The sequence below is a fragment of the Sphaerodactylus townsendi genome, linkage group LG02 (genome assembly GCF_021028975.2).
Source record: "Sphaerodactylus townsendi isolate TG3544 linkage group LG02, MPM_Stown_v2.3, whole genome shotgun sequence".
In the NCBI taxonomy this organism is placed as follows: Eukaryota; Metazoa; Chordata; class Lepidosauria; order Squamata; family Sphaerodactylidae; genus Sphaerodactylus; species Sphaerodactylus townsendi.
In genome coordinates this window covers 100,899,640-101,043,818 of record NC_059426.1, presented here as the reverse complement: position 1 = coordinate 101,043,818, position 144,179 = coordinate 100,899,640, and the positions used below count along the sequence as shown (strand labels likewise).

Here is a 144,179-nt window from a genome sequence, read left to right as displayed (position 1 = left end):
TGCCATCTATCAAAAGCCTGGATGTGATGTTGGAGTCCTCATCTATAGAAGCTCAGGTCACACACATGGTGAGGGTGGACTTTTTCCATCTTTGACAGACCAGGCAGTTGATCCCCTACCTAACCCACTCAGACGTAGCCACAGTGATCCATGCAACAGTTACATTCAGGTTGGATTACTGTAACTTGCTCTATTTGGGCCTGTCTTTCAGATGCATCCAAAAACTAAAACTGGTCCAGAATGTGATGGCAACTCTCTTCACCAGAGTGAGGATGTGTCAGGCCATGCCATTCTTGGCCTGGCATCTCACACGTCTGCATCAGGGCCACAACTGGCCAAGCCATGATCATCGCTCAAGGCTAAGGAGGTCTCTCTTGCTTGCAATGTAACTAGTCAATAGAGCTTAACCGTTCTCTCTTACCTGCCTTCCTCCGAAGGGGGGAACCGCCTGTCCCAAAACAATGCTCTGTTCACACCAGCCTTTATTATGTTGATAGTATGGGAATGTGAGGGTGGGGGACTAAGGGTTGAGCTATGTTGTAACTTTCAAGTATATACCAGAGGCCAGAGAGCCAAACCTTAGTTTTGGCTATCTGAGCCATGGGCTGAAACAGTTCCAATAAAGCTCTTGAAACATTCCTGAGTCTTTGTTTGTTGACTGGAGTACCAGACCCTTACAGGATGAGGGAGCACATCACACCTGTGCTACACTGGCTGCACTGGTTGCCTGTTGAATTCTGGATCATATTCAGAGTTTTGGTTCTGACTTTCAAGGCCTTCAGTGACCTGGAACCTTCATATCTATAGAATTGCATTTTCCAAATTGTCTACAGAGGGCAGTTTTGTCCTCCAACAGTAATCTTCTGGTGGTCCCTGGCCCCAAGGTTATTAGGTTGGCCTCAACCAGTCAGAGCTTTTTCAGTCTTGGTTGCAACCTGGTGGAACTCTCTGTCAATCAACACCAGGATCCTGTGAGACCTCAAACAGTTCTGTGGGGGCCTACAAGACAGAGATGTTCCACCAGGCTTTTGCTTGAGGCCGCCTGTAATGGAGTCCATTTCCTTATATTTGATTTTTGTAATTTCAGGCGAGGGAGAGATATTATCCCACCTCTAGCCACCAATTGTAATGGGATGTGTGGCCTACAATCAAGGTTCCCACTAAACTGACCAGTGGGGTTTCCTTTGCCACCCAAAATATCCCAGGCTAGTGTTCAGGGATCTTCTTCTTACTCTGCTGCCACCATTAAAGAGAAGGAACTAGGAACCCCAAAACTGATGCTGGCTGCCAAATATAATAAAGGATCCCACCTCACATTCACTCTAGGTCTGAGGGAAATGTCTTTCAGAGTCCCATATACAAAAATGGAGGGAACTCAAAATTGGCTGGGATTCTAGTCTCTCAGACAGGCACTCTTCAACCTCTCACACACAAACGCAGGCTGGCATGAGGGTAACTTGAACACAACAAATTAAATTTATTTTAAAAACAAAAGAAAGCCTTCTTAAACTGGCTCAGAGAGGTACTATCACTTGATGGTTTCAGAGAGGTTCTGTTCACTTAAAAATTTCAGAGCTTCAGAAGTTACTTAGGTTTCACACACACAGAGAGAGAGACACACACACACACACACACATGCAGGTGTCTCTTCAGGAATGATTTTTCTTTAGATCTACTAAATTTCTTAACAGACAGACACTAGTCCTTTTTGATCCATAACCCACTGAATACACACACACACAGTCTATACCCTGTGAGATTCTGGCTTCCAAAGCCTCCCTCTCTCACACTAATCCCAAACTGGCCACTGGATTGGGCCTTCCCAAGACTGGTATTATACTGGGGTAGGACAGACTCTAGGTTTGGAAAGTGTTTACTGTCAAGCCACTGACTGGTGTGTCACTTTGCACCCAACTCAGGGCCTCCTTTCTCTAATCAAGCCTCCACAACTTGTAGAGTAACTGAACTTCTGTCAGCTAACACTGCTGAGACAGAATCCTTCAGTTCAGATCTGACAGACCGCTCTCTGTCAAACTAAAAAAACCCCCGATTCCCCCCCAAAAAAGATGGAGAAACAATAGTAGTAATTGTAGAAACAAAATTACAGCTAAGTGATTTGTAGCAGTAATAGGAGATCACACTATGCAGAGATAGTAAAGACAAAATCATCAACAGAGGTCAATGTGACTGATATTATCTGCTACAGATCATGTATTGGTTCCAATAAATCTGTGTCAGTTTCATTCCCAAAGATACTGCTATCTCTTGGTGCAGTGGGAGAGAATATTATTTCTAGTAAGATGGTCACAAAAGTGGTGAGAATATATATTGGAATGTAGCCTTCAAACTAGAACAGAATTGAATGGACAGCTGATGTTGCCAGTTGGCTTTGCCATACTTTGATTCTAACTTCTATTTCAGTCACCAATTTTTCCAGAACTGGCTTAGGAACAGAGTGAGGATAAGTGGAATCAAGGTTGAATATGATGGGTGGATCTAGGGAGGAACCAGTAATGTAGACCTAGCACAGTTCAGAACTTATGGATGGGCTGTGATTGATCTGGAATTTGCAGGCTTTGCAAACCCTGCACATTATCAGACCAGACACTTTATTACCAGTTGAACCAGTAAAATATTGGTTGGCTGGCAATCTAACTTTCTTTCGGCAAATGTATCTCAAATGTGCAATTCTTCATCCCTGAAATAGATTTCTTCTAATGCAATATTAAGGAGAGTTACTCCAGTCTAAGTCCATTCATTTCATTGGGCTTAGATTGGAGTAATTCTGCATTATGCTGCTAGTCTATTAATTTAATTTTAGCTATTTGTTTTGGGCGGTGAAGGTTGTCCTGAAATTCAGCCCTGATAAGTCTCCATCATTAATAAACAATATGTGTTGGGATACACTACATTCTACCAATAAATAATAATTTATTGTGTTGGTTTGCCTCATATGATCATTCTGGAGATACCACAGAACCATAACATATTATTCTTCTAACTGATCTGCCATAATCTTTGAGATCCTTTTGCCTGTGGTCCCCTTTCTTTGGTCCCCACTTTCTTCTCCTTTTCTAAGCCTTATGTTCACTTCCTTCTTCCATAGCTCCTTTGCTAGACTCATTCATTCCAGTTTATCTGTTGTCTCCATCTGCAGCCTTCTCTGCAACTGTTACCTATCCCACTTGCTTCTATCCCACTTGCTTCCTCCCTTTTCATTCATGCTATTTAGAAGCCCTGTTCATATGGTGCAGTGAACCCATGTACAACTTGCATGTACGTGTATATACCTGTTCGTAAGAAAGAAACAGCTTGTGTTAGTTTTATAAATGAAACGTGGGATTCGTTTCTGGATATGTGTGGGTTTTCAATCACATGTTCAGCTTTATATCCATTGAATGTTACATGAGATTTAGTCAGTGCATGAATAAAGAAAAAATGGACAAAGGTAATATATGTATTCACTGTAATGTGCTCAGAACTAGATGCGGCCAGTTATTAAGGAGATATATTTGTGCTAATGTGTCTGGGTAGAAGAAGGGAACAGTTGCAAAAGCATAGAACCCTGCATTTCTCAATATTCTTATTATCGTCTCACAGCAGTTCCTAGGAGGAAGGTGCATACTTGGAGGTTTCTCCCACAGGCGAGATTTGCCAAACACTGTTCTATTTTTTTCCTTCTGGGTGACTTCCCAAAGGTACATCTTCAGTGTAGTAACCAATGCAGCAGGAGGTAAACTTACAGATAGACACACACTCACTCTCTCTCTCTCCAAATCTTTAAATACCAGGAAAGTGACTTAACCTGGATACAGAAAGTTGAGGGCCAAGACCAAAGATGAGCAGTACTGCTGACACTTGATTGACATTAGGGGAAGCTTAAGCAAGATATACAGTAATTGAAATGGTCAATGAAGCTTAAACATGATGGCAATGACCCTGTTTCCTTTGAAAAGAGGCATTTGTGTAGATTGAGTCTCTGTAAACAGGGGAAGTAAAGATGTTTGCATTTACAGCAAAGTGTGCCTGGGAGAGGAGACTGATCCTCTTCAGAGTTTAGTGCTCCTATTATACTTGACAGCCAAAAAATTGAATTCTTACTCTCATATAACTCAGGTGTCTGCCTGTGTGCGTGTGTGCGTGTGCGTGTGTGTGTGTGTGTGTGTGTGTGTGTGTGTGTGTGTTGGGGGATAATGTAGGGGAAAGAACTTCTGTGCTTCATGCAAAGGGACTATTCTCCAAGCACACAAGCCCAGTGAAAATATCTCATTTTACAACATTTGTGTATATGACATGCAGAGAAAAGAAACCTGATTTCACCTGTCAAGTTTTCCCAGTCCATTTCCAGCTCCAGAGGCCCTTCAAAAGGAGGGGGAGAGAAAGCATTTCTAAACACAAAAATTGAAATGCTGGTTGCATACCATCAAACTTCAATATAATTATGGGACTCCAGTTGGGTTGAGTAAGTTAAACACTCTTTTCATTGCTGCTGCAGCTATTAGCTATTGTTCTTAAGAAGCATTCTGTTTTGAGCAGCAATTTATCACAATAATTTTTTTAAGTATGTAGCTATATTAGTCTATAATAAAGCCAGGAAAAAAAAGGAAAAGAAGAGCCATGTAATACCTTACATGAAGACCAACCAAAACAACAAAACACAGTGTGCAAGCTTGGAGCTATTTAGCCTGATGAAGAGTTTTTCAGGAAGATATCTAGCAACAGCAATTGTCCCATCATGGGGCTGCAGTTACAGAAACCATGGGATTCAACAACGCTGAAGGTCACATTTACACAATAATATAACCTCTCTTGACAAGTTTGTGATTATTCTAGACCTGATGAAAAACACAAGAAACAGTAGAATCTGCTGCAGAATTTTAGTCTCTACTTTCACTGTGGTTGATTCCACACAGTAAACAAATAGCAGCTTACAGTCATTATAAAAGAACCAGTTTTCGTTTTTCCTGTTCACGTGCATGCTGCGCAGGCAACAATTGGAGCCCATGGAAACAATCTGGGTTGCTTTCGTGCCATTGCACAGAGATGTTCTCCCTTTAAAAAAAATTCCTGCAACAAATGCACAATTGCACAGACATACAGAAATGAATCTCTGCAGTCATGCCTATCATCCCACAATATGATCAGCTGCACCTGTGTAGCCGTCCATGTGCAACATGCAAAATAAAAAAAGAAAAAGGGGCCACCCTACAATGGCAGGTGAATTCTCCCTAACTGTTGACAGTGTAGTGGAAGGAAGGGAAATAAAGTGCCTCCTGCCTGGCTGTTTATGTGGAGCAGACTCGTTTTGGAGACAGGACCTTGCAAAGTCCCCCACCCAAAAATGGTTTGTATTGTATCCTACACCAAATAGAATAACCCCCTAGCTATTTGTCTGCCCAAGAATGCTTGGAAAGGTGGATGCCATATGGTGAATAATAGGAAAACAGTTAGGTGTTTCCAAGGATGTAGGTAAGGGCGGGGGTTTCGGGTTCAAACCCCCCCATTACATGTCCAAAGCTCTGCCCCATTTGTGGGTTTTTTGTATTTTTAGTGTTTTTTTCACTTTTTGGCCTTCAGGGGACGTAATGTTTAGGCTAGCAGCACCAACATGTCAGAGATTTGTTCGTAGACTCTCCTGATGATACCATCCAGGTTTGGTGAGGTTTGGTTCAGGGGGTCCAGAGTTATGGACTCCCAAAGGGGGTGCCCCATCCCCCATTGTTTCCAATGGGAGCTAATAGAAGATGGGAGCTACACCTTTGAGGGTCCATAACTTTGAACCCCCTGAACCAAACTTCATCAAACCTGGATGGTATCATCAGGAGAGTCTCCTAAAGATACCCTGAATGTTTGGTGCTGCTAGCTTAACCATTGCACCCCTGATAGCAGGTACCCCCCAAATTTCCCCAGATTCTCCTTTTAAATTCACCCCCTTCAGCATGGATTTAAAGAGAGAATCTGAGGTCCCCAATTTAAACAACATTGAAAGTGATGCTGTTTCAGGGTGAGGGATAATCCACCCCAAAACAGCATCGCTTTCAATGTTGTTTTAACTGGGGACCCCAGATTCTCCCTTTAAGATGGATTTAAAAGGAGAATCTGGGCTCCCTAGTCTAAACAACATTGAAAGTTTGGGGATGGATTCCAGCATCACAGCAGTCGCCCGGGTGTGTGTGTGCAAAACTCAGATTTTGCACCAGGCTCCATTTTTCCTAGCTACACCTACCTGGCCTTGGATAGCGCTTTTATAACCACTGAGGCCGGGGGTAGGGCTTGGAGAGGCATGGCCATGCCCCCAGGGGTGACTGGGGGCCTGCCCCCCCAGCCTCCCCCCCCATAAAAATCTATATCTACGTCATTGGGTGATTGGCAGGATGGACTTTGGCTTATGTATATTTAGCCAGAAGAATGTAGTCTAGGCATCAAATTAATATAAACTCTTTAGTATAAAATTTGAGTCCTTTTTTGCTTAAATTACATAGAGTAAGTTAAAATTAATCAAGTGATGTGATATGAAGCACAGATTGTTAAAATTCCATTCCATGCTCTCCTTGAGTTTTCCTTGTCAAATCAGGCATAGGGTTTTTAAAGGGCAGGTCCCCATCTAGTTCTTCACATTTGTCCTTCAGTCTTCCAGCTTCAAAAGCAGCCTTCTCTCACACTAAGGAGTGTCAATGTTAAAGACGGCTTTCAGATGCATTTAAAGGTAAATATTATGAGTTCATTAATTGGATAGCATTTAATGCTGCAGTAAACAACTCAGGAATGTGAAAAGTTCAAATCAACATGATTATTCCAAAGGAGCAAGTTTCTGAAGTGGTAGACAGAGAGCCTTGTGCTTTATTCAATTACTCATTTTTACAGATTGGAAATTCATAGTTATCTGGATAATCCTTTGCAGGATACACAGGGACAGATTTAATTGACAGCTTATATGGATGGTCTTATGGAAGACCTTGATGCCTGCTTGTGCAAACATTTCACTGGAACATACTATTCATTCAACTTGTTCCGCTTGGTTTTTTAAGTCCAGTTACCTACTAAGGTCTAGGGCTTCATTTCATGGAACTGCCTGCATAGATAACACATTCTGACTGATCTGGGTATACATGCACCCCTGGGTTTTATTTTTAAAACAATCTGAGGGGAGTAAAACATTACATTGAAATTGGTCCTGAGAGTAAGGACTTCTCAACTTGAAATCTGCTACCTTATATGCAGCATTTCCTCACATGTGTTCCATCTTCACAGCATTTGAAGAATCATCAGTTTGCTTAAATGGTAGGAAAGGACTTGGTTATCCAAAAAGACTATCCACGGCTTTCCGAAACTGCTTAGCCTAGTGGCTTGAAGTATGCTGTAAATCAATTGTAATGGCAAAAGGTCTTTCCGTGCTCAGTAATGCAACCGTGCAACATTGGGCTTGGCCAATAATTCACACCAGTATATATAGAAAGAAGGCTTTGTTGAGAAAATGTAGTGGGTTTTCTGGACTGGGTGGCTGTGGTCTGGTAGTTTTTGCTCCTAACAGTTCACTACATCTATGGTTGACATCTTCAGAGGCAGGTTACAGTACAATGTGTTTCTCTCCATGGCACAGTGAGGAGTGATTGTGTGGTGGAAGGATACATTTTGTCCTCCTCACAGATGGGAGGAAAAGTGTGAGGCACATTTGCATGTGTCCAGGTGGAGTTCATTTGCAGTTGCCTTTCAATGGCCTCTTTCGCATATGCAGAATAATGCATATTCAGTCCACTTTCACAAGCCCTTTCCCCACTTACCTCGAGCCCCGCGCTACTCTCCGCAAGTAGCGTGGGGTCCCACTGCACTCCCCACGTCAGGGGCGGCAACAGCACAGCCGCCCCGACGCTACCGCTCTCGCGCCCGCTCAGCGCGCGGCATCCCTGGCGCTGGCAAAAACGGCGCCTTTGGGGACACCCAGACGGGCGCTAGGGATGCCGCGCGCTCAGAGCAGCGTGCAGCGACGGCAGGAGCAGGAAACGTGGGGAAAGGCCCACAGTTGTTTGAAAGTGGATTTTACTATTCCGCACAGTAAAATCCAACTTCAAAGTGAATTGAAAGTCTCTGCTTGGTGTTGCTGTGGGCTTTTTTTTTTTTTTTACTGGTAGCCAGATTTTATTGATTTTCAGACTCTTTTCTTTTTTGTTGAAACTTTCTCGGTGTTTGTGGGTTTCTATGGCTTCCCTATGTAGTCTGACGTAGTAGCTGTTAGAGTTGTCAAGAATTTCTGTGTCTTTAAAAAACGCTGGCCATATCCTGGTGACCTCAACTGACCAATTTAGAATCTGTCTTGGCCAAGCAAGGCGCCCTCTCTAGAAGGAGTGGAAATACCCACTCCCATCCAGAACCTTTCAGCTGTAGCAGATCTTCCCAATTAACTGGTGTCCAGAGAAACAGACTTGAATTTATAAGCTTAACTAAACATAACCCGCACCTGTGAATTCACTAAGCCAGTAACAGCTAAAAAAGTTCCTCACTGATGGCTACTGTCTCAATCAATAAAGCTCCCACCCCCCCAGTTTAAAACTAACTATGGTGAAAGCTCGCTGTACCCTTGGGTCATTATTCTCTTTGGGCCATACAACATATTTTGAAAGCGTCACCAGATCCCCAGGCATGTTCATTAGTTAACACCAGCCACTAGGGACCTGATATGGATTGTGGCTGAAGCACCACAGAAAAAGAGGCTTAACTATCCCCTGTGCTGTTTCTCTGATCACAGTCTCCCCCAGGATGCTTTAAGATGTGGAAGTGGGAACAAGACTGACACAATATGGGCACCTATCCTTTTTTTACTTCCTGAGACTTTAAGGAATCTAAGCAAGATATAGCTTGATCATGGTAGTTATCCCATTCCTCAGCTTTTACAGTGCTAATCTATGGTTAGTGTCACAGATAGTTTGAACCTCAGCCTCATTCCCCTATCTTTATTCCAATTACTCTGGCAGTATTGCAATTAAGATATGATGGAGCTAAGATGTAATCTTCCTTTCCTTAGCAAAAACCCACATCCACAGCTTACAACATGCAATGTAGTGGTAACAGTACTGAGCTATTTGACAGGGTATTTATAAAGTTTTTTAATAAAAAAAATAGAGAGCATAATATAAATGCTGTTACTATTTTCTAGAGAAAGTATTTTGCAGCATAACTGTTCAGCACCTGAGTAATCAGATTGGGGTATGCAAGGCCCTTTTGACAACCGTGCCATTGTTAGGCCATTCTGGCCTCTGGGGTCTGTCTGTGGCTTACTATCCCATCTGGCCATGATGGTGATGAACTATGATCACTAGTCATTATGCAGCTTCTGCCAGATGGAAAAGAGGCTGAAAAACTCTATTCCAGAGACTCTATTCAGCCTGCAGGCTGCGTGTTGTTCACACCAGCTAGACAATATTTCTTCCTCTGTAGAATGGCTAATAAAGGCTAGTGAGGTATGTAGAGTGTCATTATATAGATAAAAGCACAAAGAGATAAGGGATACCAGACACAGAGGCTAATGGAAGGTGACTTGAGAGAGTAGTTAGCGGTGTCTTTGCTCCCAGTACCTAAACTTTAACCCTGGGATGACAGCATTAAATGAAATCTGATGAGTGAAATTGCTAGCTGGAAGGGGGGTGGGCAGAAGGAGAGAACAGAAATAAATAATACCTTACAAATGCTGTTTTGTATAGGTGGTAGGTAAGATTGGGATTTTAAAATCTTATGGCACGCACCTTGACCAATTTTCTTTCCTACCTTCATAAAAAAGGAGAGAAGCTTTAGAAAAGTGACTTAATGGAGAAATGTAAAATGCATGTCATCATTATGTTGAATTTTTATAGACCTTTCTAAATGTCTCATTTTTTTAAAAAAAAAGCATTCTAGGCCAGCAAACAGCAATTATCCATTGTCCTCCTTTAGCAGCCAACATGTTAAATAAAATCTTGACTTGAATACTGCAGGGAACAATAAACATTCACCATTGTCTTATCAAGAAGATGGTTTTTAAGGATCATATTTGAGAAAGGAAAGTGTATTGATTAACATCAGGATTATCCAAATGCTGTATTTGAAAGTTCATCTTATCAGTTCTTAAACTAGAGGAAGATTAGAATCTCCAAGAATAAGAATTGCTGCTTTTTAAAATTACTTTATGTGTACAAATGCATATCTGCTACTGCTAGAAATCCTTGACCTTCCTTGCAAATTTTTTCACTTGGGAATTCTAGGTCAATATATAGATCTAAGTGATGGAGAGTGAAGTGGACCATGCAGGCCTAGAAAAGGAAGTTGTTCTTGCAGCATAAAAGTTACAGCTGTTACAGCTTGGGCTTTTTGCACTGCAGGCAACACTGGGATCTGCATGACAGCAGAATCAAACAGAATATCTACAGGAAAAAAGGAACATTGGCCTGTCTGTTTAGATGCTCTACTGGTGAGAACAGAAAAGACTTCATCCTTGAGATGAAAGCATTGCCTGTGATTGAATGACCTTTTCTAGCATGGATGGAAAAATTATAACTACTATTTTATCCAGCCTGCAATGTAAAGTTGTTTATAAATAAGGCTGGGATCAGCTACCTATGTATATCAGTGTAAAAGAGGGAATAAGTAAATGTTTCCTATTTTGTTTCAATTACATTTTTTTGGCAGTGGTTTTGCATTTCTGTTTCTTGGATTTTGATTTGCAAGCTGTATGACTGACTCAATACATTGTTGGATATTGTGTTCCAGAACTATTTACCTCCTAAAATTTGTTGTCTACATAGCAAAACCTGGGCAATAAATTATTATGCAATATTCACAGTCATGTGGACTTTGAGCAATAGTCACAGTCATGTGGACTTTGAGCAAGGAGTACTTCCAAATGGTTTGAAGGAGGTGTTAGTCCTTCCACTCTTAAAAAGACCAACTTTAGATCCTAGAGATCTGGCTAATTACTGCCCCATTTCGAAATTCATTCCTGGGGAAGGTAATTGAGAGAGTGGTGTTGGAGCAGCTTCAGGGCTTTCTGGAGGATGCATCAACTTTGGATCCCTTCCAGACTGGCTTTCGTGCTGGGCATGGGACAGAGACTGTCCTAACCGCTGTCACAGATACACTCCATATGCAGCTTGACTGAGTCAGATCAGTGCTGTTAGACCTTACCGCAGTGTTGGATATGGTCGATCACAATCTTTTGACCCACAGCCTGTCCGTTTCAGGGGTCTGGAGCATGGCCTTACAATGGGTCACCTTGTTCCTGTGGGGCTGGTCTCAGCAATTGAGGGTTGGGGAGAGGGCCTTCCAATGGCACCAGCTTCAGTGTGGTGTCCCACAGGTGGACCTGTTATCCCCACTGTTATTTAACATCTATGTACAACCCCTTGCTCAGTTGGTGCAGAGTTCTGGGCTGATCTGCCATCTCAGCTCATTCTGTTGATGGAGGGGGGCCCAGCCACTGCCCTGCGGCTCTGCATCACTGTTTGGAAGCTGTGGCTGGGTGGTTGGAGTGTAGCAGGTTGAAACTGAATCCAGCTAAGATGGAGGTCTTCTGGGCAGGCTGAAATAGGGAGCGGGGGGGGGGAGTTCAGCTGTTGTTGCTCAAGGGGGTTTCTTTGCCGGTGGCCTCCTCTGTTCGCAGGGGGTCCACCTGGAGTTGTCGCTGCCTATGGAGACCCAGGTGGCTCATACAAGCCGGGTTGTGTTTTTTCATCTGCATCAGGCATGGTGGTTGGCCCCTTACCTCTCCCAGACCAACCTGGCCACTGTGATCCATGCTACAGTCACCTCGCAACTCGCTCTACACAGGCCTTCCCTTGTGACCGATCTGGAGGTTGAAGCTGGACCAGAATGCGGCAGCACGACTGCTCACAGGTAGTTTGATATAGGACCACATCTCTCCTGTGTTGCGCTGCCTGCACTGGCTCCCCATGGAGCACCGGATCATTTTCAAGGTGTTGGTATTAACCTTTAGGGCACTCCACAGCCTGGGGTCCTCATACCATAGGGACAGTCTGTCCCCCTACATCCCCACCTAGCCTCTGAGTTCTGCAGAGGCCAATCTACTGGTGGTCCCAGGCCCCTCAGTGATACGACTAGCCTCCCTGCCTGGTGGAACTCTTTGCCACCAATTATCCATGCGCTGCAGGATCTTGAACACAGGGCTTACAAAACTGAATTATTCTACCGGGCCTTGGGGGGTGGGGGGTTAGCCGCTGAAGTGCCATCCCCTAAATTCCATCTGATAAATGAATTTGTGAAATCTGATGTTGTTCCATCTTGTCTTCCCTCTTTGATACAAATAGGATTGCCACCTTGCCATCTCATTTCTATACTGTTTTTGTACTGTGTTTGTTAATTTATTAATTTTAAATGGTTTTATATTGCACTTATATTGGACCTTAGAGTTGCAAAAAGGAAAAAAAATGCAGAAATCTTTTTTAAGAAGAGATAAATGGAGCACCTGTAGCTTTAAACAATTGAACCCCTCAGTGATTAAGTGATTATTGATAGGCAACTACAGTGTTCCAAGGTTTAGTTGTGTCAGTAAGAGCGGGGGTGGGGTGGGGTGGGGTGGGGGTGGGGGTGGGGGTGGGGTGGGCAGAGTCCTTTCCAGGGTGTTTGATGGAATATTTTCTGGTGCCAAGTCTAGCTAGGGTTGCCCGCTAGAGATTTTGTGATAGAGACTCGGGAAGGTAGGGTTTGGGGAGGGAAGAAAGCCAAATATAGTACTATACAGTCCACCCTCCCAAGGAGACATGGAGGGTGGGGGGAACAAATCTATATTGTCTAGAGTTCGGTTGAATTTCTGGAAAATCTGCAGATCCGACCTGGAGGGTGGCAACCCCAGGTCTGGAAGTAACATCTGGGTGACTGTTTGTTTGTTTGTTTGTTTATATCCCACTCTTCCCAACTTGATAGTAATAAAGCAAAAGGGAAAATATTTATTTATTTATTTATTTCTGAGGCTTTTATACCGCCCCATCCCTGAAGGGCTCCCCGAAGGGCTCTATAATAATATTTAATATATTATTAAAGAGTAATATTCATACATAAGTTTTAAGTATTAATGATAAAATAGAGTTAAGATAAACTATAGATAGTAAGTTTAGTAAGTGACAGCCCTCATACTATATCATTAAGTAAGAATGGAACATCTGGTGATGACTCACTGGCCATCAATTGCCACACACACATGGCTTGAGCTTGGGTGTGATGCACACAACACCATCAACTGCTGAACTGGCTCCATGACTTTCTCCCTGTGGCAGGGGATGTGGATGCACTGAGCCAGTACTGGCCCAAGTCAGGGACAGAGGAAAGAGTTCTCAGGACCTTTCAATGACTTCAGGGTGGGCAGGAGCTGAAGGCAGCTCTGGATTCCTCTCCCGGTGGCTACATTTCCTCCATTCCAGAGCTTCTTCAAGAGAAGGAGTTGGCCTGTTGTCCTCCCTGCCATACTATAAATGTCCTGCTTGCCTGCTCCATTCTACCTACCCATTGCACCCACCATTTTGTGAAAATCTCCTGGAACATTTGCACTGCTGGCATTGAGACCACCTACCTTTTAACTGAATGAAGTACATCATTGAACTCAGCAGTTCTTACTGATTTTGGCAATATATAGCCCCCCCCTTTTTTTTATTTTAGAGGACATGTATTTGAAGCTTCACAGACTTGATAAGAAACCCCAAGTCTCCATTTGCTAAAGGTTTCCCACAGAGGTTTCCTGTGCTAGCAGCATATCCAGTTGCTATTTCCATTTTAAAAGTACATGAAAAAAGTTTGTTTTCCCTGGCAATGATGCACATGTCATGTTTTCTTTTTGTTTTGAGGGAGATGTCTTCGTAGCTACAATGACAGCATATGAGAATCACAGCTGCTCAGAGGGCTAATCTACCTTCAATTAAGAAGCAATGAGTAGACCTGGCCTGTCTACCCATTACTTTCAATCACGGGTAGGCCAGCCCTTCGAAGAGCAGGTTACCTGCAGTTGAAATAATGCAATTGAAAGTAATGTAAAGGCAATGAAATTGAAAGTAATGGGTAAACCTGGCCTCTGTAGAGACCAGATCTACTCATTGCTTCTTAACGGGAGGCAGACCAGTTTTCCAGGTGGCTGTTATTCTCATATGGTGTCATCATAGCTACAAAAACACCTCCCTCTAAACAAAAGAAAAAGTAAAGTGTGTGTGGGATATCCAGGGAAAACTTTTTCATGTACTTTTAAAAATGGGAATAGCAAGTAGATTATCTGCTAGCAGAAAGAATTTCTGCAGCAGCACAAAATGGCAGGCACAAAACAAAAAGGAAAGTAAGAGCTCAAGTCAGCAGGGGGTGGGAAGGCAGGAAAAAGAACTGGCTACACTTTATTTCTCCCATATTGTGTGGGAGAAAAAAGCCATAACGGCTCTTTTTTTAAACGACTGCAAGACCTTTTAATTCCTTTGTGCAGAATGGATCTCTTATCCCCCTCTTCAATTTTTGCAGCTGCTTTGTCTTAATTTAGCCTCACATCTCTGCCAGCATTTCAGATAACTAAATATAGTTTGTCCAATACTCTGTCAGTTGATTAAACACAAGAGCTGCATTTCATATCACTAAGATAATATAAGTTTGCTTGCTTGTTTTTGCTAATCAGCAATCAGTTCCCTTGGGGAAAATGTTCACTAGTGATTTAACAGATTCTGCCTTGCTGCTGCATCTGCTACCCACAACTGTCTAGAGCTGTATTGTTTAACACAATGGCCTTCGCTGCTAGTAAATCATAAGTCATATGCCATAAGCAAATAAGCAAGGATAAGCTACAATAAAAAAGAAGAGGAAAAGGAAGAGAAAGAGGAGGTGGTGGAGGAGTTTGGATTTATACCGCACCTATTTCTCCTGTAAGGAAACTCAAGGTGGCTTACAAGCTCCTTTCCCTTCCTCTCCCAACAATAGACACCTGGTGAGGTAGGTGGGGCTGAGAGAGTTCTGAAGAACTGTGACCAGTCCAAGGTCACCCAGCAAGAATGTAGGAGTGTGGAAACACATCTGATTCACCAGATAAGCCTCCGCCACTCAGGTGCAGGAGTGGGAAATCAAATCCAGTTCTCCAGATTAGAATCCACCTGCTCTTAACTACGACATCATGCTGGATAGCATTGCTTTAAAAACAGTTATACCACAAAGTATTTAGTTTACTTAAGAAGTGCTTTATATTGCCAGTGTTAAACCTAACAATTTGTGTGAGATTTTATGTTCAACTATTATAGAAGTAATGACTTGAAATTTGTCTTTAGAAGGTGTTTTTAACAGGGAAAGGCTGATATAGATTTTATTATCTATATAAACCTCTATTGCAGTCAGCTGGAGACAAATATCCGCAAACCTCTATTGCATTCAGTTGGAGACAATACATGCCCACTCTGTTTCTTAATAAGACAGTAAAAAGTACTAGCTTTACCGTACATTGTGACCTTCGATAAAACACACTGTACATATAGAAGATTGGCTGAAGACAGGCTCACTGTAGTCAGCTGATGTCTGGCACAACTGACCAAGGGTAACCTCATGGCATTGTTGAATGTAAAATCTTGCCACCTTTGCATTGTGCTTATTCTAACCTTTTTGAGTCATGTGATTAACTTCAAAGGACTTTGGAAACATTTGCTGGAAAGAGTCACACTGTGATGATGTACATGGTGGTGATTCTTTTTTACAATAAATAGTGTACTCAAGGAGACTTTTCCGGAATGGGCAACTGAGAGCAGAATTTGTTTTTGATTTTGTTATTCTTCAATAAAACTTTTTTTAACTTACATCTAGAGTTTGGATAAGCTCAGCCATAACAAGACCACATGACTCAACTGGGCCTGGCTACTTGTGTACTGTTCAACAGCAGCCACCCTATGAAAGCCAGTATGACATAGCATTGTGGTATAGCTCCAGACAGAGTACTGAATCAGGTTCAATGTTTTGTGCTAACCTTCAAAGTCCTGAACAATCTAGGGCCTTGGTATCTATCAGACCAACCTGTCCTGGTACATTCTCCAAAGAACCTTACTTTCAACAAATAACAACTTACTGATAGTCCCTGACTTTTTCAACCCTGACCCCAGCCAGCTGAAATACTTTTTCAAGTGAGCTGTGAGTCCTGTGAGATTTGGTACAATTTCACTGGGCTTATAAGACACAGCTGTTCCCCCATTCCCCCAAACTTATGGTTGAGGACAAGAACAAGGAAGCCCCAGTGGTGGTGAACCTTTGGCACTCCAGATGTTATGGACTACGATTCCCATCAGCCCCTGCCAGCATGGCCAATTGGCTGATGGGAATTGTAGTTCATAACATCTGGAGTGCCAAAGGTTCACCACCACTGGGGCTTCCCTGTTACTGGTGTTATCCTGTGATTGGTGAACTTTAGGACCTGGGATCCAGTTAGTGCAATGGCCATAGGGTGCAAGGGACATATAAGCTGTCATGGTGGTAGAAAGTGATGCCACAATGCAGCAGACTTATGGCAACCCCACAGGGTTTTCAAGGTAAGAGACATTCCGAGGTCGCTTGCCACTGCCTACCTGTGCTAGCAGCCTGGGACTTCCTTGGTGGTCTCCCATCCAAGTACTAACCAGGGTTGAGCTGCTTAGCTTTCAAGGTCTGATAAGTTCAGGCTAGTCTGACCCATCCAGGGCAAGCTGTCACTCGATGGCTCAAACTTGTGAGAGGAAACCAGAGAAGAGTATTATGGTAGAGTATTGATGACAATATATGGTTGCAGAGATTGATTTAGAATAGGTGGAAAGCTTGACTCATTCCTGAGGAGCAGATGCGCTAATGAGTTTAAACTCACTAAGTTTTATTGTGATAGAGATTCTGAATGCTCTGGTTATTGTCCTGCTAACTTACGTTATTGTTTATGACCCCAGCTGCGAGTCCTTGTTCATTACCTGTTTGGAATCTTTCTGTTTCCTAGCCACCTCCCCACATTGAGTCCTGTCATACAGAAGAGCCTTGATTAATGTTCTCCTAAAGTATTTAGACAGTCAAGCTGCTGCCTTTCAAAAGTGCCTCAACATCAAAATAGATGGATTTCATCCATACCTCTGTCTTTGGAAGGCCAAAAGATCTTGGGGTGCAAAAGGCACAGGAATCGGTGGAAGGAGGCAGCTAGATAACAAAGTTATCCCAAACATGCAATGAACAAAGATTAGTTATTATTCTCTGTAGTCTTGTACAAAACCATGCAGGAATAATCTTGTGTACACCTTCCTGTACCTGTCTAGTCATTATGTCACCAACATTACAAGTTCAACAATATTAAAATGTACTATTATGTCTAATAAGATCAACATGGTACAATTTTGCCCATCAGTAGCCTGGTGCTGATAATCAGCTAAGGATGAAAGTCTCTGCCTGATGATGCATTCAGCAAACACTGTGGTTTCTTTTTAACATTGTCAATTGACCCAGTGTTGCTCTCTTTCTCTCAATGCCACTTCTTGTATTATGAGAAAGAACAAACAAGGAAAAAAATATTTGCCTTTAGTATGTAATTCACTCTTCAGAATATTTTTGTTATTTCCACTCTCCATCCGTTTGTCTTCCAGCCCTCAATCATTTCAATTTGTCTTGGCAGAGGCCATGCTTTTAATAACTTTTCCTGTCACTGAAACCTCTATTTTCATTCTTCTCATTGTGAATGTGCTGAAGCAAAGCACACTATTATCCTCTTTATCAGGCATATCCAAATTATTCCTGAATGAACATTTCTCCAAAATGTATTATTTACAGATAACTAAAATATACTAACACACACACACACACACACACACACACGCGCGCGCGCGCGCGCGCACACACACACACACACACACGACCTTCCCTAACTGGTAGTGAATTGAACACTAAAGAACGTAATATTGATTTTTGTATGAATCCTGCATGGGTGGAATCTTTTAGCCCTGTGGAGGACTGTGCAATTTATATATAAGCATACCGATGTCTTAGACGGTGAAGCAGTGCAGATATTATTATAGTCTGCTAACTGAAACTTGCTGCAGCAAAAGTTTACTGAATGATTTTATCCCAGATCAACACAACTTATACCAGCAATCCCTAATGCGGTACTCAGAGCTCCATGGCACATACTGAAAGATTTCTAGACATTCACTTTTTAGGGATAGCATCCAAAGTATTTTGAACGGAGGAGAAAAATAATAGGATGCTGTGGCTCCCTATCAGCTGACTGAAAAGCAAAGAGCTGAGTTAATCTAGGGCAAGTACTTGTACACAGGGGCATAGTGAGAGGGTGAGGGGGCTCTTGCCCTGGGTTCCAGGTGCCAGAGAACCACCACCCGTGCCATCCCCACAAAAAATCCCTACAGTGCCTTTAAAATGTGCCTTAATTTCCTTCTATCTGAGGCGCATCGAAGCCAGCAAAGTACTGGGGATGGAAACAAGGTCAAGGAGAGTGTGGTCCTTCCCTGGCCTTGTCTTTGCCCCCGTTGCCTTGCCGTCCTCTGCATACCTCAGATAGCAGGAAAGGCACATTTTAAAGGCACCATAAAGGTTTTTTGTGGAGGCAGTGGTGGGCCAGTTGTGGGGAGAGTTCATTTAGGGAGCAGCTTTGGGGTGGGGATGATGTCCAGGCTAAGCCCTGGGCACTGTTTTTTAAAGCTACACCCCTACTTGTACATTTCTAGATTCCTGGGGCCATGGAGGTAGTTGACTTTATGATATATCCTTGATACAAGAAATGACTCAAAAGAACCCTGGAAGCCTTCCCTCTACATAACAATAAAGTGTCCATTGTGAAGCTGTTGCCTCCATCACAGAAGGACAAAGGGCTTGGGTGGGGTCAGCTCAAGCCATTTTGTTACCCCAAAAAGATCTGGGCAGAGAGGAAGGCAATGGAGGTTTGTTGCTTTCCAACTGAACAGAAGATGAGCCTACTGGAGCTCACATTCCCCCAGAAAAGATGGGGATTGGGGAGACTGCAAGTCTCCATCACTTCCATGCATTCTGCTAGTCTCCAAGACCCAGGAAGAAGCTGAGTCCCATGGGTAGTGGAGCTCTTCATGGACCCAGGAGGCATGGAACTAACACAGATCTTGGAAGCAATGATAGGCAGAAGCCATGTCCATCACTGTTCCCTGAGTCACTGCCTTCCTCCAGTTGTGTCACCCCACAGAGCTCACTGCTGTGCTCAGGCAGCTCTTGACTTGTAATCTCCCAGTGACAACTATCTTGTGGTGGTGTCCACTTCCTAAGAATCCCTAATGTGTTTGCCAGACATTTCAATACTTGGATGAAACTGGACTTCATGCTGCCCCTGTATTCCTTTTGAACTGAGAGCACATCATGGACAGAAGAACATATCTCTGCATTAAAATGGAGGCAATCTTTTGGCTTTAGAATCTGGATCTCTGATTATCACAGTTGCCTTGAGTTCATCCTTTTCTATCTTTCTTCAGCTCAAATAATATTCTGACACTACCTGCTCTTTGTATTGAGCCTGGGATGGAGGAAAAGAAAGAGAAGTTTTGAGGAGGGAAATCAGAGGATAAAAGCTATGGGTGATTTCCACATTGCCTTTTGCATACCTTGCAACTATTACTGACAACCAGCTCTTTTCCGAATGGTTATTTCCATTTTTCCCCCCTGGGATGCTGGGAAATCAGTGCTTTTGATTAGGTGTTCGGTCAAACCAGTTGTGATGAGGTGATCTGCTTGGAAAGGAATTTGACTAGTTCTGCATCTGTGGTTTCCAGCTGAAACAGCTCAGCAGCTTGCCTGATAAATTTCAGCAGACCAAGCCAGATGAAATGTCAAGCTGGCATACAACACTCTGCTGGCTGTCTTGAACGATTTCCTAACTTAATTCACTTTAATTTTTCTTCTCCTTTATTCCCCAGAGCATCCAACCTCAGCCCCTGTAATTTTCACTTTATTACTGCATTGAAAGGAAATTGATAAACATCACTTAGGGAAAAAAAGGCCTGCATTGAGCCATGAGTCTTACACGCTGGATGACCTTTTATTAATGGTGTGTTGGCTATGAACGATAAATCCCACCAACCCCTCCTCTCACATATGGTGAGATTATACATAATGTCAGTTGCTGGCAATTTGTTATTTAAATGGGACATTAATATAATGGAAAGTATTTGCTTGTATCAGCAGGACTACCACCATAAACTTTACAGAGTAATCTTTTGCCATTAACAACACTTCACCTCTCTCATTACAAGCAGCACACACCTAGGCAAGAAATTCTCTGGGCTATAGGCATGGTTTGAAATCTGCCTATGGTGAACAGGTTCAAAATTGTATGGAGCCATGTTTTAAATTTCCCTTTGAAATGGGAAGTTTCAATGGCTGTTCTGCAAGGCATTGCAGACATGTTTTAAAATATCAATGTAGATTGATTTGAATGTTTGTGCCAATCAGACATCTATTGGAAATATTTGACTTGATTTTCCTTCCATTGATGTCAATGTAAATCAACAACTCCCATTGATGTTGCTTCAATGATGTAGAGATTGAGATTGAGTGAGTGAGTGTTATGTTGTTGTACATTATATAAATGGAGGGAGTAACACATGCAATTGCTGTAACTATCCAAGTCCATGGATAAGGTTGCCAGCCTCCAGTTTGCCGCTGGAAATCTTCCAGAATTACAACTGATCTCCAAGCTACAGAAATCAGTTCCTCTAGAGGGAAAAAAATCTGTCAATTGGCAACTGTAGGCTGGACTTCATGGCTACCATCTAAGTCATGATAGATATTTATTATTACGGCCTTTTGGCCAGCCAATAGTTTAAAATCAGAGTACATGTGAATACATAGCACTCCACTTGTACAAAAATATAATATAAATTAAAATCCATTATAAAATCTATTAATAAATAACATTAGCTTCAGGCATTATTACAGTCCTCATCACACAGTGCAGCTCTTTGTTTTAATAAGGAACTACGCTTGTTGTGCACCAGTATACAAAATTTAGCTACCTTCTGGGAAATGGCAGAAACACGATCTTCTAATAATATTCTTACAGAATTTGTATCTGAGTTATCTATGAATGGATATACATGACGTGTTAACAATGGTTGGATCAACAGCTTCCTTTCACCTTCATGTAACTTGCAATGCAGTAAGATATGTGACATTGAGTCTACTTCTCCTGAGCCGCACACACAGGTTCTCCTGTGCCTTGGAATATTTTGGAATCGTCCCATCAGATTAGCTGACGGGAAGGCATCGAAGCGAGCCCTAGAAAAAGCCTATCGGCTTCTTGCTGATGTTATTACAGATAGATAAGGTGTAGCTGAAATACCTATCCATGATTTTAGTGGTTTATATAGAACAGGTAGCCGGGGTAAATCTGTTTGCATCTCAATGTCAGTAAGACGTTGGTGGACCATACCCATTGCTCTGCTGCTTCCAGTCTCCAAAAGTTGCATTGGATCAAGACCACACTGTCTAAGTTTTGATATAATCTTTTCTAGCCATCCAGGGTAGGGAGTTGCTGCCAATAATGAAGGCATTAATCCCTGGGGACAGGAAAGCACTTTAAGCCAGTATTTGATGGTTAATTTCCAAAAGGTGGTCTCAACTTTGGCCATCCCTGCTTCTTGCCTTAATACCACATTGGCTGTACATTTCGGTGTATTAAACAAGTATCTCAGAAAAATCGATAGGACTCTCTCCAATGGCACAAAATCTGAAATCATTGCCAACGGAGCACCATAGGTCAATTGGGCTAAGGCTTTGGCCTCAAACAGTCTAACTGCACTTGGGATGAATCCGTTCCCCTGTGAGCGAAAAAACCTCAAGATTGCCTGTGAATTTCTTTGAGCCGATTGAATAACTGATTGTACATGGGCTGTGGGCTTCCCATTGTATTGGTACACCACTCCTAGATATTTGAAACATTTTGTTTGCTCTATCTGTTGCCCTTTCAGCTGCCATTTAGATCTCTTGAGTTTAGTGTTGAAGTGCACTATCTTAGTCTTGGTATAATTGATGTTTAACAGTTCTTCTGTGCACTTTTGGTCAAAAATCCTCAGTGCTCTCTTCAGTCCCACCCTTGTAAGAGATAATACCACTGCATCATCTGCATACATAAGAATGGCTATTCTTTTATTGGGGGTAAGGGAAGGTGCGTGGGTATCTGCCCCTTGAAATGCAGTTATAAGTGTATTAACATAGATGTTAAATGAATGAGGAGCTAGGAGACACCCTTGCCTCACCCCTTTCTGGGTAGGAATGGGTGCTGTTAGCCTGCCATCATGCGTAAACCTTATCTGCACAGTTGTATTTTCATGTAACTTGATAATTAGATGGAGGAGACGCCTATCAATATTAGTTTTCATTAGTTTTGTCCATAGCCGGCTACGTGTGACATTATCAAATGCGGCTCTAAGGTCAATGAAAGCTGCAAATAGAGATCCTTTTTTAATATTTACATATTTCTCTATCAAATAGTTAAGTATTAGGCACTGGTCCATTGTCGACCGGCCTTTGCGGAAGCCCGCCTGTTCATCTGCCAATATATTTTCCCTATCCATCCATTCTAAAAGTTTTGTACTCAGATATTTAGTATAAAGCTTGCTCGTGACATTAAGCAGGCTAATTGGTCTATAATTAGCCGGTTCTGTGGACAAACCTTTTTTAAAAATGGGAACGATAATTGCGGCATTCCAGTCTGATGGAATATGACCGGTGCTATTAATATGGGAAAAAAGTTTGGCCAATACCGGTGCCATCTAAGTCTTTTTATGGATTGGCTCAGTGGCTTCCTCGTTGATATGAATGTTAGAAGCACATCATCATTTCCATGCATAGAGCTGCTTCTGCATTGGAGTTAACAAACAAAATGTAGTTGTTACGAATTGCATGGGTATCTTGGTTGTTCACTTTTTCTCTGAACAGCCTGACCCCAACAGCATTGTCACCCCATGTGGACAGTCCCAGAAAGAGCCTGGTCGGCGCAAAATGCGCCGACCCAGCCGCTTCCGCCTCCGTGCAGAAATGGCCATAGAGTCTATCCACCAAAGCTGTCACTTGCCTACAGGGCAGGTGATCTGTTTAGTCTTAATATTAATTGCAGTTCGAGAATAAAACTAGGCCTACAGGTTGCAAGTATAATACATCCCTCTTACATGCATAAACATTGAGTAAGTATGCATTGCATACTCTGTAGCTGTTAGGGCTCACACCTAAAGAATAAAACCTGCTTGGTATCTAAATCTACAGAGAAAAGCCAACTACAGAATAAGAAACTAAAGCAGGTTGAACCCTCAGTGCAGTATGACTGAAAGGATGGTTAAGACTGAGCCCCTGATAGAACAATTGGGTGGTTATATATATATATATATATATATATATATATATTCCTGTTTTCATTTGTTAATTACTGCCAATCAGTATCACTCTGCTCTATTAATCCTGATCTCCGTGAAAGCAGCGTCCTATCCTTAACTGTTTGCATATCAATTGTACCCATTCAAAGAAACATGCCCTCCTTCCCTTTCATTATTAGGATAACTTTGTTAGCTCACTTTCCCACTTTATTTAGACAAAAAAGATTTAAAGTTCCTTAAATGCCATAAAGCAAGCATTCAATAATAAAACAATAAAAAAGCAAGTACAGCCATAGTGCCTTCCATCATTGGCAGTAAAGAGTGAATTACTGCCTAAGGGTGATATTGTGCAAAGTCAATTTGGTGTCTGACAATGACACTTTCAGAGAAACACAAGTGTTCAGTAAATGTGGTAACTTCCTCTCTGCCTCCCTCTCCCATACTTATTTTATGGAAAATAGACATATTTGAAGGAAGGCAAAGCCACCTGGGAAAACCATTCTGATTGGCAAAACCAAATGATACATTTTAGATGGTCCAGCATTGTTTAAAACTCAAAGTTAAACTCTTTGAGTAACCATTTTATTTACCTGTTATTGATTACAGTCATCATAACCAATGTAATGATGGGATTTTTTTTAAAAAAAACCCAAAGTATTATTTAATTCATGTGTACCCCACCTTTCTCCGTAATGGGGACCTGGTAAGTAAAGGTACTCAGGACTAAGGTCAGGCCTGTATACATATTGTAACATTTATGATTTGCCATATATTAGGAGATGAGTCTTATACCTAACCTTGGAGCCAAGAATGGGAGGCCATGATAAGAATGGGGGTAGAGTTGTGAAGTAGGCTCTTCCCCCCAAACAGACCCATTTTTAAAATGTAACACGTTTTAAGTATTTCTATATGATGAATAATAATAGACTGAGCTTTCTCTTTAACTCAACTGAAGCAGCTTTTTCATCTGAGTAATACAATCTTTGAGCGCCCCCTGCTGGTTGTCTTCTTCCAGATTATAGTGTGTTGTCTGAGCTACCCTCAAAATTTAAATGATACTTTACTTGATCCCCTGAAATTAAAAAGGCTGTAACCTGATTTTTTAAAAATACATATAATTGCCATACATTAAAATTTACAATAAATTAATTACAATATATTAAAATTTAGAAACTTTCAAGACACAGGCCGCATGGTTGTTTGTTGGTACTATAGTTCTCTTAGGTGCTAGGACCCAAACAGAGCATTCTAAAACAAAGATGATCCAGCATATGGAAAATGAAGTTACAATTTTGTATTTTTTTTCTTTTGGTGAGACAGAGTATAGTCACATACCCCCAGTGATGTTTTATGTTGACTTTTGTTTTTCAGGTTAAATTCCAAGTATCGGTATCAACTTTTAATGACTGTAGATATTTCTTGAATTTATTCTTAAAAGATCTGGAACTGGGGTGAACAGTGAGATAGCAGAACTGCAGACTGTTCAGAATTATGCAAGCACAAGAGGATTATAAAGAGCTCCACAAGGCCCTTTCCAAACTGAGAGAACAGGCAACAAATTGGCAGAAGAAATTCAGTGTAATGCAAAGTAAGGCAAATCTCAGCAAAACAAAATAATCCCACTTTGCTGTATTCACAAATAGGGTCTGAGATGGCAGTGAGCTAAGACCCTCTCAAAATGTTTCATGCATGGTGTAACTGCTGAAGGGAGAGGGAAATGAGCCAAAGCTGCTGTTCTTCTGTCTGCTGTGCGTAAAAAGCTTGTTGTGCCACTTGTTGAGCCAGCAGAAAAGGGAAGGGTGGGGAGAAATTTCATCTCATTTCCAGTCCTTACTGCAGTCTTCCATCCTTTGCAGTATTTTGTACATGAGACACCTTCATTTCCGTCTACTGGACTTTGGGGGAGCATATCTGTGCAATCCTAAAAATAATTCCCTGGCAGTAAATCCCACTGACTGAATTGAAATAGGATTCTGAATAGACCTGCTTAGAATTATTCTTTTACAGTACTGTGCTAAACAGAGTTACACCTTTCTAAAACTATTAAACTCAATGGGATTAGAAAGAAGTACCTGCTGAAGATGGATCTGATAGGTTGCTGGGTAGAAAGGTAGTATGCATCGATATGATTGTTGATCTTATGTGAAAAGTTTTTACTCATAAATTGTTCTGGATATTTTTGCTGCTTATTTCATTTTCTTCATCTTTGTTGCTTTCATGAACCTTGGTTAAGAGTGTGGCACATAAATATGTAGTAAACAAACAAAAGGAAGTTATCCAGTCCCACTAACTTGATATGCAAAAAATAATGTGCATATATCTGCTATGCGGTATGACAGGGTGCAAGGCTTTCTGGAAATCATTCCTTCTAACCTAAGAAATCTACCCCACCATCACCACCATGGACTCGTATGTGTGGGTTCTTTGAAACTGTTATTTATTGGCAGGGAAAAGGCACTCTGTAAATGCTCAGAGTATTCTTTTCTTATTATTGTGCACATATCTGCCAGCTGAACTGTGGTTTTGCAAAAAAGTACAAAAAATCTTCTACGTAAGCCCCGGCTCTTATTTCAAAAAATGTCCTATTGGTCTGACTTATTTCTCAATAGCAACACACTTGAAGATGTCAGTAGGAGCAGAACTGGCTAAAAAGAGAATGTAGGAAAAAACTGAGCATTAGTGCATTTGAGAAGCAGGACAGAAACATGACATAGTTATTCCTTGCTGACATATGATCAAACACCTAGAAACTAATGTTTAATTCAGAGTACTTGTGTATCACTTCCATATCTCAGTTGAAGTCCTCATTGGAAGGCATCCTTTGTCACATTGAATAGTGGTCCTTTGTTTCCTCTATGCAATCATCATATATGCCACTGTGCATCTCAAACATATTATCCAAAAGGATTTAATCGCATTTTCTTCAAAGTATTACAGATGGTAAGCAATATGGTAGAACTTGTTAGAATACCCGCTTATCTAAGACACTGTAGAATCACTTTTGCCTACGGAAATGAAAGAACATAAAAGAGTGAGTGTTTAATATCTTCATAGTTTCATTTTGTCCATGTAAGGGTGGGGAAAATAAATAGATCAAAGTAGAACAGAACAACAAAAACATGCAATCTGACTTGGAAAATAGTGGGGAAATTATAGGAAGGATGAAGGGAAACCATATAATTTCCTCCAGACTCATGTTCAATAGACAGAACTACAAAACAAGCAAATCCTCTCTTTCTACCAACCTCTACTATTGTGGCTAACTCTAGGATACTTTTGTTGACTGGAACAAATTGGATGAATTACACGGTTAACTGCATATGTTTTTGTAAATAAAGTCAAATGATAGATTCTGGAACCCAAGGATGGGTGATCAATACCTCTGAATCTGTCATCTCACTTTTATAAAAGGAGATTATTATAATTGTAATCTCAGACTGGTTAAATTTCAGCACGTCTACCCTGGCACATAAGTTTTCAGATACATTAAAAACTTTCTGCTGCAGGCAGACTTTGTAAGTCTGTGCACAAGCATTAACTGTCCTTCCCATTTTGAATTTCTCCCCAAAATCATTCATAAGAGGCCACTAAATAATCATTTTTATTATTGTGAGGGAGTTCCCAGTGTACTGACCAGTACTTAATCAGTGTATTGATCATTAGATGACACCCCTTCCTGCTGGGGGTAGTGAGGTCTTTGCAAAGCCTCCACGGCTTGCATTAGGGAGCATGCCCCACCCCCAGACCTCTTACTAAGGCCTCTGACTGCGGGGAGGTTCAGCGTGCAAGCTCGGCCTACCTCAAAAGGATGTGCTCCTATGCCCATACCCACCACAGAACTGGCCTTCCAGCTCCTGCCACAGCTTCCTAAGCCCTTAGCCATTGCAGCAGTGCATAGCGTATTGCATGCAACCAGACGTCTGTTCCCCATTAGGACAGGTGCGCTCCACCAGGGCAAAAATATGCCATTTGGTAATGGGAGATGTCATTGTGCAGAATAACCTCTCTGCCCAATTCCCTTACCACCTGGGCTGTGGCCTTGCAAACCTTCCTCCTGGCTCAATCAACCTTCCCCGGGTTCTGAGCCCCCCACCATGCCTGCCTCCTTAATAGGCAAGACCAAAAGCATTTTGCTCCTGGCATCCACCAACAAAGCTCCCTCAGATCTGCAGTCATCCGGTGAGACAGCACCACACCCTTCCGCTCCGGGATGTTGTTCTCTCCCAGCTGAATGATGATGGCTTGAGGAGAGCCAAACTGGAGCACTGCGTCTTGAACCATGAACAGCACAGTGTCCCATTTCATACCCAGGAGACCCAGCAAGCGAATTGAGGCGATGTCTTCCAAACCAAGGTTCAATCCCCATCCACACCTTGCAATGTACCACCCAGCCCATGCACAATGCTGTGTCCCACAATCCAGGCACTGGTCCATTAGCCCAGTGAAACTAAAAGGAACAAATCAAAGAATCAAGTGAGGCCGCACATAAACCCTGCACGCCAGCAAACGCGGTTGTCCAACGTCCCATATTTGGTCTGATGTGGCTGCACCTATACAAAAAGAGTGCACCTATACAAAAAGAGTGCAGACCAAATTCACCTGAGGGCAACCCCAAAGCTTCAACACACTGCCAAAGCACAGCTGCAAATTGAAAGTGTGATAATGGTGACCCATCCTGGTGGATCAGGAGAGGACCAGGAGTTCTCAACCGGTATGCTGTAGTTATGGCCATGTAGCATGGAGACCCAACAGGGGCCACTGCTAAATAAATTCTCATTCCCCTATGCAGCTAGTCTGTTTTTGACGTAGCCAACCAGACGTAAAGGCCACCGTCTGTAACAACATCTGACTACTGTGGATATTCTGAAAGGCGCCACCAGCTTGCTGCACCAGAAGGCACCAAAAGAGGCCAAGGTGAAAGCCACTTGAAAAAGCATCCTTTCAAATTGGGACAAACAAATCGAAGTCGATACCACCAGCAAGGACTGCAAAAGTTCCTTGGTGATGAGCCGATGGCTGTCTTGGGGGGAGTCGAACAGTGCCATCCTGCTCGGCCCTACGGGCTAAAAATGATGTGGTGGGATCAGTGATCCCCACTGCCCTGCAAAAGAAGGATAGAGCTTCCAAGTGCACACGCATGGTCCTTGGAGCGAAACCCTGTACCCTCAAGTGCTCCAAATACTGCAAAAGTAAACCTTCAGGTATCCCCTGGTCTGCTGCCAGGCCTTGCGGTGAGGCAAAGTCAAGGAAGGCAGCCACTGCCCCTTGCTATGAGTGACAGGTGGCTGAAGCTAGGGACTGGAGGTCAAACTACCTCAAATGCCCATTTCAAATGCCCATTGAAATAAATACCAAAACCCATTCCACCGGCTGCATCAGTGTGCCCTTGCAACCCTTCTCCAGGTTGAAGAGGGGTCTGCCATAAAGAGACTCCATTATAGTGAGCTAGAAACTGAAGCCACACTTGTAGGTCCTGCTTCAAACCAGATGTGACTTTAAGGTGATAGTGAGAGGCCCAGCAGCTGGCTGTAGAATGTGCAAGCCAAGGCCCGTCCTTGGCCACAACCCTACAGACAAAATCAAGGTGCCCTAGCAGTGATTGGACATCACACAGTGTGCATTTCCTTTTTCGAATGGTGGCTCCCAGCAATGCTCAAAACGCCACCAGCTTTTCCCGAGGGAGAGACGAGGTTCCTGCCTCGGTGTCCAGTAGCACCCCGAGGTAAGTGAGGCATGCCGAAGGACCCTCCGTCTTATCAGCAGCCAGAGGGACCCCAATCTCCTTCACTAAAGCCTAAAATGCACTCAAGCTTAAGGCGCAGGCTGGAGCCGATGCCACATGACGAGATCCTGAATGCGCACGTTGCTCGGGACCTGGGCCCCACTGCCATCCCCAACGGCAGCCCCCATGAATGTCGGGACATCTTTGGTTCTCTACACAGGTCTTTGTTCAACTTCTTACATGTGTTTTTATGTGATTTTAGATGTACATTTCAAGGGTGTAGCTACAAATGTCAAGTGTGAATGTGAGAGACACATGTGCACTTGTCAGAGAACCAGGACTCTTGGCAGCTCCCTGTCCAGCATGCACTCAGCAAGCCCAGCCTTTCTACCACATAATCTGTGAAACAGCAGAAACCTTTTTTACTACACAGATGCCCAACTGCTAACATGTTTGGAATGCTTCACATGATATTTGACCTCATTCTGACTTTGGTGCTCTTTCTTTATAAACTACCCTTGCTAATTTTTTGCCATCTTCTTTTGTTTTGTTTAAAATTGGCCCATGTTTACTGCCATCTCATTTGCATGCGCAGCATATCTCTTCTCTTTCGAGATGAAATACTATGAGTTTCTAGAAATGCCAGAATATAAGATGAGTAAATTGAATTCTTGCATTGAAAATGATTGTCTTTGGGGAATAAGGCTCAGGTGCATACTGTGAGATCAGCGAATGGAGACAAATTGAAGAAAGATGCCTTTCACAGCAGATTGGATCTTATAAGTGTTACAGGTTATTGCATCCAATATCTTCCTTTCCTCCTTTCTTCCAATAGTCTGTGAAAACAAAAAAGTTAATTGAGGCCAGTTTGATTCTGCATATTATGCAGCCCTGTGATCTGCAAGCCTCATTCATTCTTCTCCCATTCACAGATGGAGCCCTTTAGTACCTGGGGTGGCCTTTTTTTGTCTCAGTAAATCCCAAACCATAAAATGGCAGGCATAATTGTTCCACTCCTTGTGGTATGTAGACTGCAGTAATACAATTGTTAAGAGTGTGACCTGTGAGTAAGAAAGTTCCCAATTCAAACTTGACCTCGGCCACACATCCCCAAGAGAGACTTTGGCAAGTCATTATCATCTCTGTAAGCATCAGGCAATTTTCTCTCTCTTTCAGAATGCTCTCTCTGCTTTATCACCTCCATCTTCTCTCTCAGCAATACTAGGATTATTTTTCCTAACTTGAAAGACTGTAGTAAGAATTTTAAAAGGTAATGCATATGGAGTATCTGGAACACTCCAAAGAACGATAGGCATACATTAATAAATGATGTTAATTTTTAGAACAACAGATGGAGAAACAATCACTACATCCTGTGCTATGAAGAATTGTGGTTTGGTTCACTCTTCTCAAAGAGATGATATTAAAGTCAGAAATCGAAGCTGGTTTGCCATATAGCCATAGGTGTCATCAGGGAGGGGCAGCTGGGGGTTCAAGCCTCAGGCACAACTTCTGGGTTCACATTCAGTCACCATCCCCCTCCTTCCCCACCCCAGGAGCAAGAAATTGGGGCACCGTGCTCCTTGCTGCCTTCTCCTCTTCCTGCGCTCTGTCCCCCGCCAGCCTTCGCCTCCCCACCCATCCCTCTGCTGCCATCATTGCCAGCCATTAGCCCTGTACTTGGGCTTCTGCCGCTCGTAGTCTCCTTTCCCTGGCACCTCAAGGTGAGTATGGAGGGGCCAGGTGCAGCAGTGAACTGGACTGCTGCCACAGGGTTCAGCAGAAGAGCAGAGGTGCACACCTCTCTTGCATAATGGCTCCCTCCCAGCATCACTTGTCTGCCTGCTTGCCTGCCTCTGGTGCCGCCACCACCAGTGCCCTCTGCTCGGTCCATATCAGGCCCCAGGTTGTGGGCACAGCAGCAAAGTGGGCTGCTGCTGGGCTCAGCTGTTGGGTGGGGGAGTGATGAGAATGGGTAAGAGTGATGAGAACAGGCTTCTTTTGGTGTGGGTGTGTGGGTGTGTGCGTGTGTGCGTGTGTGTGTGTGTGAGAGAGAGAGATAATTTTGATAGGGAGAAGATCAATAATTGAAAAGATTCCTTGGAGTAGAGATGTCTAATTTAAAGATGATCTTTATTATATGCCTACACTGCACATATATATTGAACTTTTTTGAACTTTTAAACTGCCCCCCCCCCCGAAGGGCTCAGGGCAGTGAACAAAAGTCATAAAACCATAAAAACACAATAATAACAATATAAAACTGTATACATTATAAACAGATTAATTCATTAATTCAGATAGCGACAGTTCCCTACCCCTTTCTGTGCCCACGGGAGGCATAGATGTTACAGGGATCTACCAATCAACCTGGCTGGCCAAACACCTGATGGAACAGGTCCATTTTACAAGCCCTGCAGAAACTTTGTAGGTCCTGCAGGACCCTGGTCTCTCTAGGGAGCCTGTTCCACTCGTCGAGGCCAGCCGGATGTCTTTTGGACCAGGGACCTCCAGTAGGTTCTCCTCCGAGGAGCGGGACCTGATGGGGCAGTACAGGGACCTGATGGGGCAGTACAGGGAGATGCGATCCCTCAAATATGTAGGTCCAAGGCCACTAATGGCCTTAAAGGTCAAAAACAACACCTTGAACGTGACCCAGAACTCGATGAGCAGCCAGTGAAGTTGGTACAGGACCGGTGTTATCCAGTCCCGACTAGATGCACCTGTTAGAAGCCTGGCTGGCATCTAAAAAATGGGTGTCTGAAGTTTGGGGGAGGCAAATTTAATTCTTGCCCCAGGTGCCATTTTGTGTAGCTGTGCCCCTGTATGTAGCATATTTACAGCTCAGTCATATCCATATTTACTTCAAGTTTCTACTGGGCCCAGTAGGGTTTATTCTGTTGTAAGCACATTAGGGCTGTAATTGTGCTATTCCAGGCCTATTATTGGACAATGAGTTAATAAATTACTTAAATGCTTAATAAGTAATTTATTAATATTTAAGTAATTTAAGAATATAGAACATACAGTGTGCACCAGAGGGCAATGCATTAGACTTGGGTTCCAAGTCCAGCCATGAACTCACTAGGTTTCCCCAACAAGTCAACCAGTTCCTTAATATTTTCAATTGGTTTCTCAAACGGATCTTCTAAACCCCCTTCCACATGTCAACTAGTTCCTTTTTGTCGGGGAGGGGAGTTGGCATCTTAATACTTAGTTAAAATTTACCTAATTTATCTTGATTAATAATAATAATAATAACAACAACAACAACAACAACAACTGTTTTTGTATCAATATAATAATAATAATAACAACAACAACAATAACAACAACAACAACAACCTAATTACTGCACATACAAGTACATAATCATGTGGAAGCTTGTCACCCATTAGAAAGTTAACCTATAAAATAAATTGACAATTAAATCCTAAGTTAATCACATTAACAGTTAAATCTCATGGTTGCCTGCTCTTGATGACGTTCAGCTATTGGTGGTGGATTCCATGAAAAGCCTGAGGGTTTTGCTGGTTGCCTCTCTCGCCCTTAAGAAAACAATGTCTTCAGTGGTGAGGCTGGCATTTTCCTATCTCTTCCAGGTTCATCAGTTGTCCCTTTTTCTGTCTCAGTCAGACCTGGCCATGGTCACCTCCAAACTGGACTATTGCAAGTTGTTCTCTGCATAGCTACTCTTGAACCTGCTTCAGAAACTTTGTGTTATGTAGAATGTGGCTGCTAAGCTAGGCAAGATCCAGTAACTGGATCATGTGCCATCAACCCTGGGCTGCCTGTGAATGGACAACCAAGATAAAGGCTGGTTGTCCAGGTCTTAAGTTGACAAGTGGCTCTCAACAAAATCTAAACTATTTCCAAAGGAGAATGCACTTCTATGAACTCACTGTGGATGGGAGGTTTGTAAAGCTTTGTTTCACATGAATTAGCCCTTTGCTCTACAAATCTTTCACTGGAATCATTCCAGTGCAACTAAGGATACAATAACCTAGTTCCTCTTAAATCTGTTCTTACTTAGGCAGAACAAATGGCAGCATTTGGCCTTTTGCCAATATTACTGAAACGTGAACATAAATATCGTATGAATTTCCTATGGTGTACATTCTTAGATGGAAAATAACTAACCGGAAAGTAACTAACAACAAAACAATATAATTTAGCAAATCCAGCATCACATGGAATGGTAAACTACACACAAGTGTAAGACATGTCAGGCTAGAAAATATTTTTTCAATTATTTCTTCTCTTGTTAACAAGCATTTGACAGCATCCCTTAGCAGGGGAATAAAGGCATGAGTAAAAGAACAGTACATAGTAAGAACTGCACTGTGCAATTTCTTACTGCTCTGTGAGCTGTCAGTCATTCTTTCAATAAACTTAAACTGATGTGTTGTTCATAGATTTCAGAATGCTTTGTGCTTTTCTGATAGCCCAATAATTAGCAAATGTTTCTTTAACACAACCATTCAATTGAAAAGGCTTAGGTTACATCTGTCAGTAGGTTTTTAACATGTTGTTTTGACTTGTTTGGTATCAGAAGTTCTTTTTGCTCCTGCTTGTTTGTTTCATGAAGTATTCAGTGCCCATCTCTTTCATTTACCAAAGCATTACAGTGTGTAATGAATAGAACTGCTTGACAGAGCACTTGAGCATAAGTTGCTCCTGCCTGTTCAGCGGCCTAACTCAAACTTCTTTGATGGAAAATAAATGTGGCATTCTTGGGGAAGTGTAAAATGAAAATTCCTGCCTGGTTTGTTTTGCTGCATGCACAATAGATGGGGGAGGGGGGATCTAATGCAAACCTGGCATCTGAGTTGTCCAGTGTGCCTTGAGTAGACTCCGTGATGAGCTCATGTCTGATCATCACATTCAAACAAAGGTGGTAAATTTGATTTCCAACATGTTGGATGCAAAATTCATGGTATCCCTATTTAATGAGGGATAGAGAAAGGAGTTGAGCTGGAGGGGTAGGGAACCTGCGGCTCTCCAGATGTTCAGGAACTACAATTCCCATCAGCCTCTGTCAGCATGGCCAATTGGCCATGCTGGTAGGGGCTGATGGGAATTGTAGTTCCTGAACATCTGGAGAGCCGCAGGTTCCCTACCCCTGATAGACCTACCTTTGGTTAACTTGATGGATTACTCACTGCTGCAAAGAATTCACAGTGATCGAACAGATAAGCAAAGCCAAGCACAGGGAGGCTTTAGGACCAATCTTTCCTCCTATTATCATTTCACACTGTAATTTTTTCCTGTATTGAGTCCATTCCCTTCAATGGGTACTGCAAAGTCTGCAAGCTCTTAGACTGGTCCTATAGTTCATAAATAGGATCAGGAATGTTAGGCCGTTTCCGCACGGAGGTGGAAGTGGCTGGGTTGGCGCATGTTGCGCCGACCCGACAACGCTGGGACCGTCCGCATGGACGGTCCCAGAAAGAGCCGGGACGACGGCGCCGCAGAGCGCCGTCGCCCGGCCGACCCGGCATGTCCCCGGGCCTCCGGCACGTCGCAGAGCGGGGGGGTGTCCCCAGGCCTCGGCGACGCGCCGGAGGCCCGGGGACAAGGTAAGTGCAGGGAGGGAGTGGGGGGAGGCGCCGAACGGCAGCGGCTTCAAGCCGGTGTTCCCGGGAAAGTGCGCTTCCCAGCGCACTCCAGAAACGCCGGCTTGGCACTGGTCGGGCGGCGCGAGGGTGGCACGGCTCCGATGCAGCTGCGCCCCCTGTGCGAATGGCAGCCTGGGGACGGCGTTTTTGCCGTCCCTAGGCCGCCATACTCTGCCCGTGCAAAAATGGCCAAAGATTTTCAGGCCCTAACAATCAAATGTACCTAGTTTACAATGCCCATTTTCCCCCTGCTAATGAAGGACCTTATATGATCAGATTGCTGATTTGTTCTCAGTTTAACATGAGTACTGTTGATGGTATTTGCAATCAGCACAAAGTTTGACCAAGTGGCTACAGTTAGTGCATGTTCACAATTTAGTGTTTTTCTGTATTTGTGGGTCATTATGAATGGATAATTTAAAATCAGTTACATTTCAAATATATGAGCTGCTTTTGGACCTGTGCCTGTGCAGTCAATGACAGTTATCATTTATCATGTTTATTTTGGTGCATACCCAGAAACTGAACTACAGTTACTGGGGGCAGGGCAAGAAACAAATAGCAAAAACATTTTTAGTCTTCCAGTCCAAGGGTATCCAAACTTTCGGAGACTATGGGCACATCTGGAGTTCAGTCACAGTGTGGTGGGTTTAGCCACAAAATGGCTGCCACAGCTGACTCAGTCACTCAGTGAAGATTCTTATGCTGTGGTAGCAGCTGCATAAAAATCTGCATAGGTAATCTGTATATAGTCCATCAAATCTCCAACAATCCATGTGATTCTGCCCACTTTTGAAAAATATTTCATGGGTGCCAGGAAATGTATTGGCAGGTTCCATGGCACCCCAGAACCATGTTGGGGATTCCTGCTCTAGTCTAAGACATACCCACATTTCATGAGTTTTTCCATCCTTTTGTATACTTCCACTGATAGTGGGTGTTCTCATCAACCTAGGGCTGCCACATTGTGCCCAGCAACCCCTGGACCTATTTAGAGGAGTGTGGCCTGGTGTGCTGACATTAATTAGAAACTGTGCAGTTTTTGTAAATTCTAGAGCATCCATTACATCAGCACAACACTAGTGCATTTTCCATTCCCCTGCCCATTTCCTTCCACCAGGGCCTGGGATACCAGCCAGCAATCGAGTACTATGACAGAAGGCATCAAACAAAAGCTGCCAGATTCAGGTTTCAAACTCACACTAAGCCTGTGTGATGACATTAATTTCTCATGTTCATGATCACAACAGTGACCTGACCTTGTTGTGAGGCCTATGACTGCAGCAAACCTCCATTGTCCCCTTTTACCCCACTCTTAAATTCAAAAAGTTATACCTTCTCAGTTTTAAATTGTTGTAAATATCATATGAATATAGTTAAGAGTCATTAGTAATTCATCTTCAGAACAAAGTATAGCTTGGATGAGAACTGATGGACATAAACCAGAAAAGCCTATATTCAAATCCCAGCCTTTGCCCTGAATAAATTGCTACTTAGCTTCAATTCTTCATTTGAAAATTAAATAGTAATCCAATTTGGTGTGAAGATGAATGCAGATGTCAATCCTACTACACTAAATGGGGTTTACTTTCAGGCAAATATGCATACCTGTCCTAAGCTTCCAGGAGTGAAGAAAACTTCAGTCATCCATCCATTACATACAAATATCCTATAAATCAATATCATGGAATACCAGTATAAAATATGATGGTAAAGAAGTTTGCATTTTGACCAGCGGAGGGCACTAAGCACCATTAAATCTCCTGAAAATTCCAATCTGAGAAAATAATGGAAAGACTCCAACATTCTTTCAAATAATTAAAGTGTAAGACTTGGACTTCTGACATGTGTTCTGAGAGTTAAACAAACATTTGGCCAGGCAGTGCCTGGAAAACTTCCACACTAATAATAATATCCACTATGGAAAATGTACTGCCACAGAAACAGAAAAGTTTTTTCTAAATATAGCATTTTGCATTTTTAAAGGTGTTAAATGTCCTATTTTGAAGACAGTTAGTAACTTGATCTTGAGTTCCTCCAACTCCATCTATGTCTTCTCAGTAACTGTGATACCGATTTTCTCCATCTCTACAGGGTCCAGGCAAAAACATAAGATGGTGCGAAAACTATCTATGCCCAAGTCAATCTGAGACCTACTCGAGAGTATCTTCAGCTCATAATTTCAAAGTGTCTGAAATGGAATGCTGTCTGTTGGCTTTGATTCATATTGTTGCCATCACAGCACAGCACACATGATATGGCTATTCTTTTTTTTTTAAGAAAAGGAATGATTTATGTTATCATGTATCGAAGGGGTTGGTGGATTGCTAGCATTAACTGGCATGTGAAGAGAATGGCAGTCAAAGATTTTTATGAGCCTAAAGGACTTCATAATAAGTTGTTGCTGACAAATCTGGGCTGAGAAATTCCTGGAGATTTAGTGTGGAAAGCCAGGGAATGTGGTGGTGAGGACAGGATAGATAATTGTAGCCTTGGTATAGTCCATATTCTTTTGTCTTAAGGGACTGAAAAGAAGACAGGAGAAAGTACAGTTCTTTTCTTACCATCCCTGCAACTTGTTTATTTATTTGTTTAGAACATATGCTTGCCACATCTCCAGCTCTGTTCAAGGCAACTCACAACAATTGAAAAAAAACCCCAAGCATACAATAAAAGCAAATCAGCATAAAACATAATAAAAGTATGTGCTTGGGTGTCACAACCACTGTATGGCAACTCCAGCAAGGGGCTTTCAAGGCAAGCAAGAAGCAGAATGTCAGAGAGAAACTCTCAAGCTAGATCAAGAGGGCATTCCATTCATTAAAAAGATAACACATTCACACAGAGCACTGTATAGTCCCTCCCCCACAATGTCCAAACTTGCAGAGCTGTCTTCATCGAACATGAACAATATGGGGGGAGATGGATCTTCAAGTATGCCAGGTCCAAGCCTTTCAGAACCTAAACAGATGAGAATCAACACTTTGAATTGTTCCTGGAAACAGATTGTTCAAAAACCTGTCAACAAAGGCACGATATGATTTAACCTGGGTCAGAGCATAGAACACAATGTCCAGATTAGTGAAGGAAGTGATATCGCCATGTTGCTGTCAACAGAGAACAAGGGCTAAATTTACTGCTAGTAAGTTTCCCTGCCAGCTGGCTGAATGACACCAGGAGGAAAGGCTGCAAAGTGGGGGATCCTTTGCTACTGGTGGGGGTCTGGAACACCTATACTGGGCAGGCTGAGGACAGTGGAGATGGTGGGACACAGGAGTCAGGGAAGCAGCCACTGGTACTACAGGGAAAAGAGGACAGCTGGAAAGAGTAAGTAGCCAGGAACTCCTGTAAGGTCAGTGTTGATCCGGGTCTCCTGCATTTGCTCTTTCCTGCTATGTCTGCTCTTTCTCACACCCGCTGGGATTCTTTGTTACTGGGCTTTTGCTTCTCCTGTCTCCCTCTTTTGGCATGGCAAAACTGGGATGGACTGGAGTGGACCACTTACCTTTAGCCTTTACCAAGGTCATTTTTAGCTTCCAGTCCAACCCTACCTAAGTACACTGGTATAGCTTGCTGTGGCCAATTGTGATGTTATGGAAAAGACAGTCTATCCATCAGGTGTTGTGGCCTTTTGGCACCCTCCAGCTCTAGCACCCTAGGTGATCACCTAGGTTTATCTAATGGTTGGGCTGACTGTGCTGGCATATTAGGAAAAGCTAACCAAAGGCAATATATGCCAGAAAGAAGAAGAAGAGGAGTTTGGATTTATATCCCCCCTTTCTCTCCTGTAGGAGACTCAAAGGCGTTTACAATCTCCTTTCCCTTCCCCCTTCACAACAAACACCCTGTGAGGTGGGTGGGGTTGAGAGAGCTCCGAAAAGCTGTGACTAGCCCGGCCAGGGCCACCCAGCTGGCATGTATTGGAGTGCACAGGCTAATCTGAATTCCCCAGATAAGCCTCCACAGCTCAACTGGCAGAGCGGGGAATCAACCCTGCTTCCTCCAGATTAGAATGCACCTGCTTTTAACCACTACGCCACTGCTGCTCCTACCTGAGCTTCCAGCTGCAGACCAGGAGACAGCAGCATACCCAAACTATGAACCTGCTCCTTCATCTTGAGTGCATTTTCCTTCAAGGCAAACTGATTCCTCAGCCCCCAAGTAGCTTTGCCATTGATTAACAACATCTCAGCCATGTGTTTGAACATCAGTTGACACATCCTCCTCCAATTCATTATCTTCTCAAGGGACCTGTTCAGGACCTCCAAAGACTCAACTGCCTAAGCTATTAATAGATTTAGGAATTACCCACATATTAGTGGCATTTTGGTGTGGCAATTTCTCAGTGGTTTCATATACATGTCAAATAGAATGGGGGACAAGAAAGAGTCCTGTGGGGCCCCACAGAATAAATACCATGAAGCTGACCTGCAGTCCATCTGCACCATCTTCTGGAATTGATCAGCTAAGAAAGGGCCTTTCCCCACTTACCTCAAGCCCCGCGCTACTTGAGGAGAGTAGCGCGGGGTCCCCCAGCACTTCCCACGAGAGGGGCGGCGACAGCGCAGCCACCCCGATGCTGCCGCTGTCACACCCCCTCGGCGCGCGGCATCCCTGGCGCTCTTGCTAAGGGCGCCTTTTGATGACCAGCGCAGAGCGCGGGGTCGTGGGGACGCCTGGGCGCGCGCCAGGGATGCTGCGTGCTGAGAGCAGCGCGTGGCATAGGGGGGATAGGGGAGAGTGGGGAAACGCCCAAAGAGTGGAAACACCAAGGCATGGTACCTTCCCCCCACTCTCAACTCAGTTAGCCTCTCCAGAGGCTACCATATTCACATGGTATTGAATCAACAGGTATTCACTTGTCATTCTACCAGCAATGGTTGGAGTGACAAAGCTGAATCTAGATAATCCAAGACTTCCTGTAATAGTGCAGCCTGCTTGAACACCTTGCTCAACACCTTACCTGCTTGAACACCTTGCTCAACACCTTACCTGCTTGAACACCTTGCTCAAAAATCAAATTCCTGGTTTTAAGTGCTAATTATCTGTCTAATTTGGGTACAAGAAGGCCATTTTCAAGAGGGGTTTCACAAACACCTCTTTCACAGCAATTGGAACTACACTGTTCTGAAGAGATACCTCTTGGACATAGTTGATCAAACCAGTGCAGCTTGAGATCAAGAACCATTACACATAAAGGCTGAGTCAGAATGTTTTGGGACATCCCCATAGATCTCAAAGCAACCATGAAGTCCTGAACCACTACTGTCAGGCTGGCCTCAGCATGAACATTGAAGTCTCCAAGGACAATAAACTTTGGATACTCAGTGACAAATCTGAGACTGACTCCATCAGCTCAGGCAAGGAGATTGTTGAGCAGCAGGGAAGGCAGAACACCAACACAATCACTACTCTGTCACAAGTCTCCAGCTTCAGGAATTTGCATTCAGAATTGGAAAAAACAAAACAGCTGGTGAGAGCCGTAGATGCCCTATAGACCACAGTCATCTCCCCTCCTTACCCACCAATGCCATACAGTGAAATCTGGGAACAAACCCTATTTGCCTTCTGTCCTGTGTGAAGATGAAGGAATGAAGGGAGGAGAAAGCAGATTTATTTATTTATTTATTGTTGTATTTATAAGCCGCCCTCCCCCGAAGGGCTCAGGGCGGTGAACAAACAATAAATAGAGCACAGTAAAATCAACAATATCAAATATAAATAAACATTAAATGATAGCTCTATATTGTTAAAACCACCCCATTAAAATGCAGCGTTCCAACATCAAATATATCGATGGCGTCCAATCACTAAATCCCCTTAGAGGAAGGAGGAAGGGGAAAGGGCAGCAGGGTCCATAGATGACATAAAAGAGTGGGGGAGCCATCAGCGGCTGGGCTCCCCAAAAGCCCGGCGGAACAGCTCCGTCTTGCAGGCCCCTGCGGAAATCATTAAGATCCCGCAGGGCCCGCGTAGCTGGAGGTAGAGCATTCCACCAGGCAGGGGCCAGAGCTGTAAAGACTCTGGCCCAGGTGGAGGCCCGCTGCATCATTGAGGGGCCAGGGATCACCAGTAAGTTGGCCTCTGCTGAACGCAGAGGCCGATTTGGGACATATGGGGCAAGGCGGTCCCGTAGGTACGGAGGTCCCAGGCTGCGCAAGGCCTTAAAGGTCAATACCAGCACCTTGGAATTCGGAATTCGGAATTCAACCGGTAACCAGTGCAGGTGGCGCAACACAGGTGAAATATGGTCTCTAGCGGCACCCCCTGTGAGCAGACGGGCCGCCGCATTCTGGACCAGTTTTAGTTTCCGAATCAGACGCAAGGGAAGGCCTGTGTAAAGCGAGTTGCAATAGTCTAGCCTGATTTTACCCTACCTTTTCTTCATTCCTACCCCACTACTGCTGGCAGCTGCCTTCACTCCCACACACTTAGCAATGTTTATTGCAGTTGCTACACAGTTCCGAAACTGGCAATCAGGATTGTCATGCCCCCACAGAAGCCTTTATTATTTTCATTATTGTGTCAGTTTCCCATAGATAGCATGGGTTTAGTCCTCTGTATAGTCTCCAAAGGAAGGGAATTTTAGTTAGCCCCTGTCCCTTTAAGAAGTTTCCCATGAGGCAGTCTTTCTTTATTACCCTGTAATCCCCCTGTTTAGTCAGTTCAGTTCAGTGCAGGTGTCCAGGGAGTTAGGAAGCAGCAGTATTTTGTCACATCAAAGGTGTAAAGAGAGTATAAAGTTGAGGTTTACAGAGAATAGTAGCCAGATAAAGACTTAAAAATCTTAAAGAAGTGGACTTTCCTGGAAGCAGTCAAAGAAAGAACAAAAGTCTACAGCTTCTATTGTCCAGTCAAGCAAGTACTTTCTTTTAGGCAGACCCTGGAAGGAGTTAGGGTCTCCATTCTTCTAATTATTAAACCTTTTGTTCGAACTGTTGAGCCTTGCTTGTGATTCTCCCACTGTGCTTTGGCCGGGCACAGGGCACCAGAAACAGTTTGCTTGGGGAACAGAATAAGGATCTTGCAACACCACATTGCTTGACTACTACACTGCACAAGCACTGACAATGCTTCTTTAGTTTGATTGTTTCTTGTTTTAAAAACTCTAATGTTGGGAGGATTTTTTAAAATCAAACCTGGGGTTTCCCCTAGTTTTGTAGAACATTGCATTGTCTGTACCTATCGGTACTCCAGGGACAGAACCAGAATGAGATATAAGATAAGATATAAGATATAATGAATATAATGAGATAAAAGATTAATGGAAAACAGCAAAAGTAATGTGATAGCACTTGCAGAACTAGATTTGAGTCCAGTCACCCTTCAGAGACCAACACAGTTTACCTAGTATAACAGTTTGAGAGTCAGAGTGTAATTTGAGAGTCAGATGTAATTTAGAAATAACCTACTTAAATTAGGCTCACTTGAGATATATGAGGAGTAAAAAAAAGAGAGAACTTTCTCATATGATAATATTGAGAAGCATAAGTTTCCAAGTTGCAAGTTGCAGCTTGTTTACTATGTTGCTGTATGAAATACAGTTGCATAATATTCTAACCCAACCATCTGGTTAATTATTATGCAGGAGAAAATAGTAGGGCTGTATCCACACAGTGAAGATGCTCAGTGTTGCTTTCATTGCTCCTGGAATGCAGAAGCATTACAGTGTCAATGGAGAATGTGAACAGTCTGTTGAGCAGTGAATTCTTATCCCATTCCATCTGTTTTGCAGGTTCTCCTTATTCCTTTCCAGGAATATGAACAAAAGCTACTTGAATGTTTTTCTTTCGCTCTCTGCAATAATAAGATCTCTCTCTCTCTCTGTGTGTGTGTGTGTCTGTCTGTCTCTCTGTCTGTCTCTCTGTCTGTCTGTTCAGAATAATAAGTAAATTTTGGCAGTGAATTGTTACAGTGTTAGTGCAATATACTGCTATGGTAATTGTCTTTTTTTAAAAAGAAAGTCAGCCAGTACAGCAGCGGGGGAAATGATAGTTGCAAGGGGCTAAACAAAGGAAAATGGCACCACTGTGGGAAGTACCGTTGACATGCACACCTTCTCATCCAGAAGACATGCAGATATGTTTTGACTGCATTCTTTAAAAAAAGAGCAAAGGAGGTTGGGAAATATTGGAGATAAACCGGAGAGAATCTGGAAAGTGGTCAATTAGAGAATGGTGCTGGCTGATGTCACTGAGAACCAATGTAGTGCAGTGACTATAGTGTCAGACTAGAATTTGGACAACACAGCTCAGATAACCACTCTGCCATGGAAGTTTATTAGGTGACCTTGGGCCAGTTCAGCACACTCAGCATTAACCACTTCACAGGATTATTGTGAAGTTAAAATGGAACGTAAGAGTATGGTGTAAGCTGGATTTCGTCTCCCAGTTGGGGAGAAATGTGGGGTAAAGTTAAGAAAACAAACAACAAATGTGGATACCTTAAAAAGCACTGGAAGCAAAGACAGGGTAAAATGTCCATAAGAAAGCAGATCTGGTAAAACTACAACATAGTTAAAAGTTGGGAGGGAGGGATGACACAACCCATATTTTAAAAAATGAACAGAATGCTGTTCTTTCTTTTTTGACTGGTTGAACATATTTGGTTTGTAAGAGTAATAGTCCCAACTTTGGTTGATTAATTTAAATAAACTCCAAACCCTTTTTACCAGCGGATCTCAACCTATGGGTCGCGACCCCTTTGGGGGTTGAACGACCCTTTCACAGGGGTCACCTAAGACCATCGGAAAATGGTCTTTTTATATTTTATATATACCAATTTTATGGTTGGGGGTCACCACAACATGAGGAACTGTTTTAAAGGGTCGCGGCATTAGGAAGGTTGAGAACCACTGCTTTATACCAACAGCTTGCAGGCCTTCCTGTCCCCAGGCCCTGTATGAGATTTTTCCGCAACAAGGAATAAGTTCTTTGTGCCCTTCTTATGTCTCATTAGAAAGACTTACTCCACATGTGAGAACTATGAATCAAGGACTGAAAAGCCTGGGGAGGGTGTACTCATGTTGCTGTATGTATAACACACACAAACACACACACACATTGCCTTTCTAAAGAACTCCCAGAGAACTTCCTTCAGCTTTCTTTAAGTTGTAGGTTTTTTTGTATTGTTGAAGGCTGTCACAGCCAGAATCATCTGGGTGTTGTGGGTTTTCTGGGCTGTGTAGCTGTGGCCTGTAGTTTTTGCTTTTAACATTTCACCTGCATCCATGGCTTTCATCTTCATGGGTATGTCATGTGACATGCCTCTGAACATGCCACCCATAGTTGCAGGCAAAATGTTAAGAGCAAAAACTATCATACCACAACCACACAGCCCAGAAAACCCACAACAGTTGGTGACAGTCCTTCTGCTGGAACTCTATTCAAAGCCACTGTGCAAATAATACCATTGGGTCATATATAGCAACCAAGCACAAACTATCAATAGTTCAACTTGCTTGGAATTCTAGATCAACTATTTCTTTAGAAGTGGTGAAGCTCTAAGTGGATCCCATATAATCATGAAACCAACAACTCAAATACAACTACTGGCATTCTTGACTTGTTCTCTGGAGGAGACATTCTAATTAGGGTCTGAATCTTGCAAAAAGCCACATCTGTATTTAAAACTGTAAATAGATTTTTTTTAAAAAAATACAGATTACAAAAATTGGATTTCATAGAACTGGAAGTAATTAACTTTCAATGTTAGTGCTTTTCAGACTCAAGTTCTCCTTTATGTATCCTATTTTCTGTTTGTGCTGACATTTAAAGGAGACATGGAATATATTTGGAAAAATATGTATTATGAACCATTTGAAAGACAAACCTGTTAAATGCTCTAGCTCAAATCTTTTTAATATACAATGGTATAAATGGAGGTGCTCTGACTTGGATGGTTCAGGCTAGGCCAATCTGGTCAGATCTTAGAAGTTAAGCAGGATCAGCACAGTCCAATATTTAGATGGGAGACCACCAGGGTCCCCATCCAGAAGAGGGCAATGGCAAATCACCTCTCAATATCTCTTCCCTTGAAAATTCCACAAGGTTGGCCTGAGGCAGCTGCAGTGTGATGCACTTTACACATGCACAAGAATGCAGATTAACGGATTGAAATGGTTTAGAGGACATATGAAACAGAAGGTCTCATAAATACTAAATGTAACATTGCTTAAAAAGAATTCATAGATATCCATGGAAGACAAATGTAAGGAATTCCATAGAAGCAGAAATAAAAGGCTTTTTTGGTGTAAAAGACCGTTTATTCAGACATCCTAGAAAGCTCACGTACACGACGTGGCAGGAATAAAGTCTCCCGCCAGAAGCACAGGTTATAACTCGGTCCATCCCATCCCCCCTCCCGGATTCCCATGGGAACGGAGTTCTCATCTCTCTCGCAGAGATAAGGTCTCCGCCAGAGTCTCCGCCGCAGATGCTGGCCCATCGCCCGGGTTATGGAATGCAGTCAAGGCCAGGCAGCTGTCCCGCTCATCAACACCATTGAATCCTTTACACTCTGCCTCCCTTAAAAAAGACTTCTCCCCCCCAGGTTTGTGCGGAAAGGTGCGATGGAAAGCAGAAATGAGGGTAGGGGCGTCAATATTTTCGGAATAAACCCATTGATTATACCCAGAGGAATATCCCACCCAAGAGACTAAATATTGCAAGCGTTTGCGATTAAAACGAGAGTCCAGGATGGCGTCAATTTCGTAATGCTTGTGGCCATCAATTATAGTCGGTGGGGTCTCTCCGGGCGTGGTCGTTAGGCATCGGAAACGGAGCCTCCTTGAGCAAACTGGAAATGGAAGACAGGATGGATATTACTTAGAGAATTAGGCAAGTCCAATCGGGCAGTGACATCATTAATCACTTTAGTAATCTGAAAAGGTCCCACCTAATCTTTTGCCCAGTTTTGAAAAATTTATGCACGCCTCTGAGATTTTGGTAGACAAATACACCCAGGCTTCACACGCAAAGGGAAGTCCGAGCGTGCTTATCCGCTGAAGTTTTTGGGAGTCTTTAGCCTGCTGTAAAGGCGGTCTGGACCATTTTCCACCCTCGGCCAGAGATGAAATCCACTGTTGAAACTCCGGAGGACTCAACGCTTCCGCAGGTAGTTGCGGCAACGGAGGGAAGGATCGACCAGACACAATTTTGAAGGGTTTTTTTTGTACTGCTATGAACCGCATTATTATAGGCGTATTCTGCAAACGGAATTAACTCGCACCAATTGTCTTGGTGGTAGTTGGTGTAACAACGTAAAATACTGCTCCAGGGTTCTGTTCGCTCTCTCTGACTCACCGTCACTTTGAACGTGGTAGGGGGCGGCAATTGCCGGGGCGGCCCCCAACAAACCCAGAAAAGCTTTCCAGAACTTTGAAATGAATTGGGGCCCGCTGTCGGAGACCACCTTAACAGGGGCGGAGTGTAGACGATAAATATGCTGAATGAACAGACGCCGCTTAACTTAGGGAGCGGAGGGGATGGAAGCACATGGGATGAAATGGGCTTGTTTAGAAAATAAGTCCACCACCACCCACAAGACCGTGTTGCCTTGACTTTCTGGCAAATCCGTAATAAAATCCATGGAGATGACTTCCCAGGGCTGGAGGCCACCGGGAGAGGCTTCAACAGACCATGGGGTTTTCCTGAACGGTTTTGGCTTCTGCACAAACAGAGCAACCTTTAATATCCGTCTCAATGTCCTTGCGTATCGCGCGCCACCAAAATTGACGGGCGGGCCAAATGCAGAGTTTTAGGAAGCCAAAATGTCCAGCCGAAGCGGGCATCATGACAGGCCTCGAGAACCTGCTTACGGAGGGGAGGCACGCATCAACAAACAGCACGCCGTCAAACAACAGTCTCCAGGCGTAATTGGGAGTCACCTTCATCCGCTGGTGGCTCGCGCAGCCCCGCCTCGAAGTTCTCGTGAGGAAAGGAGAGACCAGGCTGGGAATGGGTAGAGAAGGAGGAGTGGGACGCCTGAGATCGAAAGTGACAGCCAGCCCCAATTGGGAGGGGGAGAGAACAGTGCGCTGAATATCCCGTGAAGGCAGCTCCACCCCTCCTCGGCAGGCGAGAGCGCATCAGCCAGTTTATTGGTTTTTCCGGGGGAAAAATGGACAGTGAAAGAGAAACGAGAAAAGAAATCGCCCAACGGAGTTGTTTTGATGGACATCTTGAGGGGGGGGGTGGAGAGGGCGCCAAGTTCTTGTGATCCGACCAAACTTGAAAGGGAGTGTTTAGCCCCTCCAGCCAGTGGCGCCAAGTGAAAGTGCTACTTTGATGGCCGCAGTCTCTTTATCCCCTACAGTCCAGTTGAGCTCAGCACCGAGAATTTCTTTGATAAATAAGCACACGGAACCAGCCTATCATCTTTATTTCTCTGCAACAGGGCTGCTCCAAGCGCTTTGTCCGAGGCATCCACGCGGAACCACAAACGGAAGATCTGGGTCAGGGTGTTTCAGGATAGGTTCGGTAGTAAAGCTGATTTTAAAAGCTGAAAGGCTGTCTGACATTCTTTAGACCAGGAAAGGGGCCCCGGCTTGGCAGCCTGTGGATCTTTACCCTTAGTGCTGTGAAAGAGGTCTGTGAGTGGGAGAGTCAGTTCAGCTTAATTGGGGTATAAAGTCCACGATAGAAATTAGCAAAACCCTAGGAAAGATTGGAGTTCCTTTCGATTGGTAGGGGCAGGCCATTGGAGGACTGGCGGCCAATCTTAGCAGGATCCATTTTTAGCCCCTCGGAGAGATCCGGTAACCCAAATAGTCGATAGAGGTTTGGTGGAAACAACATTTAGAAAGTTTGGCAAAGAGGGAGTTGTTGAGCAAGCGTTTCAATACTTCCCGAACCAATGCTTCATGCTCTTCCATGCTTTGTGAATAAATTAAAACGCCATCTAAGTACACCACTACTCCCTTGTGTAATAAATCAGGGAGAACGTCGCTGATAAGGGCCATAAAAGCTCCGGGGGCCCCACTTAACCCGAATGGCATTATTAAGTATTCATACTGTCCAAATTTCGTGTTAAATGCAGTCAAATGTTCATAGCCTTCCGCAATCCTGACCCTGTAGTAAGCTTCTCTTAAGTCCAACTTAGTAAAAATGCGTCCCTTGCCCAATGCATCTAAAAGGTCCTTGATTAATGGCAAAGGGTATTTATTGGACAGGGAAACCGCATTGAGTCCTCGGTAATCCGTGCAGAGCCTTAAAGACCCATCCTTTTTTTTTTAACAAACAATACAGGAGCAGCATGTGTGTGTTTGGTAGCCCGCCGTATGAACCCACGAGCGAGGTTCTTGTCTAAGAAGGCACGAAGTTCCTTCTCCTCATTGGGACTCATGCGTAGATTCTACCTTTTGGGCAGTTGCTCTGGCTGTAATACGATTCCATTTTGCAGTCAGTGTCTCTATGGGGTGGCAATTGATCGCATTCTTGCTCCTGAAATACTCTGGCTAAATCTTGGTAAGCCGGTGGAATGCCGGTAGAATCGGGAGCAATTAGAGCGTGCATCGCTGATGAAGCCAGGGTATTTCAGGAGAAGGTGAGTTTTCCCCCCAATTCATGTGTTCTCCGCAGGGAGGGTCAGTGAATTCTAAGATCCTTTCTTTCCAAATGAATTTTGGTTCATGCAACAACAACCACGGCATGCCCAGAACTATGGAGTGTTTGGCCACCGGCGCCAGAATAAAACTAATTTTCTCCCAATGGTCAGCGCAGCGGAGGAGGACCGGTTGCGTTTTGAACTGGGCCGGTCCTTCGACCCCGAGAGGACTGCCGTCCATTTGGGTGAACGGTATGGGCTTAGCCAGGGGGACTCGGTATGGGCTTAGCCAGGGGGACTCGGTCTAGTCCAAGTTCCTCCGCCACCTGGGGCCGCACTGCGTTATGGAATGCAGTCAAGGCCAGGCGGCTGTCCCGCTCATCAACACCATTGAATCCTTTACACAAATAGATAACCGGAATCATTAGGCAGTTTACTGAGACGAGAGAGAGGGGGGTCCCACAAGGACTTCAGGGGAAGAAAAATCCCATTTCTCCCTCCCTCTTGCTCTTGTCTCCACTTCTCCTTCCCCCACCAGCTTTCTTTCCTTCCTGACTGCTCTCCTTCACTCTGATGTTGCCCTCCGTCTGCTCACTGCTGTCCTGCTACAGCTGTGATGGTGAACCTTTTCGAAACCGAGTGCCCAAATTGCAACCCAAAACCCATTTATTTATTGCAAAGTGCCAACAAGGCAATTTAACCTGAATACTGAGGTTTTAGTTTTTAAAAAACGGTTGGCTCCGAGGCACGCGTTACTCAGGAGTAAGCTTAGTGAAGCAACCGTGCAACGCTTCAAATGGGTGAATAACGATCCTAGGAGGGTTTACTCAGAAGCAAGCCCCATTGCCAGCAACTGAGCTTACTCCCAGATAAAGGATCATACCCAGGCCAGCCTAGATGTGTGTGTGTGTGTGGGGGGGGGATGATTTTCCACCCCCCTCCCACCTGATGAATTCTGTGCGTGAGAGCCCACAGAGAGGGCTCTGCCACCTCTGGCACCCGTGCCATAGGTTTGCCACCACTATACTACAGTGTCCTGTCCTTTGCCATTTTGGATTGCCATACAACTCTGTCTCTTTTTCCAATGTCTGTTCATGCAGTATTCACTTTTGAAAGAGGCACCCCCCATTTTTTCTTTGAAAGTCTGTGTGAAAGTGCTGAACTAGTGTTTAAATGACACCAGTTCATATCCTCAGTCATTCATGGAAGCTTGTTGGGTGACTTTGGTCACAGACATTCAGCCTACCTAACTTACCTCATAGAACTATCATAAGGATAAAATGGAAGAAGAGAGGAGAATGCTGTAAACTGTTGGGGAGGAAGACAGGGAATAAATGATGTAAAAAATGACAAGGCAGATTTTTTCAGTAAACCTGGTGCATTTGGCAGATTTGAGAATCTATCCCTGTAACTGTACCAATTTTTCAGATTTTTCTTGTTTGGAAGGTGGCCAGACTTTGGTTATAAGACATAGGGATAAGATTTTGCTTATTTGTTGCAATTGTAAAGAAATTGCAGCATGTCACATGATTCTACTTGTCACTTATCTTAGCAGGCCATGAGTTTGCTGGTTCCTCGCTAAGGCTGATTCTGCATGGGCCAAAAACAGCGGTGTGAAAACGGTGTGAAAACAGTATAAACCCTTTTACACCATTTTAAACCCTTTTATACCATTTTCACACCGTTTTCACACTGCTGTTTTTGGCCCATGCGGAATCAGCCTAAGTTTCACAGCTGCTGATAACTATGGTGACTTTGACACCAGGATACACAAAGTTTCTCATTAGCCAGATAGTCACTAGCCTGGGATGATTCGTGGGAAACTCTTTACCATTTAAAAATTATATTTATGTTTCTAGTTGCAAACTACACAGTGAAGAAAGTGTAGGTTTTTTCCCCTTTGTGGAGCCTTCATGTGAAAAGTGAATCTTAAAATTAGGCATGAATCTGGGTATTTCATATGTGTCACTTCCTGACCACTATTACTTGTACTAACAATGTTCATCCAGGAAGATGGGCTATTACCACAGAAGATATGCACATAGGACATGAACATGTTAATACTGTTTTAATTGCATTAAAGCTGAGACTGAGCAATTTTAAGTATGTCTACATAGAATCCTACTCAGCTCTATTCAATGAAGTTTACTCCCAGAAAGAAATCCTTAGGATTGTACTGTTAACTCTGTTAAAGTGATTCATAGTATGTTTAGCATGACTCTTCATTTTAGGAATATTTAGCAATATTCTTTTGAGGTTTATGAAATTCTGAGTGACAAGTGAAAAATCACAATAAACTTGTGGGAGATGTTATCTCATTTCCCCTATATTTGCTTCCTCCCCCACTTCCTGCTTCTCTCAATTTTTCAAAGTTTTTCAATCTTTCTCCCTCCTACAATCCCCTTTACTGCTTTCTCTTCAAGCCTGTCACTTTCCTTCTCTTTGTGACCCCCTACCTCATCATTCTCTTTCTGTCCGTTATTATCCTCCTGCCCTCCACCTGCTTCCACTCCTCTTCCCACATTAGCAGTGGTGGCAGTGGTGCTTCCAGCCATCCACCTGCATCACCACCACCCCCACACACACACAAGCAGCAGAAGCGGTGGCAAGCAGTTCTCCTGAAATCACAGTGGATCTCCCAGCTACAGAAATTAGTTCTTCTTAGGCTGCTGGCTCCAGGTTAGGAAATTCCTGGATATTTGGTGGTGGAGCTTTGGAAGAGTGAAGTTTGGGGAGGGAAGCAACCTCATAGAGTCCACCTTCTCTCCAAATGATTTTTGTCCTCTGTCATCTAGTGTAATTCCAGGTGACCTTCAGTCCTCATCTGGAGGTTGGCAACCCTAGTTTCCCTGTAGGAAACAACTACTTTGGAGAATTAGAGATGTGTGTACCGAGGGGAAATGGCACCCGGAGACAACTAGGTCTCCAGGTGCCCCCTCACCCCACGCTCAGGGGTGTGGCTCAGGGGAGAATGGAGCCTATGGCATTATATTCTTCTGAAATCCCTTCCCTCCTCAAACTCCACTTCCCAGACTCCTCCTCTCAAATCTCCATGAATTTCCCAGCCTGGAGTTACATATCCTTCTCACCCAACAGCCAACCTGTCTTTATGTGCCCCTCTGTCTCAAGCTTTCTGTCTTTCACCCTCCCCCTTCCTGCCCTGCTGCCTCTATGTTGAAAAACTATGGTCTTTGTCCACAGTGAGGACAAAAGCAGCTTACATTAGTCTCCTCTTCTCCTTTTTATCTGCACAACCCTGGTAGGTTGATTAGGCTGAAAGAGTGTGACTGGTCCAAAATCAATCAATCAATTTGAGTCTGGGTTTCAAAGGGTGGCAGCTGTTGAACAGTAGCAAACAATCAGGCCTAGCTCAGTCATGAAGACTGTGTTACTAAATTACTCAGAGGTTGTTGCCAGGACAGGGTTGACCTACTCCAGGTGATACCTGGAGATCCCCCAGAATTACAACTGAACTCCAGACTATAGAAATCTGTCTTTTTGAGCCTGTGGACACATTTGGAATTCTGACATGGCATGATGAACATAGCAACAAAATGGCTGCCATGGGTGGAACCAACTACAAAATGATTGCCATGGTTTAACTTCAGTAACTTTGTGTTGTGGTGATAACTACTGCCAGAGCAACACTTTAAAAAATCTAAATCTATTCACCCAATCAAATCTCCAACAGTCAGTCAAAAGCCCTATTACGCCACACCGACTTCTTAAAAAAACTTGGTGGATGCCAACAGTGACTCTGGGTACCATTTTAGGAACCACTGGGGTAGATAATATTTCCATTTAATATGGTGACTTCCTGCATTCTGATTCATGAGTGGAAGCAGCTTTTGTGACAATGAAACCATGCATTTCCACGAGTGCTAGTTTATTTAAAAGGAGCCTGCTCATACAACACTGCCTACATTTATAAAGATGGAAATAGATTCATGAGTGAGCAAACATAGCCATGGCTGGGAGTTACTATGTTGCACATCAGCCTGTAGATAAAGTGGCAACCATGCATGATGAAAATTGCTGCATGAAATACACATGTTTCGGCTGTGGTTTTTCAGTGCTTGTATTAACTATTTATTTAGTTAGTTGAAATTTTCCTCTCAGCCACATCTATAATCTATTATTGAATATTTATCCTGTCCTTCCTGCGGGGAGCTCCAGGTGGTATACAGAGTTGTCATTGTCTCCATTTTATATTTATAACCACCTTTGGAAGTCAGACTGACAGAAAGACACTTGTCTCAGACCTTCTAGCAAGCTTCAGAGTTCAGCAGAGATTATATGTTGATGACTATACATGAGAGAGAGGGGAGAGAGTGCTTTAAATTTTCATTTTCCGCACTAGGAAGTACTTCCTTGTTGCCACTTATTTTTCATTTGAAGATTGTTTTGAGATCATGCACTCCTTATTCTGTTTCTCTTGCAAAATTCTTACAGACCTTTCCATGACATGCTAAGGGTCCAAGATCCATACAGATCCCTTAATTGTATTTCCACATTCTTTCCCCCTTATGAGTAGTCATGGAACCTCCACATTAAGTTGGGCCCTGGTGTCAGGAAAGCTGTGCATAAACCCCCTTCCCATACTTCATCTTTCCTGCTACAAATTGTACTCCACTTCTCCAGAACTTCTTGTTTTCTCTAAAGGGCAGAACATACAGCAGTATATAGCTAGGAGAGGGAGGATTTGCATAGGGAAAATAGTTTACCTCTTTCCACCAGTACTGCAGTTGCAATCAGGGCTGCTCCTCCATAGCTTTTAACAAAGGAGGAGTAATGTGATCATGGATCTCCCTATGCCTCATCCAGTCTGAACAGAAACCAAGTTGCAAAAGCCTTCAGATGTTTCACAACCAAAGCAAAATACTGAGTATATAATCTCAACAACACAACGATCTCACGAATGATGAATGCCCTGTAATTATCTGAATTCTAGAACAGTATTGACCTACAGCAAAGCCCATTTCATATGTTAACATTCTATAACAGGGGTCCCCAAACTACGGCCCGGGGGCCAAATGTGGCCCCCTGAAGGCATTTATCCGGCCCGCCAGGCATGGCGGCGATGGCTCCATTCATGTGCAGTGGGGGCTCGAGGGAGAGGAGGAACCGGCCCCAACGGCTGTTGATTGCAATTACATGATGGCACCCCCAAATCTCCATGAATTTTCTGACCCAGAGTTGGAAACCTTACACATGGCAACTCCTGCTCCGCCCTTCCCTCTCGGCTACTCCATGTGTTGCTCTCAGGCTTTCTGTTCCGCCTCACTCCCATTGGCATCAGCCAGGCTGGTGAATCGCTCGCTGGCTGCTAGGGAGGAAAGAACCCAGGAAGATACCTGATCCTGGGTTAGATGGAATGCTTCATTGGGAAAGTTCTGCTTTTTTTTTTTTACAGGGGAAGGTATTCCACAGCCTCCCCAACAATATTTGGAGCCCACCCTGTACTTGACATACTTTGGTCACTGTTCTAAAAATAGGCCATGACAGAAAGGCTGAAAGGTGAAATCAAACATTTTACAATCATTTGTGCATAGGAATTTGTTCATAGTTTTTTTTTAGTCCGGCCCTCCAACAGTCTGAGGGACAGTGAACTGGCCCCCTGTTAAAAAAGTTTGGGGACCCCTGTTCTATAAGAATAAAATGTGAGGGGATCTGTATTTCTCGCAACTTTGTGTACAAAATATGCCTTTTCAAAATTTGTAAATGGCTTCCACTGTCTTCATGGTTGAAAAAGAACTAGGGGTGATGAGAAGACAGGATACACATTTTGACGCTCCCCTCCAAAGTAGAAAAAAGTGCGATTCATCTCCTTCCACCTGGCAGTCCACCCACTGAAATCCGTTTATGCCAGTCTTTTTTTAATTCGGACTAAGACGCACGCGATAGTACACTTTATTGCTTCTAATGAGAAAATGTTCACTTTGTGAAGGCCTGTCAGTGGGGGTTGAAACACCCGGTTGCGTTGCTGGTCGGCAAATTCCCTTTGGAGTTGCAGAACTGGGGTGTGACCCCGGCCACACCATCGCTTCTTGCACCGATAGACTCAACAGGAAAAAGGCGGAGAACAGACCAAGGGGGAGAACCCGCGCGCCACTTTCTCTCCACCACCCCGCTGTGTGACGTAATCCACACGAGTCATCTGATCCCCAAGTGTGTCAGCATGCATAGACCCTGACTCACCAATTTCCTCTCCCTCCTTGAGATTCCAGGGCCCCAGGGAGGCGGCTTCCCTTTCTGGGGCAGCCGCTCTCCCCCCGTCCCCACCCAACGCTCCCCTCAGTTCCACCGACAGAAGCGCGCCATGCCCCTTTCCTTGGGCTTCCAGGAACCTGATGAAATAAGCGGACCCTGAACTCCTGGGTTTTGTTTTGTTCTGCTGCCAAGCACTAAACAGCAAGGCGACGCCTCGGAGCACATTCGCAGGCACCGAAGGGAAGAAGATCGCCGAGGGAGGAGCGAGCCGGCGGGAGAGGAGAGAAGAGTGGGGGCGTGCGCGTGCCCTCCTGCTCTGCCTCCTTCTGCTGCCCGGCCTATCTTGGAGCTGGGCTCTTTGCTAAGCCTTCTGCCGCGGCTGCCATGAACCGGCTGGGGAGCAAAGACGGCGGCGAGACGCTCATCGAGATGTCTCAGGCCACCGATGGTGAGTTGGGCTGCCTTTCCAAGCGCCGGGAGAAGGGAGGCTCGCCTGGGAGGGCTTCCACTGGTGTTGGGCAAAACGAGGGAATCCCGGGCTTCCCCTTCAACCTGCCCCGCGGTTTCCTTGGCTCGCCCTGTCCCGGTGCTGAAGGCAGGCACCAGGCCCGGGACCAACATAACGGTGCCGCCGGCCGGGGCGGGGTGCGGCGAAGCCCGGCCCGCTCGGCCTTCTTGACTTGGCGGCCAGGAATTTCGCTACCCGGTATTGGGTGGAGGAAACGCCGCAGGGTCACTTTTTCCACCCGGGGAGGCGGAGGCGCCCACAGGAGACCCGCCCTGGCTAGAGGAAGGCCCAGGGAATTTTCTCCTGCCAGCGGAGAGGGGCGGCTCCCTCTACCTTGGGAAGGCGACCAACTTCGCCACCCAGGCCGCTTTCAGATGTCCCCGCAGAAAACTACGAATCCGCATGGGTGCTCAGAGATCCTATCGGAAGGACTTCCACACGTGTAGGTGCTCATGTCAGTCTACATGCATTTTATTTCTTAGCGAAAGGCCTTTCCATATAAAGAAGATACATGGTGAAGCGGCCTTCAGAGAGATCCTGTATGGGCATGACAGTGCACTTCAATGATGTCAAAGTACTAGAAGCAGATCTGTTCCCCAAAGAGAAAGTAAAAGTGGGCTGCACCCTGGCATGCCCAGAATTCATTCTTTGTTGGTTCCTGGGATATAAAACTGGCATTCGTGATTAATTTTAGCTAAAACTTTGACCATAAACTCTTTCAAATGCCATTTTAGCTAAAATTTAGGCCCAGAACTCTTCCAAATGCTAGATCTGAGTAATATATCAGGGGAAAAACTCCAATGAGACTGGGCTAATGAATATGTGCTGAGTGGTTTTCTCTTACTAGTAAGTAAGTGTAATCAGCCTCTTATATCTAGAACTAAAATAAATTTTCCTTTTAACTAATACTTTATGTAGAAAGTACATTACCAATACATTAGAAATGCATTAGAAATTATGTAAGAAAGTACATTACCGATCGGGAATGTACCAATACATTAGAAACAGCAATTTGATTAATAACAGAAGTCCATAAGTGATCAAAAGACAAAGAACACTTCTCTTTGTATAAAATGGCAGGCTTCCTTTCCTTCTTTCAAGTTCCTTTGATCTGAATATATTGAACTGTAAATAGGGAGCTTTTATTTCTTTCAGGAAAATATGTGGAGAGATACTTAGCCACAGCAAGCATAATCCTGGGATCTCTATCCACCAACAAATAGGGGACTATATTATCTTTAATCATGAAAAGATAGGGGCAAATCCGTAAATCACGAGGGCCAAAATCATTCCAAAATCACATGGGGCAGAGAGTCAACCTTTTTCAGATTGCATTGACAGGGCCTATCTGAATAAGGCCGATTATAATATCGCTCAAATAAGACTGCAGAAGGTGCAGGGTTAAAAATTGCTCTACAATACTGAGGGACTATTAAGCTGGGATATTTAAAGGTGGGAGAATTCCAGAGAATTGGATGGAGCATAATCTTTGTGCTTGTGAAATTGAATTGAAATAATGTAATTCTTTTATATGTTACTTAATAGTTAATAGAGATTTGCTTCTTCCAACCTTTAATACACTGTCCTTTGTTAGGCCAAGGTTGAGCATTTTCTTGTTTTTTTCTTGCATCTAGTGAGAATAGAACTTTATTAAGTTCATGGAGTAGGCTATCCTTTTTTTTGTTGAAAAAAGTTACCTTTAATCTGTGTTTGAATTCTTTAAGCCGCACTTTAGCTTCAATAGATCCTTGACCCAGTTCTAACCTGAAAGATACCCCAGCAACATGTTTTGGGCTTCCTCTAATTTGCCACAAGAATTGACAAAGAGGCTGGTCTAAATTCTCACCAACACAAAGAATCCATATTGAAGCTCCATGCAGGAGCTGAATGGTGAGCTTCATAATTATATACACTCTCCACTCTCTCCTGCATGTCAGGTACCATATTTTGCTTCCAATACCAAGCAAAATTGAGTCTCATAATAAGATTTAGAAGAATTTCTTGATACATCATAGGAAAACTAGACATATTTTTTAAATTTAAAAATCTCTGGATTTAATTTATCCACCTCATATTAAGGGATTACAAATATTTTCACATAGTGTCAGTCTGGGATATCAGCTTTAATTTTGGAAATTAGCTACTGTCTTCCATTGGATTGGAATAATGTTCTTTATCAAGCCAAGTACTCTCTGCATTGTTTGGCAGCTTTCTCCAGAATCTTAGGTAGAAATGATTCCTAAGTTCAAGTGAAGTGACAAATTTGGAATTCAGGGAAAAATGCTCACAAAACACAACTAATTCATAATCCACAGACTACTTTTCACAACAAAACAAGGCATCTGATATTATATTGTAAACATATTATTAAATATATTTATAGTACAGAAATACACATGCACAAGTATACATAGGCTATCGACAATGATTGTAGTAGGTTACCTGCCTGCATTATGCCTTCCTAGCTGACTCAGAATCAGTTATGGCCCATTGCCTTGGTGAAAATATGGTGGCATCTTTCCCACAAGGAAGAAAGAAGAGGGTAAAGATCTACCCAACTTGCTAGCTGTTCCTGGCAGAATAATTCAGCTGGATCGAAGTTAGTTGAAAAGATGTTGACTGGAAAGGGGTAATAACCCATAAGCAGTGGTGCATATATATATATGGTATCTTTTATCAATTATACAATGTATCAACTATATTGTATCAAATAGATGCTAATATTTATATAATAGATGACATGATTGTGTTTGTTTACAGAGAGTTCCTACAGTATTATTTGAGATGTATTAAACAACTATGCCAAGTTATAATTATGCCAATAATTAAGTTTGGGGCCTTTTTTATATAGGGCATGTTGTTTGTTCTTCTACCTTTGTTTTTCAACTGTTAGATAAGGCCTGAATGGGCACAGTTAAACCTCTCACTTGTGTCTTGGGAGTACCCAAAGTCTTTCAGTTTCATATGTTACCAGCCAAAGATCCCAAGTGGAATGAAAGACTTACAAAAATTAAAAGCTAATACAAATAATTAAAATACAATACAAAATGCTGCTGGGAAGAATATGGTTCTTAACTGGACTGGGGACTATTCATGATGACAAGATGCTTCGATACTGTTTATGCTTTTTCTAATGGCTCATGCTGCCAGGTGGGAGAGTGGTTGTAGGTATGGTGAAGGAGATGTAACAAACCATAAATAACCTCTGATTGTTCCTTCCTTTTTCTGCACTTCCTCATTTGAGAAAGAGGATGGTTCTCCAGAATTTATTTTATTTTAATGTGTAATGCTTGGGACAGCACTTAAAAAAAGGTCATTCCAAGTACTCAGTAAAAAAGGTTATGTTGGTTATATTTTTGGTGACAACCTAACCCTGGTTTCTATGCACAAGGCCCATTTTCCTAAGGCCCCTTCTGCACATGCAAAATAATGCGTTTTCAAACCACTTCCGCAACTGTTTGCAAGTGGATTTTGCTATTCCGCACAGCTTAAAAGAGCACTGAAAGCAGTTTGAAAGTGCATTATTCGGCATGTGCGGAATGAGCCTATGAAAATTGCAACTCCAAGCTGTTTTATGCTCAACCACTGTAAAAGTTACTTTTAAGGTGCCGCAGGACTCTTCAGGGACTTGGATGAAAAAGAACTGGAGACTTAGAGGCCCATCCAAATCCGGAGGCGGCAAGATGCATAAATTAATAAATAAGATGCCTGAACCCTGAAACACTTCCCTATCAAAATTGCCACTCCCAAGCTGCACCACGCCATGGTAAAATTTAGTCTGCTGTATGAGTAAAAACAATAGGTGGAGAAACTGCATGAGAAAAAATACATTACAGTGGAACCTTGGTTTTTGTCGTCCTCGCTTTTCATTCGTTTCAGTTTTCATCAATTGCATGGGTGAAAAAGTTGACTTGGTTTTCATCGATTACCTTGGTTTTTGTCAATTTTCGGTGCCTGCTGTCATTCAAAACCACGTCAATAGAGGACGACCCAGGACTGCAAGGTAGGTGGCCCAATGGTGTCTTGGTTTTTGTCAGTTTCGGTTTTCATCGGCTCCTGCCGAATGGATTACCAACGAAAACTGAGGTTCCACTGTACCTCCATTTCAAGCAGTCTCCCCTTTTGAATAGCCAGTAAATGGTTGCTGCCAAGAAAGCAGTTTGAAACAATCACTGAATTGGCTGTGTGGTTTTCTGAACTGTGTGGCTATATGGTTGTTTTAGCTCCTAACATTTTTCCTGCATCTATGTCTTTGTGGCAGAGTGTGGAATGTTTTGTGTAGTTGGGTATTTGTTCTATCCATCTCTGGGGTGGTAGGGTGAGGTGTATATCCTTTAATCAGAAGTGGGATCTCACAGGTTCCTGAGAGTAGGTTACTAATTATTTGTGTGTGCCGAGAGGGGGTTACTAATTGGTGATTTTGCCACATGATTTTTGTCTTAGTTACGCCCCTCCTCCATTCCTCAGCAGTAGCATGCAGAACTTGAAGCAGTCTAGCAGGAGGTGCGTGGCAGCCTGCGCCTGCGTGCATTTGTTTCCTGCCCAAGGACCAGCCCAGCGGCTGTGTCCTTGCCACAGCCCCAACCAGCAATGCCCCACCCCCGGAATGCCCAGCCACACCCCCGTCATGCCCCGCCCAGCCCCATTGGCTCTACGCCACTGTTTGAATCCCACCACCATGGAAACCTGTTACTAAAATTTTTGGATCCCACTACTGCCTTTAATCCAGGGGGATTTCATTCACAGTTGCATGTGTATGTGTATGTTGTGGTAGGTTGAATGTGTGTGACTTATCTCAGAAATTGGAGTGAGGTGAAGCGGTAGGAAGGGGAAGAAGTTTATAGTATCTGTTGGATTGTTGAATGATGTTTAAAAGTCCCCTGGGTTTTGGTTTTGATGTTTTTTAATACTGGTAGTCATGTTTTGTTGATTTTCAGACTCTTCCTTTTTGCTGAAACTGTCTCAGTGTTTGTGGATTTCTGCAGCTTCTTGATGTAGTCTGATGCAGTAGCTTTCAGAGATGTTAAGAATGTCTGTGTTATCAGCTTGGGTTAGAGCATGTTTAGTTAGTTCTGATTTCTCGGGTTGGTTGTTTACAGTGGCTTTCATGTTCATGAGAGCCAGAGTGGTATAATAGTTAAGAGTAGGTGGACTCTAATCGGAGAACTGGGTTTAATTCTCCACTTCTCCACATGAGCAACTGACTCTTATCTGGTGAACTGGATTTGTTCCCCCTTTCCTACATTCCTGTTGGGTGGCCTTGGCTAGTCATAGTTCATTCAGAACTCTGTCAACCTGACATACCTCTGTTGTGGGGACAGAAACAGAAAGGAGTTTGTAAACCTCTTTGAATGTCCTTTCAGGAGAGAGCAGCAGTGCAGTGGTTGGAGCAGCAGCGGCATAGTGGTTAAGAGCAGGTGCATTCTAATCTGGAGTAACCAGTTTTGATTCCCCATTCTGCCGCTTGAGCTGTGGAGGCTTATCTGGGGAATTCAGATTAGCCTGTGCACTCCTACACATGCCAGCTGGGTGACCTTGGGCTAGTCACAGCTTTTCGGAGCTCTCTCTGTTGTGAGGGGGGAAGGGAACAGAGATTGTAAGCCCCTTTGAGTCTCCTACAGGAGAGAAAAGGGGGATATAAATCCAAGCTAAAGAAAACTCAACTCAAGAAAAGCGGGTATAAATCCAAACTTTTCTTCTTCATTTATTCTTGTCAGAATGCTTCATTTTGAAGTCCCCATGTATACTTATCCACAGCTACATGGTATTCAATAAACTCCTACAGAGGTAAGTTGGGACTTTCTTGTCCTTTGCTGACTGCAGCATTTATTGTATTTTTCTGGTGGGTCTGAAGATTGTTCGAAGGTTGTGCTTTTCCATCAGGTTTTCCATTTGTTCTGTGATTTCCTTCCTAATACCTTCCTAACGGGGAGCTGTTTTTCTTCAGTTGTTCACCCCCAGTTTTACAGTTTTGATTTCCACATGCAGAATCTAGCTTCACGGGATCAAACTGAACTACACTGAACTACAGATAGGGAGATGCTATTTCACCCTTGGTTTTGACAGAAAATAAGCTGAATTACTACTGGAGCATGAACATTTAATCTAAGATGAACATTTCAGTTGATATGGCCTGTATATACAAGTGGATGTTATAGCTAGCATGATGTGATTGGCTATATCTTATTTCCCCCACTAAAACTGTCCCTTGGCAGTTGGATTGATTGCCAGCAGCCATCTAGGAACTTTCTAGGCAATTTCTTTATAGCACCAAAAATATCCACATGTTCCTCATTTATATGAGAGTCAAATATTCCCCCAAGAAAAATGCTTCTGATTCAAGGACAGCAATTTTTAGTGCACTCAAATTTCAAGATATTATCCTTGAGAAAATTGAGTTCCTTACCCAATTACTGGGGTCATTTTGATTTATTATTTGTAGTAAGGTTGTGTAAGTGTCATCATATATTTTTTGACTAGTGCTCCCTTTCCCCCAATGCTACTGCCATGTGGATGACCTTAACACCAGTGTTTGACTGGTAAAGAGGGAAATTGCACAAGAAATGGCATAGACTAAGGGCCAGAGTCATTTTTACATATGACACTAAATGTGCCTTTGAGATCCTCTTCCTTGCCTATGCTAATACAAGATAGTAATGTTACATTTGATTGGATCATTTTAATAAAGCTGCAGTAGAATAGGCAGTGGAGACGGCTGGTGTATGTTGCTGCAAAGGAGCAAGTGTCATTTCTGGTGGCAGCTATTTTGGACATAGCTGAAAAGTGAACAGACTAGAGTGGCTGAATGATGTGAATGGCATAATGTGGCACTTGGAAGATTTACCATCCAGAACTACCACTTTGACCCCGTGCTGCTGACCACTGATTAGTCAGTAGCACTGAGGTGCTACTCTGGTTTCAAGACAGAGGTTCCTTGGATTAGTAGAAAAGCAGACCAGGGACTTGAGATCTCTCAGGCCGCTTCTGCACGGGCCAATAAATCTGGGCTGTGGACGGGGAAAACCTGTTCTGGGGGGAACTTTGCATGGTTCCTGTCCCTAAAGTGAGGCTGCATTCTATCTTCTCCAAAACGGGTTATTTGAGAATTGCTATGCTCAATTCTTTGGTTTTAATGAGGGTTGCAGTAGCTCATGATCAAACGGCTGCTCTGGGAAGCGCTTTACTTGGCCATGCTTCCCGGTTTTTAAAGGTCCCCAACTCACAGCTGCATAGCCACCCAGGGTCACCGGGATGGCAGCATGGCTGTGAGTGTTTATGCCAGCCTGCCTGTGTAGCTATGCAGCAAGGGAAATTGGAGCAAAAAACACCCCGCGCATCCATGTGAAAGTGCAGCAACCTACATTGTTTCTGCAGGCTCTGGTCACTGCCTTCACGGAGGCATGCAAATGGGAAAACAAGAGCAGGTTACTTTATCCCGCTTGCAACCGCTCTCCCTGTGCTGTGCAGAAGGGGCCTCTGTCTTGAATGGGATTATACACCCCTTGAAAAGCCAGGTTTGCAACTTTGAAGTACTACTCAACACAGAGGTCACTTGAGAAAGCCAGGCGGTTCCAGTGATTTGGAATGCTTTTGTCCAGCTTCAGCTGGTATGTAAGCTGTGCCCATTACTGGCTTAGTTTGCCATGGTGATCCATGCCTGGATTACATCTAGACTGGACTATTGTAATGTGCTGTACTTGAGGTTGTCCTTGAACAGTGTTCAGAAGCTGCATCCAGTGCAGAATGCTGCTGTTAGACTGCTGGTGGAGCCTATTGGGAACATGTGACACTGATATGGCAGCAATTACCTTGACTTCCAGTCCACTCCTAAGCCCAGTTAAAGGTGTTGGTTTTGTCTTTTAAAGTCATATGTGGCTTGGGACCAGGATATTTAAAAGATTGTCTTCTCCCATATGTTCTTTTAGGGAAAGTATCTCTTGACTGTCTTAAAACCAAAGACATTCATTCGGGTACATTTTGTTGCAGCCCCATGATTATGAAACAACCTCCTAAGAGAAGTGTGCCCCCCCCCCATTCAATCTTTAGGAGGCAACTGAAAACAGTTTTATTTAGGACTGTATTTGATTAATTTGGTGGTAGTCTTAAATTGTGGTTTTAAATTCTGACTTTTATGATTGTTACTTTATTCATATCTGCCTTGAGTTCCATAAGGTAGAAAGATGGCTAACAAATGTATTGTCAAAGGCTTTCATGGCCGAATTCAACTGGTTGTGGTGGGTTTTCCAGGCTGTGTGGCCGTGGTCTGGTATATCTTATTCCTAATGTTTCATCTGCATCTGTGGCTGGCATCTTCAGAGGTGTATCATAGAGAAAAGTGTCCAGTGATAAGGGAAAGTTTAGTGGGCTATATTGTCCATGACCCAGGGTAGGGAACCAATCAGTAAGTGTTTAGGTGAAACTTGCTATGCAAAGGTGTAGTTGAGTGCATTGTATTGCAAGTGGGGTTATCAGTCCATTTTTTAAGTACTGGTAGCGAAGCTTTGCTAATTTTCAGAGCCTCTTCTTTCTTGTTGAAGTTGTCTTGGTGTTCATTAATTTCAATGGCCTCCCTGTGCAGTCTGACATAGGAACCTTCTGAATTGTCCAGAATTTCAGTGTTCTCAAATAAAATGTTATGTCCAGTTTTGTTTAACCCATGTTCTGCAAGTGCAGATTTTTCAGGATGGTTGAGCCGACAGTGTCTTTCGTGCTCCTTAATGTGAGTCTGAATGCTGCATTTTGTAGTTTCTATGTAGACCTTTCCACAGCTGCGATAAACTCCTGCAGAAGTGAGGGGGTCTCAGCCCACACAGGCTCACCAGGCCTGATTGGGAGCAGGGGGGTGGTTCCTTATCTGGTTCATGGGCCTGATAAGCCCTCTCAAGGGCGGGATACAGCTCCTGGGTCGAATGTTTGACATCTCTGATTTAAACAGTAATGGAGAATTCTATCATTTAGGTTACATTGGAACACACCAAGCCTTTCACTTTTGCTCTAATTCCAGCACCATCTCCTCAAGACTCATTGAATGGGAAAAAATCCTGAAATTTACAGGATGATTTCAGAGGGACAGTGGGACTTTAAAAAAACTGGGCAACCTTATGGGGGTGAAAGATGGGATTTCTGAAATGGAGGGTAGTTGTGCTGGTGAAGAAAAATGACAAGTGAAGGAAGCCAGATGATTATGTTTGTTTAGAGGTAGCCATGGCAGTAGTGGACTGAGTAATGTTTTCTGCATGTGCACCTCTGTCTTTTGATGCATGGGACTAATCAGTTTAAAACTGGAATTCTAAGTACAAGGCTGAAAAAAAGGTGTTCATTTCCTGTTACAAATTCTTGATTATTAATGCCCTTTATAATCTGAATCAAATATTCCAGTACAAACTGAATGTTAGATTCTGTTGTAAAACATAATTGGAGTACATCCTGAAGAACTGTCTGATTCTGACACACAACACCAAATTGACTTGCTACATGTTATCATGCTGCCTTTCACTTAACAGTTTTTTTTCTTGTAGGTTTCTGAGATGAAATTATTCCAGTAAATAAGGGAAAGATGAACAATTACAAAGTGTGTAGTCGAGAGCATTCCAAAAGCAGCAATTTCTGTACAGATTTGAAAAATCCATTGCATTCATTTTTACCTTCCCGTTAATCTAAATAGGTCTAGTGTTATTCAGGGCTACCATTTTCCAGCAACCCTTCACAATGGCTGTTTCTGCACAGCGGCGGAAACACACTTCCCGGTGGAGGCTCAGAGACTGCTCGCATGGTAGTGTGCAAGCAGCCTCCACTGACCTACCCATCCGGTGCTGCTTTGGAGGGCTGGAGGGACATGCCCTTGCTGCCCTCCAACCTCCAGGGGTTGGAGGACAGCGTGGGCATGTCCCTCTAGAGCAGCGCTGGATGGGAAAGTCAGTGGAGGGGACAGAAAAAGCAGCGTCTTCCCTCCGGTGCTGTTTGCACCGTGCCAGTGGGAAGACGATGCTTTTGAAAGCGGCGCCTTCACGCCGCTCGGGGCTGGTCAGTACAGGTGTGAACAGCACCCCAGGGATGGTGTTTTCACTATCCCTAGGGCATTGTTATTCGCCCTTGTGGAAACAGCCAATCTCTTTTCTTCTGTGTGAAAAACACAGGAGTCACACACATCCTGCCCAGACTGAGTAGTGTCATGTGGTTGCTCCCAGCGGCTAAATCCCCATGTGGATGCAGCCTTGGTTCCAAATGTCCTCGGTTCCAAACATTCATTCATTCATCCACCACCTCTCCATGTACATGTGAAGAGTTCAAAATTGCCACACAGCACATTTTCTCATAGCTAGAAGTAATTTTTTTAGTACCAAGTCACTTTTTTTCAGAGGGTACAGTAGACCTCTTTAATAGTTGTCTTGAGAGATGTCTGCTGTAGCACCTGCCATATTTTTGTTGTTGTTGTTTTGTGCCTTTAAGGATGAGAAATGCAGATACAGTAATTCCACACCAGCCATATTCTAAGTAAGAGTGCTGTTGTGGACTCAGAGGCAATTGCTGTATGTTTCAGATAATCAGAGAACTGACTAAATTGTCCCGCTGATTTTTGAAAAATTGCAAAGTATCAGGTATACATAAGTGATTCTCTACCATTCTTGCCTCCAGAAGTACTGGACAGAATGTACAATTCACCCCCGCCTCTGCCAAAAAAAAATCCTGTGTAAGTTGATTTTGAGTATACAAAGGATAAATGGCAACTGCTAGTACTTAATTTGTTAATGCTGGCAGGATAAATACAAGTACACGTTTTAAGTTATTGTTTGTATGGTTTGTGTCATCAATTTCAGTGTTTTGTTCTCGTCAGAACATTGGCTTTCTGTATTTTAAAGGCTCAGGTACATAACATAACTGAAACAGCCAGAACTTTCTTTCATTAAGCAGCATCTGTATATGATGTTTTGGCTTAGGAAATTATTATACATTCATGGGAGCAATGAACTAGGTTTCAAAAGTCCTATTTTCCAATATGCAAATAAAACATAGTTTTTCTCTTATCAGCATTTTTAAATCAACAGGTTTATTTTCATGGTGATTTATTTATTACATATAGCAACAACATTGTACTTTGTGTATAATCAAGGAGATCTTATCAAAAGGTAGGGCACATTCCTGAAGCTGTCTTTCAGAGATGCAAACCACAGTATTGCATCTCTGTCTGGCCAGATTGACTGATTGTGTAAGTTTCAGTGTCTTTGTGAATCAGTAGGCAACAGACCAAGAAGCAGTAATGCCTTAATTTTTTAGGAGTTTGCTTGTTTTGAAGGACTAAAACCCTAGATTTGCATGAGTTCATAATCCAGATAAATTCTTTTTGAAAATGCACACATTAAAATAGACAAAATTGCTATTTTCTTTGGTAGCCACATGTTAGAACGCTGCCATTTTCTGCAGAGTAAATTTGTATCTCATAGTATGGATTTAGAGAATTTGGGAGGTAAATCAAATGCAGAGAAAATCCTGACATACTTTTGGAGTGCTCCTGTCAGAAGAAACTGCTAGCAACCATATTTAGAAGAGCTGGTAGTTTTGTTCACTGGAGTTTACAAACAGGAACAACTGACTGTTTATATATTTTGAATTCTGCACATGTAACTTGAGTCTGAACTCTTAAAGGATAATTTTTATAAAAAGAATACTGTAGTTTAAAAAATTACAAAAAAAAATACTGTAGTAAAAATTCATTCACACGTTAATACATACAGAGAAAGGGAGCTTCTTGCAAAGTCATGAGACTGTTTAGTGAAAAGTAATCTTACCCTTTTCCTGTATTTAATGCAGGCAGTATAGGCTTTTTGGAAAAAGTGTCAATTAAATGCCTTGACAGTACATTTTTAAGGTTTGGATCAGTACAGAGGTTGATTCCAAATGTAGTGGTGTTTTTAAAACTGAACTTAAAGTCTTAATATCCATAATGATGAATGTAGCTTAGCGGACAGGAAATGAATATAGATGAATGTAGCTTAGCGGACAGGAAAATCATGGGGAATGAGACATCTTTAAAGTATGGAATAAGTCAGTGTGGTCCCGCCATTGGCACATAAGAAAAATTTGCTGTTCTCCTCATCCCAAATTAAAAATGGAAAGTGACCCTCATTGTGGGAGCTCTTGCAGGACAGATTGGTTCGGCATGGGAAGGATTAAACTAGTTTGCTCCACCTCATTTGCCCCTCTGATCCCTTCTCACATTCCAGTTATCACAGAAAATGCAGGTTTGGGAATATATTTGCCATAATCATATCAGTCCATGGTTTTATTTACTTTGTTTCTTTATAATGCCTATGCTTTATTTGTAACCAGTCTAATGAAAATGAACACGCACCCATCTGATTAGAATTTCAGGTGAAATTAAAAATCCGTTGATATCATTTCTACTTTCTCAGGTAATAAGAAGTTCCAGGTAGATCATCCCAGGGTTATTTCCAGAACAGTAGCTCTGTTAGGGTGTTGCAAAAAAAAAAAACTTAGCAAGAATATTTATAGCTGCAGTCAAATTGTGTTAGTCGAAGGTGTCACAAGACTTATCCCAGGCTTAGATTCTTAGGTTGAAGAATAAGAACTTATAGGATATGTATAATATTTACTTTGTTTAAAAATGTACAAACAGTACATAAGGGAAGGAAATTAGTAGCTCAAAAAAAGCAGCAGATTCTCTGTCTCTAATCAAAAGCCTTGAGAGAGAGATTGGATCTTGAGATGCCTGCTTGTTTCATTTCCACTCCTGATTCTGTTATGCTCTGTCCCTCCTTACCACTACTTTACCATACTGAACTTTTTTGTGTTGCTATAGCAACCTGAAATGCTAAGCTAAACTAATTATTTTATGATGCAACATATGATTCCTTTTGAAAAACACCTTTAAAAAGGGGGTTATATTTTTCTGCAAACCTGTGCTTTTTCTTTTGTTTACAGAAATCTGCACCCCAGTCTCTCTTCTTTTTTTTGCCATCGTCACAGCTGACTTAGGGCAACCCTGTAGGGTTTTCAAGGCAAGAGATCTTCAGAGGTCATTGCCTTCCTCCATGTCACAACCCTGGTATTCCTCGGAGGTCTACCATCCAAATACTAGCCAGGGTTAGGGCTAAGAGTGTGGGACTGAACCAAGTTCACACAGCTTCCATGGCATGTGTGGATTTGAACTGGGTTTCCCAGGTCCTAGTCTGAGACCATAATCACTACACCACTCTGGCTCTCACCCTAGTCCTGGTAAGCTCATTCTATGGACTGTTTTGATCTGGATAGTGGGGCTATCATGGATATTAGATATATAATACCCAATATTCGTTTATTATATTTACATACCTTTTTATTATTTACATTTGTAGCAAATACATCCGTTGAACCAATAAAAACTGAAGGGAAGATGTCCAGAAATGACTGGTTGCTCCAACCTTTTTGTTATACTTTTCGTAGTGTTCAAAGCAGTTAAAGTTTAACTACCTGTTTAATATACACCAGCACCATTTTTGTAGAGGGAAATTTAGAATAGAGAACAGTTTGGAGTGGGAGTCTTTGTCTCCCCCACCAAAAGGACATGCATTTGACACTCTGTGAAGGAAATATTACACTTGCAAAGCTCCTTTCTTGTACTTTTCCAGGAAAAAAAACAGCAGCTTGCAACATACAAAGGCCCCACAACACTCTTATAAATCAATAATATAAGTACATAACAGTTTGATCATAGGTAACAACCAATATTAGTGTGTGGGGGGGAATTTAAAAATATTGCTGGAAGTGGGAGAAGACACCAAAGGCTAATTTAAACCTTTCCAAAACAAAGGTAACAGGTCAATTCATTGGTTGTACCAGGAGGTCATTCCACAGCCGCTGGGGCAATACTGTTTGTTTTGCATATACTGATGAAATGTGGAACAGGGTCTAATTAGTCGGAGAGAATTGGTGGGGGCATTAGCATGGATAAGTCATGGCCGATCACTAATCCTTAGAACAACACTTTTAGATACACCAGGATACTTATTCCCCACCCTGTACTTATGGAAATGTATTTTGTTTGTTCAGCATCTCTCGCAGAATAATGAACCTTCTCATGGGATGGTGATTAAGCAAAGATGACATTGTTTTTGCATTCATTATGGTGCCTGTAGCTTGCAGCCATAGTCTTTGTATGTACACACTGAAGTAGATGAATATTAGAATCATAATTGCTGCAATTTTTATGAAGTGAATTTGAAAGACCAATCTGATACCCATCAGTGATCTAAATGGACGTTACATATCTTCTAGGTTGATGGTTTTCCCCATAATGAAGCAAAGTGATAACTAGCAATACTTATACCATGGATAGTGGATACTGGTTTTGTTAAAGGAAATGGTAGTTTGGTTTTATTGAGGGAGATATTTTGGTTTGTTTTCCTTCCATTTTTCAAATGGTTTATCTGCAAGGCATAACAGCTGGTTAAATATTTGTGATAGACATTGCTTAGATACAGTTGGTACTTAGGCATTGTCTGTATGCTAATAGAATCTCCTTCAGCTGATAGTAGATACCAACTACAGATGGATTTAACACATACACACCTTGGAGTAGTGTAATATTATTTATCATTTATGTTATAGTACTTCAGAGTGTTCAGGTCATTTAAGTATTTCATTTATACTATCTTAGTACTCTTTACAACACCCCTGAGATGCAAATCTGTTATCCTTATAATAACTGTGAAATAGTGAAATAGTGGCTTATGTAACACAACATGAGGAATCCATAACAGTTGGGGGAACTGAACTATGGACTTCAAGCATTCAGCTCATTCCCTTGGCTACTACGCTAAGGCGGATTCTGCATGGACCAAAAACAACGGTGTGAAAACGATGCAAACCCTTTTACTCCATTTTGACCCATTTTACACTATTTTCACACCGCTTTTTTTGGCCCATGCGGAATCCGCCTAGGACACAACTGAAGAAGAAGAAGAGTTGGATTCATATCTCCCCTTTCTCTCCTACAGGAGACTAAAAGGGGCTTACAAACTCCTTACCCTTCCCCCCCCCCCACCCACAACAAACACCCTGTGAGGTACGTGGAGCTGAGAGAGCTCCAAAGAGCTGTGACTAGCCCAAGGTCACCCAGCTGGCATCTGTTGGAATGTACAGGCTAATCTGAATGTCCCAGATAAGCCTCTACAGCTCAGGCGGCACAGCAGGGAATCCAACCCAGTTCCTCCAGATAAGAGTACACCTGCTCTTAACCGCTACACCACTGCTGCTCTTAACCACTGCGATTTGAAATCTGTAACTGGGTCTTAACTACATCATGCGGCATGAACCTGTGTTCACTTTGGTTAGCTAGTGCAAGTACATCGCACAGGTGTGACATAAGGACACTGGACTGCTGTTTGGAGGAGGAAAAAAGGACTACAAGAAAAAAAATTGAAAGGAGGAAGCAAGCTGTCCCTTACCTTTTGAGGTCATGTGCCATAATTGGAACTTGGAAAAGAGAGTCTGGCTTCTTTTTTTGGAATTCATTGAGTATGGGTTTTGTTTATAATTTTGCAATTCTGAAAAAGCTAATCTGGGGATGGGGGCTAAAGCAGTATTCTGAACTCTTGGCTGAAAATAAAGGGCATTGAATGACCTGATTTACAATTGTTCCTTGAGGAGAATAGTTGCTCTTTTTGTGCTGTTAATGAAGATGGTTTAAAAGAAACAAAAGAAGTATGCAAGTTCCTCGATATACTTTAAAATGCATGTTGTTAGATAAGTTGTCTCATGCTTCTGATATTATCTTTTTCTTCTTTTGTATCTATTGCTGATAAAGAGTTCCAGGTGTCCCACCCTGGAGAAGCCCCTATCTTTAGGTGTGGTGCAGTTTTATAGTTGACATTCCAAGGGATCATGTGGCCTTTGTCAACAGTGCTATTTGGTAGCTGGAGACTTTTACTGTTATCAGGCATGTGGTAAAATAGCAGAAGTCCAGAGCCATACAAGCTAGAAAGCAGCACTGCTAAATTTAACTTTTATTCTGGTCTTTAATTTCCCCATAATTTGACTTTGAAATTATATAGGGATCTGTGGTTTGTTGTTCAAAATTTAAAACTATAGGACAGGAGATCTGAAAAACTGGAATTAGCCAGTTCAGAGCAACCCTGACATGCATCTTGCTGACAAATACAAGTTAAAAACAGATGTTTGGGGAAAAAAAAATCTTTTGCAAGTCTACAGTGGGTAACTATTAGTGGAAAGTACTGCAGGGAGATATCATCAACCGTTATCTAACTCTTATTACAATTCGTCAGTCTATTCCAGATCTAGAAAACCTCTGAAGTAACTTACATTTAAATGCCATAAATACATTAAAAAGGGAATAAAATTAATTTCAAATAATAAAAGCGATTGCATTTTTATAGTGCAAATAAATTATAATGGTTCTGTGTTCAAATGGAGGTAAAAATCAGAAAGACTTCTGTGCTCATGTAAATAAAGCATCAAAAGGGACCTAGAAATTGTGGACCATATTGGAGAAAAGAGAAGAGCACCTGTGTCTTGTGCAATTGGACAGAGAACTGAAGAAAAGGGAAATTGTACAAAAGTACTTTCACTGAGGTCTTTCTGATTGTTGAGGCTAGAAAAATAATCTCTTAAAGCTGGCCACAAATCAACTTCTTGAATTGTACAAGTCAACCAATATACTCTGCTTTGATTTTACTTAGATCATTGTATCCTTAGACTTAATAAACTGGACTTCAAAAATTAGACAGTGCTGGAAAGAACAGGACAAAACCTGAACTGTAAACAAGTCCTGCACAGGGTGGCAGCTAGAAGCAAAGCTGGCACTGGCAGGAAGTCTAAAAGGAAAGGAACCACCCTATCACTTCCCCTGTTTTCTCAAGTCTGCTTGGGCTACCCACAAGTGAAGGATTCTTCCTCCCCTCCCCAACCCCTTCAATTCCTGGTAAGTGTCACAGCGAGACTGCTTTCACTTTTACATCTTCCAACCGAATAGAGACTAGTGAATTATAGAGAAAGGGATTTTAGTGGGATGAATGAGTAGAAGGCTTGCATTCATTTGACAGCACTGTCATCTGATGAAGTGAACACACTGGCCCTTTCCGCATGGGGCCAAAAACAGCGGCCCAGGGACAGGAAAACACTGGTCCCTGGGGAGCTGTTTACACAGGCAGCGCTGCTGCAATGCAGCAGCGCCATACTGTGCAACCCCGAGAAGCACAAAGGCACCGCTTTCCACCTCCCTTCCTGAGGGAGGTTTTTGGAAAGTGCTTCCCATCGGCGTGGTGCGAACAGCACCGCGTTGAAGATGCCACTTTCCCGTCCCCCCCACTCACCTTGTCCTCCAGCATCAGTCTAGAGGGCTGCTGAGACCCGCCCACACTGCCCTCCGACCCCTGGAGGGCAGCGTGGGCGGGTCCCTGCAGCCCTCCAGACTGACGCTGGAGGACGAGGTGAGTAGGGGGGATGCTCCATGTGGAGCCGCCTCTTCTGCACCGGCCTCTGTGGGGGCCGCTCGCACGGTCCCATGTGAACAGCCCCCTTCCCTCCACCAGCATAATTTCTGCCGGTGGAGGGGTGCCCAAGAGGCTGTGCGGAAAGGGCCTGACTCTCAGAAGCTTTATACTCTGGTCTTTCAGGTGATATTGGACTCAAATTTTGTTCTACTGCTACATACAAACATGGCTACCCACCTGAAACTCACTTTCTGGGTAGCAGGATAATGGAGAAAATCTAGGCTCTTATTGAGGCCACTGGCATGGATCCAACCATCCTCCTGGGAACCTTCCTTCAGTTTAAGGTCCCTTCAACCAACATGTTCCTTTTCTTACAAAGGAAGACTCGTTCGGCTGGAGAGAGGCTTCAAACTTTGTATAGGGGAGTGGTAGGGTTGGGGGATAAAATCCAAACCACTATGGAATGAGGAGAGCAGGATAGGAAGCCAGGAAGTAAAAGGTAGGGTGATGCTGGAAAGTGACTACAAAAGGTATGGCTAAAAAGACAGCCATTATCCCGGAAAGATTGTGGTGTGTCAGTGAAACCAAATGCAAAACTCAAGCTAGGCAACTGGACCTTTTCTCCTAAACCCCACTCCCTGTGCTGAGTGGTTGTGGAAATGGACAAGCAAATTTGACCTCAAAGTTGGAGGTGGGACATGCCGGAAGGAGTGATGGTGGTAGTGGTAGGAGGAACTGGAAGAAAATTGAAGCTGTAAGAGGAAATAGAAAATGGACTTCACTATCTCCTATTTTGTACAGGTCTGCTTTACTTCTTGCTTATGTTGAACCTAGAGTGCCTCTGTCCTCTAATATGCTTTCCTTCAGGACAATTTTTTCCCTCCTTTTATTTTGTGCTCCTTTCCTTCCAGAACTTCTCTTTCACCCATTTATCTTCCTTTGCCATTACAGGGAGTTATTATTGTTGGAGCCTGTTTCCCTGATGGAATGGAAGAGAGAGGGTCAGTAATTAGTTTTAAAGCTGGGCTCTGGCATCAAGGCCTCCTCTCTTACTGTCAGTGTTTTTAGCTCATGAAACTGAAAAACACAGTTGCCTCTGTCCTATCAATGAACAGTTTTGTCTCTGACTGATTTACATTTCTAGCAGCCAAATGGCAAATATTATCATGCGTATCACTCTTGACCTTTAGGAGGCAACTGACAACATTTGATTAGTTTGAGTATTTCTGCCTATGGGCAGATTTAAATGATTCATTTCAAAGTGGTGGCTTTTATGTGCCACTGTGTTTTTGTTTGCATTGTAAGCCCTCCTAAACTGATTTGGAATCAGATTGTTGAACACAAATTATGTACATTTATTTTATCCCAAAGTTCAAATGAATTGAAATCTTCCCTATTAATTGCGATTTCTTCCAACTGTTTTCTGTGAACTATTTGAGAGATTAGTTGACAAAATAAATAATGCAGTCATCAAACAAGATAAAATATATTCACCATGAGCTAAGCCCGCAATAAATACCTTTTTTGATTAAAAAAATAGGAAAATTTAGAGGAATCTTAGGCAGATATACTCAAATGCTATGACAGAAAATGTAAAGACCTTACCTAGTCTATATGACACCCTAAGGAGCTCCTTGTTCGCACACATCCATAACATTGTCTTGAAAATATATAATTCCAATGGAAATCACTTATTCAGGCAATACTAGGAAAAGACTTTAGGATTTTTTGGACTATTGATGCTAAGAGCTGTTGCACATCTTCTCCTGTTGCAAGTATAGACCCTTTGCAATTGCAGGCATACTTTAGTAATCTTTTGTATGGCCCTTTAGATTCCCTTACATCACAGGATATTTGTCGCCTAACGGAAACATCCTTGTGGCCCCCTGTATCAGCAGATGAAGTTAAAACCTTAATTCTTCAGCTCAAATACGACAAATCTCCCAGACCTGATTTGATTCCTGTTTGATGTTTGATTGAAGTTTACAAAGCCCATGGTGACTGGTGGGCACCTATTCTGGTCAAACAATTAAATCTGGCTAATAATACAGGTATTATACCAAACTCCTGAACAAACGCCCATATTATGCCAGTCTTTAAGAAAGGCGATCCCCATGATCCTGCCAACTATAGACCTATTAGTTTATTGTCAATAACTGGGAAACTCTACGCAAGATATTTGTTAAATTGCTTGCAAGCCTGGATACAAGAACACAATATCATGGATCATTGACAAATTGTATTCAGGAAGGGTTTTACAATACTTGATCATTGTATGCTACTTAATGTGCTTATGTCCAAATATAAGATTCAGGGTAACACCAACATCTACCTGGCTGTTTTAGATCTTAAAGGTGCCTTTGATTTGGTAAATAGAACTCTCCTTTGGGATAAATTAAGACTTTTGAGCATTGATCAAAAACTCTTAACATTAATAAGATGCCTCCATTACAAAGCAACTTGTCAAATAAAATGTACATCTATTGGTAAACTTACCATCAACATTCCAATAAATACTGGTGTAAAACAAGAATGCATATTGGCACCGACCTTGTTTAATTTATTTTTAATGATTTAGCACTTAAGCTCAGAGAGTCTAGGTTGCACTGCTTAATAATGGGTAATGTTGCTGTACCAATTTTGCTATATGCAGATGATGTGATCTTACTATCTAGGTCTAAAGTTGGCTTAAATTGCATATTATTGAAATGCAATACATATTGGGGGAAAAAATTCCCTGAGCTTAAATTTGGAAAAAACAAAAATTTGGAAAAAACAAAAATTTCCAACAGATATCAACTTTATAAGTAGTCCCTAAATGGAATCCCTATAGAACAGGTTAAAAAATTGAAATATTTAGGAGGTTTTTTTCATCAAAATACCCATTGGACAACACAGAGAAATGCGTCAATCAAGACATTTAATACTTCAGTTTTGGCGTTATTATGTTGTTGTTGTCTTTTTACAAAAGGTCATTCTTTTATCCCCACCACGTTGAAGTTTATAATGCTAAAATAACACAGCAGATATTGTATGGGTCACCATTGTGGATAAATGAATGGAATAGCAAGGTGGAAAGGGTACAATCTTGGTTTTTATATAAAAAATTTGGAGTGCCTTATAGTGTCCCTTATGCTGTTTTATGCTAAAAGGCTGGTCTCCACTTACTAGAAACTAGGGAGTGGCTCCAGTCTTTTAAATACTGGGCTAAACTTTGCTTTAATATGGATGAGAGTAGTTAACTTATATAATTCTTCCTGAGCTGCAGAAAACAAAGTGGTTGGAATCTATCATTCAAAAATTGCATTGTTTGGGTTTAGATTTTGAAATGTTATTAATGATAACACCAAGGGAAATATTAACCCACATAAGAATGCGTCTTCTTGATCAGAAACAGCAATGGCTCTATAGTCATGCAAACGCATCCTGTTCACCATTATATCACGGAATTACTATTAAACTGGGTCATATAGCATATTATCTTAGTTTACTGACTGACCCTAAACAGAGATGGGTTTTTGCTAGGGCTAGGTGAAATGTTTACCCTTCGGCTCTGCACTATGGCAGATGTAATAAAACATCATATTCTAATAGAATCTGTAATGTATGTAAAACAACCATTGAAACTTTGGAACATATTTTGATTGTCAGAAGCATGATGTGTTTAGGAAGGACTGCTTTCTATTAGCTAAACCTATTTATAATATTAAGTCAAGAATGGTACAAATACTTACTTGTAATGATTTTGAAGTTTTACAAAGTATTGTGAAATTTTTGATGTTAGTTCTAGAGAAGTGATTGTTCTTATATCCTCCTCATGAAGTATGCCTATTAAGGGTTAATTGACTGACTGAGGGCCTTTCCCCACTTACCTTAAGCCCCGCGCTACTCTCCTCAAGTAGTGCGGGGTCCCCCTGCACTCCCCATGACAGCGGTGGCGACAGCGCAGCCGCCCCGACGCTGACGCTGTCGTGCCCCCTCAGCGCGCGGCATCCCTGGCGCTGGAGAAAACGGCGCCTTTTGATGACCCCGCACAGAGCGTGGGTCATGGGGAGTGGGGACGCCCGGGCATGCGCCAGGGATGCCGCGCACAGAGAACAGCGTGCGGCATAGGGGGGATCCTTGTGAGTGGGGAAACGCCCTGACTTGACTGCCTGACTGACTGGCATTGTAAGTCATTTTGAGGCGGCTAATAAATGTTTCAAATAAATAAATAAAACACAAATCTTGGTCTGGGAGCAAAATGTCAAGAATATTGTCATACTAGTGCTGGAATTGTCTGGAAAGTAATTATGACTATCAGAAACTGGTGCACATACTGTTTTTTGTATTCATGCTACTCTTTCTCACAAACTCCATGTAGTTTGGATAGATCTGATTGGCCACAATTGCTCTACCTATAATAAGTGAATTATAAATTAATTGTGGATTGCAGAGAAGACAATTTAGGTAAGTCAGTAACAAGAAACTATAATAATAGGATATTATCATAGTTTATTGGTAATAAAGAGCGCATTACTAACAAAATTATTCTATATTTAGAGGCAGATGTTTTGGGATTTTATTCTGCTTGCAAAATATTAGAAATTGCAAAAGATCACATTCCAGGAAACAACAGCCCATTCGACCATCCAAGGTTTTTGATAAGGGGTACAAAATGCATCTTTGCTCCTAAATTGCCTTGAATGCCTCTGGAGACTCCTCCTTTGGGGAATATTCATCGTTATACAATGGTGCAGGGATTTTTGTAGGCACAGAACAACTTGTTCATGGCTGCTGAGCAAACAAAAGTCCCTGGTAGAGATGGTTTGAATCAGATTTATTTTTATATATAATTTCAAGGCAATTTTAATTCTGGTGCTACACATTAGATCTTGTTATTGTGATTTAGAAACACAAAGGCCATTTTTGCATGGCGGCAGAAGCGGCTGTCCATTGGCATAATTAATGCCAGTGGAGGTGTAACCCCCATGCCCAGAATGGGTTGGCCCAGAATGGGTTGACCCAGTAAGGGGTGGAGACTCGGAGCAGCAGAGAGGCTGAAAGAGCTCTTTTGCAGAAGAACAAGGCTACCAGACTTGGACCTTGATTTCTATAAGCCCTTAACACCTTGTTAAGGTAATTTCAATATTGTTGGGAATTACTGGGAAGGTAGTTGTTGTTTTGCTGTGTTGTAAATGTTGGAGTTTATTGTTTCAGGGTTTCTTTGTGGTTTGTAATGGGTGAGAGGCTTCTCCTGGAGACCTTTCATCATGGTTGTGTAAATCCTGTTCATCAAAGCCCTTGGAGTTCTCTTCAGGAGCCAGCCAACTCTTGCAAAAAAAGAAGAATTTGGACTCAAGTGGCAATATCAGTAGACTGTAAAATAGAAGGACTTGAAAATGCAACCCCTGAACAGGACCTTTGAATTGTAAATGCTAAATGCTGATGTTTTAAAAGTGTTAATTTGGTAAAGAAAAGTAAAACCATCTTTGGTTAGTTTGTAAAAAATTGTTGTTGCAACTCATTCCAAGTACTCGCCCCACAGAACCCACAAGCTGAGGGTTACTTAAAATGGCTACTAACGTGGGGCTTGGAAGTGAGGATTGCAAAATATAAATCTCGCTTCTTGGTAAATGGAAGTGTGCAGCAAGTTGGGGTTTCGATCCCCATAAAACTGTTTTGGTTAGCGTGAGTTCAAGAGATGTTGCTGTGTTAATTTGAAGCACATGATTTTCCTGTTTGGCAGTTGCATGAAGGAAGGGATTCCAGTTGCAATCCCCATCCCTTCTGCAAAACTAATTCGGCTGAATAGCAACATTTGCTGGAAAGTTTTGCAAACTTCCAGTGCAGCTAAGTTTGAAATAACAGTTGGAAATCCGTGCAAGGGAAATACCACGTTCTGCCTTCAGATGCCCCAAATGTGGTTCCTCCAAGTACAGGAATCTCTGGGGAAATCCATTTCACATGCAATGATTTCTCAAGAGTTGCATTGTAATTCACTTCGTCGATCGCACAGAATTTTAGTGGGGGAGAATGTAACCCCATGCCCAGAAATGGGTTGGCTCCAGAAATGGGCTTTCGACCGCAGTAAGGGGTGGAGACTCGGAGCAGCAGAGAGGCTGAAAGAGCTCTTTTGCAGCCAAGAACAAGGCTACCAGACTCCTCGACCTTGATTTCTATAAGCCCCCTTAACACCTTGTTAAGCGTAATTTCAATATTGTTGGGAACTACTGGGAAGCTGTAGTTGCGTTGTTTTCGCTGTGGTTAGTAAAATGCTGGAGTTTTCTATTGTTTCCAGGGTTTCCTTTTGTGGTTGTAATGGGTGAGAGTTCCTCCTGGAGACCTTCTTATCATGTTTCAACCCGTTCATCAGGCCCCTTGGAGTTCTTCTGGTGGAGCCAGCCAACTTTTGCAAAGAAGAATTTGGACTTGGCAATATCAGTAAACTGTAAATAGAAGGACTTGAAATGCAACCTGAACAGGACCTTGAATTGTAACGTTAAATGTTGATGTTTTAAAAGTGTTAATTGTAAAGAAAAGTAAACCATTTTGTTGTTTAAAAATTGTTGTTGCAACTCATTCCAAATACTGCCCCACAGAACCCACAAGCTGAGGTTACAGAGGCACAAGACCATTCGCACAGTCTTGTGCAGGCGGCACTGAAGCTGCTGTGCACTGCAGTCCACATGGAGTCGCCTCTGGTCTGCATGTGTTGTTTACCTTGTTTTCCCTCTGAGGCTCCAGAGGGAGGAAGTGACATGCCATCGCTGCCCTCTGACCCACCGGGGGTGGAGGGCAGTGTGGGCATGTCCCTTCTCCCTTCAGAACCTCAGAGGGAAGACAAGAGTAAACAACACATGCAAGCAGGCAGCTCCTGAAAGCAGCGCTCTCCTGCTGGTGCCCTTCGCACTGTGCCGGCGGGAAGATGTCGTGGGGAGGGTGAGCACAACATTGCTGTGCTGGAGCAGCAGTAGCTGCACGAACAGCGCCCCAGGGATGGTGTTTTTACCATCCCTAGGGCACTGTTTTTGGCCTGTGCAGAACCTGCCTACAGTTCCTTTCCTTCAGGATTATTTCTGCAACAGATTATTTCAGTTTTAATTTAACAATTGTTTCACATGAAAGCTGAACCAAACCTGAATTTTTAGTCACTGAATTTTTTAGTTTTCCTTTAAACTATAAAATAAGGAAAGCATGTACTGGAGGTAAACATATATTTTTTCTGTGTTGCTTAGGAGAAGACGCCAATGGACCTTTATTTGAAAATATATCAAATACTGATTCAGAACATCCTGGTAATTCTGAGGTAAGAGCCAACTGCATACACACCTTACATTATAAAAACATTACTTTTATACTGAAGAAAAAGGAAGGAATAACTTTGAAAAAGAATCATAAATCTTAATCATGAACCAAACTTTAGTTATGTATTCTCTCTTAATTAGTTTTATTATGAATAAGTGATACATGACTAGCGTGCTGGTTGTTCTTTTTGTGATAAGGCAAAGGCTGGATGGGATGATGCTTGAGCCACTGCACTGCCATTTGTGGTGCAAAGTGAAAGTGCACCTGCCTGTGCTCACTTGGGGTACCAGCTTCACTACCAAATACCTTTGTGAGAGCTTCATGGTCAGATCAGATGTACGTATACATCTATACATACTGCCCTGATCTTCCTGGAGTTTATTATGAAATCACATGCACAGTGTGTACGCATGACATCCAATTAGTAATTTTAATTCCAACATCATTTTCAAAAGTGGAACTGGTAAACTAAGTGGAAGAGGCAGTCAAGTGTGTTCTTTCTGCCAAATAAGTGCAGAGCAGAGAGATCAGCAAAACTGCCATCCAGTCTTTCTCAGTGTTGCTTTACAAGCAAAATGGACTCTTACAAGCAAAATGTATTACCCCAATTTATATGACTTTCCTCTGAGTGGGAAAGAAGATTTGCAGGACCCTACTCCTAGACTTAAATATCCCAATTAAATTACAATAGTTTTTTTAAAAAATATTTTCTTATGAATAGTAGTGTCAGAATGAAACTATCCTGTTGAAAAACAAATTAAGTGTGAATATACAGCAATCTTGGGTGTACATTCTATTTAGGAACATTTCTGAAATTCTCCTTATGTAAATTTCATGCCAGTCTCCATAGGGGCCTCAATTACTTGCCCATGATTATAAATTAGCAACTGTAGGCTATTGTTCAGTTTCGATTGTTAGACATTGCAAAGATCTCTGTGCATATGCAGCTCTTCTTTTCTGCCATTCATTTACATTCATTTTTTTCTCCCTGCAGTGAAACCATGCACATGAACAATAAGGCTTCACTGTTCTTGGTCCATAACTTCCCACTTTCCCTGACCTGGAGCAAAGTGTCCTTTAGAGCCAGCATGGTATAGTGGTGTAATGGTGTAGTGGTTGAGACCAGGTGGATTCTAATCTGGAGAGCCAGGTTTGATTCCCAACTCCTCACCTGAGTGGCAGAGGCTTATTTGATGAACCAGATAAGTTTCTGCGCTCCTACATTTGTGCTGGGTGACCTTGGGCTAGTCACAGTTCTTTGGAACTCTCTCAGGTGTCTGTTATGGAGAAAGTAAGGGAAAGGAGCTTGTAGGCCACCTTGAGTCTCCTTATAGGAGAGAAAGGTGGGATATAAATCCAAATTCTTCTTCTTTAACAGAGTATAATGTCAGTTTTATTTGAGCAAGTACTAGGTATATTTTAGCAAATACTCCATACTATGGAAAATTTCACCTGCCTTTTTCCACATAGTAAGCTTTTATTAAAGGGGACATGACATTTTTTATCTCCAGGCCTGTTGGGAACCCTATCTGCAGTAGAAAGCCAGAGTACCCTTTACTTCACTCATTGACTTCTCAAGTGTTGGTTTGGAGCCTCCCTTTGCAACACTTGTGCAGTGTGACACCTCGGAGCCCTTTATTCCATTTTTGCTATCATTGTCAGAGCTATAGTTATGTATTTAATATTAGTATTTACATCTTAATTATTACATGCATGTCATTTTTGGGGTGGGATGGAGGGCATACAGAAATTATGTGGCTCTTTTGGTTGATGGAATTACGACTGAGGCTGTTCATGACTCACAGAGCCAGTACCAGCATTTTAGGTTTAATTTTATTATATAGGGATTGCTTTTATTGTTGACCTGCCTAAGGCACAATGTTTATGGAAAATTGGCTTAGCCTTTCTTGTGTTTCTTATACCATTATTCAAACAAACTGTTTCCTTTTGTGTGCATTATTCAGCAGGTATTTTCAAGAATAATAAAAGAACTCAAATAAAACTGCACAATCACTCATGCTCATGGTTTAACTTCAAAAGGGGAAATGAAAAAGACATGAATGGGAGGGTCTGTGTATGCACAAGCTCTAAAATTAACTATAAAAACTCCCAAAGAAAATGGAATACATAAGAAGGAGGCATAGGCTGAAGACTAATCAAATGGAACTGGCAGAATTTGTCCACCCGAATTTCAGGGGCTTTTAGATTCTCATCAGACTTATGACAGACCCTGCTTTTATGGGTAGATCTGTTTAATTCACAGTGCTCATCAAAGTTAATGTTATTCATTTTTCTGTAAGAATGAACATAAAGTGTTAGAAGGCAAATGTCATACTTTTAACTTCTTAGATTTGTTAAATTTGTTGGTAAAACAAATTAATTGAAGATCTCCGAAAATGGCACATTTTGCCTGATGCTGGTCCTTCAATGTAATGTGTTTATTAAGAATAAAAGGCTGCTTTGTTTGTAATCATTAGAGCATTTTGTATTTAAACAGCTGAAATATTTGACCTTAGAGTAGACAAGTTGCTAGGAATTAAGCATTTAAAAAACAATATTCCGAAATGCTAGCATTGGTAGACCAATTTCTCCTGTATTTTGGATAATGTACTTGCTATTTTCAGTGGATCCCAATTTATGTTCATTAATTACTTAAATTATTCTTAATGTGATTTTTTAAATAATCTACTATACAATTGGAGATGATGACACAGCAGCATTCATGGGCAAATGATCTAGTGTGTGATCACTATAGAAAGAATGAACCCAAGTAAGAACCAAAGTACACCATCAAGAAAATCATGTGGTTGGCTCTTGGATTTCAGGCCACGAGTAGGGGGGTTACCATGCTTGGATTCTTCCCTATTTTGAAGGCTGCATTCTTATAGAAAACCAGTATGTCTAGCCTTGTCCCGTGCAATGTAGTTTTTTTAGTTGTAGGGAAATATATGGATGGAAGAGGCAGAAACATCCACCTCCTCAACTTCATCTGAATGCGATGGTCCAAGAAAAAAGCAGCTTGTGATTGTCCTGGTTTTGTGTTCAGCTTCAAGTTGGCCTTTAAATACAAGTGAAATGATTGGCTATTTAATATGTTTGTGACTCAGATTAACAAATGGGAGGGATTGAAATATTGAGAGATCTGTTCTCATCTTTTGGAAAATGTGGTGATTGAATCTGACTGAATTAAAACAATGTGGGTAGTTTACACTGCAATCCTAAGGAGAGTTACTCCAGTCTAAACCTATTCATTTCAGTTGGTTTATACTGGAAAAACTTTTTCTAGGATTGTGTTGCAAATATATAAATTATATATTGGGGTGCTGTGTGGTTTCCGGGCTGTATGGCCGTGTTCTAATAGCATTTTCTCCTGACGTTTCCCCTGCATCTGTGGCTGGCATCTTCGAAGGATCATCTGAAGATGCTAGCCACAGATACAGGTGAAACATCAGGAGAAAATGCTGCTATAACACTGCCATACAGCCTGGAAACCACACAACACTCCAGTGATTCCGGCTGTGAAAGCCTTCAACAATAAATTATATATTGTTTCAAAGTCACAGCTTAGAAAAAAACTTGTAGTGCTCAAAATGATTTGTATGACTTTTAAGAGATTTTGGTTTCTTTTTTTGCCTATGAATTACTGTGAACAATTGTTTTGAATTATGTGAATTCCAGCTAGACCATCATAAAGTTACTTGGAATTTGAATCTATGGGTCAAAAGACATATTAAAATGAAGATATACAGAGAAAAATCAAGGTACTAATGTAATTGTCTTTCAGAAAAAAAATGTTTGAATCAACTCAGATCTTATCTGAGCTTGCATCAGAAGTTATATAAGTGATTTGTAGTGAAAAACCACCAACAGTCTACTGAGCTTATCTGAAAGTAAAATTTACTTCACATTTCAAAATAGTAATATATTTATATTTGTTATAATGAGAGGCAGTGTGGTATAGTGGTTTGCTGGACTAGGACCTATGAAATCCAGGTTCAAATCCCCACTCACACTGTGGATGCTTGCTAGTCACACACTGTTAGCCCAGACCTTGACTAGTATTTGGAAGGGAGACCTGCAAGGAATACCAGGGTTGTGACATGGTGGCAGGCAGTGACAAACCACCTCTGAATATCTCTTGCATTGAAAATTCTATGGGATTGCCATAATTCAGCTTTGACTTGACAACAACAACAAAAATGTTATATTCTGCCTTTCTGAATGTTAATAAAATAACAATGTACAAGTATAAAATACACTAACAGCCTAATCTAGAGCCCCTGGCGGCTGGAGACTTTACCGCTGCAGTGCCACCTTGCTGCCTTCAGAAAACTTTCCAGTGGTACGGAAAGACAGGAAAACCCACAAAACCCCCAAAAAACATGCCTTAAGGCTCTCTGTAGTCTAGGACCAGGGCTGTAGCACAATTAGCCACAAACCTGGCACAATTAGCTGAAAACTTGGGGTGGAAGCTGACTAATGTCGGCTCCAACCCGAGGAATGTTCTGGCCTCCTATCCCTTCCTCCACAGACATCCAGTAAAGACATTAGTGCAGCTCTGTGGTGGCCTGAACTTCCAGCTGTGCAGCCTCTGCCAGCATGGGTGCCCCTTACACCAGCAGAGGGGGCAAACGTGTCGGGCCATCCCTGTGCTGCCTCCTCAAGAAGATTTACTCCTTGCCTCCCTTGGTTGAGCCGGAGACAATAAAAAAATAGATAAAGTTACCTCACAAAAATTTCAGTCATCTTCTCTTCAAGGAACAGCAACATTTATATCCATAGGTACAATAAGTTTGCCCTTTAAAATAAAACAGTCTTCGTGATAGTGTAAATTTTTCATATATTCGTGGGGAAAAAGAATAATTTAAAGAAGATTTATGACTTCAATTCTGTTTTTAAGGAGTAAACTTGAATCCAGTGTAATTAATTTGAGGCTCAAAACTTCACTGCTATGTTATCACTGATACACTGAAATATTGATAAATTGATATTTTTAATAAACTCCAATGTATTTTCCTAAAATAAATGTATATTCTTTTAATCATGTTATTGCTAATTCTTATTCAAAATTATCACAGAACACATAATGCTTATGTTCATAACTTTTCATGTGACACTTTAATTCTCAACCTTGGATGTCAGTATTGTTATGCATTGTGATGTTGCATTGCCTTAGCTGATGATACAACTAATTTGGGGGCCCTCTTTTTTTCTAACACATTACTTGTCATGCCAAATTCACTGTCTTCATGATGCACCTACTGGATTTTTGATTTACATGGTAAAATGGTTTTGTTGAGAAAGCTGCCCAATCATAATGCTGAAAGCGTTAGTTTAGCTAATCAAAATATTGTATCATAAAATTTATGGAAAAGCTGCCTTTTGTGCCTGGAGTGGGGATCAGCTCAGCCGGGAGTCGATGACATAGACACAGTACTAGAAAGAATCAGGCCACAACTTTATTGATTACAGGTTCCTCAGGTCTTGACACAGCCTAGGCTAGTCACAGTGGGTGCACCTGACAGCCTGCAACTGTCAACAATCCTCCCAACATGTCTTTTGGGAAAACCAAGGAAAGAGTGCTATCATTATGTATGGAAATGCCAGAAGTCATAGTTCCTGTCCCTCAGCAGCCTCATGGGACATAGCCAATCCATTGGATGTTATGCACTTTGTCCCACAGAACCACTTAAAGTAAGGTGACCAGACGTCCCGCTTTTGGCGGGACAGTCCCACCTTAAACCAATTCGTCCCATGTCCAGCGGGGTTTTTTAACTGTCCTGATTTTTGGAAGGCTGCCGCACTGCCTTCTGGGGCGCTCCCCTTTTCCTGCCAGGGAGCGCCCCAGAAGGCAGTGCAGCAGCCTTCCGCGCTGCCACACTGCCTTCTGGGGCGCTCTTGGTTCACCACCCTGTCACAGGGTGGGAAACAGGAGAGCACCCCAGAAGGCAGTGCGGCAGCCTCCCGCGCACGCAGCCGCAGGAGCGCACTGCCTTTTGGGGCAGTCCCCAGTTTCCCACCCTGTGACAGGGGCGCTCCCCGGTTTTCTGCCCTCCCGCGCTGCTGCACTGCCTTCTGGGGCGCTCCCGAAACCGGGGAGCGCCCGTGTCCCGGTTTAAAAAGGTGAAAATCTGGTCACCTTAACTTAAAGGGACCCTGCTTAGGTCAGCACCCTGCACATCCTGTATTATGTTCCCCAGCCAGTGCCTAAATACCAGCTGCCAGTTGTGATAGTTATACTCTTTTTAACAGTACAATCAAACATACTTAACATGTACTTTTTTGATGTGTGAAAACCTCAGGGCCTATTAACCAGTCACAGCCTTCAGTAAAATTCATGCTTGGCCCTGTTGACCCACAAGCCTTTGTGAAGTTAGCAAAGAATAATAAACAACAGCAAAATAAAAAAATTGAAAACATTGGGAAGAATTTTTGGGTTATTGCTGGCAGAAGTCTACAAATGGCCAGCATACCTGTACCTGTAATCCCTTCCTTTTCAACATGAGTGGTGGGCCAGATTGAAATCCGCTGCCCTCAGTTCCATCGACCCCACCCTCTCCTAGTGAAGTGGCTGGACTTTACAAGTGGGACAGCAGAAAGCTGTCCAAGAGCCACATGGCTAAGAGTAAAATCTTGGCACTCCTGCCCAGAGCTATTTTATCCCCCCCTTCCACCCAGGCACAAATGATTCTCCAGTTTAAGGCTGGGAGTTAGAATTCTCACACTTTAAAACTGTCCTAAAACTTTTATTGGATTAAAAATCCATCACAACCATTTTTTTTTGCTACTGCAAAAACAGAAATCTGGAATACTGTTGAAGGTTATGTTTTGAAATTAGTGTTTCTAAATATTTGAAAATATATGGGGAATAATCTACCATGTAAATCATATATCTCTATGACATTAGCTTTCACATCTTATCCAAGGAAGTAAAAATGATAAAGGGTTTTATTTATTTGTTTGTGTTAATATTTTTCCTTGGGAATTAATGTCAACATGACTCACAAAAGCTTTAAAACAAAGTGAAGACCATGCCTCATGATTGCTGCTTATTTTTTACTTAAAGAAAACAGCATTCTGCTGCTTTTTCCTCAGTACTAACAACATTATATCTTTCCCATGATGCCACTGGCAGGGCCTAAGTACCACTGAGACTACATTACTCATCTCTGACCTTCAAGGGGTAAGCAGCAAGCAGTGGTAGCAGCTATGCATCCCTGCATGATTGATGTTTCCTCTTCCTTTATCCCCCAAAGCAGCAAAATGGGAAAGAGAGAGTGAGAGGAAAAATAATTTTCCAGTTTTCCTAAGGTAATTTGAGTTGTCATATCTAGATTTGAAAACAACAGACAATTCAGAAAGAGATCCAAGGCAAAATTCAAAAAATAAAAGCCACATGATACTTTTAATTGGACTAATCAGAAATTACACAAAACAAAATGCAACCTTTAAAGGTCTCCAGAATCCTTAATCAGATTGGATGTTGAGGGAATGTATTTTTCAGGCCATGATATAGAGACCTTTATGTATGCATCCAGTGTGTTGTATGGATCTCTGTTGTTATAACTCTTTTAACAAAAGGATTGACTTTTTAAATAAGGGATGGTTGAAAAGAGATCACTGCTTTTCCAAACCATTCAATCTATTATGCGTTAAATTAGATATCCTCCCATAAAACCATTAGAAGGACTGTGGCAGCAAAAACATGGTACTGCAGAGTAGAAACTAGCAACCTGTACAGAGTTGAAAACTGGAAAGTTGTTTCCACCTTATTGTGTGCTGTGGAAAGAATCCATACTCTGTGTTTGATCCTTTTCTGCTGTTCTTAACAGAATTTTTGGCTTATTTCCTAATGACATAATCATCTAGTTCAGTTTGAGTCACATGCTATTTCTGAATAAACAAACTACTAATAGACTATTCCCACTACATAGGAATAAGCCTCTTTTACGTTATTAACAAGGAATAACATGGGTCAATTGGAAAACTGCAAAACAAATATAATATGCCTTCATTCACTCTCAGTTATTAAAGGCAGGATAACTGTTTAACTTACTCAGGGCCTTTTCTGCACAAGCCATTTACATAATTTTCAGCCTACTAATGAAACATTTTCTCTGTGGGCTTATGCCCATTTTCCCCCCATTTGGTCTTGAAAATGTTTCCAAGTACCTTAGCCTTGTTTTTGAAAACACTTTTATTACATTGTTTTTCAAGGAAATGTTTCCAAACCAGCTTCCCGCGCAGTGCAGACATGTCTGAAATATTTTCTTTCCCACTGAAAAACCTGGCCATTTTTCATGCCAATGTGTTATTGACAAACTTTCCCCTTGACACCTGGTCCACCATGTTTCACATCACTCATCCCACCCCACCTCCCTAGTCTTGATTTTCATTATTTCATGTGAGATTTTTTTGTGCTGTTTTGGGTGAATCAACAAAGCACCAATTAAACAGAGATGCAGATCATTGAAGCAATGCATCAACAAAGAGTTGTTTCAATGAATAAGGAAAAAAACCCATTTTTTTAGAACCTCGCAGTGGCCATGAAACATTTGGAGAAGGTAAGTGCAAACAAACATTGTGGTAAAGGAAGGGGGGGATTGAAAACATTTGGGAAACGTTCTAAGTGACTTGTTCGGAAAAGGCCTACATTGCTCTGTTTCAGTTATTGCATAGTTAGTCCCTTCAGAACCTTAGGGTGGAGCTCTGAAGCAGTCTCCCTTCCCAGTTTCCTATCAAAATATCCTTAGAAATGAAACTGACTACTTACTTGACATGCTTGCTTTCACTGGGTATTGATGTTGCTAATATATTTTCTGTTGAAATGGAGTTTTCTATTTAAGACTTCTGGTTTACTGTTTTTATAAAATAACAAAAGATATTTGTTAAATAGAAACTGTTGTAACTGCCTTCATTTTCCACATTTTTATTATTTCAATACTTGATAGAATGATGGTGAAATGTTTGTGTTGTCAGCATGAACATATTTGGGACTATGATATGCATGATTTTACTTTGCATTACATTTTGTATGGCAACATATCATAGTTTAAAAGTATATAACTTCTTCATTTTAAAAGCCAATATGCAGAGGACTTCATGTTCAAGCAATCTGTTGTGACATAGCTTTGTTGAAGGAAATTGAGATGTAACGGTTGTGAACATGGTCCCTTGATCATGTAGAGTTCATTGACATTTTGCTTTCACTTGATTTTACTATGGAAATATTTTTGATTTCATAGGAACCCTATATTGCAGGGACCACTGGAGTCCTCAGCTTATACAAGAACAAACAGTCTTTAAAAAAAAATGCTGATCACAACTCTTTCACTTTTCTTTATGAAACCTATTGAGAGCCATTGACAAAAGATACCATCAAGGATATAGGTAAGGGGGGGTTTCTCAGGTTCAACCCCCCCCCCATTACATGTCCGAAGCTCAGCCCCCCATTTGTGGTTCTTTTGTATTTTTAATTTTTTTTGTTTTTGGCCTGCAGGGGGTGCAGTTTTTAGGCTAGCAGCACCAGAATTTCAAGGATTTGTTGGGAAACTCTTCTGATGATACTACCCAGGTTTGGTGAGGTTTGGTTCAGGGAGTCCAAAGCTATGGACCCCCAAATGGTTGCCCAATCCCCATTGTTTCCAATGGAAGCTAATAGTAGATGGGGCTACCCTTTTGAGCATCCATAACTTTGGACCCCCTGAACATAACTTCACCAAACCTGGGTGGTATCATCAGGAGAATCTGATGAAGATACATTGAAAGTTTAGGCTGCTAGCTTAACAATTGCACCCCTGTCAGCAGGCACCCCCAAATTTCCCCAGATTCTCCTTTTAAATCCACCCTCTTCAGCATGGATAGGGAGAATCTGAGGTCCCCAGTTTAAACATTGAAAGTGATGCTGTTTCAGGGTGGGGGATAATCCACCCTAAAACAGCATCACTTTCAATGTTGTTTTAACTGGGGACCCCAGATTCTCCCTATAAGGTAGATTTAAAAGGAGAATTTGGCCTCCCTAGTTTAAAGTGATGCTGTTTGGGGGTGGATTCCAGTATCACAGCAGCCACCCATGGGGGGGGACCCAGATTTTGCCCTCTGGGTCTGAAGGTTTCCCATAGCCATGCCTCTGCCTGTGAGGGATCACAGACAGCAAAATAGGAGCCTAGCTCGGTGAGGGGGGGGCAGGGCAGGGGAGTCTGCCATCCCTGGCCTCAGCTGCTTTTATGAGCCAGGGGGAGGGGCCTGGGGAGGCATGGCCATGCCCCCAGGGGTGGGTGGGGGCATGGCCCCTCCGACCCCCCCTCAAGAAAAATCTATACCTACATCACTGGATAACATCTGTACCTACGCAACTCTGCAGTTGATTTCCTAGCCCTGCAGTAGATCATTTACTGGAGTCTTGATCTCTGAGGCACACAGTTAAAATTGGTGGCTCATTCTTCCTATATCCAAATGGCTTTCTCTTTCAATTGGTAACAAGACAATTTGTATCTTCTTTTCACTTTTAGAGCAGGACTAGTAATATTGCTTCCTAAACCTTACCCACAGAGTCATCCAGGTCTTACAGATTAAACTGTGTTTTAGGTCTTACAGATTAAACTGTGTTTTTAAAGTAATGACATTTTTAAAAGTCTGTCTGCTTTATCAGTTATAGAGGCTGCCTAAGGGAATCATGGTTTATCCTCACTAGAAATTATTGCCCATGTGTTGATACAGAAAGATAGAATCAATTCTGCACAAGTTGTAATAAAATAGATGTGACTTTCAAGGGGTTCAATAGCATGCTACAGCACACAATTAGAATTATTCCACTGGTGTTTTGTTCTAACTGTGATGTAGATATTGAACCCAGCAACTAATATCACATTAGGCTGTTTTCTTCATTTTGCATTTTATTAAACATATTTTCAATAGAAGTAACTAAAAAGATCTCATGAACATCACTTGTAAAATTTTGCATCATTTAAGCTTGCATCGTACTATTTACATATCCAACTAAATCCAACATTCGTAGAAGTGCTTCACTCTGGCTAGGTTAATTTCTTTGCAGCTAGCTAGTTTTACTAGGATTGCATGCTTTCTGCCCATAGTGGTGATGGCAGGGGTAGAAATCAGAATTATGCTCCAAGGGAACCCAAGTTTTGTGCAGGAGAGATGAAATTGCACAAACTACAAGCATTGATTGCATTCAGACTTCATGACAAACTGAGACTGGGCAGGAGCATAGGGTTTTTGTGGTGCTTATAAACTTCCCCACTTTTCCACCTCCTTCCACATCTAAAACTTAATTTAGAATCTCCAGATCTGACCACAGTGTCTGAGTTCAGACGCTGGGAATATTGTTTACTCTCCAAAAGCAGGAATTTAAATTCTAGCTTAGAATCTCAGTTCGTGGGGAGTAAACACTCTTCAATTTGCCCAATTGTTGCATTTGAATAGTTTTCTTATAGTTTTTCACATATGCTGAATAGTTTTTCACATATGCTGGAAATAGTAAAAAAATTAAGTCAATTTTGTTTTCCTACTAGAGCTTTTTCAGTAAACATTTTTTAGTCAGTGAAACCATGGCTAGTATTTATTTTCCTCTTCCACATCATTGGTGGCTAGCCTTCTGTTTGTTTTGGATTTAAAGAATAACGAGGGAGTAAAGTGCTAAAAAAATTGTACTTAAACTATTTAGTTTTTAAGATACAGATGGCTAAAATGTTAATTTTCATACATCAAGTAAGGGGAACCCTGAGTTTGATTCTAATCATAGTATGGTGAACTTTCAAGGCAGAAATTAAAGATGTGTCTTCACAGTTACTCTTAGGAGTAGGGGGCACGCACAACCATGCTCCTCATTTTGTAATCACAGCTGAAAACATGCAAAGCAGTCCCAGAAATAAGGAGTATATCATTCCTTGGAACACTGTCAACAGGATCCTTGCCAACAGCAAATGTGTATCTCCAAAAGCTGTTCCTTAGTTGTCATACAGACAGATCAGTCCCTTACTGGATTTGTACACAGGCTAATATCCCAGCTGTCTTCAGAGCTGTCTTTGTGTGGAGAACATAACATGTGGCTTGGAGTGTCTGCATATTTGACTGCAGTTTCCTGTCAATGATTTCCATGAAATCAGTAGCACATTTTTTAGCCACTGGAATAATGATACTTGATCCCAAGTTTCTATGAATGTATATTGGATGTCTCTTGAATCACACTTCTTTGTAAATATATTTCTTGATGTCATTAGAACATGCCTCATGGAAAAGATTTTTAATGTCTAATGTGCTAACTCATATTAGCACAGTTCTTTGAATATGTGCTGTTGATTCTGGCAGATTTAAAATTGCCAGTGATGGCCCTTATTAGCAGAAAAAATGGTTTCTATGTCATTGCTTCAAATAATTACAGGCTTAGTTTTTGGGATGGTGGGCGTTCGCATGCTAACTCCCTGTTGGTTGTTCTAGAATACTGGAAGGAGATTCAATCTGTTCCTGAAGCGACGTCTCAGGGTAAACCATTGACTAATTATGCTGCTAATGGCTTGGATGGCTGCAGTGATTACAAGCTTCACTGTGTGATGTCTGTAGCTAATTGGAAACAAGATTTACAGTTAGATTAAAAACTCCCACAACAAAAGGGAAGCCAGTGTGGTGTAGTGGTTAAAAGTGTCAGACTAGAATCTGGGACACATGCTGGAATCTCCATGCGTGCCATGGAAGCTCACTGGTTGAGTTTGAGCCAGTCGCACTCTTTCAGCCTAACCTACCTGTGACAATAAAACGGAGCAGAGGAGTTTGATGTAAATAGTTTTGGGTCGCAATTGGGGAGAAAGCAAGGTACACATTAATTAAATACTGAGAATTTTAATGGAAAAAGGAAATGAACTCTCTTTTGTCTGCCTCTTAAACAGACCCCAAAATAATTAAAACTTTAAAAAGAATGTCATGCATTAAGATAGGTACGATATACAGTGATAACCTAAAAATGATTGGGAGGTAGAATTTTGTAGCCTTTGAAAATTAAACTGACTGACAATGAAGTCCTAAGCAGGATTATTGCCTTCTGAATTTATTTAGGCCTATAAACTTAAAAGGAAGTAACTGCATTTAGGATTGCACCGTAATTCTGAAAAAAAAGTATCAAACTGCAGAAAATATGTATAATTATGTGGACGCCATGTTGCAAATGGGGCTACTGCGTGCTAGTTACACACTCTTGCACAATTGTTCTATTTGTATGCATGAAGATTTGAGCCTTCAGATAAAGCCAAGTTAACACCCACCCCTCTCCAAGCAATTTCAGCTTTTTCCAGGGTTGTTTTTTGGGGGGCTGAAAAAAAAGACTGTCTAAGCACAGCTGAACAGCCAAAGCCTTAAAAAGCCAAAAAGTGTTTTGGACTTTTGAACAATCTCTCTCTGATGCCTGTAAAGCATCCAGGCTTCAGAGGCAGCAGGGCAGCCAGTAGAGCTACACGTAGGGGTTGGGTGACCCAATTCCTTTCACGCAGCTCTTCAACACTGCCACTTAAGTAGGCTTCAGAGACAGTGGGACAACCAGGAGAGCTGCGTGAAGGAATCAGGATACTCAAGTGGGCTTCAGAAGCAGCAGGGCAGCCCACGGATCTGCATGCAAGGGTGTAACCCGTAGAAATGACAGACATGTAGATTGATTGCTTAATATTTAAGCTGATTTGACTTTTCTATTTTGTCTTACACAATCTTATCAAACCACTACTTTAGGCTGACCAGCCGTCCCGCTTTTGGCGGGATCCTTATCACGCTCTTCAGGTACTCAATTTGTCCCGCATTCCATGGGTCTTCCGCCACAACCCCGATTTTTGGGAGGCTGCTGCACTGCCTTCTGGGCGCAAGGCAGTGCGGCAGCCTCCTGTGCGCCCGGCCGCAGGAGCTCATTACCCCCCCCCCCCCCCACCCCCCCCCCCCCCCCCCCCCCCCCCCCCCCACCCCCCCCCCCCCCCACCCCCCCCCCCCCCCACCCCCCCCCCCCCCCACCCCCCCCCCCCCCCACCCCCCCCCCCCCCCACCCCCCCCCCCCCCCACCCCCCCCCCCCCCCACCCCCCCCCCCCCCCACCCCCCCCCCCCCCCACCCCCCCCCCCCCCCACCCCCCCCCCCCCCCACCCCCCCCCCCCCCCACCCCCCCCCCCCCCCACCCCCCCCCCCCCCCACCCCCCCCCCCCCCCACCCCCCCCCCCCCCCACCCCCCCCCCCCCCCACCCCCCCCCCCCCCCACCCCCCCCCCCCCCCACCCCCCCCCCCCCCCACCCCCCCCCCCCCCCACCCCCCCCCCCCCCCACCCCCCCCCCCCCCCACCCCCCCCCCCCCCCACCCCCCCCCCCCCCCACCCCCCCCCCCCCCCACCCCCCCCCCCCCCCACCCCCCCCCCCCCCCACCCCCCCCCCCCCCCACCCCCCCCCCCCCCCACCCCCCCCCCCCCCCACCCCCCCCCCCCCCCACCCCCCCCCCCCCCCACCCCCCCCCCCCCCCACCCCCCCCCCCCCCCACCCCCCCCCCCCCCCACCCCCCCCCCCCCCCACCCCCCCCCCCCCCCACCCCCCCCCCCCCCCACCCCCCCCCCCCCCCACCCCCCCCCCCCCCCACCCCCCCCCCCCCCCACCCCCCCCCCCCCCCACCCCCCCCCCCCCCCACCCCCCCCCCCCCCCACCCCCCCCCCCCCCCACCCCCCCCCCCCCCCACCCCCCCCCCCCCCCACCCCCCCCCCCCCCCACCCCCCCCCCCCCCCACCCCCCCCCCCCCCCACCCCCCCCCCCCCCCACCCCCCCCCCCCCCCACCCCCCCCCCCCCCCACCCCCCCCCCCCCCCACCCCCCCCCCCCCCCACCCCCCCCCCCCCCCACCCCCCCCCCCCCCCACCCCCCCCCCCCCCCACCCCCCCCCCCCCCCACCCCCCCCCCCCCCCACCCCCCCCCCCCCCCACCCCCCCCCCCCCCCACCCCCCCCCCCCCCCACCCCCCCCCCCCCCCACCCCCCCCCCCCCCCACCCCCCCCCCCCCCCACCCCCCCCCCCCCCCACCCCCCCCCCCCCCCACCCCCCCCCCCCCCCACCCCCCCCCCCCCCCACCCCCCCCCCCCCCCACCCCCCCCCCCCCCCACCCCCCCCCCCCCCCACCCCCCCCCCCCCCCACCCCCCCCCCCCCCCACCCCCCCCCCCCCCCACCCCCCCCCCCCCCCACCCCCCCCCCCCCCCACCCCCCCCCCCCCCCACCCCCCCCCCCCCCCACCCCCCCCCCCCCCCACCCCCCCCCCCCCCCACCCCCCCCCCCCCCCACCCCCCCCCCCCCCCACCCCCCCCCCCCCCCACCCCCCCCCCCCCCCACCCCCCCCCCCCCCCACCCCCCCCCCCCCCCACCCCCCCCCCCCCCCACCCCCCCCCCCCCCCACCCCCCCCCCCCCCCACCCCCCCCCCCCCCCACCCCCCCCCCCCCCCACCCCCCCCCCCCCCCACCCCCCCCCCCCCCCACCCCCCCCCCCCCCCACCCCCCCCCCCCCCCACCCCCCCCCCCCCCCACCCCCCCCCCCCCCCACCCCCCCCCCCCCCCACCCCCCCCCCCCCCCACCCCCCCCCCCCCCCACCCCCCCCCCCCCCCACCCCCCCCCCCCCCCACCCCCCCCCCCCCCCACCCCCCCCCCCCCCCACCCCCCCCCCCCCCCACCCCCCCCCCCCCCCACCCCCCCCCCCCCCCACCCCCCCCCCCCCCCACCCCCCCCCCCCCCCACCCCCCCCCCCCCCCACCCCCCCCCCCCCCCACCCCCCCCCCCCCCCACCCCCCCCCCCCCCCACCCCCCCCCCCCCCCACCCCCCCCCCCCCCCACCCCCCCCCCCCCCCACCCCCCCCCCCCCCCACCCCCCCCCCCCCCCACCCCCCCCCCCCCCCACCCCCCCCCCCCCCCACCCCCCCCCCCCCCCACCCCCCCCCCCCCCCACCCCCCCCCCCCCCCACCCCCCCCCCCCCCCACCCCCCCCCCCCCCCACCCCCCCCCCCCCCCACCCCCCCCCCCCCCCACCCCCCCCCCCCCCCACCCCCCCCCCCCCCCACCCCCCCCCCCCCCCACCCCCCCCCCCCCCCACCCCCCCCCCCCCCCACCCCCCCCCCCCCCCACCCCCCCCCCCCCCCACCCCCCCCCCCCCCCACCCCCCCCCCCCCCCACCCCCCCCCCCCCCCACCCCCCCCCCCCCCCACCCCCCCCCCCCCCCACCCCCCCCCCCCCCCACCCCCCCCCCCCCCCACCCCCCCCCCCCCCCACCCCCCCCCCCCCCCACCCCCCCCCCCCCCCACCCCCCCCCCCCCCCACCCCCCCCCCCCCCCACCCCCCCCCCCCCCCACCCCCCCCCCCCCCCACCCCCCCCCCCCCCCACCCCCCCCCCCCCCCACCCCCCCCCCCCCCCACCCCCCCCCCCCCCCACCCCCCCCCCCCCCCACCCCCCCCCCCCCCCACCCCCCCCCCCCCCCACCCCCCCCCCCCCCCACCCCCCCCCCCCCCCACCCCCCCCCCCCCCCACCCCCCCCCCCCCCCACCCCCCCCCCCCCCCACCCCCCCCCCCCCCCACCCCCCCCCCCCCCCACCCCCCCCCCCCCCCACCCCCCCCCCCCCCCACCCCCCCCCCCCCCCACCCCCCCCCCCCCCCACCCCCCCCCCCCCCCACCCCCCCCCCCCCCCACCCCCCCCCCCCCCCACCCCCCCCCCCCCCCACCCCCCCCCCCCCCCACCCCCCCCCCCCCCCACCCCCCCCCCCCCCCACCCCCCCCCCCCCCCACCCCCCCCCCCCCCCACCCCCCCCCCCCCCCACCCCCCCCCCCCCCCACCCCCCCCCCCCCCCACCCCCCCCCCCCCCCACCCCCCCCCCCCCCCACCCCCCCCCCCCCCCACCCCCCCCCCCCCCCACCCCCCCCCCCCCCCACCCCCCCCCCCCCCCACCCCCCCCCCCCCCCACCCCCCCCCCCCCCCACCCCCCCCCCCCCCCACCCCCCCCCCCCCCCACCCCCCCCCCCCCCCACCCCCCCCCCCCCCCACCCCCCCCCCCCCCCACCCCCCCCCCCCCCCACCCCCCCCCCCCCCCACCCCCCCCCCCCCCCACCCCCCCCCCCCCCCACCCCCCCCCCCCCCCACCCCCCCCCCCCCCCACCCCCCCCCCCCCCCACCCCCCCCCCCCCCCACCCCCCCCCCCCCCCACCCCCCCCCCCCCCCACCCCCCCCCCCCCCCACCCCCCCCCCCCCCCACCCCCCCCCCCCCCCACCCCCCCCCCCCCCCACCCCCCCCCCCCCCCACCCCCCCCCCCCCCCACCCCCCCCCCCCCCCACCCCCCCCCCCCCCCACCCCCCCCCCCCCCCACCCCCCCCCCCCCCCACCCCCCCCCCCCCCCACCCCCCCCCCCCCCCACCCCCCCCCCCCCCCACCCCCCCCCCCCCCCACCCCCCCCCCCCCCCACCCCCCCCCCCCCCCACCCCCCCCCCCCCCCACCCCCCCCCCCCCCCACCCCCCCCCCCCCCCACCCCCCCCCCCCCCCACCCCCCCCCCCCCCCACCCCCCCCCCCCCCCACCCCCCCCCCCCCCCACCCCCCCCCCCCCCCACCCCCCCCCCCCCCCACCCCCCCCCCCCCCCACCCCCCCCCCCCCCCACCCCCCCCCCCCCCCACCCCCCCCCCCCCCCACCCCCCCCCCCCCCCACCCCCCCCCCCCCCCACCCCCCCCCCCCCCCACCCCCCCCCCCCCCCACCCCCCCCCCCCCCCACCCCCCCCCCCCCCCACCCCCCCCCCCCCCCACCCCCCCCCCCCCCCACCCCCCCCCCCCCCCACCCCCCCCCCCCCCCACCCCCCCCCCCCCCCACCCCCCCCCCCCCCCACCCCCCCCCCCCCCCACCCCCCCCCCCCCCCACCCCCCCCCCCCCCCACCCCCCCCCCCCCCCACCCCCCCCCCCCCCCACCCCCCCCCCCCCCCACCCCCCCCCCCCCCCACCCCCCCCCCCCCCCACCCCCCCCCCCCCCCACCCCCCCCCCCCCCCACCCCCCCCCCCCCCCACCCCCCCCCCCCCCCACCCCCCCCCCCCCCCACCCCCCCCCCCCCCCACCCCCCCCCCCCCCCACCCCCCCCCCCCCCCACCCCCCCCCCCCCCCACCCCCCCCCCCCCCCACCCCCCCCCCCCCCCACCCCCCCCCCCCCCCACCCCCCCCCCCCCCCACCCCCCCCCCCCCCCACCCCCCCCCCCCCCCACCCCCCCCCCCCCCCACCCCCCCCCCCCCCCACCCCCCCCCCCCCCCACCCCCCCCCCCCCCCACCCCCCCCCCCCCCCACCCCCCCCCCCCCCCACCCCCCCCCCCCCCCACCCCCCCCCCCCCCCACCCCCCCCCCCCCCCACCCCCCCCCCCCCCCACCCCCCCCCCCCCCCACCCCCCCCCCCCCCCACCCCCCCCCCCCCCCACCCCCCCCCCCCCCCACCCCCCCCCCCCCCCACCCCCCCCCCCCCCCACCCCCCCCCCCCCCCACCCCCCCCCCCCCCCACCCCCCCCCCCCCCCACCCCCCCCCCCCCCCACCCCCCCCCCCCCCCACCCCCCCCCCCCCCCACCCCCCCCCCCCCCCACCCCCCCCCCCCAACCAACCCCCCCCCCCCCCAAACCCCCCACCCCCCCACCCCCCCCCCCCCCCACCCCCCCCCCCCCCCGCCCCCCCCCCCCCCCCCCCCCCCACCCCCCGCCCCCCCCCCCCCCCCCCCACCGCCCCCCCCCCCCCCCCCCCCCACCCCCCCCCTCCCCCCCCCCCCCCCCAGTGGCCCCCACCCCCCCGCAGCCCCCCTACCCCCCCGCCACCCCCCCCCCCCCCCCCCCAACGCCCCCCCCCCCCCCCCCAGAGCGCCCCCCCCCCCCCGCCCCACCCCCCCACCCCCCCAGCCACAGATGCAGGCGAAACGTCAGGAGAGAATGCTGCTAGAACACGGCCATACAGCCCGGAAACCACACAGCACCCAAAGTTCCTTTTTTTTCTCCATAGATCTTTTCATAAGCCCCCAACAAGAAGCTTTTGGTTTCAATTGTATATTAATTTTTAATTTTTTTTTAAATTATTGAATGTATTGGCCTCCAATACTCCCTAGCTTTTTCACAAGTCCACCATAAATGATAAAATGACCCTCACTGGTCATTTCTGATCTCTCAGCCCAAATACGTTTTTTGAAGATTTGACATGTTAATTTAAATTGTAAGAGTGAAACAGTCAGGGTTAAAATGTGATACAGCTGTGTTTTTGTCTGAAAGACACACTTGAGAACCAGGCATTGGAAGCATGGTGGAGGGAGGGTTCTTGCCTTGATGTCTTGCTTAGAAGCTTCCGACTTTTCATTTTTTTTGGTTGTGAACTTCCCAGAGGCAACTGGCTAGCTACAGTTGAATATGATACCGAACTAGGTTGGATCTTTGGTCTGATGAAACAGAATTCTTATTTTTCAGTGCTAAGAAACAAATTATCCAGTCATACTCTCTCATTTATTTCCCCTACTTTCCATCACAATGTTGTCTGACCATTTCATGCCTCGATTTTCCTCTATTCTTTCCTTTCTCGTATCCTTTTCCTACTCTCCCTCTTTCGCCTTCCTTGATTCTTATTAAATTGTCCAACTGGACCTTGCTAGCTGAGTTGGGAATTGTTGACTACTTCTATGACCTCTGGATCTAAAAGCAGTACCCCATCCCACATTTCTCCCATGATGTAGAAGGCTTACCTCAAGAGAGGCATGTGTACTGAATGTACTGCAAGAGGAGCTTTGATCACTTTTTTGGGGATATCTCATTCAGGAACAAGGAAGTTGTGAAAATCCCCCATGTTGGGTGTTTATTGATTGAACATTTGTTCAATCATTGAACATTTGTTTTCCTAAATGCAAAAAAAACCTGTACTGGCAGTGAGTAGATGTAAGCTTTTGGATGTTTCCAGATTTAGTAAATTCTCATTGGCCACACATAGCAACATTTAACATATGTTTTCATTAGAATGGGTAACTTTCAGTTCACTAAAGCTTGTGTTGGCAGAATAAATTGAAAACTAGAGAGAGTGACTTGAATTCCCTCATCTGCAGAGTAATTATCTCCTCTTATGGAAGGAAAACACTGTCTTCGGAATTTGGTATGCTAAGGCTTAAGAGGACTTTGTTAAATTCTTCTGTCAGACTGGCATGATATGTTTCACAGTTCATTTTGTATCATTACAAACTACATGTGAGTAAAAATAGGAATGTGTGCAGCTGCCTGGCTGTAGACCAACCACTTGATTCATCAAGCTCAGTGTTGTCTACTCTGATTCTGGCTCTCCAGAGCCTGTAATAAAGGAGTCTTACTTAATTACTTAGAAGCTCCAGAGGAGGAGGCCCTCTTCTTCCAGGTAGAGGACTACTCCTACCTACTCTCTAAGTGACTGGCCGCCCTACATATGCAGGGCCACGAGGGGGCAGCCCAACATGTATCCCTGAACTCCAGGACTACCACCATTGGTGACGGGAGTTTCTGCCCCATAATCCCACAAGAAAGAAGGTTTTCTCCTTCCCCTTGTTTTTTGAAAAGAAGCTTAGGGGGGAATGGAAGAGACCCACTTCCCACAGACAGTTTCCCTCAGTGATTAGGAAGCTATATGCAGCACCACCAGTGGTTGAAGAGTTCCTTCAATTCCCCCTGGTGGATGCCCCAGTGACCGCACTGCAGGCCTCATCCCTGGTCTCAGAGGATGGTGACGACCATCTCCAATATGCCCTAGACTGCAAGGCAGACCACGCTCTCAGGAAGGCCCACGAGACCCTTGCCTTGACCATTAAGGTAGCATCCACCACCTCCATTATAAACCGTGCAGCCATAGTATGGGCCAGGAAAGTCTTCCAGCTGCTGTCAGAGGAGGACACCTGCCTCAGGGAGGGTGTCACTCGCATCCTCAAGGCAGCAGCCTTCTCAACATACTCCTCCCTAGATATTCTGACCTTCGCTGGGAGGGCCATGGCTTCTGCCACGGCAGCATGCCACTCCCTATTGCTTCGAGCCTAGCAGGCCAACCATCACACAAAAAACGTGGTGACTGACTACCCCTTCCCAGGGACCAGATTATTTGGCTAAACCCTGGACAAAATTTTAGTTGAGATTTGGGACAAGACCAAGGTCATGCCCCACATCATCAAGGACTCTGATAGGCAGCCATTTGAGCATCCCTTTCTGGCACACAACACACTGCCCAAGTTTTGCCAGGATGCCTAAAGGCAGACCTGGAATCCACCTAGGCAACAGCCCCATAGGGGTTCCCTTGGGAGAGGGTTCAGCCAAAGGGCGGACAAGCCCCCCTTTGGGACTCCGGCAGGCAGGGCATGACTCTTAGTCCACTCAGGTTGGAGGGAGACTGGTGGCCTTCGCTGACCAAATGGGTTCTATCCAAGGCAGGCATCTGTGCCATCAAGGTGGTATCCTCAGGCTACAAGATACAGTTTGCCTCATTTCCCCCCAACCGAATGCGAACCTCCTACCATCTCTCCACCCGGCCAAAAGGAACCACACTCTGCGCACGGTCCAGCACCTTCTCACGACCCAAGCCATCGAGCCAGTTCCCTCCTCAGAGCAAGGGCTAGGGACTCCATTGTCCATGAACTTAGCATGAATTAAGCAAAGGCCAAGGGCATGCTAAGTTCATGGACAATGGACTCCACCCAAACACAGGATTTGCATTCACCAATACTGCTGCTTCTGTAGGGAATGCAAATGTGAATCAGTCCCTGAACTGAAAAACCTCACCTGCAATACTATACTATCAACCACACCTTTGCATAGCAAGTTCCACCCAAATACTTACTGATTGGTTCTCCACCTGGGGACATGACAGTTTATACCCCACTAAAACATTCCTATCTCACTGGACACAGTGTGTAACAGATTTCCCTCTGTGATACTCCTCTGAAGATGCCAGCCACGGATGCAGGCAAAACGTTAGGAACAAGATCCACCAGACCACGGCCACACAACCTGGAAAACCCACCACAACCTTGGTCTTTACTGATGGTCCTGGTCTGGTGTTTCTTTTGCTGCAAAAGGAGAATGGCTGTAAGTGTTAACTCAAAATTACACAGTAGTGTGAGCTTTTTCTCCACCATATGGACTGTACTACCATTGAGGGGAATGTGAAAGCTTTAATATAATCACAGATGCAAAGCACCCTTCACAATCCAGGATATGGGAGACAGCTAACAGAAAAAAAAAGGATAAGCAAAACCAGAGCAATTCCATGAGAACTCCTGAGTCAATATGCTACTAAATGTAATCTTTGTTTATTACTTTAGTGTTTGAAGCAGACAGCACTGTTATCATAAAGTGAACTCGTGTTTATGTTAGTGACATATCTTTTTAGCTAGAATGTATTACCTGTTAATTATTTAGTAGAATAATTAACTTTAACTTCTGTACTTTGGACCTTTTAAATATATTCTTAAACTACACCTTAGAATTGAGTTCTGCTTTTATTTTGAGAACTTTTGAACCCTTAAAGATGAACATTAATTAAGCAAAGTGAGAAGGTTATCCACCCAGCTGATAAAGTTATTCCAGAGAAAAAACATCGTGAGTGCTTGTATATGCCACATTTTGAAACAGGGGTTTATTAGGGGACTTTTTTCTAGCAGTCCCTTGTTAATTCTTTTCTACAGAATTAAAAAAAATATATGTTGTTCTCATTGCATGTCTGGATAGATCACTTCATTGTTAGGAAAGTGTAACTGTAGAAAAAAGGATTTGTTCAGTTTGCTCCATTTATGCCTAATGGACTTGCACCCTGCATGTTTAAACATATTTTTCCAGGTTTTTTTTCCAAGACCATAACTGCTACTATTTTTCAATTGTTTTGTTTTTGGTGTAGGTTTTGAGTTTTATGCTGTTCGTATTTTATAGTAATTATGTTTGTTTTATATAACTATAGAAAAAGAACAAAAATTCTTCAATTACACCTGTGTATGCAAAATTCAAGCATTGTTATCTGGGTTGTTGTTTTTAGGAGAGGAGACGAGAATTTGAAAACAATCTTGTAAAAGCAGGTTTGGAACTAGAAACTGAAGACAAAAAGGTAAAGAACCATTGTGAATTATATTTGAACTACATCAATATATTTAATTCCCAGTGTGACCCCATGTATTGATATTTAAATATGGAGTCTGGGGCCATGAATAGACACGACATCTTTCCACAAACCTGAGGAAAACCCCAGGTTTGCAGAAAACTCTGAAATCTAAAAAATAAACACATTGGGATTTAAAAAACACCAAAATAATTGAAGCAACACCTGTAGGTTTAAGAAATCAATGTCCTTATGTTTTCTTCTTGCACATTTATCAGGGTAAGAATATTGGAATATAAAATTCTTAATGAATTTGCTAGATTATAAAGTAAATCTTGGATGGTCTCTGTTTGTACTTTTTAACATCTGTTTTATGTCCAAGTCTGTGAAAAATGCTGAATGTATTGCAACACATATCCCTATGGCCACCAGAGAATCTGCAGTGGAAACTGAAGATGGGGTACACTGCAAGCTTAGTAGAACCCAGTGCCATTCTGGAAGTTCAAAAACAACAGAAATAATGACAACCAGGAGAATTGCAGCATAACAAATCCAAGCAGAGGGAGGGGACAACTGTGGAAAAGAAGAAAAACCTCTTGAAACTGACAAACAGACCTGAAATAGTTTGGCAAGCCAATAAGAAACCCTGGGAGACACAGAAACAAAGAAAAACAAGGGGGAAGAAAAATAGTTCCAGGAGCCTGCAACCACTAGCTCTCTGTAACTGTAACATGGGAATTATTCAATGCTGTTAGAAAAAATAATCAAGTGTACACTGTACATGGCATTGTGAACAGGGCTTATTTGCATATGTTTAAGGTGCTGTTCTTAGTCCGGTTCTCCAGCATGCATTCTGAAAGTGTATATGTTGGAAAAAACCAGATACACATCTTCAAACCTTATGGTTTTCACAATGGAAGTACATGAAAATACTGCTTAGTTTAACATCAGGCATTACATTTCATTTGCAGGAATCTGAAAATGGCAAAACTTACTTTGTAAAGGTTCATGCGCCATGGGAGGTCCTGACTACGTATGCTGAAGTGCTGAACATCAAAGTGCCCATCAAGGAAAATGATCTTCCTTGTACGTTAGAGAACCCCCTGGACTGTATGGCTCAGCCTTTCAGGCTACCTGAGAATGTGATGCATCCAGAACCAGACTACTTCACAGCGCCATTCAGCAAGGAAAGGCAGGAACTCTACCTCATTCATGAGGAACAGACGTTTTTCTCCCCATCAGTTAGAAACAGAATTGTGAGTACTTGTGCCCATCAGTACAGGCTTAAACACCCATCCCTTACATAACCTACTTTTATAATCTATATATGTAATAGCAAGATTGGCAAATCTTTGGATACTTTAATCCGGTGATTGGAACTGTGAACAGGCAAGACAGATTTTTCTACAAACCTGGAAAGGGCCCCAGGTTTGTAGAAAAATCTGAAGGCTTAAAATAAAAATAAAAATTGGAGAGTTTAAAAAAGACAAAAGTGATAAAAGGTGCCTGCAGCTTTGGCAATGGATCTGCCTCAGTGTCTGTTGCTAGGCAACCACAGATACAGGCTTGGTTCTGTCCATTAAAAGGAGGGGTAGGGGGCAGGGCCCTTTCCAGGCTTATTTTGGCCTTTGAGAGAGGATTTACTGGGGCCAGGCCTGACTAGGGTTGCCATTCCCAGGTTGGGAAATTCCTGGAGATTTTGTAGTGAAGTCTGCGGAAGGCAGGGTTTGGGGAGGGAAGAGGCCTGAGCAGGGTATAATGCCATAAAGTTCACCCTGCTCCATGGGGACAGTTGTCTGGAATTCAGTTGCAATTCCAGGAGATCTCCAGGTAACACCTGAAGGTTGGCAACCCCAGGCCTGGCAGCAACCTCTAGGGCAGTGGTTCTCAATCTGGGGGTTGGGACCCCTTAGAGGGTCAAACGACCCTTTCACAGGAGTCGCCTAAGACTCTCTGCATCAGTGTTCTCCATCTGTAAAATGGAGAAATGTTAGGGTTGGGGGTCACCACAACATGAGGAACTGTATTAAAGGGTTGCGGCATTAGGAAGGTTGAGAACCACTGCTCTAGGGGACTTGATACCATCTGTCTTTTATGGCTCAAGAAAACCTGGCTGCTTACTAGTGTTTAACAGTCAACACTCTATGAAAGCCAGTGTGGTCTAGCGGTTAAAGCTTCAGAGCAGAATCTGCAAGGTTCAAATTCCCATTTTGCTGTGAAAGCCCACTAGGTGTTTATGGACCAGCCGTGTACTTTCAACCTAACCTACCTCACAGGATTGTTATTTGGATAAAGAGGAGACTAATATATGCTGTTTTGATCCCCACTGTGGAGAAAGACTGTAGTTTTCCAAGGTAGAGGCTGAAGGGGGGAAGAGATGGAAAACTGAAGACAGAGTGGCAAATAAAGGTAGGCTGGCTGTTGGTTGGGAAGGAGATAGGGTTGCCAACCCTGGATTTGGAAATTCCAGGACATTTGAAAGGTTGAGCCTGGAGAGGGTGGAGTTTGAGGAGGGGAGGGACCTCAGATGGGTATAATATTGTAGGCTTCATTCTCCAAAGCAGCCATTTCCTCTAGGGAATTTGGAGCTACCAATCTTCAGGTAAGGGCAGGATATTTCCTGGAATTACAACTGTTCTCCCAATGACAGAAATTAGTTCCCCTAAGGGGGACTGTTTGATGATGTTGGAGATCCATTGTGATTCCAGAAGAGCCACAGCTACCACTGCTGCTGTGGAGAGAGGGACAGGTGGGCAGCTGAGAGGGTGATGAAGGGCAGAAAGAGAATGATGGGGTGGAGAAAACAGAAAGAGAGAAAAAGTGACTGGCATGGAGAACAGAGATTGCAAGAAAAGGGGTGGCGGGAGCGAGAAAGAAGGAGAGACTGAGAGAAGTAGAAGGTGGGGGGGGGGCATAGGAATGGGATAGCTGCTGCTACATGTTTCTTGTGAGTCCCCACTTGCAGATCTTCTTAATACTCAAAAATAATACTCAAAAATAAACCCACAAGTGGTTTATAAGCACAGCTTTAACAAATGCACAGTTTATTAAGCAAGACCCTAGATCAGAGAAACATATCCTTCTTTGTATTGTTGAAGGCTTTAACAGCCAGAATCACTGGAATATTTTGAGTTTTCCAAGTTATATGGCCATGTTCCAGTATTATTTTCTTCTGACTTTTTGCTGCATCTGTGGCTGGCATCTTCTGAGGATCCTCTGAAGATGCCAGCCACAGGTACAGGTGAAACGTCAGGAGAAAATATTACTGGAACACAGCCATACAACCTGGAAAACCCATAACATCCGATATCCTTCTTTTCCTCTCGCAAACACCTGTACTTTAACAAAGTATTATAGGTCATATTCCTTAGATTTAAAAAGAGAAGGATCTCAGCAACATAAGCCCGCTGCTGATACATGATCAGGCTGCTCACATCTGTTAATGTTGCCACTGTTAACAATCTAAAATGTATAATCTAATGACAGAAGGCCAGCATCAATTGTCTCAGGTATTGTAAAATTCAGAATCCCAGATTTGTTCCATACATGTGCCTGTAAATTGTTGGAGAACTATTTGTGCATTTAGGTACTATATATGTGGTCCCCTTCTCTGATCTAAAGCCAAGGTTGCATGCACAAAAGCTAACATGCCCATTATTTGTTTTGGAGGAGACACATGGAGGGGATCTATTCACCCTAAGAGCTTAGTTTTGAACATAGGGGTTACGTGTTCTTCATTCGATCAGAGCAAAAAAAAAGTTAGTAGTGCTGGGAATCTGATTTTCAAGTTTCATAAAACTATGAAGGTGTTTCAGTATTAATAGTAACATGTAGTTTTATCTCACCCTGTTTTTAGGTTTATTATATTTTATCAAGGTGTCCTTATGGGACAGAAGAAGGGAAGAAAAAGTTTGGGATCAAAAGACTATTGAGCAATGGCACCTATGCTGCTGCTTACCCACTCCATGATGTAAGTGTTTAGATTTCCATTCTTTTCTTTGTCATTTTGTACTTATTTGTTTTTTAATCTATTTTTTTTACTACCACCATAATATGCTCTGCCTTGTAGTTAATATGCAGTTAATATGTAGTTAATAAACCGCCCAGAGCCCTTAGGAGATGGGGCAGTATGTTAAAACTGACAAATAAATAAATAATATCTGAAATCTTCTGTAGTTGTGATTATTGCTATGGAAATTGCTTATAACATATGTGCGTGAAGACATTTAGCTGAGCTAAGAACACCTGTGCAAGCCTCTAGGGAGGAGAAGGGGAAGGTAAATTTCAGATGTGCCATCCACTGGGATGACAATGTAGTAATAGTGTTTAATGACACATTGCCATCTGCTGGTACTTTGTGAGTACTTCACTGGAACATATTTTTCGATTTTAAAAAATGTACAGGAACTGCCAGGGTATATAATTCAATGTCCTGCCCTGGATGTTCCAGATTAGCCTGATCTTGTCAGATCTCAGAAGCTAAGCAGGGTTGGCCAGGTCAGTAATAGCGGGGAGAACACTAATTAATTCCTGGGTTACTTACTGCGCAGAGGCAGGCAATTGCAAATATTCTTTATTTTGTTATATTTTATTTATTTTTAAATTTTTTTTACATGTAGGTGTTAAAAAGTTCTATTTAGGACAGTGAAGCCCTCCCAGGGTTTCATGATTTATGTTATGAGTTTCAGAATATTGCTAGCTTCCCCTACTTTGCTATATTTACAATGAAATCTGAAATGGCACTCCTGATATTTATTGCAAAAGGGAAAAAAGTGGATGTTGCAGCTTTCTTAAACCCTGTGATACCAGTCATATAATGAGCTGCTTGTGTTTTGTTCTTTTCCATATTTATTCACATGATTGCAGTGCCAGTACTGGAATAAGTCAAATGATCCAAAGTGCGACAATGAAAGATACACACTGTATACAGAATGGGCAAGGTTTCTTCGGTTTTACAAAGAACAGCCCTTGGACCTTATCAGGTGAGCCTTTGATGTTTGTATTTTAACCATCTGGCACTTATGCTTTGAATTTTTTAATACATGCACATTCACACAAACACATGAATTGGTAAATTATCATTTAATAAGTTGGAGAGGACTTGGGAATACTTACCCCAATCCAAAACTTGCCCCTCCACATTTCTTTACGTGAGGGATCAGAAACCTATGCTGAAAGAGAAATCAGTGTCTACTGAGGGGAAGGCATAAAAGCTGCATAGTATATAAGAGAGAGTGTTGAACTAGGAACCTGGGAGACTTGAGTTCCAATCCCCTTTTCAACCCTGAAACTTGCTGGGTGACCTTGAGCTCACCACATACTCTCAGTGTAACCTGCTTCAGAGGGTTGTTGTAGTGAGAAAATGGGAAAAGAGAGAACAGTGTACTAAAATGTTTTAGGGAGAAAAGTGGGCTAATGAGAGTTGAACTTGGAGATACCGTTCAAGCAAGCCATACCCTAACCATGCTGCCTGTATCTCAGGGATTCACCTTCAATTTGGAGGGCATAAGCAAAAAAATACCATATGTTATAAAAAGCCTCTATAAGGTATGATTATATAATTGATATTTATTTTATTTATTTATGTTAGCCTGCCTTTCTCACTGAGATTCAGGGTGGATTAAAACTATATATTTTTTAAAAAATCTAGTCACGCAGCATAAGAAATCTAATAAACAATGCAATAAGAGCAGGATTGCATAATTAGTAGACCTAATTTGGGGGCAACATAAAAGTTAAAAAAAAAACCTGTATTGATGCAGACACTAATGTTGTACAAAGATGCTGCTAGGTGTCAAGTTCAGATTGTATTTGGGATTGCCACAGCAACCCAAAATGGGCCGTGAAAACTGGCACTCACCTAGTGGCAATGAGCAGGAGGGAGACAGGCTAGAAGAGGAGAACCAACAGCAGGAGGACAACAGGAGTTAAGGGAGGAACCTAAAACCAGGGCAGTAAAAAGCAGACTCAGGCAAGAAAAGGCAGAAATCTTGACAAGGAGATTGTGGGGAACATGAGATTTCCTCCTCTCTAAGCCTTTGTGGGTTTGTTTTTCTGTATGCTCTAAACATCATGTCATGGGAATCTTTTACCCTTAATTCAGTCAATGCCAGAGTTGCATCATAATTAACCAACCATGCTGTTTTTGCAGTGGGAAAATGATCCACTTGAAACTTGTAGATCCCTTTAATTCAGTGTTCAATTTATCACAGTCATGTTGAAGTTGAATGTATAGATCCCAGCTGACCACCTGATTGACTGTTGTATTAATTGAATGTGGAACCCTGGTGATTTCTCATCCCACACTGAGGATTCTCTTGAGTTGGAGGTAATATTAGTAGTAGCATTGTTGGACATCTTCCTGCCACCATGACCCAATAGAAAGTATAATATAAAATAAAGGGAAAGGCAAATGTCTTTGGGGGATCATTCAATTGCTAGGTAACTATATGAGCAAAACTTTCTGCACGCGTTGAAATAATTAAGCTTCAAGAATTTGCACCAGTCAATATTAAAATATTAAAAATGCTCATTTTTAAACTGGGATTAGAAGTTTTTCTTTTGGTGCATAGATCTGTAGCATTCCTGTGGCTTTTGCCTGACAACATTGCCTAATACTTTTGCGTCTAAATTCAGTCCCATTTTTTTCTTTGCAATTAATTTCTTGCCAAAAAAATATGCTGATTATTTGTTTCCTTTTATCACTGCACTACTTGTTTACAGAAAGTATTATGGAGAGAGGATTGGAATCTATTTTGCCTGGCTGGGATTCTACACTGAGATGCTGTTCTTTGCAGCTGTTGTTGGTTTTGTCTGTTTTCTATATGGTGCATTCACAATGAACGAAAATATGAGTAGGTAAGTGTAACTGACTTCATAACATGGGCCAAAGTGAATTTATGACCAAGTGGCTGAAGTAAGCTGTCCCACCCCTTGTATTATGCATACGTTTTGATTCATTTTTTAAACTTCTGAACTCTTTCAGCCCCACCTACTTCAAAAGGTGTCTGTTGTAGGGAGAGGAAGAGAAAGGAGCTTGTAAGCCACCTTGAATCTCCTTTCAGGAGTGAAAGGTGGGGTATAAATACAAACTCTTCTTCTTGTTCATTGTGTGTAGTTATACCCTGTTCCTGTTGGCAGAATATATGATGTTAATGCAGAATTGTGTGCCATTGTATGGTTTCGATACGGCCTATAAATTGTATATTGAAAATGTGAATATTGGTTGTTATGTGAACCAACAATCGTTTCCTGTGTAAAGTCAACTACTTGTATGTAACAAAGCAACATTTCTAGGTGTTCTTGCTTAATTAAATTAGTCATATTTGTCCTCCTCAGTAAAGAAATCTGTGAACCTAGTATTGGGGGAGATATTATCATGTGCCCACTATGTGATCGAAAATGTGATTACTGGAGGCTGAATTCTACGTGTGAGTCTTCACAGGTCAGTCATCATTCCTGCAATGTTTGTAGCTAACTAAATAGCCCATTTTCTAGTGCTCTTTCACACAAAAACTTTGCTTCTGTTACAGTATTCCCATTTGTTTGATAATGTGGCAACCCTCTTTTTCGCAATCTTCATGGGCATTTGGGGTGAGTATACTTAAATTATACAGTCTTACTGAGCAGTTTCAAATGGCCTTACTGCATATACTCATGAAGCTTTTCACTACAGTACTATATGGACAAGTGTAAATATGTTGCAGAACCTCATGATGCATTGCAGCTTCAATCAAGTATGTATACGCATGAAGAGTCAATGTTTTCAGATTCTTAAAGACATCAATTCCCAAGATGCAGTGCAACTAACAGTACATAGAATATGCATATACATCCAGTACATGTGAACAATAATTAATTTGGCTAATTTTACAGTGGATACCAACACTTCAAAGAAATAGAAATAAATAAATGAAGAAACAATTTTTCCAAGAGAATTTCAAAGCAGTAATAATATTTTGTATGGAACTGAATAAACATCTAGCTAAGAGGTACCGTATATACTCGCGGATAAGCCGAGTTTTTCAGCCCTGTTTTAAGGCTGAAAAATGCCCCCTTGGCTTATACACGAGTCACTGCTTACCAGCCGGCTCTTCAGGCCTCTGCCGAGGCTGGGGGCGTGGCTGGGACGACCTCCCTGTGGCTGCACAAGCCGCTTGTTGCTGCCCTCCTCGGAGGGTGAAGGGGAACCCTGGTTGCCTCGGCTTCCTCAAACCCAGCGGGGAGGTGGAGGGAGCTCCTTATTTGGGCAAAGACATCATGGGGAGTCACTGCCCAAATAAGGAGCTCCCTCTGCCTCCTGGCTTCCCACCTTCAGCTTATACGCGAGTCAATACGTTTTCCCAGGTTTTGGTAATAAAATTAGGTGCCTCGGCTTATACACAAGTCGGCTTATTCATGAGTTTATACAGTACATATATTTAATTTTCAATAAACATGTCTTATTGGTTAGTTATTATTTACTTTCTCATTGCAGTTACACTGTTCTTGGAATTCTGGAAGAGACGGCAAGCTCGGCTCAAATATGAGTGGGATTTAGTTGATTTTGAGGAGGAACAGCAACAGCTTCAGCTGAGACCGGAGTATGAAGCAAAATGTACTAAAAAGAGAAAAAATCCAATAACTCAGGTAATTTGGAAAGAATGTTACCTGCATATTGGGAGAATCTAGCTACCCAGTACGAGGAGTTCTGCCAGTCTGGTTCCTGAAACCAGTGCTTACCCTTGTGCATAGGATAAAATGATGATGGGAAGACATGGCAGAAACACTGTCTGAGAAAAATACAGCTGGGCAAATAGTGAAGAACAAGATACAACTGAAGCAGTTTGGAATCTGATAAAATAAACCAGGCCGTCTACAGTGACCACTATAAATCATTCTAAAAGAGAAAGCCTATAGCGGAAGAGAAATTGTTTGTCTAATTTTTACTTCCTAAAAACGTAAAAAACACTCTGCAGGATCAAAGTGGTGATCTGTCTTGTCCCTTGCCTTGTTCTCCCCGGTTTCTGACCAGGTGCTCTGGGAGGCCTGCAGCAGGATCACAGAGGCCCAAGCCTCCTGTTTTTCTGCTGTCTCCAGCAGCTGGCATTCAAAGGTGTATAGCCTCCAAAGTACACAGAAGTCCCACTTAGCTAATAGCCATTGATGGCCCATCTTCCATTACTTTGTCTAATCCTTTTTGTTTGTTTGTTTACTCATCCAACAACTCAATCCAAAAAGGAGGGTGAAGCAACTATTGGAGGAAAAGGAGAGGCTAGTCTGTGGGTACAGTCCTTGTGCTGAAAGCATAGTATGATTTACTGGGCTGATTTTTGATGCAGAGGCAATATAGTGTAGCATTTGGAATAAGGGTCCCCAATCACAAAATGGATGCCAGGTAGGGTTTGCAACTGGTGTGGAGAAAAATAATATTTCCCTTTTAACAGAGTTCTAACGTGCAATTGAAGCTTTTCGTGGCATGAAGGTACAAAACAGCACCTTATGTAGAACTCCTGCCATACTCAATGTAATGTTTTTTCTGAGAGTGTAGATCTTTTATAGATGTTCAGAGGTGAAGGGAAATGCATTCTACATATGCTCAGTGGTATTTTTTTCATATTCTCAATATTGATCATTGGTATAGAGAGCAGATTCTGGGTTTGAGATCTAGTATGCATGAAACCTTGAGATTTTATCTTCCACTAGTAAATGGAAGATGAAATACTAATGAGTCCTATGAGAGCTCTCACACCTTCTTTGCCTCCTCAGCTCTGCCAGAAACCCTACCACACATAACAATCAATTAGTTATTCTTGCCCATCTTGTGCTCCATATACAGTTACCTGCTCTATATTTACTCACCAATAAGAAGCTCTTTTGTTTTAGCAGGAAAATCAGAATCCTTTACCTTACATTTCTTTGTTTCTAGAAAAAGAGCTATTAGCACCTCTTTCTAAATTGGAATGTCTTGTTCTAATTTCCAACATGTGAGACTCCATGCAGGTACTCATTCATGAAATGAATGCATTCTATACTTGGAAGTGATTTTATGTATTCCTTATATGTCCCAATGTTGAATCCTTATAGTAAAAACATGCAAATTTGAACATCCCAGGTATGGAACACATTGGAACATTTGTCTCCCTGTAAAGTAAGTTCTGAAGAGAAAGGATAAGAAAAATAAGCTTTGATTGAGAAAGTGGGTATGAGTAAAAATGTCAGATACAGATGTCATTTGTCATCAGTGGAGCTCAGTTGATTCAAGGAAAACTTTTCAAGCTGTGTTTTGAGGAACCCAAAAAAGTGGAAAGGGTCTTAGAAGTAGCTGAATTTTGTATAGAAATTTTAGCTGATCTATCCAAATCTTTAGTTATAGTGAGCATGTAAACTTAATACCAAAGTTCCCACAGAGGAGATGATGCATGAAAGAAGGCTAGGAATATTTGGATTTCACAGCTGAAAGATGAATGGAAACACATGGAAGTCCTTTATGGAGGATATTCTTTTCTAGACTTATATGTTGAACAAAAGCCCTGAAGGTAGAACAAAAAAAGGGATTAGACAGTTTATTTATTTATTTATTTATTTATTGTTGCATTTTTATACCGCCCTCCCCCAGAGTTGACTCATAATGCCCAACATATTTTTTCCAGTTGTGGGCAACATTAAGCACTACCGTTTGTCATAGTATATGACCATAAAAAATGTCCTCCAGTTATTATTGATCATGTTCAACTAATAGTTGAAGCAATACTCAGAAAAAAGGATAGATATAGTTGGTATTATACTTTAATATGTAATCATTGAGCAGATGATCACCAAGATTGAAGGATCTAGACTCATTGATATTCTCAAATACATAACTAAGCATCCTGCCAGACTAATCTTATCTCTTTTTTTGATAGGATGATAGGATGACAAGCATGGTAGACTAAGGGAATGCTGTGAACATAACATATCTTGATTTTAGCAAGTCTTTTGACAAGGTGCCTCATAATATTCTTACAGGCAAGCTAGTAAAATGTGAGCTAGATGGATTTGTGATTGGTTGACTGACCAAATCAAAGGGTGCTCACCAATGGCTCATCTTCATCCTGGAGAGAACTGACTAGTGGGGTGCCACAGGGTTTTGTCCTGGGCCCAGAGCTGTTCAATATTTTTTATAAATGACTTAGATAATAGAATAGAGGACATGCTAATCAAATTTGTAGATTACACCAAATTAAGAGGGGTATCTAATACCCCAGAATACAGGCTTAGAATTCAGAATGACCTGGACAGATTAGAGAGCTGGGCCAAAACTGACAAAATAAAATGCACAGATATTGGATGGATGATACCTGTCTTGACAGCAGTATGTTTGAAAAGTATCTGGGAGTCTTAGACCGCAAACTGAACATGAGTCAACAGTGTGATGTGGCAGTCAAGAAAGCCAATGCAACTCTGAACTGCATCAATATAGTATAGTGTCTAGATTGAGGGACATTATAATACCACACTATTGTGAATTGGTCAGACCTCACCTGGAATACTGTGTTCAGTTCTGGGCACCACAATTCAAGCTAGGAAAAGTCCCAAGGAGGGTTACCAAAATGGAAAATCTATTTGGAATCCATGCCTTACAAGAAGAGGCTTAGGGAGCTGAGTATGTTTAGTCTGGAGAAGAGAAGAGAAAGCAAGTTTGTTTTCTGCTGCTCCAGAGACTAGAACATGGAGTAATGGATTCAAGGTACAGGAAAAGAGATTCAACCTAAACATAAGGAAGAACTTCTTGATAGTAAGGGTTGTTCGACAGTGGAATACATAGCCTTAGAGTGTGGTGGAGTCTCCTTCTTTGGGAGCTTTTAAACAGATTGGATGACCATCTCTCAAAAATGCTTTGATTGTATATTCCTGCATAGCAGGGGATTGGACTTGATAGCCCTTGTGGTCTCTTCCATCTCTGATTCTATGATTATCTCTCTTTACCTTGCCTTGATTCATTATGTACCTAGTAAGATTTACATTTTGCTGGATATTGTGCTGTAGTCATCATTCGCCATCTGAGTTTTACTGTCCAAATTAAGTAGGTGGATTTCAACATATCAGTTGTTGCAATTAAAAATCAATTACCTTATATTACTATTGAAAAACACCTGTTATTTTTTTACATTTGATTTTTCCACTGGGTCTGGGCATATTTCAGATAATTAAAAAGCGCTGAAAAAATATATTGATCATCAAGAAGTAGCTCATTTATAAGTTCTAGAGTATTCCTTCTTCTCAAAACTGTCCATTCTTCAGGCAGTCTTCTGCCACTTACACCTACTACTTGTCAGGCATGTTTTTACTATCTTTATCATAGCTTTTGGTTACAAGTGGTGCACTTTATACCTGGTAAATGTTCATAAAAAGGATTTCCCACCTGGAAGTTACTTCAAGAAGTATTCCATTCACCTCAGCAATTATTTTTCTTCTTTCCAGATTTTAACCAAGAACTTTATTATTCTTTCAGTTTGGTCATTCCAAGATCTCATCTCAGCATTTTAATTCAGATTCTTGACAGTATCAGGATTTATTTCTGTTCACTTTTTTGAATACCACATGTATCCCTCAGAAATCTAGCCCTGCTATATACCTGCAACAACTTATTAATTACAATTGCAGATGGGTCATGACTAGAGCAAGGTGTAACTCTTTTCCATCAGCACATCTTCAAGGTCGCTTCTCTGGTATTCCACAAAATGAGCGTCACTGTCGATTTTGTCCTGATACAACTGATACACTTTCTCATATTCTGCTTCATTGTTCAAAGTACAACAACATCAGAACCGATTTGAGAACTGTGTTACCAACAGGATTTATGCTCCTTTCTGATAAAATAAAAATGGCTAAGCTTCTAAATAGCTCTAGTGTTGAAATCTCTGAAGCTTTGCTATGTTTTTGCTCTGTGTACTGCAAGTTGAGCAATAATGATCTTTTTATTGTATTTGAAATTCTTGGCACTGGTTTTATGCCTAATAAAGGTTTTGGATTTGGATTTGGATTTGAATACCACATGGGTTCATTTTAATAAATTGAAGTAAGAGTATTACCCTTTGGTGACTTAGCCTAACCAATGGCTAATGAAGACTCATACTGTGAGCTAGCCAGATAAGCTAGGTAGTTATGTCTTGCTTTTTTCCTAAGTGTTTCTGTTAATGTGATTATATCTGTAGTGATGCACTGCTGACCCAGCAGCACCGTGGTAGAACGTTGGGACGCCAACGGACCTACGGCCTTGCTGGTCGCACCGCACCCCCACTCCTCATCCCCCCCATGAGTCACGGGTCATGAACTGCCTGGCTCAATCACCGGGCGCAGGGACAATGGTCTTGCCCCCAGGTGAGGATTAGGCTCAGACGCTTACGCTCCTCTCCGCACGTAGCCAGATGAGATCATGCATCACATGATGATCTCCCGACCTCCCGCTCTCCCGGAACTCCCCCCGGTCCTCCCTCCTACACGCCCCCAATAGAATAACAATAAAAGGTGCCAGGAACCGGCAGACGGGAGACTCGCTAGGAACACGGACCTCCGGTCTCCCGCTGCTGGCGATCTCCACCAGATGTTATCTCCGCGTCTCGTCTCGTTCTTACGCTGACCACGTGGGCCGACTACAATATCCACCTGCAGATGCTACCAAAATCCTCCATTTGTTTACAGCTGGCACAAATGCAGCTTGTCTTGCATAACTCTCTCTCTGGCCATTCCCTTTGGGTCAGATTCTTGACGGCACACTTGTTTCAACATCACTACCCCCAAACTTCAGAGAAGCAATGCAGTTTTTGAGACCTGGCAAAATGTGAATCCCCTTCCCTTTGCAGGGAAAGCAAAGAGAATTAGTATGTGTTTTGCTTTCTTTGGGTTTCCTTGTTCCTCTCGGCTTTCCCTAGCCATACAACAGCAGTTCTTTCCTACACAAGGAAGTGGAAGGTGAGCAAAAGGGTAGATCAGCTCAACTGTTATTCACTTCACAGTGGGAGAAACCCATTGAAACAGTATTTGAAGGAAAGGACAAATCTATGTGATCTTTGCTTGAATTTGTCCCTTTTCCCATCCCTAATGCTTGAATTTGTCCCTTTTCCCATCTCTGTGTAACATAGCAAATGTTCTAAACGGTCTTTATGAAAAATTATTGAAAAAATTATTTATATAAGCAACTACTAAAGTGTTCCCTTATTTTAGGAGGAAAATTACGACAGTACCCTTTTCAAAATCTGCGTTTCTAGAAAAAGAGCTATGGGTCATCAAAGCTGTCAAAAAAAACCTCTTTTTAAACTGGAATGCCTTCTCATAATCTCCAATCTGTTAAACTCTTGGCAGCTACTCTTTCTAGAAGGGAGTGCATTATGTACCTGAAAGTGATTTTATTCCTTGTAAGTCCCAGAGTTGAATCCTGGCAGTAAAAACATGCAAGTGTGAACTTCTCATCAATGTAAAGGGGTCTTATTGGTGTATATTCTGAACTGTAACTTGATGCACGTCAAATAAATTGGGATGCCATTCTAACCACAGATTCTTAAAAGGAACATTTATATAATCATGTTTAGTAGTTCTTAAAAATTTGCCTCCACATAACAGGTAAAGTCAGCTTCAAAAACTTAAGGGGAAGCCTTCTGGGTTAGACTTATCAGTTCCACCATCCTGTTTCCCACAGCAATATATTGCCTCCATGAACCCTGAAACAGACTGCAAGAATCTTCTGTCGTTACCCTTCCAAGAACGTATCTGGAACACTCTGCTTCTGAACAGGAAGATCTGTTCAAGCTGTAACATTTTTTAAAGTTTTTAAAGCAGTGGTTTTCAAAGTTTTTGAAGCAGGACCCCTGTTTATATTTACCAAACTTCATGTGTCACACTTGCAAAATAATTCTACACTCCTTTTCCCTTTTCCAACATAAACCACGAGAATCTAAGATCAGTTAACCTGAATAAATGAATATTTTGTTTTGTGTTTAGTATCTATATTAGCACTTTTGAGCAAAACATTATGCCAAGGCCAACCCAAATTTGCTGTCAAACCTTCTTTCCCAGCTCACTGTGTTCTTTCTCATCCTCCCAGCATCACAATTCACCAGCAAGAGAGTTACAATCTACTTTTGGGGTTTACTCCCACAGTTTGAAAACCACTGCTTGAAGGTGTTGTTGTAGAAAAAGCCATTTAATATTTTCCTGTGAAAATGTATTGGGAACTTTTCTACTGTGAAAATAAACAGGAGTCTTGTAGCACCTTGAAGACTCAGATTGTGAGGAAGTCCATGAAAACCTAAAATGAAATAAAACCTACAGTGCAAGCCTGGAGGGTAGGTGTGAAACCCCTCAGGAGGCAGTGTGATCCCAGCACCAGCATAAATGCCACTTGCAGCAATGTAGGGAGAATTTATGCCAACACAGAGGCATGTATGCTGCTGTTGGGAAACACGCAATTGCACAATGTTTGGGCACCAACACTGCTGTGGTACTAACACTCCTTTAATGCAGAAACCCGTGCCAGCTTTAGTCAGCTTCCCGAGCCATTTCAACCCAGGAATGCCCCCATTTGCTGGTGTAAACTTATGCCAGTAACAACATAGGCACAGCTATGGAGTTGCACAGAGCAGTTTTATGGGAGTTGGGGGAGGGTCCCTGTTGGCTTGCATACCATAGTGCAATAAGCCTCTTTGGAGGTGATGTTGCTGGTCTGTTCCCAGCTACAGTTCAGCTACCCCCCCCCCTTTTTTTAGGATTACTCTGTCCATCTTTAAGCTGCTACAATACTCCTGTTCGTTTTCACTACAACAGACTAACACAGCTGCCTCTCTGTTGTTATTTTCCATAGCTCTTTATTTATTTGTGGTGTCATCTTGAGCAGACTTACAGTGAAATCTTAAACAGATTTAACCCTTCTAAGTCTATTGACTTCTGTTTAGAATTGTACTGTAAGTCACTTGGAAGCGTCTTGATAAAAACGACCAGGAAATTGCAGGATTTTATCACCTTAGTGCAAAGTTTCTATGTCATATGAATTTATGCTTCATCCCACTGATTTGAAGGAACCGACCTCCAAGGAAATGTGACTAAAATCTCTGCCTGAATCATCATATATCCAAAAATTCTGATTTAATCAGTGGATCTGGTTATTAAGCAATATGAAATAATCTTGATATCAGGTGATTTGAGGACAATCAATTATTTCTTAACTCCCCATTTTTTATACTCTCTGGTCTAATGTTTTAGGAATTAGAAATGTTTAACAGGAAGACCATAAATGACTATGGGAAACTGAGCTTGTTGTACTTTGGAATATTATTTTGGGTAAGACTGGGAAACCCAATCCCTGGAAGTGGCAACTGGAGTGGCAACTAATGACATCAGCCATTTTTTCAAGGGTGAAAATCAAACAGGCATGAGAGCTTGGAAGACAATGGCTCATTTTCATTTAGTAAAACATTTCTGTTAATGTTGTAGAGGGAAAATTAGACGAAGCATACATTTGTTTATTGTCAACACAATGTTCTCTGAGTTGGGCATTGCATTTACTTGCAATGACTTCCTTTTAATTGTAAGATCTCATGGCTGTCACCAGTGAAGGAAACAAAATTGCCTTGAGGCTTAAGATGATTGGCTTTCCCTTTCATATGCATTGATCAGTGGCTCCTCCTGTGTTTCCACCATATGAAGAAATGTGCTTTATACATTCTTTGGGGGGATAGGTATTTTCTTTGGTTCTGTTTGCTTTCTCACCATGGTTATGGGATTTTTGCAGTGCTCTGTGTAAGTATATGACTGTGTGTGGTCAACTGTGCTGTGCTTGCTTGACTGTTTCAGGAGATGGAGCCATATTTGCCTTTAACTAGCCAGGCTGTACGGTTCTGCGTCTCGGGAACAACAGTGTTGTTCTGGGTGAGCATTCATTTGAATCAGTGCTTTAACATGTATAACAAATATTAATGGTCTCTTAAGATTGCATTTTAACATGTATTTAAGCTTTTGCTTTGTAGCTCAAGCACTGCATGTTGTTTGCTATGAGGAATTCCAACTAACGTTTTTATACTTTCATGCAAAGTACACATTGAATCAGATGGCACACAGTCCACAGCCCACTAAGACCAGATTACACCCTTTTATTGAATCAAACTATTTGAAGTTTATGCATCATAATTAAATTACATATTTAGATGCAAGTTGTCATAGATTAATAATAGGGCAATGTATTTTGTTATTCCAAGATCAAATTGCAGACTCTAAATGGAATTTTGGGATGTCAAGTCTGTTGCTTTAAAATGGAAAGTGATATGCCACACCCAAAACTGAAGCCATTAGCTTTTCAGAAATCCTACACAAATTTAATCAAGCCGGAATATTTTGACTTGCCCAACAGCCTAGTTATGCGATGTGTAGCTGTTACTGCTAATTTGTTTTGAGACCACTGGCACATTGGAGAAAGTAAGGGTTGCATTCCTTTGTTGTCAAAAGCACTGGGTGGCATTTCCAGAGATGTCCAATATTTTAAGATAAAAATTCAGAATGCTGAATATTTCAAGATAAAAATTCAGAAGGTTATATAGTACCTTGCTACTATATGGATTATCAGCTCTTGTATCTGTGGATTTTGTGGTTACATACTACTGATGTGCTTTGCATGGGTTTGCATGATGTATGTAGGGCAATCTGCCTTCAGAGTGATGTAATGTTACATATCTGTTAAAACCATACTACTTCAGACTAAAGGTGAGGAATTGCGTGTTTAAATGCTTTCCTTTATTTTTAAAAAAGAAAACTTCTTACACTTAGAAAATTAGATTATCGGGGTAGAAGGTGTTCCTCTAGCTCAGTAGTTCTCAACCTGTGGGTCGGGACCCCTTTGGGGGTCGAACGACCCTTTCACAGGGGTTGCCTAAGACTCTCTGCATCAGTGTTCTCCATCTGTAAAATGGATAAATGTTAGGGTTGGGGGTCACCACAACATGAGGAACTGTATTAAAGGGTCGCGGCATTAGGAAGGTTGAGAATTACTGCTCTAGCTCTTGTGCTGATATGCTACTTTCTTATCTTCAGAGAAAATGTGGTCATGTGTACAGGAAAGCATTAAAACACAATCCCTACTTGAAGTCTTAAGTGTAGTTTATGAATATCTTGGTGTATAGATTGGTTCTTCAATTGCTGCACATTTTAAAGCTTCTTCCTATGAATTACTAGTGGCTGCATGCATTCTTGGTAAGATATCAGTGTCCTTAATCTGTATGATTTCTTTCAGATCTCCTTGATCATTGCTAGTATGATAGCTGTGATAGTATACCGCCTTGCAGTTTATGCTGCTTTTGCCAGCTTCATGGAGAATGCACAAACCCCAACTCCAATTCGCCGTTTACTGACACCACAGCTGGCAACATCAGTCACTGCGTCATGCCTGAATTTTGTCATCATCATGATCTTGAATTTCTTATATGAGAGGATAGCCACCTGGATCACAGATATGGGTAGATATCTCACATGAGAACAAGACTGACAGAGCTATATTTCTGCTTATGTGATGAGAAGCTGCATTGGCTTTTGGAAGGTTCAATTTTCCACCTATTTCTATGGGCTAATGTTCCTGAGAGCCTGATTTTTATTAGACCAGGATAGACTGATCAAGTTAGATCTCAGAAGCATCCAGAATTATTGTGAAAAGCAGGTGATGGCAAACTACCTATATTTGTCTCTTGCCTTGAAAATCCTACAGGGGTTTGTGACTTGATTGTAATTTCCACCACCAGTGTTCCTGGGAAACTATTATTTTGGTCTCTCATTATAGAATTTAATTGGTCTCGTAAGAGATCCTTAATTGCATACCAGTTATGAGTAAGAACCCCAAAGACCTGACCATCAGACTTACCAATCTATGGACTGGTGGTAGTTCATTTCTCCATGTCTAAATTACCTCTAGCTTGAAATTCTTATCATCTGAGAGCATTATCATCTGTATTTGACCTCCCTGAACGTTACTTTGTTCACATGCGTAGTCATTCGAGTGTTAACTTCAACTGTATTCTCACCACTAATAAAGTTTGCACTGACTCTTAGATTGGACTGTAAACCATGTCTGTATTGCTGTATTGTTAATGAAAGAGTAATTATATTTTTCAGATCCTGGGTCCTTTGAGAAAGATGTGGGATAGAAATGTTGTAAATAAGTAAATCAATTAATGGTTGAATGAATCACTGAGCAGCATATAAAATATAGTGAAATTAATCAGGAATACTAAAATTAGTACTTGCAGGACTGAGAAAATGATTCATAATTACAGTTGTCAATTATCAAATGGAAATCTTGCCATTTTAATTTGTTTTAACTTATTTGAGTAAGTGCTAAAAAATGTGTGTGTTGTTTACTTTAAACAAGTAACCCTATGATGGCAAATACCACTGACTGGCATGAGTTGTCCCCTGGTGGTCAATTCAAGCTCTGGCTGTGGGCTTGGCTCACTGTTCTGTAATTGGTTCCCTCTGCTGGCAAAAACCTAATTCACTGACATTTAGTCTTCAAATAGGTGTGTGTGCTAAGGGATTATATCAGCATTGCAGTAATTGCAATAATTTGCAATACTGACACCAATTTCCAAATTGTCAAATTTGGCTAGGAAAATCAGAATTCACGTGCAGTATGTGAAAAAAGGATAATTAAAGCCCTGTTTTATTTTGTTGTCCTTGCAGAAATCCCAAGAACTCACCTTGAGTATGAAAACAGACTGACCATGAAGATGTTCCTATTTCAGTTTGTCAACTACTACTCTTCATGTTTCTATGTGGCTTTCTTCAAAGGAAAATTTGCAGGTTACCCTGGTTCTTACACATACTTGTTTGGTACCTGGAGAAATGAGGAGGTATGGATTCAGTTTTGAGTTAAAAGGGCGGAAAAGTTACTAACCTCTCTGATTTTTATGAAGACACTATGTAAATTTAGCATCATATCTCAACTCTTCCAAGACCAGGTGTGTCTTCGATGTATACTGAAAGGGAAAGATACCATTGCTGATCATTTTAGAAATTAACTGTAGAATGGTATAGGGTCTCTTCAATGATTAGTCTACGATTTGGTTTTCCAGTGCATCCTAGTTATTTTATTCTATGCACTGAAGAATCCAGTAATTCTGAGGAGGCTGGTAGCTGTGGATTGAGTTTTGACTTTACCTTGTCTAATGCATTATGAGATGTTGTTGTGGTGCTGAAATATCCAGATGTGATTGGCTGAACTGCCCTAGTATCACAGGCAAATAAGTTTTCTGGCTTGGGGTCCCAAGGTCTCTGATTGTCATCAGCTGCTAAAAATAGTCAAGGTAGGAAGCAGTATTCAGAAAAGGATGGAGTGGAAGAAACATAAGCCTCGGAAAGCAAAAGCATGAGAAAACAGCATGCCCAGGTAGAGTTAGGGGAATGTGTGTGGGGTCATGGGACTCTCCAGAGGACTAAGGGGAAGAGAAGAAAAATGGGAGAAAGAAACTGTGAGGGGGAAAAGATGGCAAGAAGAGAGAGTAGAGAAGAGAACTACATGTGGCCAGGAGGCAGAAATAGATTCAAATCTCTAAGAAATTCCTCCTCTGACTGCAATTCTCTCTCCTGCTTTTTTTCACCACACTGGTTCTGTGGTACTGTGGCTGATCTCCATAGGCTGAAGCTCCATTTTAGGCTCCTTACTAGGCTATGCTGTTCTCTGCACAAGATCCTCCTTCTCAGATGTCTTCCATCTACCTTTCTCCTGAGAAAGCACTTTTCCCCTCAGAAATCTCCTCTCTCAGATGTCTCCTATGGTTCTGTCACAGGGGCAAATATCTTCCCTCCCAAATTCCAACAGACAGCCAAGCTTGTAGGGTTACACATATTTTAAAAACTCAGTTCCTATCTTCTCTTTTAGCACTATGACTTGGGTCTTATTCCATCTTTCCACATGGACAACTCCTCTTGGTTGCAGAGGCAGTGTTCCACTGTGGAGCCCTTTGGTGCTAGGCATTTCCATGCATGCAAGAACAATTGGCTTTCATACAACTGGAAAGTGCCCATTGTGAGTGGGAAGAAGTTCTACAATCTAAACCTACATGTTATAGAGTGAAAATGGATAGAAATATAGAACCAAGCCTGTGTGGTTTTCAGACAAAACTCATCTTGCTGTTTTTTCTTTTCTCAGTGTGATCCAGCAGGATGCTTAATAGAACTGACAACACAACTTACCATTATCATGGCTGGCAAACAGATCTGGGGGAATGTCCAGGAAGCTGTCGTACCGTGAGTGATGATGAAACTATTATCCTTTTTTAAAAAAAATGTTAATTTGAGCACTATTGCCTCCTTCGTTGAGCTCAGAATAATAGTAGAGGCATGTTCAACACATGAAGGCGAGTTTGTCAGCGCATTCCCACAGTTCACCAACCCAGGTCAGACAACCCAGATCTAACTTATGGGCCAGATTTCATTTTTCCTTTCCTTATATTCCCTAACCCCAATAAATTGCACTGACAGCCTGCTACCTGAATGTAGGATGGGGAATCTTTCAAAAATGAATCTGCCTGTTAAACCATGGAGCATAAATTTATAATAGGAAGTTAGTGAGATATCGGTTCTAACAATTAGCATAAAAAGAAATATTATGGTTGTAGAAGGCTTTGATTGTAAGATCCAGAAACAGATTTATAGTTCATATTTCTTGTGCCTATGTACTAGATTCAATTTTTTAGGCAAATTGAATATCCCATTCCAGCACCTTTTCGTATGGAATGCTTTGGAGTCTCTGATCACATAATACATGTTTATGTCCTCTAATATTCTGTCCCCTGTCCCTGCCAACTGTGTTTTTTCCAGCTGGATCTGGAATTGGTGGGGCCGTCGGAGAGCCAGGAGCAGCCCAGAGAATTTGTACAGTCGATGGGAACAGGACTATGATTTGCAGACCTTTGGAGCCTTGGGCCTATTTTACGAATACCTGGAAATGGGTAAGCACAATCCATCGAAATATTGTGTCTTGTGTACTGATATTGATGCATTTCCTTCTTTTCCATTTTTCATCAGTGAGCAATAGGGGATTTAATATGTATCCATCCTTGAGCTCATGAATTGCTGTAGCTACATGCAGAAGCAGTTCTGTAGGATTACTCTAAGAAGTTTTTGTACAGTTGAAGTGATCTGTAAATGAGGCAGCATTTACGGATGCCCTGTGACATGACATATGGAAAAAGCATTGCTATTTGCTCACAAGAGTTGCCTAATGATCAATGTTTTGATATGCTGTGTGATGCGATAGTATATAAGATGAATTTTAATGACCATTCAGCACAAATTCAGTCTTTGTACCTTGCACACTTCTGGACATAGCAAAAAATGCAGCTCTTCCTGTAATACACAATGAACAGCATTGCTTTCTCTGGTGTTGCAATGAGCAAACATAAGCAGAAAATTTAAAGCCAACAACTTTTTGTGTTGTGATTGCTCAGAACAGCCAACAGAGGGCACATGGTAGCTATCAAGTATAGCTTCTAAAATCAGAAATTACACAACAGTGTTACAAGAGTTTTATCAATGTTAATGTCACGACAAATCCTACCCTTTGTCATGACGTTTACCATAAATAAGTACTAGTACTATTTAATTGGCTCCAAAATGTACTTTAAGCTAATATTCACTGTAGTAGCAATAGGAAAAAAATATGTAGATAGCTTACCACCCTGACCTGGATGGCCCAGGCTACCCTGCTCTCATCAGATCTTGACTGCTAAGCAGGACTGGCCCTGGTTAGTACTTGTATGAAAAACCACCAAGGAATACCAGGATCACTGTGCAGAGGAAGGCAATGGCAAACCACCTCTGTTAGTGTCTTGCCTTGAAAATCCTATGGGGTCACCTTAAGATGGTTGCGACTTGATTGCCATTTACACACATGCACACAAACAGAGATATTTTTTCCATTTATTTGAATGTATTTTAGAGTTAAAAAAACCTAGAACCATGTAATGGAACTATATTATTGAATGCAAAGTAAAGGTCAAAGGGGCAGAGATTACAACCAAAATGAAGAGTATTTTACTGATTTTCTGTTTATTAATCCTGTCTGATTATGGAGGCTCAAAACAGTTTTCAGTCTCTCATTATTTCTTAACCATCTGAATATCTCCCCCCACCCATTTCTCCCTCATTCCCATTGCCTGTAGCAGTTACATGGAGGCCGTAGCTTGCAAGACAACCCAGTCCTTATCAAGGCTTTTAATAGCTGGAGTCACCCAGGTCTTTGGTTGCAGGAGGCCTTCCTCTCTGCACCAGGGCTTTTCCAGAACATGAGAATCCAAATGAGATTCAGACTTGCAGCACAGTCAGATCTGTTCATCTTGCAGTTTAATCTATACTTTATTTCAGTGATTCCCAGCCAGGGTTCCATGGTATCCTGGGGTACCGTGAGCACGTCCCAGGGGTACCCTGGCAATGCTACTGCCCCCCTCCCAATGGAATCAAATGGATTTGAGGGAGGGAGTTTGGGAGCTTCATGGGCTCCCTTTAAACAATGTTGAAAAGCAGCATTGTTTTATTTGCCTAAATTCGGCGTGGATTGGTAGAGATTTAAAGGGAGCTCTCCCTTTAAATCCCCCCAATCCACGCCAAATTTAGGCAAATAAACAATGCAGCTGTCAACGCTGCTTTCCCTCCCCTTCACCTGCTTGTCACTACCCCCACCTTCTTTTCCCAGTGTCCTTGGTTGCCACACCCCACCTTCCCCTCCCAGTGCCCCTGCTTGCCACCCCCCACAACAATCACTCATGTGGTAAAAATGCACAGATCATCATGGATCCGCCTGATTTTTCCACTTTGTCACCCCAAAATCACAATCACACCACAGCCCGAGTCCATAGCTACATGTCTGAACACAACAATCATGCATCCCACATTCTGTGGTGCCACAATGATGCAAAAAAAGCAGTGGGAGGTGTGGGATGGGGTGATGCTTGCTGTTATTCCCAGCAGGCTCTGTGGTAGAGATTTCAGTGGGAGGGGCTTTACTGGGGGTCTTGCTCAGGGTAGGGGCACCAAATTTTCCGCAGGGCTGCTGGTGAGTCTCCTGAAAGGAACCAGCAAACTTTTTTGAAGTTTTCATGGGAGGGGAAATGCTGAGGGCACCCAATTGAAGGTGAAGCTGATGTCCCCAGAACGAGTGCCCAGCCATCCAAACTTCAGCAAAGTTGACTGGTTCTTTTCAGGAGACTCATAAGCATCCCTGTAGGAAATTTGGTGCCCCTACCCAGAACAAAATCCCCACCAGAGCCCCCAATAAAATCTCCATCACAGAGTCTGCTAGGTATAGCAGCAAGCCCCATTGAGGTCTATGGTGGGGAAAAAAACATTTTTTTCCCACCATAGAACTTGCTGACAGAGCCTGGCAGATTCTCTGCTCTGAAGTGGCTCCATTGCAGCCAATGGTGAATTTCTGCGGTGTTTGTGGGATGCACATTTTTCAAAGTAGAGCCACCAAACTTTCAGGGTATCTTCAGGAGACTCTTGATGATACCACCCTTTTGGGGGTCCATAATGTGGACCCCCTACAGCAAACCTCACCATACCTGGGTGGCATCATCAGGAGAGTCTCTTGAAGATACCCTGAAATTGCGGTGCCGCTAGCTTAATAATGCGTTCCCTACAGACTAAAAACAGAAAAAACCCTAAAAAATTCCAAAAAAATCAAACAAATCTCAAGGGTACCCTGAAATATGAAGAGCGAGGTCAAGGATACCGCAATGTCAAAAAGGTTGGGAAACACTTCTTTATTTCCTATTAATTGCTTTTTCTGATATATTGGTTTAATACACAGACATAAACTTTTTAAAGGAATACTTATATATTGTGGTTCCATCCTATGAGCTGCTTGTTGAGGCAACCTCTTATGATGCCAAGATAATGAGAGGGGTGGAAGTTCAAAGAATTACAGTAGCCACATCTTATGTGGCAGGCTGCCCTGAAGAGTGGGAATCGGGTGAAATACCCTTCCAACTTCTTGTGCTAATCAGTTTCTGCCAGTTTCAGTGGGAGGGGATGATTTCACCCAGTTCTTCTCACTCCAGTCTTCTGTGCCACATTTAGTCCATAATAATCAGTATCTATTTTCAGTTATTACAGGGAACTACTGAGGTAAGAGGGAGGCTGGTAAGATCAGCCTCCGGACAGATATGGTTCATGTTTCTTAAGAAAATGTATGAACTATTATTATTTTTCCCAAAACTGCTAAATTTATACAGAATGTTCCGATATATTTATTATGATCAATTCAAATATAATTTCCCTCAAGCATCGTTCAGTTTGTCTCTCTGTCTCTCCCTTGTGTGTCTAGTTATTCAATTTGGATTCATTACTCTGTTTGTGGCCTCTTTTCCATTGGCTCCACTTCTTGCTCTGATGAACAATATCTTGGAGATTCGAGTTGATGCCTGGAAGCTTACAACACAGTTTAAAAGGCCAGTGGCAGCCAAAGCGCATAGCATAGGTATTTGGCAAGAAATTCTAAATGGAATGGCAATCTTGTCAGTTGTCACAAATGTAAGTAGCAAAAACCATTGTATTTGAAAAGCATATTTAGAAGAAAGTTATGGCAAATCTATACAATAAGTATAAACTGTTTCAACACTTCTAGATTCTCTAAGAAAATCATTGTATTTGAAGTTCTGCAGTGACTAATCTCAGCATTTTAAAGAAAATGCAATTTTCTCAGGCAAATGACAATTAATTTACAGTGCAGGGCTCCTAAGTCCTGCTAAAATTAATGAAACAAGTTAGTTGCTGTAACTGCTTTAGTTAAATGCTGACTGACCCAGTTATTTATTTGCAACTTGTGAGCCTACCCTACTAGAAAAAAAACCCAAATTCATGAGTGAGTGTGGCTCAGCTAGGGCAATCCATTTTCTTTCCTAATAGCAAGAATCAAGGAATCTATTTGTTAGGAACTCCCTCTGCCAATTTGTTTATAAGAACAGATCTGTTGAAAAACATTCATATACCAAGGTTGCTTGTGTATTTGAAGGCCTGGTGTTTGTCAAGTCTTGGATCTTGGGGCTATAAGCAAAGCATGATCTGTTTTGATCACTGTTCCTTAAATAACTCAAGGTTTTTTTTAAAAAAAAATTCAGCCTTTAGGTAAATAGGAAGTGTTCATTTTATCTGAATCACTGACACAGTTGCTTACTTCTTCTCCACAATTTGTATTTTAATGTCAAGAATAATGTGCCTTTCTGCACTGCAAGGGACTTTCCCCTAAAACAAGAGAGGATCATCCACTGGTAGAGCAGCCTTTTGGATCAGGTGGGGGCTTCTTGCACGAGAGAAAAGTACTATCACTAAAAGAGCAGATCTATGGGATCCAAATCCATCTTGTGTTATTTGCTGCAAGCCCTGATGGGACTTATTTGATCTTTGGAAACTACACAGTAATTTTGCTAGGATTATATAGGGCAGGCTTGTAAATAATCCCTTTTCTGATCACCCAGAGCAGGTAAGAGCTTCTGTCCGGTAACCAAGCAGTGAAACATTTCAGAAGTCATTTTTGTCTGTTGTTTATTAGAGATAATCAATAGCTAACTTAAGAGTATTTGGACAGCCAGTCTAGTTGTGTGTGTGTGTTTATGGATGAATGAATGGATGGATGGGTGAATGGATATCTGATAATATATATAGATATTTTTATGAATAGATAATTTATATAGATACCTATATCTGTATATCTATATCTTTCAAGAGAGAGGCAACCAATAATGTTTTTCAACTCATTTGTAAGGCTAGCATAAACATTGAAAATACAACGTACCCAGTTTCAAAGCAAATTTCCTTTTGCTGACCACTGGTAAATGCATACTTATTTTAGAGCAAATATTAAGTGTGGGCTGATGGAACTTACATAGTGTGTTTACTTTCTTGCAGGCATTCATTGTAGCCTTCACATCTGATATGATCCCTCGGCTAGTTTATTATTATGCATATTATACAGATTCTAATTCACCCATGTCTGGATACATTAATAGCAGTCTCTCCGTATTCCAAACATCAGATTTTTCTGATGCAAACAAACCTGAACACTCTACAGAAGATTTTTTAACCTGCAGGTTAGTAGTACTTAATGACTTGTATATTTTAGACATAGGTTTCCTTAATAAATTGGTTTAACCCCTTTTAAGGCTTAGACAGCTTTAAAAGGGATTAGGCAGATTCACACAGGATAGATCTAATAGTACCCACTAGCCATGGTGACTAAAGGCAGTAAACCCCTAAATACCAGTGCCAGGGGGCAACATTGGAGCAGGGCCTTGGTATGTTGTTGGATCTCCAGTGGCACTGGTTAGTCTTTTGTAATACAGGATGCTGGACTAGATGGACTGCTGGTGTGATCCAGTAGGGCTTTCCGTATGTTCTTAATGGAAAAACAAGTCATATTTCATAACACACATGTTGGAAGTAAGGGAATATAATTGCTAGATTATTTTGTCTTATGTTTTACTTCCACAATTAAAGCAGTGAGGGTAGAACTAGAACTGTTGTCAAAAAAACAAACAAAAAACTGATGTGAATTCCCCAACTTTTTTTTGGAATGTGTAGAAAAATAAACATTTTGCATATTACCTTGTACATTTCCCAAGGACTTCTTCATTTGGCAGGTAATATTGGGCAGGGAAAGCATAAAGCGATAAGGTTGTACCAGATGTTTTCTTAGCTTCACATTACCAGGAAAGGACAGTCACATCTAAAAATTCCAAAGTGTGTCTTTTGCCTGTGGATACTTAAATATGCAGATCAGGAAGTTTAAATCCTCCTGATTTTTGAAAGAGTGTTGTCTGTGCTTGCACAGAAAATGCTCTTTTAAAACAGTGTTAGTCACTGCTAAGACCAGGGTCAGCCACCAGGCAGCAACAGATACTGGAATTGGCTCCCAGGCTCCATCACAAATGCCTCATGCCAGTCCAGGGTTTAACCCCAGCTCTCTGAAGCACCAGCTGTACCCACCACAGAGAACTGGGCTTGGCCAGGGGCTTCATTTCCCCCATGTGTGGAAGATGAGATTTCTTCCTACCCCCCCCCCCCCCGTGAGGAGGAAATGGGATTCTTCCCCCTATGTGAGAGAGCTGGGATTTCCCCCTTGTGAGTTTCATGCCCCCCCACTAGTCACATCTAATACCTCCAAATAAGAAATGTACGCTATCACCTTTTGTGTCACATGGTGAGTTTTTGATTCAATCTTAGAATGAAAATCCACGTGCAGTCTGCTTTAAGAATGAGATTCAGTTGTCTCCACTGCAGTGCAGTTTGGTTTTGTATGCTTCTGTGGTCCATATAGCATACACAATTCCAGCCGTGGCTCAAGTAATGATTCTTTGGTAGCTACCAGCTTCTACCACTGAGTTCCTTTAGGGGAGTAGATTCGAAGCCCTTTCTAGAGAATGTCACAGTGGACCTACGGAGCTGCTACACCAGCATCCAGTGCCGATAGTAGCACCCAGCATGGAGTCATCTCAGTAGCCAAAGGTGGTCATTGTTACCTACAAGCAGCCAAAGACCTTCATAGTACAAAAGTATCAGATCCCCTTGTTTTTGCTGCTGTTCCCTCATAACATCTTCTGGATGGACATCGGATTCCTTTTCCCTTTTCTGACAGCTTTATTTCTTATGTCACTTCCTCATGATGGGTAAAACTGTCAGAAATCCATGCCAGGCTTATTTTCTGTTTCTTCCTGGGCTTCAGTTTTGTACTGTTTAGGCTTTAACTGTTGTTTGAGCAAATTGCCTGCGTGCTGCCATGTGTTATGTTTCTGTTCCCTGATTTATTCTAGACCACAATCCATCATGCTATGCAACCTTATCCAAACATAACCTAATGACAGCAGTAAACTGTGTGTACCTTGCTCTGCCAGCATGTCATCCACAATCTGTTTCTCCTATGAATGAACAAACAAGAGACACGAACTAGTTAGAATAGCCTTGTTCTGTAAAAAGTAAAATAAATCAAAACATTAAGACAAAGATCAAAAGGGTTCTTAAATGACAGCTGTACTTAAATGTAAATGCCACAGAGCTTGTAATCTGTCTGTGTTTGCACACAGCTCTTCACCTTTATGTGTTTATATCTAACAGGTACAGGGACTATCGGTATCCACCAGACCATGAGAAGAAGTATACGCACACCATGCAGTTCTGGCACATTCTGGCTGCCAAAATGGCTTTTATCATTATTATGGAGGTAAGTCTTCTTTGCTGCATTGTACACACAAATTCAAAATTATTTTTTCAAAAGCATACACAGATTTTAAGAAAGTTTCAGAAGTTCTCAAGCTTCTCTTCCATTGTTTTACCTGCTCTATGCTTGTCCATAGAGTTCATTTTAGGAAACGCCCCACCCCCCAACAAAAATAAAACACACGAGACAGCCACTGAAAAAGGTCAAGCCCAGACTATTGCAGAGCACAGCTGGAAAGAGCAAAGGTGCTGCATGTATGAATCAACCTACTGTGCAAAGTAGCTCTAAGATTTGCTCCCTTGAACAATGAAGCTGTTAGAAAGTTCCATGAATTTCTTCACCACTGAACAATTATAAAACAGAAATGTTACTAAACGTGATTTCACTCAGCATTGCAGAGATATTTAATCTTAAATAAAAGGCTTTACATTACAAATGCTTATGAGAAGCAGGAGGAAAGATCGTATCTGATAATTTAACTCTGTATATACCTATGTATGTGAAACTCTCTCTATATATACCTTGTCCTGTTTTATGTTGCCTCCTACATCACAGCACGTTGTCTTCATTGTCAAGTTCTTCATCGCTTGGATGATCCCTGATGTCCCAGCTGAGGTGAAAGCCAAAATAAAGCGTGAGAAGTACTTAACACAAAAAATCCTACATGAGTATGAACTCAATAAGCTGAAGCAGAAACTGTGTGAAGGCAGAACCTATGCCAATATGGAAAAGGAAGTCATTGCCAGTGAAGGAAGAGTAGAGTTAGCAGAAGTCATGTAACATGGAGACACACAAAGTGCCTTATGAATTCTAGCCTGTGAAATTTGATTGTTCATTATCTGTAAGTTGCTCGGTAGGCCAGGAGAGGTGTTCAGGATTTTTACTAATTTGCATTTAGTCCTAAAATTCTTATTAAAGAAGATTAGGAGCAAAAAAGAAATGTGAATCAGCTGTCAGGAAGCCTATCTTGTTGAGTTGCACAGCTTCCCTGCTATATGAGCTTGGAAACAAAGTTCAGCTCATGATATTGCAATGTCTTTTTTTACTGCCGCACCTTTCTGAGATATTATGAAATGAGAGTTGTCTTTAAGTGTTTGTAAAATGAGTAGCCTGAACAGTTCCATGTTCTCAGCTGTGACTCAAAGGCATGGATTCCAAAGTATTATAATAGTCTCCTTTTAAAAGTATCAATTAGTTGCCAGGAGGGACATAAATTCTCTCCTCAGTCCTCAGTTCTTAGGTTTTATTTGTGTATGTCTGTCTGTGTTGATAAGGCTAAGAGGCTTAGACTATTTGGGACATGCACTTCTCCACTTGAAGCACTGCCGACTCATGGTGCAGAAGCCAAAAGGGAAATATCCTTCTTGTTTTAATATAATTGTGTAACTTTTTAAATGTTCCTTTTGGCCTTAATAGTATGCAACAGACTTGTGGTGCTTGTATCCCCTTTTTTGTCTGCTTGTTTCCAGACTTGGGAATATTGAAAGTTCAGGTGCCAATCTGCTAATCATGCTTAACCTTGGAAAGGTTTAAACAGTTTCATATAACCAGTATGAAAAGGTTTGAGGAACCTGGGCTCTACCAACATACAAACAAAAACTAACAGCTCATATCTGATTTAAGAAAATCAGATCCCTACTCAGTGTTCAAGAAATACTAATCTGTATTTCTCTGCTTACTAGCACAGACTGTTAGAGAGCATGTGGGTTTTTAAATGTTTTGTCAGATAATGGATATGAGCGTTAGATATATGGAACATTACTTGGAAAGTCTTATGCATATCATACATGTGCATTTGTGTCACACAAATTCACATCTTTAAATGGGTTATTTTACGTTTAGGCTATTTTTTTAGGTTATTTTAAATGTTTCAATGGTCTGAATTGTATATAAATTATGATGCAAGATCGATGATTGCATATCATAACAAAAATCCAAACCTACAATTTATTTTTCTGCATAATATTTGTCATCTAGTAAACATTTTTAAAGTAAATGTTAATTGAGGAATGTTTGTGGAATTATTGCTTCTGTATTGTTGAGATGTCTTCATAATTTGAAGAATATTTTTTTAAAAATGCTCTCATGTTATTGAGTAGCAGGGAGGGGGGAAAAAAGAACTGTCTTAAAATGAATATGCCATTGTATCGGGAATATAATTAGAAAAAACCTACAGCATTTTGCCATTGATTCAGTACCACTAGGTAAAGGCTAGTGTCCTTATTCCCGAAATATTGTTAAAATAGTTTGGAATTCTCAAAATTTATAAGGGCTATAAACCTATGTTGTGAATCTGCCTGTATGTTAAATTTGTTTGTGTTTGCACATGAAAGTATCTGTTCTTGATAATTTGTGTTCTTGATAATTAAGGCAAGGTTATATAGCTTGATATAGCCAGAAATCTAGTGCTGAAAAGTACTGATGTTTAAATGTTGCATAGAAGAAATGTTGCCTGTATTTTGTCTTGAAGCAATCATTTATGAAGTCCAATCTGCCATGGGCTATGCATGCAAACCTAGCCATAAGCTATTTACTTGCAGTATCTTTGTTACGTTGTATACTTTTTAATAATGACTAGCATTGTTGAGATTTTGCTACATTTCTTATAGCCAGATCTACTCTACACTGCTTAGTGCCTTGTTTATGTGGACTTGAGAAAAGAAAGATGTGAAAATGTTAATAGAGTAACGTATGTAGCCTAATGTATCCTACAGGTGAATTTTCAGCAATCATGAAAGCATCAGTTTTCACATTCAGTTCTGAGCAGCGCTCAGGAAGAAACACTGCAAACTCCCAGGTTGTTCAATTCTATGCAAATCAGACTGCTGACTGGGAGAAGTGTTCTTAACAAAGCATGTTGGATATAACGATACATAATGATAAAATCAGTTGTACCTTAAAAACTGTATCCAGCTGTTTAGTATCAGAAATCGTCAGAAATCCTAGGCTATGTAATGCATGTGGGCGAAATACGGATAGTACACTGTTTTCTATACATTTCAAATTTTAAAAAATACTATCAGAAGATGCCATAGTCAATTAAACTGTTCCCTGAAAAGAGCAGTCCAAATAGTGGAGCAGTGAAGATTCTAGATTTGTGGGCAAAATTTCTACTTCCAAAGCAACTGTTTATGCTTATCATCACAACCATGAAAGTTCCAGCTGTGAGGCTGTGAGTGTATCATCAAGCTCGAGAGGTTACCTATGTTGCACAAACACTTTCCGTGACATAAAGTCAATATTCACAGAGCCAAACAAGATTAAACATTTGCCATTTCTTTTATTGGAATTGCCTTTCCCTCCACAAAGCTGTTATTGTTTGGTAAGGCAGAATAATACAATAATATATGGGTGTAAGATATTGACGCTAATAGCAGCTGCAGAGAACAATTTAAATTGAAAAAAATAGCATGGGTAGCACATATACACATTTTCATTTCCCCAATCAAATCAGCCATCTCATACCACTACTTTGAAATAAAAAAGAAAACTATGCGAGATCAAGTCATGGTTCTCCCAAGTCATTTTTAAATGGCACCATAGTTTCCCATGTGTATTGAGTAAAGGTTCTCTGTGCAAGAAAATGGTAAGTCATTAGAAGGGTCTGAAATCTATTCAGCTTTCCTTCACAGTGATCATTATAGAGTGGAGAACATAAAGGTCCTTCATATGTGGAGGTGGATTTGGAAGATTCCACAGTTTAAATCTTGCGGTACTGGTAGGATGGTCAGCTGGTTAGAACTGTTTCAACATCTGTTATTTCCTTCATTGTGTGCATACTACGAATTCATGCATACTGCATGCATGGCTAATGCATGATATTTAGGGAGCTGATCAACGCAGAGTTTTCTTACCTGTAGCCTACCTAGAGTTAATTGTGCAATTCTAATCATGTCTACTCAAATCCTACTGAAGTCTAGTCAGTGGGGCTTACTTCTTAGGAGTGCACTGTAATTTCAGCATCCTTCTCAGATTTTGAATAAATCCTACAGACTTCTGCTATCGTTAGACCTTAATTTCACTTTTTATGAGCTCAATTTTCTAGAGCATGTGCATTTAAGACAAATGTATAGTGTCATATATTCAATAAACCAAAGATGCATTGCAATCACCAAAAAATTGAACATATGTGAGCGCCATACGCTCTGCTGCTTTACAAGTGTTCTTATGAATTAAATTGCAAGTATTTATATTCTTTTCTCTTCAAGTATTTTGTAACACTTCTCTGTAGCATTTGAAAAACAGAAAAGAATGCAGATACAGGCTGATGGCATCATCATTCCATGTAACATATTTCATAATTCTGTTTGACACAAGCACACTCTGCATCCATGTCAAGCATGCCACCATATGTATAAAACAATCTAAAACAATTGTGTGTTTAAAAAAAATACAATAAAAGAATTCACCAAAATTTTGTCTTTACAAGTTTGCTTGAAGTTCAGTTGCACAAAATCTGTGCCTGGCAGCATTATGTTCTCTAGCATATTCCCAAAATTCCACTCTTAGGGGAAAAAGAGGGATGAAGGGGAGAGTTTTAGGAATCCATATCTGTTTAGAGAATCTGTAGTTTGTATACAAATCTTTCATGCCATGCCTGTAAAACCCTTAACCCACAAAGTCAAATATAGGCTACCAACCATATATTGTGCTCTGTAATCCCCCTGTGTCTGCTTTCAGAAGCATTAAAAAATGAGATTTCTGAATTGCTCAATTAACTGCGAGACACAGCGTGTGTTTAATTGGGTGGGTCACAAGTTGCACAGAGGTGCCCTAAATGGATAAGAGATAGTCATTAGGATTGCAACCTTCATTTATACTTCAGTGCAATCTCCTTTCAGACAATGATATAATGTGGTCAGATGGTTGAGATTAGTCTCTAATCTGTTGCAGCAGTTCGGAACCCTATGAGTCACTACGCTCAGCCATATCTATACATGTATATGTAGAAGTAAGCTTGCCGGAGCCTAGTATACTTACTGTAAAATCTGATAGGATTGCAGTATAAAATCACTGTGTGTCAAACAATGTTCTAGTAACCAAAATCCAACTAAAATCAGTGAAATTAGTTTCTATAACTGATCTGAATTCTAGCAGTGGTTTTAGTTTTGTGGTAGCCTTGTTAGATAATTGCTTTGTACTAGGTCACTAAAGGAGAAAGACATCATATACTGCTGCTGTCCCATTTCTAATGAATTCATTTTGATGGAGACTTGTGCCTTGTAACTTCCAGCAACCCATGTAACAATCATATGGCATGTTCTGGCCAACACTTACTCATATATCTTTGCTCTTAGCTGAGCTATACAATTTCAGAGACTCAGAAGCACCTAACACTCCTTGAATATTTGTTCTTGCATTTCTTATATCATGTCCTCCACGTCTGTTTCTCCACTTCATTATTACTTTAACCATTTCAAGCCTCTTTCAATTGTATGAGCCCATTGATCATCATTTGAACAATGCTGAGTGGTCTTCTGATCTTCAGAAATAGTATCCACCCGCAGGGCCTGCAAAACAGAGCTATTCCACCGGGCTTTTTGGAGGGCTGGCGGTTTTACTACTACTGAAGTATCCAGATTAAAACTGAGGCTGCCATTCTCCATCCCTTGTTATTTCGGTCGGGCCCACTGTTGATTCTATCTGGGGCCTTGCTCCTTCCCCTCTTCTATTGTAATTCTCCCTTTATGCTTAGGATTGAAACCCGTTTTTTACAATTTTATTGGTTTTATTATTTTAAATTGTATATGATTGTTGCTGGATTTTAAATGTGTTAATTTATGCTGGATTTTAAATGTGTTAATTTATGCTGTTGGAGCTGCTGTCAGAGAACAGCCATGTTGGAAGCCGCCTCGAGCCCCTTGGGGAAGAGGCGGCCTATAAATTTGAAATATAAATAAATAAATAAATAAATATATTTGAATCAGGAGCAAAATGGATTAACATTGAACAGCTATTTGTTATGTGATCCATTCCCTCTTCAGTGGCTAAATCTGGCTGTGTCACTCACGTGTGCAAAGTGCTGCTTTGTGCATTCTGCAATCATATTCAAAAAATCATCAGGACACATTGAAGGCTAGACATTTTGTTGCATTTTTAATGGAAAGCTGTGGAGGAGCTGGAGGGGGCAGGTTCCAAACCTCGAGTATTTTCCCATTGCATTTGGAATTATTCAGGCTCCCTTTCAGAGCTCTTTGTATGTAAACAAGATTCACTCATGTATATTCATAATGTGCACTCAATACTTTAAGGAAGTAGGGAAGAAAAGGGGGCTGAATTCATTTTTCCAAATAGATGAGTGGCACTGAGAATGTTATTGTATTTTTGGCATTGTGAGTAGTCCCAATTTTTCTACTATAAGCATGTGGGTCTCTTATTGGTGGGTACCAACATTAAGAGGATTTGATGCACACAATACCATTATGTGCACAGAAGTCCCCATCTCAAAGGACTATCCATACACTGGATTAGAATATCATTTATACTATAAAATCAGACGTTTGTGTTAGTTGCTCTTTTTTTCACCTTCAGATTACATTAGTGCTACCACAGCAGGAATACTTTTGTTATATAATAAAGTAAATCATCATATCTGAAAAGTTTGCCAGAATTCAGTGGGCTGGGAAGTGTACCATATTAATTCACTCTTATTGTAGAATGTACCTTTCTTGTTATAACTAATGCACATGATTAAACATTTTTCAGTGTTAATTATGATCAGGGATTTTCTCCTACTTATCATGGTGCATTAGCATGCTACAACTTGAACAAATTAAAAGTGCTTTTTTCCAGCTGTTTTTTTTAAATTGTGCTTGTAATTAAATTTCTGATTTGCCAGTTTTGAACTAAGAAAGTGGGGTAGAATCTGAGAAAATATGTTTGTTTACAGTTCTTTTCCTTCAATCCAAAACTTTTGTCACATGAAGTAATATATCAGACAGTTGACTATCTTTCTGATGTACACAATGCACTTAATACTGGGATTTTTGAAAAATAAATATTGAGTTCAAATAATGTAGCTTTGTGTTTAATGTGTCACCCAATAAGCCAGTATTTCTGTTTAAACATACTGACAGATATACTCAACTGATTCTGACTCAACTGATGTTGACTAGATAAAAGATTTTGTTGATATGTTCTGTTTCTCTCCAGCTAACAGATCAGTTATGCATAGGTCCTTTTTTATCATCTAATTTCAAAGGGTTGACAGCGGTTTTCTCAGACTTATAAAGCCTGTATATCCAGAGTGAACTGATTTTCTGAAACGATAAAACAAGATGCATCCAAACTTCATTTTATCCCTTTCAAAATGCTTGCAGGTATTCCTGTGGCTGGCCTTGCTGTAGATTGGAATGCGTAGAGGAATTAGGAAAAGATATGATGTGGTAGTGCCCACTAGCTCTCATTCTGAAATTCTTGGTAGTGATCACTTCCATTAGGAGAATAAAAGAGGAGAGTCATTCTAGAAAGGAAATGAAGTACATAAGAACATAAGAACTAGCCTGCTGGATCAGACCAGAGTCCACCTAGTCCAGCACTCTGCTACTCGCAGTGGCTCACCAGGTGCCTTTGGGAGCTCACGTGCAGGATGTGAAAGCAATGGCCTTCTGCTGCTGCTGCTCCTGAGCACCTGGTCTGCTAAGGCATTTGCAATCTGAGATCAAGGAAGAAGAAGAAGAGTTTGGATTTATATCCCCCCTTTCTCTCCTGCAGGAGACTCAAAGGGGCTTACAATTTCCTTGCCCTTCCCCCCTCACAACAAACACCCTGTGAGGTGGGTGGGGCTGACAAAGCTCCGAGAAGCTGTGACTAGCCCAAGGTCACCCAGCTGGCGTGTGTGGGAGCGCACAGGCTAATCTGAATTCCCCAGATAAGCCTCCACAGCTCAGGCGGCAGAGCTGGGAATCAAACCCGGTTCCTCCAGATTAGATACATGAGCTCTTAACCTCCTACGCCACTGCTGCTCCTTTGGAGGATCAAGATTGGTAGCCATAGATCAACTTCTCCTCCATAAATCTGTCCAAGCCTTTTTTAAAGCTATCCAGGTTAGTGGCCATCACCACCTCCTGTGGCAGCATATTCCAAACACCAATCACACGTTGCGTGAAGAAGTGTTTCCTTTTATTGAATCCCTCATTCTTCCCCCCAGCATTTTCAATGAATGCCCCCTGGTTCTAGTATTGTGAGAAAGAGAGAAACATTTCTCTCTGTCAACATTTTCTACCCCATGCATACTTTTATAGACTTCAATCATATCCCCCCTCAGACGTCTCCTCTCCAAACTAAAGTCCCAAACGCTGCAGCCTCTCCTCATAAGGAAGGTGCTCCAATCCTTCAATCATCCTCGTTGCCCTTCTCTGCACTTTTTCTATCTGTTAGAGTATCCTTTTTTTGAGATGTGGCGACCAGGGCAGACTGAGTACTCCAAGTGTGAGTCGCTTTCCTGTGTGCTATATAAGGGCCTTGTGACAATCCCCTTGCAGCAGTTTTATTATCAACTCCTGCTACAGACCTGCTATTTCATCTGTTTGCCTCTCAATGGCGCATCTTGCAGAATAAACCACTCAATAGTTGTATTGACCCTACCTGCCCTGTCCTTGTCTTCCATATGAAAAGGAGAGGATGTGTGCCATTTACATGTCCTCACTGCAGCATATCAATGTGGCTAGAGCAAAATGAGATCTCTGTTCTAGTTCCTTTCCTCTTTGTCAGTGACTTCAGTTCAAATGTAAGACAGACAATGCCAGAGGGAAAAAAGAACAGTGCCAGATTTCTTCATCTTCCAGTGACTACCATGAGAGTGAATGGTGGCAGCTGGAAAAGATCAAATGATACCCATAGTGATTTTGCAAGCTGCTGCTCTGTAGTCTAGGATCCTGTACTTTACACAAGGAAGAAAAAAAGCAGATCTTCAAATGCCATCACTCCTGCCCTCTGAAAGTCTCAGCAGTGTTACTCCTGTCGACTTCTAGCATCTTATGGCACCCTAGAGCCTGGAGAAAGGTCCATGTAACAACACTCCCACCTAAAACAAAGATGCAGAGTCCAACAAGGAAATAAAATGGTGAGTAAAAATGATATAACATAAAGTGAGATTTTGAGATATCCTTTTCATAAAGGCAAATGTCTTAACTAAAATAATTTCAGATTCTTGCCATATAAAAATGGTCAATGTAACAACAAAAGACAAATATTACAGAAGACTTAAAAGAATATGTAACACAATACTTAATACATAAAATGCGAAATTTAGTCTCCTTCTTAAATCATAGGGGCAAAACCCATCTCTTGTACCTGAGTCCTCCTATATCTTTAAGCAATGATCCAGGAGTCATGTTTTAGCTGATCATAATATCAGGACTATCTCCTCATAGCCAGTGTTTGCTCCATATGGAATGTAGTAAAGGAACTAATTTTCTTTGAAGCCTGAAACTATCAGATAAGGTAATTTTATTTGATGCCAAGGATTATCACAAGACTTCCAAACTGGTGGAGATTTATTCATATTAGGGATTGAGATGGTAGTTATGCAGTAGTCCCAGTTTCTTTTGTAGGGTGACCTCTTCTGCTATTCCAGCACAAGGAAACAGAATCCAGCAAAGTATTATCTAGTCTCTCTCTCTGTGTCTGTGTCACATTCTCTTTGTAGTGCTCTCTCTCCTTGTGTACTCTCCCCCCTTTCTCTGGCATGTGCCTCCTACCAACCCTCTGCAAATAGCATCCTACAGCATCATCCTTTTCCAGCCTCTCTCTCTCTTTTGATCTCCCCACCAGAGCCTCAAATTTCTCCCCCTCTCCAGGCATATCTGCAGTCCTTCAATTTTCATTCACCACTATCGTCTGCAATGCATAGCATTAGACTCATAGGTTTGTTTTTAAGATGACTGTTTCTTGATGGTTACCAAAGAGGAGGGTCAACCAGCAGGATCTCCCACAATTCTTGGAATATAGGAAATATTCTCCATGAATTGCATGGCATGCTTTTTTACTTTAAAGTTATGCTAATAGAATGCAATTAAAGATTCTATGTGAAACTGGTGCACTTTTACAGACATTAAATCAATATTAGGAAAATTACAGTAATGGAGCCTTATTTAGAAGAAGATGGGCTGTGCTGTGCTTAATGAGAGCTGCAAATCCAATTTATAGAGAAGTACTAAAAGTTTATATAGTGCAGCAGCCAAATCTGTTAATAATTCTTCATTGACAAACCACATGGATTGGATTCTTTCTGGCTGTGCTTACAACTCAGGTTCATGATACAATGAGTATTTTTCACAGTGATATTCTTGTTCCATTTCTACCCTCAACTTCTGCCTTTTTTCTACATTTCACAGATCCAGCTCTGTGATATGGAAAAACAATGACTGATATCTTAGATCATATTGTCTGCTTACTCACATCATTTTTCATCCCGCCTTCCTTGCAGTTAACTCCCAAGTGTCAACATTTCGCTGAGTCCAAGGCAAACTTGTACTATGCCCCCTACTATACATTCATCACATGAAACAGGGTTAAGAGTTTGCACAGCCCCCTGAAGTGTGCCTCTCCAGCTTGTGGCCCATCTCTGCCAAATTTCCTTTATAACCACCATGAACAATGTTAGTCAGCTCAACTTTACCACAATGGAACCTAAGCCCCTGCCTGTGAGTCAGAGGGAAAGAATTTATCTAATTTCAACAGCATTATAGTTGCTTTTACCAAGGTGAGAAACTGGGAGGTAGGATGGTCTTGGAGGCTGCTTCATATGTTGGCAAGCAAAGGTACCTTAACACCTGGAGACAATTAGGGAGTTCTGACTGGCCACAGTTCGCTGACACATGTTCACAGGGTGTCCAAGAAGTGTCATTTATGGTTTTTTGCAAAAAATAGTTGCACTGCACTTGATTGCTTAATGGTGAAAATCTTGTATGTGCATGTGGGTTGGACAGTGAGTGAGTAAATGCTCAAGCTATACCTTTGTTTCCTCAGGAACCTTGCCAAGAGGAAACAATATAAATAAACAAATGAACAACCTTCTGTTTCGGGACCTTGTCATTCTAATATTCTTATAAGGATGCAGGTGAAAACACGAATACAAGAAATAAAGTAATAAAAATGATCCCTCAGTTTCTGCATCTTACGGTATTACCCATATTGAGATGAGTAGTGAACACTCTGAACGATAGAGGTAGACTCCAATAAGATCTGAACACACTGGAGAAGAGGACAGATGTGAAGAAAATGCAATTCGAGAAGGATAAGGGCAGAGTTCTACATCTGAGTAACAAAAATGGGGAGGAGGCAAACAGGATCATGTATACACTTCTGGGTAGCAGTGTGTGAGGACAAGATTTTGGGGTACAGATAAACTGTCAGCTCAATATGAACATTCAGTGTGATGCAGCGGCGAAAATACCAATGCAGTCTTGGGGTGTATCAGCAGAGGCATAACATCCAAATCACAAGATATCCTAGTCTCACTGTACAGTGCATTGGTCAGGCCATACCTGGATTGTGTGCAGTTCTGGAGGCCTCACTTCAAAAAGGATATGAACAAAATTCAGTGGATGCAGAGGAGCGCAACAAGAATGATCAGGGGTCTTAAGACCAAGTTTTGTGAGGAAAGGCTGAGGGATTTAGGAATACTCAATATGGAAAAGAGGAAGTTGAGGGGAGACATGCTCTCTTTAAGTATTTGAAAGGTTACTAAGAAGTGGATAGAAAACTGCTGCTGTTGGCAGAAAAGGATAGAATTTGAAACAATGGGTATAAATTTCCGGGAAAAAGTACTTGCTGGATATTAGGATTTTTTAACTGGTAAAATTAATTCAGCAGTGGAATTTGCTGCCGAGGGAAGTGGTGAGCTCCTTCTCATTTGCAGACTTCAAGCAGCAACTAGACAAACACTTGTTAATGGTGGTCTAGGCTGATGCTGTATAGAACATCAGGGTGAACTAGACAGCCTGCATGGCCCCTTCCAACTCTTATGTATTTCAATAGCTCAATAACAATCTGTGAAGAAAGTGTATATATTCTTTTAAATTTACTTAGACATCATTTATCTTGTATATTGGATATTTTATGAGGCAACCATTTGGCTTTGCTAGGTCATTTACAATGCAACCATTTGGCCTCACTAAAGTTTTAAACTCTGTGTTTAGTTTAAGTGGTGTTATTCTTTGGATAAAGGAATTGGCTTTTACAAGACCACATTCTAAACTAGACAGAT

The 144,179-nt window shown here is 43.3% G+C and overlaps 1 protein-coding gene across 1 annotated transcript; it reads left to right on the top strand.

Moving 5' to 3' along the window:
* The first annotated feature begins 54,381 nt into the window (after positions 1-54,381).
* ANO5 (anoctamin 5) lies at positions 54,382-136,382 on the top strand. The gene is made up of 21 exons (XM_048484587.1): positions 54,382-54,876; positions 79,601-79,671; positions 86,806-86,853; positions 100,251-100,499; positions 102,706-102,774; positions 103,737-104,021; positions 106,622-106,735; positions 107,632-107,747; positions 109,489-109,623; positions 110,104-110,209; positions 110,298-110,358; positions 111,242-111,393; positions 118,981-119,058; positions 121,001-121,223; positions 122,440-122,609; positions 123,908-124,005; positions 124,579-124,709; positions 128,084-128,289; positions 129,664-129,845; positions 131,866-131,971; positions 132,524-136,382. Exons 1-21 carry the CDS (start codon positions 54,813-54,815, stop codon positions 132,746-132,748), a joined length of 2,889 nt encoding a protein of 962 aa, XP_048340544.1. The 5' UTR covers positions 54,382-54,812; the 3' UTR covers positions 132,749-136,382.
* The last annotated feature ends 7,797 nt before the right edge of the window (positions 136,383-144,179 follow it).

Excerpts from the sequence above, each read along its gene's own strand:
- ANO5 (XM_048484587.1), top strand. The coding sequence starts at position 54,813 with ATGAACCGGCTGGGGAGCAAAGACGGCGGCGAGACGCTCATCGAGATG. Across the intron at positions 119,059-121,000 it reads ACTTTGGAATATTATTTTGG|ATCTCCTTGATCATTGCTAG; the intron begins GTAAGACTGGGA and ends GATTTCTTTCAG. Across the intron at positions 122,610-123,907 it reads GTACCTGGAGAAATGAGGAG|TGTGATCCAGCAGGATGCTT; the intron begins GTATGGATTCAG and ends TTCTTTTCTCAG.